We start from the raw sequence: 144,179 nt of genomic DNA on the forward strand, positions 1-144,179 counted from the left end.
CATTTTAAGGAAGAAGAGAGAGAAAAGGGTCCAGAATAGCTTTTGTAAGCAATCATTACTGGCTCTATATTCATAAAATTAAAGGACATGTTGCATAAAAGTAGATTTACTGACCTTATCCCTCCCTGTTAAATAGTTTGTAAATACTAAACTGGATATTTTATATACCCAATCCTCTTTTGCATATCATGTCTCATAGTGGTGATGTGCAGAAATGAAAAATGAATACCATAGACATTCAATCAGTGAATTATTTCAATGCAGAAAACACTTACCTGTGACCTAATGCCTAACGTGTTCTTTGTGTCACTGAAGTTACTTCTTATAGTTGTACTCTTTTCTTCTTTCAACAGCTAGAGAAATAGACACAAGCTATGCACAAATAATGCCAAAACATCTGGATAAAAAGAAGTAAAAAATCAATTATCTGGCTGTTTTGTCTACATGACATCAAAACATGTATCATTTTGTAGACAAAACATCCAGATGATTGAATATTTCACTTCTCATCCAGACATTTTGTTGTCATGTGGGAACAAAAGTACTGCCAAGTTAGGGACATTAAAAAAAAAACCCACAGAGCTAAATTTGTAGAGTATGAGAATTGTTCCTGAGCTTGCTGTGGAAAAGGATGATAATAAAGGAGATAATGTGCAAAGTTAATTTTCAAAATTCAAGGCCACCGTGAAGAAGCCTTATTACAAGCTCATAGCAGATAGTACATTGGATAGTCCATGGAGAGATAGCAAAGTGTGCAGACAATCTTTTATGCAACACAGTTTATTTTATAAATGAAGCAATGCATGCATGGAAAAGTCAGTGATTACTCACAGTCCACCTGGTCTCCTGGGGGAATAAAAGTAATTATTACAAAAATATTAGACAACTAACTTTAGTTGTCTAATAATAAGTCTACCAACCTGTTAGTACAAGCTGAGTAATTATTTACCTTTGGGGATCCAGAGGTCATGCTGGCTACTTTTTTCATATGCGGCCCATCATTAATTCCGTGTAAATGCTGGCTAGTGGCTATAGTCATTTATATTTTACAAATATACATTTTCTGTTCAGAAAACTGGATGTGAAGATGTAGGGAAATTTCCAGAATCTCACAGAATGATTATTTCTACAAATAATACGATGCTTGAAATCTCACACTTAGTATGACTTATTCTGCGTGGAATGAGTCTCAGGGGTTATGACTACTGAAAAAGCTGGGAATTATGGCTAAACTCACTAGACAATATAGTTTTTTCTCATTTTATTTGTTATTTCTATTTTTCCTTGTTTTAAATCTGATATACCTAAATATGAACTGAATATGATGGAAAGGGATACTAATATTCAATGGGAATATTCATTTATCCTTGGAGAATGCAATAAGGCAATATCCATAAATATCATCTGAATACCTCACTGAGATCACAGAGCTTTATGACTTCACTCTCCTCATTCCTGTTTAAGTAGACAGTTCCAAACTCAATACACAGAGGTCACTGGGGGCACATTCTGTCTTCAAAGTCAGCCTTACATAGCTGCTCACTTTTTGGCAATGACTTCTGAATGGGATAGCAAGTAAGAGTGAATCCAAACTTGTCTGAGGCAAAAGCTGGGTGATCAAGACCCAACAGTCTTGGGGTTTTTTTTTTAGATCAAAAAACTTTCAGAAAATATCAGTAGGGAAGAGATCTATGGAGAAAGGTAGTTAAATCTTTCACTTGGGCCATAGCGGTGCAATACTCACAGCGATAAAACTCATCTCTGGGATTATCCTGATTCTATAGCCACTTTGCTAGATGGAGAATCACTCTGATTTATGACTATATGATTAAGGCTAGAACAAGTCTCTTGCCTACAGGACAAACTCACATGTACTTTCAGCCAGAAGCTTCAAAGTGAACCCACTGTGAATCTCATCCATGCATTCAAATCCAGTGTCATGGAATGAACAGTCTTTTAAAACTCTGAATTGAGACCTGGAATTAGCCAGTCTTAATGGTCATCTGACTTGAAAAGATTCTGAATGATACTAAATCGCACACTTCCAAAGAGTGAATTTTATGGTATGTGATTTACATCTCTTTTTAAAGAAAATGACATTGAACTAATTCAAATGACCTCTAGGAAATCTTACAAAGCAGTATGTGGGTGATTTCAATGTAAATGAAGCAGAAACATATGGAGTAAATTTTTGGAAAATTGCACATGATTTCAAAAATTAAGGGGAAATGTTCTTGGCAAAAAGTAGTTGGGTTTTATCTAATCCAAAATGTTTGAAAAATATATTGAGACATTTCATAAACCAAAACACAGCTAGTTTTTCCAACTATTATGTATTTTCTATGTATAGTACTTCTCATTAAACACATTTGTGTCTATATTATTAGAAGGTACAGGCATTCAAGTCTCCAGGTACAGAACTGCAGTTTCAGGAAATCATAGGACACAAAGCAAGACAAGGCCACACTGTGGAAAAGTTGCTACAGTACATTTAACGTTATTTTAAAGGAAATATCACTTACAGAAACAATTAAAGGAGAAAGTCTTTTACTACAGCTGCTGTTTTAAGCTCAAGAAACCAGAATCACAAGAGTCTTTGGTCCGTCAGCCAACTCATTCTCATTGTATGTTAACCATCTCTGGGCCTTGAAGTCCCATTGTTACTGAAAACTATAGGCTGCTTCTTGAGGAGTTTGTGAAATGCAATAATAAAAAGGCAGATATTTCTACACATGCATCTTAAGCTTTTGAAGTTGTCACACAAAAATTTAAAATCACTTTTGCTTATAGTCAATTCATTTTCTCATTTTCTCCTGTCATTTCCTAGACCGTATGCTCCTCAGAAGCAATGCTTTGCTGAATGTCATGGTTGATTTGTAATACCAGATGAGTCCTTTGTAGCAGCAATGATGTGTTAGACAAATGTCAGTCAGGGAAGTACTTTTAACTTCCTTTGTATGTGCTCAGTGTCATTTTCTTGCAGATTTTCCCTTGCCACCTTACTCCCATCCACTCCCTATCCACTGACTTTTCTTAACTTCATTTCCTAACATGCCATAATATGGCATGACACCTCCATTTATTTACTGCCCGTCATTACCACCGAGAGAGTTTTCTGTTCTCTGACAACTCGAGGACAAATGATCAGAAGCAGTTAATGCTTGAATCATTCATTAAATGAGATTGCTCTTGAGGCTCCAAGAAGGAAATATGGAAGGAACATGCCTTGGACTCTAGGCCAATTTCTAAGTAACCAGAATTTAGACTTACAAGAAGGCAATCTACAATGCAGCTCTTGAGCCCAGACTATGTACCTTCACAGGTCTGCTTCACCTGGGCTGCTACAAAGGCCTTGGAAACTTTCATACTTCTTGGTGCATATGAAGGCAACAATACTTCTTGTTTCTCCTACGATAGTACAGTCATCTTACCTCTTAACACTGATGATTTTAGTGGTCTGTACCAGGAGTCAGGGCCTTCATCACTAGGAGATGCAGGATCTCTTTCATGTATTTCGCCACAGATTTAGCCTTGGAGATTCTCTCTTGTTTAGCAGTTGCACAGACAGACTGGTGTTAAACAATGGAAGACAGAGAAGGAGGATAGACTTGTGGAAACTATTTCTCCCCACAGAACGGTCTAGAGATCAGTACCTCCACATTGCCTTACTCCAAACATTCCATATGTCTCAGACCCAGCTGGGTTTTTCTTGTGAAGCTGTCATCAGCTTGGTGACACAAAAACTTGGATTTGTTTGCCTCCTTCCCTGATTTCATTTCCCCCCTCATTCCTGCTTTACTCGATCAGAATGCCAACTTTGCTCCATACTAATTGGAGGCCTGAGGCTAAGAAAGAACAGTAGAAAGCATTCCTTGGAGTAGGATTTTAGAATTTCATTGTCCACCTTGTTGGAGGTAAGGAGTATATGAAGTATCAGGGAAGTATAAAGAAGGACATTGGGAATCAAAATGACTGCTATCTTTGATGAATTGGGCAATGTAATGATAATTAAGATTGTGATAGAGAGCAGATATGGTTTTAGAATTAAGAGATTTGTAAGGGAAAAAAGAGAATTCAAGTTTCTTCACCTGGTAATGAGATTTCAGTTAATTCACAGACCCAAAAGTGTATATTTGAAAAGGATATATGAAGAAGTAAGTAGGGTATGTATTCCCACATTCTTACACTTAGTCTGTTAGACTCAAACTGGAGACCCCCGAGCGACCCCCAGAAATCACGACCAATGCAAACAGCAAAAGAGTCGTTTATTTGCAAGCCCGAGCCTGGACTCACAATTGTCACTGACGGACACAGCGGGTCAGAGCTGTGAGCCCCGACCATATGTTCAGTAGGGGTCTTATGGGATTTCCAGCAAATAGGAGGGGGTTGAAGGTTTGCAGGCTTCTACATAATTGGTCAGCAATTGGTCAGCATTTCTCAGGCAAATTTCGGGGTAGGCTCATTGGTTAGGGGCATCATCATTTCCAGTAAGGGTAGGGATTTTCCAACTTAGTAGTTACAGGATTGGTTAAATCCTACATAGCAAGCAGATCATTGGTTGGGATACATAAGACTAACCCATAGGAATGCAGGCAACAATATATTTTTTAACTGTTTATGACCCTACAGCTGCTTTTTCCAGGAACTTGACCCACCTGTCCATTCTCCAGTAACTGGGGTCGTATTTCCCAACCCTTATCTCACTGGCAGTTGCTAGGGGTATAATTGTAGTTTGTGGGTTTTCCGAGAACTTTTCCAAAAACTGGTTTTTCCAATAACTGTTTTGTCCCTTAAGTTTAACCTGAGGTCAGTTTTCCAGGAGACGATGGCTTGCTTTTAGAATGGAGTTAGCTTAGTCCTTCAATTCTAAAGCCAGTTCCCAGAGCAGCAGCACGTTGGGGTAAGGAGCATGCCCACACATGTGAGAGCTGTTTCACATGATTTATTTACCATGATTTATTTGTGCCTAAGATGCCTTCCTAATCTCTTGGTTAGGGTTAAGAAAATCCTCTTTTCAGAACACTTAAAAGACGTTTGGGGGGAATGACATCAATAGAGAAAGCTTCCAAGAATGTGAATGAGAATACATTTTGAATGCAGAATAATTTATTTTGAAGCATTTTTATTTGTATTATTACTTGTACAAGGAAATTTTATTTCTGACGTGTTCGTAGAGTCACAGTGTACCATGATCAGACTCAACCATTCTGTCACTGTCCACTTGTCTCCCTAAACCAAACTCCACAAGCTTTATCATTCCATTTTCACAGAAGTACACAAGCATTTTGGTGACGTTCATCCTCCTTCACCATCTCTGTTTGCCCTCTCCCTTCCACTTGCACCCCACCCCAGATAGAGCTGTGTTACAATCCTGGCATTCCTTTCTTTTCTTTTTGGCATATGCTAATTGTTCAAAGGGATTTCCCTGTGGTGGTTCATAAGTAGATCTATACCATATTTTAATCTGATTGACCCCCTGGCTTCTTTTCACTTCCTCATCCCCAACACTATTATGAAACCAACAGCTTTCCCTAAGTTTCCTTTTGCCCACTTCATTCACAGATGTAGTGCATTTCTGTATTGTTCACCTTATAGCATTCTGTAGGGTAGGTGAAGACTAATTGGTACAAATTTAGAGAAGTTCGCAAAGAAGAAATAGATGACAAGATAGAAGCTTAGAGAGGAAAATTTAACATAGGATGTGGCTTGTCAATAAGCATTCTAGTACAAGATCTCCATTTGTTCTGAGGATTAACTCCCGAGTGTTTATTCTACTTGCAGAGTAGCAGAAGACAAGTTCTGCCCACAGCTGTTCAGGAGAAAAATAAATTATTCTTTTTTTTATTAAGTTTTAAAATTATTTGAGAAAGAGAGAGAGAGAGAGGGACGGAGGGAGGGAGAGAGAGGAAGAGAGAGAGGGAGAGGAGGAGAGGGAGAGAGAGAGGGAGAGGAGGAGAGGGAGAGAGAGAGGGAGAGGAGGAGAGGGAGAGAGAGAGGGAGAGGAAGAGGGAGAGGGAGAAAAAGACTGAGAGGGAGAGGGAGAGGGAGAGGGAGAAAAAGACTGAGAGGGAGAGGGAGAGGGAGAGGGAGAGCGAGAGGGAGAGGGAGAGGGAGAGGGAGAGGGAGAGGGAGAGGGAGAGCGAGAGGGAGAGGGAGAAAAAGACTGAGAGGGAGAGGGAGAGGGAGAGGAGAGGGAGAGGGAGAGCGAGAGGGAGAGGGAGAGCGAGAGCGAGAGGGAGAGGGAGGAAAGCCTCCATGGAGCAGTGCTTGAGCAGAGCAGAGTAAGTGCCTAGGGTAAAACTTTGGCGAGTAATAGTGGTGAGGGTAGAGAGACAGATTGGTTTGGCTGAGCTTCACTCTATTCTCAAAATCTGGCCTTGGGCTAGTGGATTAAATGTGGAAAGAGCCTAGGGAGACATTAAACAGAAATGGAGTTTTGGAAACTGTGTTAGCCTGGGTTGTCTAGAAAATGAGTTTAGAGGAAAGTTTACCCACTAACACTTTCTCAAATTTTGCAATTCTATGCAGAGTTGAGAGGAAAAGGAAAGGATTGGGGGCAAAGGAGAAAAGGCAAATGCAATCACGAGCTAGTTAGTACATTTCCTAGATGACCACATTTTTTCTAAGAGCTGTGCTGAATATCAGTCCACTGAAAAAGGCTTCTATGTTGAAGTTTCCAATTCAACAGTGTTCAGGAATAGAACTTTGAGGATGTGATTGCATTGTGTGGATCTGATCTCATCAATTAGATTAATCTAATAATAAATTTATAGCTTGATAGCATTCCTGGAAAATGCAGGCTACTGGGGGCATGCCTGTGAAGGCTGTATCTTGTCCCTGCCCTTCTTTTTATATAAGGTAAAGAATACAGAGTTATCAGAAAAAGAAAAAAAATAAATTAAGAAAAAAGCCCTTTGTTTCCATATCTTTGGAGTTCATTTCAGTGTGTATACTATTTTATAGCTGAGATAGTGCAACTTTGTGATTCTCTCCTAAGACTATTCTCTTCTGCTCTCACTGTATGTGAGTATCTCGAATCCCGTGTAATTTGTCATATCTCAGTACTTTTTATATCTAACTTCTGCATATCAGAAAGAACATGTGCCATTTGTCTCTGATTGGCTTACCTCACTTAATATGATTTGTTCCAGCTCCATCCATTTCCCTGAAAATGACAGCATTTTATTCTTTCTAATAGCTGTGTAAAATTCCATTGTATATAGGCACCACTTGTTTTTGATCTACTCATCTATGTGGGGCATCTGGGCTGTTTCCATGTCTTGGCTGTTGTGAATAGTGCAGCAATGAACATGGATGTGCAGGTGTCCTTATCATATCCTGGCCCATGATCATGGTAGATGCCTGGGGGTGGTATGGTTGGATCCGTGGGGAAGGTCTGTGTTTAGTTTTTTTTTTTGTCAGTCGTGGGGCTTGAACTCTGGTCTTAGGCACCGTCCATGAGCTCTTCACTTCAAGGAAAGCACTCTACCACTTGAGCCACAGTGCCACGTCCAGTTTTCTGGTGATTTATTGGAGATAAGAGTCTCACAGACTTTCCTGCCCAGCCTGGCTTTGAACCATGATCCTCAGATCATGATTCTGGAGGAACCTCCAGACTGCTTTCCAGTGTGGTTGTACTAGTTTGCATTCCCACCAGCAGTGCAGTAGAGTTCATTTTTCTCCACATCCCCACCAGCATTGTTGAGTTCAGTGTTGGCCAATCTAACTGGGGTCAGATGGAATCTCAGCGTTGTTTTGATTTGCATTTCCTTTATGGCCGGGGATGATAAGCATTTCCTCATGTGTTTCTTTGCCATTCTTACCTCTTCTGAGAAGACTATCCTTAGCTCCCTTGCCCATTTACTGATTGGTTTATTATGTTTGGGAGGGGTTAGCTTCTTGAGCTCTTTGTATAGATTGGATATTAGCCCTTTGTGTGATATATTGCTGGTAAAAACCTTTTCCCAATTGGCTGGCTGTCTTCTTAGCTTAGTGACTATGTGCTTAGCTGTGCAGAAACAAGTGTCCTACTTGTTATGTCCCTCTCCTGTCTGCTGTGCCACTGGGACTCTATTCAAGAAGTCCCTGCCTATGCCTCCAAACTCTAATGTTTCTCCTACTCTCCCTTGCAGTATTTTCAGAGTTGTGGATCTGACGCTGAGGCCTTTGATCCACTTTGAATTCATATTAGTGCACAATGACTAGCAGGGATCCAATTTTTTCCACATATGGGTGCCTAGTTCAAAATGATCCTCTTTTAAGAACTGGTACGTGGCAATTGAAATGTGTTTTCCTACAGCCTAACTGGAGAGTCAAGTAAGGTTTGTCTAAACCACACAATACACTTTAACCATCCAGGAATCCCTTGCTGAACAGGAGTACTTTAGACAGTTGTGTTATTAGAACAATGAAAGCTGTTGAAGTTGTTTTAAGAAGATGAAGGACAGTGATGGAGAGAGGCGTTTGCTCTGAGTGCTCTGTACGCATGTATGGGAATACCATAACTTAGGTAACTAACACTTGCTAATAAAAAAAATCTTCAAAAAATTTTTGAAGTACATAAAAAGAGAATCTTTCAATAATGTAGGCCATTCTTCATCTATTCCACCTAAACCTATATGGGAAATTCAGATACACATGGTATCATACACATGGTCACAATAAACACACCAAAGTGTCTGGAGCCATCCATTTTCTTAGTTATTTTTCCCTTAGCTTAACATAGTGGAGAGTGAAAATTATTTATTCAGTGAAAATGTCAAATTCTGTGAGTCACTCATTCAGCAATGCTTGGCTAATTTGATTTTGCTGGGCATTTTTATAAATCTGATATATTTACCCAGAGGACTTTTGGCACTAGCAGCATATTAAAATCAGCACACACACAAAAAAACTATCTTAGCTTAGAATTGGGAAGATTCAATTGCATCCAGATGAGGACCAAATCTACTTCAGATTTCCAGAGCAAATAAAATTAATTGTGTCAAAAATTAATCCTTTGGAGACTTCTGGAATGTATATTTATTCCCATTCTAATTACTGCACCATTCTAGTGACCCTCTGTTGGATTATCTACACATTCCCCAAGCCTCTTTTTTTGGTCTTCCTTTTGGTTCATTACTCTTCTTATTTATGAGTCCTATAGTTTTTATGAACCATAATCCAAAGAGAGATGCTAGGTAGGTAGATAGGGGATTTGAGTAAAAAAAAAATCTTTCTGAATTTTTGCCTTGTTTTACACCAGTGTAATAGTTTCTCAATGAAGCTTTACTTCCTCTTCCCTTCTCAGATGTGTGTCTCTAAATGTCCTTTTTGTGTCTTAGGTTAAACGAGCAACTTTGAACAGAAGGCTGGGATACAGGCAAGGGCCACCACCTGTGAGAGAGAAGGGGTGAGCAGTAAAACAAGGCCAATGGAACTGTGTGTAAATCCAAAGTCAAATGACGTTTGTTTCACAGGTGTCTTGAGTGACCCATGGGAGCATGGCATCTGTGGGAAAGTCTTTCATCTCACCTGACAGGAAAAGGGGAGATTGCATTGGCTGAATCCTCCTCTGCTGTCTGGCTTGCATGGTGTTCACAGAATGATAGCCTGGACTCCACATTCTTTGGGGCTTCCCCAATGCCCCTCTACTCACCTACTGAAAGAAGTAGCTCAACATCAACCTCCTTGAGACCTTACTCTTATTCAATATCACTCACTCTCAAGTGATTTACTCATATGATGTTGGCACCAACTGTTTTCATGTACTGATGGCCACTCAGAAGAAAGATTTTGTGTCTCTTAGATATATACACCCACCAACGTAAGCCTCTCAATCAGTATTGTGTAGTTACTATGGGCTAAACACTTGTGCCTTCCCTACTTGTGAATTCGTAGGCTGAAACTCCACCCCCTAATGTGATGGGGTAAGAAGGTGGGATCTCTGGTTGGTGAGGAGGAGCAGGTGAAGGTCTGAGAGTGGAGGTCCCCTGGTTTGGGAATAAATAGAGAAGGGATAACTGCGGTGGACTGACGCCTGGGCTGGCAGAGCTTGCTGACAAGCATTTTGAGTGGCCAGCATCTTTAGCAGTTTCAGATGTTGCCTGTCATCATTTCTGCATCTAATATTCCGCACGGCACCTGACACATGGAATACATGCATAATTGTACCGTATGATGCAAATGGATGGGCTATTTCTGGAAATTAATGATCATTCATTCATCATCACCTACCTTGGGCCACAAGCATGATTTTTTTTTCCTTCCTATCCCTTTCCATGTCCCATTCTCCCCCTCCCCCTCCTGCCAAAGTTGTAAAGTTCATTTTTCGACATAATGACTTGTAGATCTCGTTGTTGCAGTGGGTCCACCTGTATCCCTATTTAAACGATTTGTTTTTTCCCTTCCCCTCCACAAATTATACCAACATCAAATACAGTGAAAGCAGGGGGTATACCGTGGGGGAGGGACATACAAAGCAACAAAGAAATCATCTTATAAATATGTTAGAAACAATTGCATGAAAGAAAACAAACATTTGAATACTTATCTTGGGGTTCATTTCCCTAACATCAACTTATCTGACCTTTTCTGCTTGTCTCAGTCATATACTAGTTATTGCAAATAAGGGAAACCATGGGACTTATGTTTCTTTGAGCCTGGCTTACTTCACTTAATAGAATTTTTTCCAAGTCTTTCCATTTCCTAACAAATGGGAGCAATATCATTCTTTCTGGTGGAGGCATAGAATTCCATTGTGTATCTATACCACATTTTCTTGATCCATTCATCTACTGAGGGGCATCTGGATTGGTTCCATATCTTAGCTATGGTAAATAATGCTGCAATAAACATAGTTGTGCTGGTAGCTTTAGTGTGGTCTTGTTTGTGATCACTTGGGTAAATGCCCAAAAGAGGGATTGCTGGGTCATAGCGGAGCTCTATGTGGAGTCTTTTGAGGAACCTCCATACTACTTTCCAAAGGGGTTAGACAAGTTTACACTCCCACCAACAATGAAGTAAGGTTCCCTTCTGTCCACATCTCCTCCAGCATCTGTTGTTATTAGAGTTCTTGATTATAGCCATTCTAACTGGGGTGAGGTGGTATCTCAATGTTGTTTTGATTTGCATTTCTTTTATGGCTAGGGAGATTGAGCATTTCTTCATGTGTCTATTGGCCATCCTTCTTTCCTTTTCAGAGAAGTTTCTCTTTAAGTCTTTAGCCCACTTATTTATTGGGCAGTTGTTTCTTTGAGGGTTTGTTGTTGGGGGATTTAATTTTTTGAGTTCCAGGTATATTTTAGATATGAGACCCTTGTCCGTTGTATGGCTAGTGAAGATCTTCTCCCAATCTGTGGGCTTTCTATTGCTCTGGCTAGCTATGTCCTTTGCCATGCAGAAGCCCTGCAATTTAATGCAATCCCATTTGTCCAACCTTTCTTTGATTTGTTGTGTTTCTGGGTCTCTATTAAGAAAATATCAGCCTGTGCCAAGAGACCTAGGGTTTCTCCTATTCCATCCTGTAATGTTTTCAGAGTGTGTGCTTTGATTCTGAGGTCTTTGATCCATTTGGAGTTGATTCTGGTGCATAGTAATATATAAGGATCTAGCTTTAGTTTTCTACAATTGCCAGTCACAATTTTTCCAGCAGCATTTACTGAAGAGGCTCTCTTTCTTTCATTCTATTTTTTTTATCTCCCTTATCGAAGATTAGATGGCTATAGGTTTGTAGGTTCATTTCTGGGTTTTCAATTCTATTCCATTGGTCCTGAGGTCTGTTCTTGTGCCAGTACCAAGCTGTTTTGATAACTATGGCTTTGTAGTAGAGTTTGAAATTTGGTATTGATATTCCTCCAGCACTGTTCTTTCTGTTAAGGATCGTTTTTGCTATTTGGAGTCTTTTATTGTTCCATATGAATTTTTGGATTGCCTCTTCTAGTTCCTTGAAGAATGAGGTTGGAATATTGATAGGTATTGCATTGAATTTGTAGATAGCCTTGGGAAGTATTGCCATTTTCACGATGTTGATTCTTCCAATCCAGGAGCATGGGAGGTTTTGCCACTTTCTAAGTTCTGTTTTGATTTCCACAAGCATGATTTCTAAGCTTGAGTTCATTCCTTCTTTTGACTTTTTCAAAAATTAAACGAAACTATTAAAAGAAGAGCTTAAGTTTTAAGGACAATATCCAAAAAGTTCTAGATATGAGCTGAGGGCTGGAATGACTGTGGACAAAGCAGAAGCTTTGATAATGTGTAGGCCTTGGCGTGTGGGCCGAGCAAACCAGGCCAAAGGGTTAACACTATGCAGACAGAGCTTTTGTTCAGGCCTGCTGTGCTTTAATCCCTATGCCTGAGTTTGACTTGCAGACATTGCTGGAGACAATCCTGTCTTCTAGCATTTTCCTAATCCCTCACAAATTCAAGATAGTTTTAAGAATATAATAAGATTGCTATATTTATAGGCTCAAAGATTAAAATTGTAGTTGTCCTTATTTTAAAGATAAAATCTATACAGTTGGACATGTTTATCTTGTCTTCATCCAATCAAGTATTTCTTGTTTTGAAAACATGTGCATATTTATCAGCTGAATGAACTTAAGAAACTAGCTATTTAAAAATAGATAATTGATATAGATCCTTTTTCAACCAAAGTAAACAATATGGAGAGCACCTTTCTATTTCTTTGGGTGTCTTTTGTTTACTGCATGGTTTGCTGTTTTAGCACCAAGCAGTAGCCTGAAACGTCTTATGTAAATGTATTCCAAATCTTCATTGTAGCTTAAAAAACTGTTGGGAATAAATATGCTAATTTATGCAATGCCAGTCACAAAAGTCTGAACTCAAATTTATATAGTTTGGCTCTCCACAACCTTTAAAGGAATCTGAAGGCAATCTCTCTCTGCCCTATTTCAAATAGCTGGAAAGTAAAAGGGCTCCTGAAGTAAATTAATTTAATAGAACATGTATGAATAGGGATTTGTGGTACCGTATATTTCAGACATACATACTGTAGTTAGGCCCAACTTTTCTAATTTCTTTCAAATGTGAAATACTGGATCTAGCATCACATAGAGAATTTACCCCTTGAGAATGTCAGGAATTAATTAGTGACTTGATTTTTACCCACAGAGACCTATGGTATATGTTATTTAGCATGACAAATTCTGTAGGACCCATGGGAAGGAAAAAAGAATTTTTACACTGACTGGAATAAAGAATCTCTGGGGAGTTTTCTGGTTCTTGGACACCATGATTTCAGGTGACCCCCCGAGACAAAACGAAATAATTAAAATGAGTTGGATTAGAGTTTTTTCAACATCTACTTTGTGCCAAGCTTGATGTTAGGAACCCCTGATATGTCCTCTCATCCTAGTAGATGGTATGGGCACTGCCCAGGACACATTTAGGACCAAGACACTTGTTTCCCCAGACATCAGCTACATCCTTCTTTAAAAACTGACCTTGACCCAAAGGAGCTGTCCCAACCAAGATTATGTCCTACTTTGTGGTAGAAATCTCACCCAGTAACTGGTTACTGTCCTGCCTGTTTTGTCTCAGTCTAACTGAAGAACTAACCCAGCTCTTGCAGAGCATTTTGTGGGATCTCATGTGCATTCTCAGCTCTGAGTCTCCTCTTTCCCAGCACCTCTCCTTTTCTGCCTCTTAGGGGTCCAGTTGCTAGAACCCAGCCTTCCTCCTTCACGCACACTGCCACCCCCTCCCCCCGGGTCTTTTTCCAGGAATCTTGACCCAAGGACCTTCTTGACTATTCAGTAAAATATTTAGTGTCTATGACAAGTTAAATCACTTTTTTGTTGTTAAAAATATATTGTTGATGTAAGACTAATAGGCAGCAGGGAAAGTTTCTCTAGTGATTTAGGAAAATCCCATTGGGTGGGCTTGTGAAAAGGCAGCATCCCTAGTACCAGGGCTCTCTGGAGAGTGCTGTAGTGACAGATGGTCTATGGGGGGGGGGGGAGGCTCCAGCGCAGATTGAATGGGACTGTTCCTACCAGAATCAACAGAGAAGGAGGCTGTGCTCTGTCCTCAGAGTCAAACAGAATGCAGAAGAATGGGGAACTCCCATTAGTACAGCTGAAACATGCAACGCTATCCAAAGAGAAGGTACTGGAAGACAGGCTGGGTGAAATGAAAGGGTAATGGGAGGTCTGCAAAGCCTTCCGAGCTGTCAGAGTGAGGCCAGGAAAGAGGACAATGGGCATGGAAGGGACTTCAGAGTGACATGCGTGTGAATGGCTTGGAGAAGACAGAAGACTGACTGAAGTTGGAGAACGTAGAAAACCAAATCCAGATATCTTATCTCCTAAAGCAAAGCAAAGGCAATTCTCTCTAATCACTCTGAGATCTCTCTAATCACTCTGGCATGGCACATGGCAGTGTCTCTGCTCCTTGCAAAGAAATGGAGCTTCAAATGTTTGCCTTTCTGTTGTCTGGAAAGTCCCACGTCAAAGAACTTTCCTACCACTTTATAGACAGCTATTTGTTATCATGTGGATGCCACCCTGGGCACCAGTGGAATCCACGGTGTCTTTAATGTTGGCTTAGCTGGTCTGGCTCTGCTATTTCTTCTTTATGGGCTGCTCCCCTGTTGGGCAGTTGACGGCAGAAGTCAGAACTCAACTCAACTCTGCTGCTGGTGCTAACTTCCCTGTGGTTTATATCAGAAACTTTGCTTCTAAGTTTTAAGGTTTTATCAATCTATACCAGTATGATATAGAGCAATTCTGTGTGTTGTTGTATAATGAGGTGACTGTATACTTCTACTGAACACTTGAAATGTCACTAGTTCATAAGGGAACTTTATTTTTTAATTGGCTTTTAATTTATTTCTATTTAAATGTATATAGCTACATGTGGGTAGCTGCTACCATATTGGATGCTACAGTTACAGGCTGACATTTAGATGTGTGAGGTCTCTATTATTGTAAACAAGAAGGATGGGGGCTCCGTGACAGCATATAAATCATGAATTTTCATGGCTTCGCTACAGGTTAATGCTTACAGTCTCATCTAGTCCTGGCCTGCTTTTTCTAACAACCCAGGCTCGCCATGACTTAAAACAGAAGTCTGCAGACCAAACTACAATCTGTAGACCAAATCTAGCCTGTTGTTGGTTTTAGGGGGAAAAATAAAAAGGAAAACAGCACAACTGGCCTTGGCACACAGCATGCTCACGCATCCTGAATTAGCGACTGATACTCCCCTGCCATAATGTTAAAACTGGATGTTTTTGGCAGATATTGGCCAGCAAACCTGGACATATTATTGTCTCGCCTTTATAGAATTACTTTGCCCATCAGTGGTTAGAATAAGGTTCAATTTCTTTCCCATGGCAATAATAATTAAATGTTTATTCTCTCTGGAATTTTAAAATCTGTTTTAGAGAGTAAGGCTTTTATACCAGCATGTTAGATACCATTTAAATGTTCTCCTCATTGTGACCCCAATTAAATGCAATAGACTCAGTCACTTAGAATGTTTCCTTTCTTCAGTTCAATTTTTGACAATCTGGTGATCTGTCCCAATGAGTTAAGCAGACATTATACTAGGCTGTTGGTGATTTTACAGTGCTTCTAGACAGCCTTTATAATCCTTCCAGATGATTTCCTTTCCTTTCCTTTTAAAAGAATATTGAATTCAATTTAGTATTGTGTTACCATTTCATTCATGTTCCAAACTTGGGACTGACTCACAGAACAGACTACATACACTGTCACTCAAAATACAACCCCTCATTGATATTGGGTTAGGATCTTTATTTACTCATCCAAAGATCATCCTGGTCTTCTAATCATAGTCATTTGTGGCTACATAGAGAAAGGTTATATATCACACACACAGACACACGCACACACACACACACACACACACACACACACATACACACACACACACACACACATACACACACGGGGTAGGAGGGGAGAGAGAGAGAGAGAGAGAGAGAGAGAGAGAGAGAGGGAGGGAAGGAGGGAGACTAATTCCTAAGATCTATTTTCTTAATGGTGAGAAAATGACTATGTTGACTTTTGTGACCACAGTTTCTGTTTGTGATTCAGAGTAATGGAAGATCAATATTCAATTTTTGGAAAACATGAATCAGTGTGCATACAGATAAGCTTTCTTTGCATTTACTAAGGGTGGCCGGATTCCATTGGAGATATTTAGCCTTTAGTAAGAGCAAAGACAAAGCTAGGCATAGGATACTAAATAATTAGCTACCTAGATTGTCCTTCAATTAACTTATGGTAACTAGCCTTAAACTTATTGCTATAGTTCTTATTCCCAGTTTTGTCATTTACTACTTAAAAATTTGGAAATTCCTTACAACTATTTCCTAGTATGTGGTCTAAAATGAGTTACAAGAAAAGTTCTATTACAATTCTGATCTCATTCGCATTTACATAGACACCATGCTGTGGTGAAAATTTGGTTCTTCAACATCATAATTGAAGTTTAAAATATATTCTACCTCATTGAAGGCAATAAATATTATGAAATATAAATATAATTTTGAGGGGAGTACTGGGCTACCTGTAAAATAAATACCTTCTAGATAATAGTACTGTGTCAAGTGCTAAGAAAGTGGGAAGAGGAGAGGAATATAAAAATGAATACACAAATTCTGCACAGAGGTAGTAAGTGTTATAAACATTAAGAAAATGTCAATGCTCGATAGGAAATGTGCTCATTACCTTGTTCATGTAACTGTAACCCCTCTGTACAGTACCTTTATAATAAAAATATATATACAAAACAAGTAAACTCCAGGCAAGCATCCACTGTAGTAACAGTTTCTCAGACATGAGCAAAGGAAGTCAGATTATCAGTGTGTTCCTACAAGGATGTTATATTCAAGTAAATTTAGAGAATAATGTATCCTAAATGTCCTTTACAAAGATCCATCACAAGAACATTCCAAAATAACCATACAAAAATTTCTGAGGATTCCCATAATCATTGAAAACTTTCTCCCACAACACAACCTCTCAGTTTAGATGGCTTTTCTGGTAATTTTACCAGAATTTACAAAATTACACAAACATCTGAAGAGCAGAGAAAAGTAGGGAACTGGGAACAGTATAATTTTTGAAAAACAAAACCAGGGGACAGGAGGGAGACACTGTGAGAGAGTGAAGGAAAGTGTGACATTGTGCAAAGAGAAATATACCCATTACCCGACTCATGTAACTGTCACCCCTCTGTATAGCACCTTTGTAACAACAAGAAAAAATTTGAAATAAAACCAGTACAATCTTGCTTCTAAATGCTAACAAAGTTGTTGTAAAACAGAAAAAATTACAAACTAACTTCCCTCATAATTATAAATGTTAAACCTAAAACAACATATTAAATCAGCTTCATAAGGATCATAAAGGATAATACATAAAGACTACAAAATGATTGCAGGAATGTAAAGAAACTATATTACTTAAAAATATTTTACCACCGCAACTTTCAAAGGTTAAAAAAATTCAATAATCCCTTGTAACAAAGTTCTTAGCAAAAGCACAGGATTGATGAAAATTAAATTTACATATGGAGAGATTCTCACATTTACCATGAAACCATGGTAATTATTAAATATAAGAGATATTTACTTACCTAGTGAAAATGGAAGGAAAATTAAAAATAATCAAAAATAAAAATTATTAGAAGTGGAAAAAAGGTTAAGATGAGGATGATGATAAATTGAAAAAAAAAGTCTCAGGTATGCCAATGCATAATGGGAAAGTAGACAGGAAAACCAAAATGCAAACAGACCAAACATAATTGAAAATTGGCTTGAGCAAATCAAATATTCCTGATCACCATGAGCCTTGGCAGTGCCAGGAGGAAATCATCTTAGAAAATCACAGCAGAGCTGAAGATTAGTGAAGAAAGAACAGAGCAAAGGCCGCTTATTATGTCAAATAAACAATCACACACTGTATTCTTTAGTGACATTGAGATTAAGCTGCAATCCAAAAAAAACAAAATAGGTTAGAGCACATGTATCTACTCATTTTATGTAAGTTCACCATTTATTTTTACACACATGAAAACGACATTGCATACCCATAGTGTCTGGCAGTACTGGAGCCTGGACTCAAGGCAGGCACTTTACCACTAAGTTACAACACTGATCGGCTTGTTACATGTGCTGCTTCCTGCCTGGGCTCACCGGGACCAGGAGTCATCGATTTTAGGCTTACTATTGTCACCAGGATCCCAGCAGGCACCCTGTATTCAGCTGCCGTGTGTGGAAATTAGTCTCCTGGATTTTTCTTCTGGGCTAGCCTGGAACCGCATCCCTCCCAATCTCAGCTTCCCACAAGCTTTTTGTAGGTTGAGAAGGGAATCTCATAAACCATATTCAAGGCTGGGCTTGAACAATATTTCTCCTATTCACAGCCTCCCAAGTAGCTAAGATGATAGGTGTGAGCCACTGGCACCTGGCTGTGCACACACAAAAACTGTACTGAATCTTACCATGTGCTAGATACTGTCCTGAGTACTAATGCTGGCAGCATCAATAAATAAGCTGGACCGAGTGCTTTCTCTGAAGGCATTTCTTATATTCTTGATTAAGTCACTTGAACGTTAAAAATAGTCTTCCTTGTTTGTAAACTTCAGTGCTGTTTTCAAAGGACTTCTACTGTTTTGAATAAATAAGACATTCTAAGAAGAGAACTCTCAGTAGTAGTTATTACAATGTTTATCCTTTAAAGACAAAAGATAGAGGGGCTCACTTTAAATAAATGTATATGCATATTTATAGGTGCACACACAAAAATATATGGACATAATAGCAGAACTCAAATAAATACTTCCTAAAAATAAAGAAACATTACCATCAGACATTCCCATCCTCTGACATTGCTATGGTTTTGGTCATTCATTTGGGTTTCTCTGGGTGAATAAAAGAATAGGAAATCCTCTTCCAGATGCATAGTTCAGATGTCAAGGTTGTAGTATCATTGCCTAAAGAATTCCCAACACCAGGGAACCTACCAAAGAATGTGAAGCCATGTTGCTTCAGATCTCCTACAGTTTTACCCAGCCAGCAGCCCTTAGACTTTGGACTGCCAAGAGAAACATGAATGCAAGAAATTATCTGAAAGAAACAACACAGCCATCCTTATTAGGACTTATTTTTTTAAGTAAAAAAATCAGGATATCTAGCTCAGCTCAGGAGAAAAAAAAAACTCATTGATGCTTGGCCTGCTTGGTTGGAGTTTGACTAAATAACCAAGAAAAACAACTTTAAAAAAGGAAAAAAAAGGGGAAAAAAGCATTCAGCAGCAATAAAAATATGGAAATTCTCAGTGTTTTTCTTTGGGTATAAAATATTTCATCTTCTTATTCAATGTTGTCTCCAAGGGTGCTGGCTTTGAATTGTCCAGTGAACTAGGCATCCTCATACTGAGGGAAAGTAGGAAATATATTATTCTTTTGTAGGCCTTCCCTTCCAAGCAAGATGTATAATCCTTCTTTAATTTTCTAACTGGTTTATTATAAATAACATAGAATGGTCTCCCTTTTCTTTTGTTTCGTTTCTCAAACAAAGCCTTCACCCAAGTAAAAGAGTCTTTGCATTTCTTATTTGGCCCAAAGCAATAAAAATGTCTTAGTCTTTTTCAAGTATGTATGAAAATAGATTATTAGATCTTTCAATTAGAAGCAATAATCTACTTCTTTAGTCCTGACAGAACACAATTAAGCATTAGAAATGTTCAATAACCACCTCTACACTCTAGCCATCTGTATATGCCTGCATGAAAAGAAAACGATACTATTTTTCAAGAGACCTCTAAGCTTGTTACTCTCAATACTACTTTTTAAAATAAAACAAACCTTTATTTTGTGTCAGATTTAGCTTACTGGCCCTTACGATGAAAGCGTGTCTTTGATGTGGTTGTTACATAAAGGAAAACCATCCCATCAGTGGGTTTGTGTGAGGTTTGTATGAACACCAAGAAAAGTGCTGTGACTACTTGGCCCTGTGCAGTAGATCAGTTCTCCCCGGGCTTCAGTTATTTCTGAAGACTGATGTTGCATTTCACAATGGAAAACTTCCAAATACTGTTGAATCCTGAGGAGTAGAAAGGGCAAAGGATTGCTCATCTGAAGAGAAAAAGTCCCCGGGAGACAGTGTGCAGTACTAAGCAAGAAGGCCGTAGAATATCAGGGATGTCACTACTTAGAAGTGTTAACAAGAAAAAGGGTGAAACTGTGAAAAATCCCTTGAGATGTCTTGCTGCTTGAAATTTTCTGTCATGAGGTTATGGAATATGAATGTTCTTGAACAAATCTTTAAATAAGGAAAGTCTTCATGTTGCCTTCTTTAAAAAAATACATTAATTTGACTCCTGGAAAAAGCTGAAACCCATAATTGTCTGACTTTTCGTTTAGCTTGGGCTAAAGGCACATCTTATACAGAAGAACATGCCAGTGCCCACCCAGATAACTCTTTAGCCAAACCAGTTTCTCTTGGCCAGAAACAAAAATGAGCAGGAAGCTATTCTAACGTTACAGCACTGAGAAAATGTAAAATAAAGACATTTGTCAAAATTATGTTATGTTTGCCCATTGGAAAGCCATCTGTCCTTAGGTTAATACAAGATTCTACTAGATGGCATCCCATTTCCATTCCTAAGAGGCTCTGAACTAAGGACTTCTGGAGAAAGACACCGAATGACTCTCTGGACCCACTCTGACCTGGATTTTCTCATGAAAAAAATTCAGTGTTTTTCCTCCTTCCTTTCTTCCCTCCTTTTCTCTCTTTCTTTACCTTTACCTCTCTCTCTTTCCCTTCCTTCCTTCCTTCTTTCTTTCTTTCCTTCTTTCTTTCTTTCTCTATTTTTTTCTGTTTCTCTCTTTTTCCTTCCCTCCTTCTTTCCTTCTTCCTGCCTTCCTGCCTTCCTGCCTGCCTGCCTGCCTTCTTAGTGATTGAACTCCATGCCTTGCATTTGCTACATAAGCACCCTACCACTTGAGTCATGCCTCCAAGTCATTTTGCTTTTAGGACTTTTTTGTTGTTGTTGCTTATTATTTTTGTTCTTGTTTTTCAGATAGAGTCTCCAGTTAATTTTTCTCGGGCTATCCTGGAATAGTGATCCTCCTACCTCTATCTCCCAAGCAGCTGGGATTATAGGCATGCACCACTGCATGTGACCTAAGTGTTTTTTATTTTCATTTGCTTTATTTATTTTAATTTAACAAGTATTCAATAAAAATTTTAAAAGAGGCGTAAATAAATGTGTAATACCTTCTTTTCCTTTGGTTGAAACAGTGAGTAAGAAGGATCTCTGAAAGCTAACTCTAGTAAGACTGAATGGGATTGAAGGAAGAGCCACATTACAGGAGCTGACCTCCGCTGAAACTGTAAATAAGACTTGCATTAAGGCCTTTCTCCATTCTCTAATCGACCTAATTGACCTAATCTGAAGTGAACACAGAGTTCTCCAGCTTCATGCAAGTTTAACGTGCAGAGCAAGCATGATAAATTTTGTACCGTGTGCTACAGATGCTGACCAGATGTGTGAGCACTGCAGTCCACTGGCCTGTGTATGTGTGTGTGTGGGGAGGGGGGCGGGGGGAGGAATGTCTGGACATTTACACCGTAGCCAGTCTCTGTTTTAGAATCCCTTGGAGGCGATTTGTTTAAAACAGAAATTACTGAAAGTGATTATTGTCACTTGAAAATGGCCAAGTTGTATCATGTCATTAGTTCTTCTTGGCTTTTGCAGACTTCAATATTGCTTCCCAATTTTAAATGCATGAATAATCTCTGAGCATCCTTGGCCCATGTTAGAGTGTCCAAGAATTCTTGTTTCTTCCTCTCCTGGTACTATTATGCCTTTGTAAAATGCCCACCTTGCTCTATAGGCTGCTATTTCCCCCCAGACCAGCTTCTCCAATTCTTCCACAATTCTCAGCCTTTGGCAACTCATGCCTACTCTTAGTTGAGGACTTCACCTCACACTTCCCTGAGGGAGCAGATTTCCACCTGCAGGACTGGTTATTCCTCTAATCCCTACAATCCCCTTGCCCACTTTCTAGAAGCATCTTAACATTCCTTCCCACATCTATACCAAGGTACAGCAAACTATGCCCTGTGAGCCATAGGTGGAGCTCTACCTGTTTTGGTACAGTCCACCGGCTTCTAATAGTTTCAATATTTTTTTTTTTGAGTAACTGGGAAAGAAAGATGAATGCCATTGCGTGACACATGAAAATCCTATGAAATTCAAATTTCAGTGTCCATAAATAAAGTGTTATTGGAAGCCAGCCAGGCTCATTTGTTTACTTGCTGTCGGTGCCGTCTCTCCTGCTTTAAGAACAATGTTGTGGCAGAGACCACTGGCCTTGAAAGCTTAAAGTATTTACTCTGAGGCCCTTCACAGGCTTGCTGGCTCTAGTTTTAAACAAATCTCATTTCTTCCGTCTAGTGAGGGAGTTCAAAGGCTGAACTTCCTGTGTGAACCCTCCCTGGACCTCCCTGAACTGACCCTCCAATGCCGCCATCCCCTTCCCTGGCCCCTTTGCTGGACCCGGTGACACAACACTGCTTTCCTCCAGCCTTTCTGCTTCCTGGCTTCCGGCATCACCGCTCTTTCCTTATCTTTACATGCTAAACTTCCTCCGGAGTCCAAAGTCCCCCTCAATCCCCCAATCTCCACCTCTTTAATCACTCTGGCTTTAGTGCTATTCTTACCTGAAGCCTCATAACTTGACTTTTGGCCCATCTCTCCTCCAAGGGTAGGGGACATAGACAGCTGAGAGAAAGAGCCTATTTTCATTGCTTCTTAGTTTTCCCAGTGTCTTTGGAACACATTCTTCGGTTTGGGTCAAAGCAACTCCTTGACAGGAGCCTCAGAACTAGAGGGGAAAGCCAATCTTCTCATCTCTTTTTTCTTAAAGCCAACAACCTGGCAGAAGACAAATGTGAGTTTAAGTAACGAATACTTTATTCAGAAGGACAGAAGCCATGAGGGAGCAAGGCAATTCAACATGGAGAATGTTCCATCCTAGAATCTTGGCCTTTATAGGTTGTGAACCTTAAGGGCAGGGCAAATCTCTCTTGAGGAGACCTGATGGGAGAAAGAAGACCTGGGTGAGGGGTTGTAGGGGCAGCATTCAGAAGAATCAGACATTGCACAACAAATAACCCTTTTTTGGTCCCTTTGTAGAAGTTGCTCAGAGGATTATTCTGCACTCCTTGCTTTCTTTTTATTGTGAAAATATCATACAGAGGGGTTACAATTGCATGAGCAAGGTGATGAGTACATTTCTTATCAAGCACTGTTGCCTCCTCCTTTGTTTCCCCTTCCCATCCCTTCCCATCTCCACCCCCCACAACCTGCACCAAAGTTGTAAAGTTCACTTTTCCACATAACGTCTTGTACATCTCATTGTTGCAATGGGTCCACCTGTATCCCCATTTAAACAATTTGTTTTTTCCTTTCCCCTCTCAAATTATACCAACATCAAATACAGTGAAAAGAGGGGTTATACGGTGGGGGGGGACATACAAAGCAACAAAGAAATCATCTTATAAATATGTTAGAAACAATTGCATGTAATAACTAGTAGATGTCTGAGTCAAGCAGAAAAGGTCAGATAAGGTGATGTTAGGGAAATGAACCCTAAGATATGTATTCAAATGTTTTTTCTTTCATGCAATTGTTTCTAACACATTTAAAAGATTATTTCTTTGTTGCTTTGTATGATCCCTCCCCCACGGTATAACCCTGCTTTCACTGTATTTGATGTCCGTACAATTTGTGGAGGGGAAGGTAAAAAAACAAATCATTTAAATAGGGATACAGGTGGACCCATTACAACAATGAAATGTATAAGTCGTTATGTGGAAAAGCGAACTTTACAACTTTGGTGGGGGGGAGGAGGATTTAGTGGGGAGCGGGTGAGGATGGGAAGGGATGGGAAGGGTAAACAAAGGAGGCTACAATGCTTGATAAGAAATGTACTCATTATCTTGCCCATGTAATTGTAACCCCTCTGTACATTATTTCACAATAAAAAAACAATTGCATGAAAGAAAAAACATTTGAATACTTATCTTGGGGTTCCTTTCACCTAACATCAATTTATCTGAACTTTTCTGCTTGTCTCAGACATATACTAGTTTTTGCAAATAAGGGAAACCATGGGACCTATGTTTCTTTGGGCCTGGATTACTTCACTTAATATAATTTTTTCCAAGTCTTTCCATTTCCTAAAAAATGGGGCAATGTCATTCTTTCTGATGGAGGCATAGAATTCCATTGTGTATATATACCACATTTTCTTGATCCATTCATCTACTGAAGGGCGTCTGAGTTGGTTCCATATCTTGGCTATGGTAAATAATGCTGCAATAAACATAGTTGTGCTGGTAGCTTTAGTATGGTCCTGTTTGTGATCATTCGGGTAAATGGCCAAAAGTGGGTCATAGGGGAGCTCTATGTGGAGTCTTTTGAGGAACCTCCATACTGCTTTCTAAAGTGGTTGAATAAGTTTACACTCCCACCAACAATGCAGTAGGGCTCCCTTCTGTCCACATCCCCTCCAGCATCTGTTGTTATTTTTATCACTCACAGGTGTGTGCTAAGAGATGCCTGCAAATGGATTTCTTATTTGGTCCTTTACCGAGTACATTTGAGATCCCTGTTCCAGAAAACACCCACTTCAATGAAGAAAATATGGAAACCCAATTTACCAGAAAACCGATTTACACAATGGGATACTATACCAACTTAAAAAAGAGGAAACTTCTGTCAATTGGGACAACATAGGTATATTGTACTAAGCAAAATAAGGCAAGTACAATAAGACCAATACATGTAGAATCTAAAACCAATCAAACTCATTGAAGGAGACAGAACAGTGGGTGCCAGAGCCTGGGGACAGTGATACAGGTCAAGAGGAAAGGAATATTTGGTCAAAGATAGAAGGACTGAGTGTTATTGACCTATCATCCAGCATGCTGACTATAGCTAATAATAATGTATTCTATGCATTTTATTCACATATATTGATTCTACAAAGGGATTTCTCTGTGATGTGTCCATCAATATGTGTTATAATCAAATTTACTCTCTATTGTTCTGTCTTTAATTTTATTTTTTCTTAATTCCAAAGGACGTACCAAGTTGTTCTGATTGAATATGTCTAAGTGTCTGGCACTTCCTCTATAGCTTCCTGCCATCCCTTCCAGCTATTACCCTTCTTATACCTCCTGTCCCCTTTTAAAACCTGAACATTAAGGAGTTTCATTATTCTATCTTCATACATGCATATAAAGTACTTTGATCATATTTACCTTCAAAATTTATGTAAGAGTAAGTTTGATGTTCTTACATCAAACTTGGATATTGTAATCAGCTTTCGTTAATCATTCAATAATTTAACACACATAAAAAATTACACCCCAGAAACACACATATGTAATTATATATGTAATTATGCATATTATATGTACATATAATGTATATGTACATATAATATTTATAATTATCCTTTGTCAATTTTTAGGATTAAAAAATTGTTACTTTTCGGGGCTGGGAAGTTGGCTCAGTGGTAGAGTACTTGCCTTGCACGCATGAGGCCCTGGGTTCAATTCCTCAGTACCATATAAGCAGAAAAAAATAGCTGGAAGTAGCATTGTGGTTCAAGTGGTAGGGTGCTAGCCTTGAGCTGAAGAGCTGAGGGACAGCACCCAGGCCCAGAGTTCAGGCCCTGCGACCGACAAAAAAAAAGTTACTTTGCTTTCTCAATCTGTAAAGAACCCCTTTGTTCATGTCTTTGAACCAGGATAGTCCTTGTGACTGAGCTCAGCAATAGAGAATTAGTACCAGGGAAATTCTGTGAATCTTTTTAACCATTTGCAAGCCAAGATCACTGGGTGGTTGAAGCCTGAAAATCATAACTCTGCTATTTGGGAATAGCAAATAAAACAAAGCAAAACAAAATTGCCCAGATAAGAAAGAAAAATGACACACGCCTATCATCAATTGCCAATCATACATTAAAAGAATGTACGTATAGTTCTGCTGAATATCACACACTGAAGGCATATATATGGAACATATCCTGGCTTTAAAAGAACACTCTCCTCTTTCCCCTGGCTTTCTTTAGTCTCAGCTCTCTCCACCCCAACATGAGCCTACCAAAAATGGAGAAAACATTCCAGATGCTGGTGTGCTATTGTGCAGTCAAATGCCACCTTCATCTGGTCTGTGTTATTTGGTATCCATTTTTAAATATGAATAAACATCTTATTTGTTCTTTTGATGACTGTTGAGCACTTGGAAGTTGCCAACATTGTTCTACATGCCGTAATTCTTACAACACCCTTGCTCGATAGAACCCAGAATATCAGACGCTCGCTCGAGGGAGGCAGGAGAGAACCACAGTACTTTGAAATACCAAGCCAGTGAACTTTTGACTTCGGCCATCAAATGCCTCCAAGTCTATCCAGTTATTCTGAAAGTATAAGTCATGTTAATAGTCTCAACCCACTGACTGCTAATAAAATGTTAAACCAGAGTAAACTTGATGTCAGAAATCCTTTGAGCGTCTGCATTGCTGTCACCTTCACCCCCAGCATCGGCTGCACATGCCACCCTCGTCAGTAGCGACAAACTCTGGACACATTTCTCTTGTTCCTTTTTCCTAACCCCAAACCACCAAGGCAGCCAATACATGGAAAGACAGCACAGTGAACAACCACAACTAATTTATTCTTCCCAGATACCTTGCTATGTGCTAGAGCTAAGGAATTTAACAACTAAGAGGAGACGATTACAGAGGAGAAGCCTTTGTTTTAGGCGGAAGGCCCTGTTCCTTTGTATTTTCCAGGTCACTCTGTATCAGTTAAACAATAGAAATTTCTGGATCCCTGGGCTCCCAGAGCCTTTCAATGGGAACAGCAACCATGAACCATGATAATAGGTTTTCCATTTCCAGGAGCATTGATGTGTTTTTTTTCCCCCTAGAGTCAGAGCACAGAGGGCTTTTGTGAGAACTAGAACCGCTGCAGAAAGGGGGAGAGGCCGCAGGTTGCAGGAGATGTTCCAATGTTTTCCTTTTTCTCTTTCCCCGTGAAAGCCGAAAACTGTCTTTCTTCCTCACAGAGACACATTGTTATCAGGTAATTTGGTTTAGGAGTACAAAAAAGAAAGCTGTTAAACGAGACAAGCCTGGAAATTGTCAAACAAATAGTCATTAGAATGGTGCCATGCAGGGCACTGTATCTCTGTGAAAACTTTTTAAAATTGAGGATGTCAGGCCCTGACTTATAACTTCCTGCTAAAGACACAGGATGATGTTTTCTCATTCTGCATCCTATTCCTGTACTTTGGAACACCACAGGCTGGAAACCACTGGGATTAGCCTCACAGAACAATACCAGCTTTCTTTATAGACCAACGTTTGAGTGGTACTGGGGATTGATTGCAGGCCTCCTGCCTTCCAGGCAGGTAGAGAACCTTTGAGCCATGTCCCCAGCCCTTGTTTGCTCTTTTTCACCCTAGCCAGCTTGGATCACAATTCTTCCGTTTAGGCTTGAAAATGTTTGATCTTGAAATCTCCTTTCCTTTCTACTTCTTGAATACCCAGGTTTACAGGCATGAACTACCAACACCCATCATTTGCTTCATTTCTGATAAAGTCTCAAGACTTTGTCTAGGCAGCCTTAGTCCACATTCCTTCTAATTTTCAACTTCTGAATAGGTAGATGTGTGCTCTATTTATATAATGATTATTGATTCAGTACTGGTTTTTTTAAGAGCAGTGACCTATTTTTTTCTCTCTAGCATGCAGAACCTAATTATAGAATTTCAGAGCCAGTAGGAGCCTTGAGATCATAGTTTATCTCTGATACTTTATAAATGAAGAGAAAAGCTGAGATCAAGAATGAGCAAATGACTTCAGAGAGGTTATCAGGAGCCCAACAGTGATTTAGCTTGTGTGTATGTGAGAGAGACGGGGGGGGGGGGGGGGGGGGGGGCTATTTTCTTTTCAGGAAACCCCATTGGCTAGCTCTATCTTGGAAGCTGCAAAGAAAATGTTGCCTAGAGTCCCTCCCCCACAGTATAACCCCTGCTTTCACTATATTTGATGTCAGTATAACTTGTAGAGGAGATGGGGAAAAACACGTCGTTTAAGGATACAGGTGGACCTGTTGCAACAATGAGAAGTACAAGTTGTCATGTCGAAAACGAGCTTTACAATGTTGGTGGGGGGAGCGGGGAGGATTGGGTGGGGGGGGAGGCTGGGAAGGGATGTGAAGGGTAAACGAAGGAGGAGGCTGCAATGCTTGATAGGAAATGTACGCATTAATCTGCCCATGTAATTGTTTTTTTTTTTTAAATTTAATTTTATTTTATTTGAGAACATACTGTACAGAGGGGTTACAATTACATGGGCAGGATAATGCATACATTTCTTACCAAGCATTGCAGCCTCCTCCTTTGTTTACCCTTCACCTCCCTTCCCAGCCTCCCCCCTCCCCCCCCCCAATCCTTCCCCTCCCCCCACACAGACATTGTAAAGCTCCTTTTTGACATGACATTTTGTACTTCTCATTGTTGCAACAGGTCCACCTGAATCCTTAAACGACTTGTTTTTCCCCATCTCCTCCACAAGTTATACTGACATCAAATATAGTGAAAGCAGGGGTTACACTGTGGGGGAGGGACATACAAAGCAACAAAGAAATAATCTTATAAATGCGTTAGAAACACATGCATGAAAGAAAAAAACATTAAAATACATATTTAAGGGTTCATTTTCCTAACATCACATTATCTGACCTTTTCCACTTGACTCATACATATACTAGATATTGCAAATAAGAGAAACCATGGGACCTATGTTTCTTTGCTGCCCATGTAATTGTAACCCTTCTGTACAGTGTGTTCACAAAAAATAAAAATAAAAATAAATAAATAAATAAAATGTTGCCTAGAGATCACAGGCATTGAAGTAATGTGCAAACCAATCATTGATGGGCAACAGGCACTGATCAAGAAAATGCACAGTGGCCACACAGCTCGCATGGGTTCTGGAGTCCTCCCATGATTTACAATTGATGATGGTGAGGTCTGGCAGGCGTAGGAGGTGTGGTATGGCGCCAGCGGGGACAGGGCCTTGGGAAACATGAGCCAGAAGCCACACAGACCGGCCAACATGGAAATATTGTGGTGTCTCTTATTACCATTCATTCACTAATGTATTCACCTGACACTTCTGAGATTAACAAGATCTGAGAAGTGTCCTGGGGATACAAAGCTATGGTGATGGACATTTTCTCTCTGGAAAAGTTTGGCTTGAGCCAAACTCTAGGCGTTAGTATTTTACAGGGATATACTAAATGCCCCTTCCTCTTTAAACAGATTTTCAAATTCCATTCCAGAAATTTCAGTGGAATTAATTAAGTCAGACCCCTTATTGTTATTAAATGACCTGTGATCTGCTCCATTGTCCCGGGTCCAAACTTAGTCTGCATTCTTTCTTTCCACAGGATGAGTTATTTCCACAAGTTTCCTTTGCCCTGTAGAGGAGTTAATGATGGCCCTTCAAAAGATATGTCCATATCCTGAACTTTGTGACTGTGTAACCTTATTCGCAAAATAAAGTGACTTTTGAAAGTGACCTTATTTGCAAAAAACATATTGTTTGAAAATGCAATTGCATTATAATTTCAGAAGGTTACCCTGGATTTTCTAGATTACCTTTAAAACCAGTGTCAGGTGTCCTTATATGAGAGACAGAGGGGCTATCTAAAACAGGGACCAAAACTAAAGTGAAAAGACCACAAACCAAGGAATTCTAAGAGCCACTAGAATTTGGGGGGATTCTTTTCCCCCCAGAGTCTCTAGAGGGACTGTATACCTACCACTTGTTAGTGGACTTTAAATTTTTTGGTCCGTGGAACTTGGAAAGAATAAATCTGCTTTAGTTTTTAGTTGCCATATATGTTGACAATTTGTTATAGTTACCCTCGAAAACTAAGACTCACAGTCCTACAGTGTCCTCACTCACTCCCCATTTAAATGTGATGGGCCACATATTAATGATGGTTGAAATTTCTAGTCATCCAAACTGCATTTGGGAGCAATGCATTTCAACAGCAAACAGGTCTGCTGTGGATCAACTGCCCCTCCTCACTTTGATTAGCTCCCCAGGAAGAGCAAACCTGGTTTGTGCCTTCCCATCATAGTAGATAAATGTATTATCCTAGATGCTTTCAAATACAGAAAAATCAATCTTCATTTCTCAGACTTTGGAAGGATCAAAACTCAGCATGGAAGCATTGTCCAAGTTGGTCTCCATGCTATAGGAATGGTCTGACCCTAGAAATGATGCTATTCTCTCTTCATAAAATGAATGTTGCGGCCTACTTAAGTATATATTCTCACTTCTATCTTAGAGTCACTCAAGTTACATTTTCTTAGATTTTCACATGGTACATTAAAAAATTCAGGTTGTGCCAATGTCCAGGGCCATAGTGCACCCACCCCCAAAAAGAAGTTTTGTTAAACTTAAGTTCATTAAATTTATGTCTCAGTCTGGTTATTTTTGTCGTATCCACACCCACACTTCACATCTCCATCTCCTAGGACACAAAGCCATGGCTGCAGTTTCTCTCCTAAGTCTATAAATCTAAGATGGGCACAGAGTGCTCAGGGAATTTAGAAGAGTTTGGAATTCCTCTTGCCAGCGGACGTTAGGAACTTCCTGAAATCCCAGGGAACTTGGTTTTTCTATGGTTCTGATGGAAAGACGTGCTATTCACACATGTGGTTTGGTCAACTCCTTGAAGCTGCCATCTGCATCTCAAGCCTCCCCTCTCTCCACCCAAACACCCCCTGAAATCCCTTCCCCACAGAAGAGGCCGAGAGCTTCCTTACTCAGGTAACGCTTCCAGACTGCTCTGGCTCTTCCTCTCTAGAGATGGCTCAGGGACCTTGGCTGCCATCTGGATATGGCAGAGATGATGCAGGCAGCAACAAATGACTGTGGTTGCCTCATATTATATTTTTCTCTTACAAATTTTCCATTTCTCTCAGCATTCCCATTGGAGGCTTTCCTCTCTGGCTGGCTAGAAATGAAGATGTGACTCCTTGACTTAGTCTTCCACTTGGAGCATTTGAGGTCTCTCCTCTTTGCCTCCCCAAGAAAAACAAACTGGAATGTTCTGCATATGTTGCTTGGTCTCAACCATAATTTATGTAAATTCGCTCTCATGTAGTTTATACTCCTCAACTGGCCCCTTCTGTGGGTGCAGCCCCTTGTATACTTTTGCTCTGTTTTTGGTTTCTCATGCAACTCTCTATGGCAATTAAATTTATCATTCTGTAAACCTAAGTCCTGCCAATTTCAGGAATCAAGACTCCTCAGCTATGACTGGAATTCACAGCTTTGAGTATTTAAGGAGAGCAGCATACTTTTTTATATATGTTTATTTTTGTGTTGGTATTTAATTCCTGAATTTTGAAGAAGTTTTGTTACCTTCTGGGGGGAAAAGTGGGTCCTTTTTCCCCCTCCTTCCATTCTCACTCTCTCACCTATCCTTCCTGCTTTGCTTCCTTCCTTCCTTCCTTCCTTCCTTTCTCCCTTCCTTCCTTCTGTCCTGCCTCTTTCTCTTTTCTTTCTTTCTTTCATTCTTTTTTCTTTCCCCTTCATTCCTTCATTCCTTCCTTCGTTACTTTCTTTCTTACTTGCTTGCTTTTTTGGTTATTCTTGAATTCCCTCTCAACTTTTCAATTCAGGATTTCTTTTCATTGGCTTTATTCTTACTGCTCTATCTTCATATCTTATCAAAACAGACATTTGATTATTGATGAAAATACACACTAAGAAGTGATTATCTTAAGAAATGGCCATTGGAGTGTGTGCAGATTTTTGTCAGAACATGTGGTGCCACTGTCTCTTTCTACTTCAAATATGAATGGTGGTTGGCTGCTGTAGACACTGTTAATTGAGGTGAGCCAAGGCCCCCACAAACATATGTAAGCCCTGCAGCCTGAACATAGGAAATGAGCAAGGTCTGCTTGATCATTAGATTGTTTCACAGAAGGCTGATCCACACACCCAACGGGAAGCACACAGTGACTTTGGCCCAAATCTTGGCCTCTTGGTTTTAAAATGGCCTTGGCTCTCAGAAGGAGACAGAAATGCATAGCCCAGGAATCATGCTATGTTTGTACAGTCTGGCTGTGATCAACTTAGAACCAATGGAGGGGAAAAATGTCACTTTTTAATTCTGACTGCTCAGTATTTATTCAATTTCATTAAATAAACAGAGACGAGAAATTAGAGATTATTGTTGTCCAGCTTGATGGCAGTACAATAAACAAATAAAATTGTATATATTCAAGGTGTATAATGTGATGATTTGATACAGACATGAACTGACCATCATCATCAAACTAATCAGCACATCTGTTCGCACACTTAGTGCCATTACTTAGGTGTGGGAGATGGGTGAATATACTGCAGATCATGCTGGTGAATTCTCAATTAGACAATATGGCATTAATTACAACCACCATCTCGAACATTAGAGTATCAGAACAAGAATATTTTTTTCTTGTTACACTCTTCTTGCTTTAAGATTTGCATCATGAAAACATAACCGAGATTCAGACTTTATTACAACTGCCAAACAGAAACCTAAATCAAAAATCTGTTAAGGACTTCATAGGTGCTACAGACATCACATAACAAATCCTAAATGATTGTCCCCACATTTTCCCCATCAAAAGCCAGTACCTAAGATGTCTCATCCATGTTCTTCTCTGCGTTTAACACACATAGCATCCTTTTCCAATCTGTTTCATGACCATCCAGGTCAGAGACAGTTTTCATAGCCCTTGGTGTAGGGATAGGTCCTTAAGGAGAAATCAGCAGCTATATTTGCCATGGACCTGATGTTTGCAGAGTAGGAAAAATAAGCTTTGATCCAGAAGGAAGTCTGGTAGTTTTTGTAGGACATGGACCAGTTTGGGGAGACTGTAATGGGAGCCTGGAAAGCTGGGCATAACTCATACAGATTAAGTCTGTATGGTCTGTAACTTTCATCTAGAATGGGGTGTCTGAAAACTAGGAAATCCTGGCCCAATTCTCCATGGCACCTCCCCATGGACTTGGGGAGTCTAATGTCACATCTCCCCCAAATAAAAAGAAAGAACCAACCCCTTAGGGGATGGAGGTGTAGCTCATGTGGTAGAGCATTAGCCAATGAAAGAACAAGTACAAGTTTGAGTCCCAGTTTTGGACCTAAAAAGAAAAGAAAAGAATAGAATCTCCCTAGATAGCACTGCCACCTCTGCAGTACTACAACTCTCTGTACAGTGATGTACCTCTTTGTGCAATCTCTTCAACCCTCTCTCTGGCTGCTTCCTCTGCTATTAAAGTCCTAAAATCCTGCTTGGGTTTCCCTTATAATGAGAAACATTCTAATAAGCTAAGGGAGACATAAAGGTGCGTTTTTAATTTGTCAAGTTGAGTTTTAAGCTGTACACTGTACAGTAGTTAATCTCCAGCTTGAATTTTTGGCTTCCTCTCGCTCTTAATTAAGGTCATAGCCCCCAGTTGAAATGCCCCGGTACAGCCTGGAAGGAGGGACAGTACAGACTCCTGTGGGAGAGCCTGACCCCTGCCGTAGGTGTCAGGGCATGGACATGGGCAAAGTCCACTTTGAGTTCACTCTGAAAAGGCCTCCGGACGGTGGTAGTAGGGTAACCATTCTCTCTACTTGACAAGTTCTCATAACATGTGGACATCATGATCTCTTTCACACTTCACTGTCCACTGTTGCTATGACAAATTGCCAGAAGCACATAGCTTAAAACAACATACACTTTTTTAACACCAAGTTCTGGAGGTCAGAGGTCCTAACTATGTCTGGTGGGCTGCCTTCCTCCTCCACCCTGGAAGAGCATCCACCCTCTGCCTTTCAGAGCTTCTGGAAGCTTCCGGTGATCTCTTGGCACTGGTCCTGCTTCACTCTGATCTTTGTCACAGCTCTTCTGATTTTGACCTCCCTGCCTCCCTCTTAGAAGGACCTATGGGATTACATTGGACCCATCAAATAATCTCCCCCCACCTCAAGATCTTTCATTTAATCGCATCTGCAAAAGTCCCTTGCCATGTAAGGTAATATTGACAAGTTCTGGGGACCAGCACACAAACAGCTTTGGGGATATTACGTTTCCTACCACACACCCTTCCTTCTTCAGCTTCCTGTGGCCTGTGTGAACGAGAAATCCTCAACACAGATGCTTCTCTAGTTACAGTAGGGTTAAGGCCTTATAAATCTGTCATAAATTAAAAATAGCCTAAGTTGAAAATGCATTTGATACACTTACCTATTGAATACTTAGCTTAGTGTAGTCTCAATTATTCTCATGCACTGAAGTCCCAGTTATTTCCCCTCATGATTATTTGGCTGACTAGTTGCTATGGCTCACTGCTACAATGCTACAACTCAGTAAGGAGACAGCACTATATATGACCAGGCTGGAAAAGGTTCAAAATTCAAGTACAGTTTCTACGGAATGTCCATTACTTTCCTACCATAGTGAAGGTGGATTAAAAAAAAATGGGTTGACCAAATGCCCCTCAGTAGATGAATGGATTAAGAAAATGTGATATATATATATATATATATATATATATATATATGAATTCTTTGCCTCCATCAGAAAGAATGATATCGCCCCATTTGTTAGGAAACAGGCTTGGAAAAAATTATATTAAGTGAAGTAAGCCAGACCCAAAGAAATGTAGATTCCATGGTTTCCCTTATTTGCACTAACTAGTATATGTCTAGGACAAGCAGAAAAGGTCAAAAGCTATGCAGATATGACAATTTAAGATGATGTTAAGTGAAATGAACTCCACGACAGGGACATAAGTGTTTTTTTTCTTTCTTGCTATTGTTTTTAATAAACTTACACTGTGCTATGTGATTTTTTTTTTGTTTCTTTTGTATTTTCTTCCCCCATGGTATAAACCCTGTTTTCACTGTATCTGATTCTGGTACCCTGCATTTTGTAGATACACTCTTCTAATTTGGGGAGGGGAAGGAAAATAATAAAATGCTTAAATAGGGACACAGGGTGACCCAGTGTAGCAATGAGTTGTACAAGACACTATATTGAAAAATGTACTTTACAATTTGGAGGGGGGGAAGTATAGTTGTGGAAATGGGGAAGGAAGGGATGGTAGGGGAAAAACAAAAGAGGAGGCAACAATGCTTGATAGGAAAGGTACTCATTACCTTTGTCATGTAACAGTAACCCCTCTGTACACTATTTTTACAATAAAAATGTATTTAAAAATTAGGTTGACCCACTGGGGACCAATAACATAGCAGAACCTAATCATTTGCAAAACCAAGACATATCTGCTTTGAGTCTCGTTTTCTGACATTTTAGGCTTGTCTTAACTTTTCTATCATCAGCAATGGAGTCTCCTGTATAAGCTACAGGAAAACAGCTATCTTTCTCAGAAACAAACAAACAAACAGTACGATGGAGATTTAGCTTCCCCCAAATCTCTAGTAGTCATCTCAGAGACAAAACGGTGAATCTGCTAACGATTAAGGTCCATTTGAAGTTCAGGACTGAAGAATGCTCACTACTGCTAAGTTACAGCCCAGTTGGCACTGACGTGCTAGATAATGGCAGAAGCTATGGGAACCTCAGGAGAGTCTGCACAGAGTGGGTGGTATTGTGACTAAGAGTAGTCACAATAAATCATTAGTACTCTACTTTGTGAGAGAATCATTTTCTAAAATGTTCTAGGGCTGAACCATTGAGAAGTTGTGGTCTTCTCTCACTCTTTCATAATTCTTAAATATTTAGCAAGTATTTCAGGTGGCTAGTCTTAGCCATTAGCTATTAGCCATTAAATGTTGGCTAACTCGGGAGCCAGGTGCCCTTCAGTATAGACTGTTCAAGCCTTTTGCTCCTCTCCTCCTCTTACCACAATCACCACCATGCTTGTGGGTTTTCATTAGGCTGGGTCGGCCAAGGTTCAATTTTTTTTTTCCTCTCAGGACAGCTGTTTAATCATTTGAAAATACCTCCAGTTTCTGGTGCGTCACAGTTTCCTGTCCAGATAACGTGACCTTACCTATCTCCTGTCTCAGTGTGTTAGCCATGCTTCTGATGGACAATTCAGGCCTAGGATAATGGTCAAAGATAAAAGTGTTAAAAATAAGTCTCCAAGTGTCTCCCTTCATTATTATCCTACAGAAATGGTTGATAGCCACAGAGAAAACAGTTCCACCACTCAAATAAGCTTCTTTACCCCAAGTACTTTTTTTTTTATTTTCTGAAGACTTTACATTTTTACTTACTTTTAACATCATCCAAGAATATTAACAAAAATGTATCACATAACTGTTGTTTCAAACTCTCCAGAGATTAATTCATTGCCAATAGAGATTCATACAGCACGAGGATACTTAAATCCAGATCTTCTCTATTGACTCACTAACTCCGTACCTTTCAGCAATTAGCAGCATTGACGCCTCATGCATCTTCTCAAGGACAAGGAACCAGAAGGTCCACCAGGCTCTTTCTCACCTGGTAATGCACCATTTCTCACCAATGCAAGCTCCTCTGCAGGGAAAACAGAGGTAAATTACAGGCAAACATAACGACTAAGCAACCAACCAGAAACTTCGGTGTTTCCCTTCCTGTAGGTGGCTCTAATATTATGGAAGTTAGTTTACTGGGTCCCTCTCCCTGGACAATGGGAAAAGAAGGAAATAGCTCATCTCTAAAATGATGAAGGGTACTAAATTCATATAAAAGTAACCTTTAGAAATTCATCCACTGCTAAATTGCCAAGCTGCTCTTTAGTGTGTGTGTGTGTGTGTGTGTGTGTGTGTGTGTGTGTGTGACACAGAGAGAGACACACAGAGAGAGAAAGAGAGAGAGAAAGAGAGGAGGGGAGGGGAGAGAGAGAGAGAGAGAGAGAGAGAGTCCTACAACTTGAACTCAGGACAGGGAGGGTACTGTCCCTGAGCTTTTTGTTATTTTGCTCAAGGCTAGGACTCTACCGCTGGAGCCACAGCTTCCCTTTCAGCTTTTTGGTAGTTTATTGGAGAAAAGAATCTCAAGGAGTTTCCTGCTCAGGCTGGCTTCAAACCTTGATCCTCAGATCTCAGCCTCCTGAGTAGATAGGATTATCGCACCTGGCTATTTTTTAAAATTTTTATGTCTTTTATTTCATCACGATAGTTGATTTTCTTTTAGTGTGACAAAGTGTCTTTACTTTTATAGATGCTGAGCTTTCTGTCTCATTTAGATTTCTATGGTCTCCATATTACAAAGGAGCATTCTTACATTTTCTTTATTATGTCAGTCGTGGAACTAACTCTGGGCCTGAGCACTGTCCCTCAGCTCTTCAGCTCAAGGCAAGAGCTCTACTACTTGAGCCACAGTGCCACTTCCAGTTTTCTGGTGGTTTATTGGAGAGTCTCAAGGACTTTTCCTGCCCTGGCTGGCTTTGAACCGCGATCCTCAGATCTCATCCTCCTGAGTAGGTAGGATTATAGGCTTAAGCCACCGGCTTAGTTTCTAGCTTAAGTTTCTTAACTTAAAATTTAGATAGTTAACTCAAGTAAAATTAATTTTTTTCTCTGGTGTAAAAGGAACTGAATCCCTTCATTTTCACAAACTTCATGAACTGAATCTTTTGCAAAAATTGCATTATTGATTAAAAACTATTTGGATAATTTTTGCATGTTTATTTTGAAGACTGCAAAGGAACTTCTTCTCAGGTGAGAAGAGTTAGCAGTGACTGAGACAGTGATATAATTGGGAAATAAGGATGGGAAGGTGAAATCAAAGAGCAATGCCAAACAGCATATTTCTCAGTGTGTTTGTCAATCTGTTGCCATTATGATGCTATCTTGATGCTGATGGAATACTTTTGCTGCCAGTTCTAGACTTGAACTCAGAACATCACAACTGTTGCTCAAGTTTATTGGTTCATGTTTGGTGCTTTGACACCTGAGCCATACCTCCAGCCTGGCTTTTTGCTGGTTAACTGGACTATTACATTTTCTGCTGGGACTGGCTTCTAAATTACCACTCTCAGCTTCTAGGTATGAACCACTGGGGCCTAGAATGAATAAGGAGGACACAATAAGATATCACCATGAAATGATGGGCAAGTGAAACTTACTCATTCTATGAATACTAGTGTGTATATGCATGTGCACGTGGGCATGTGTGTGTGTGTGTGTGTGTGTGTGTGTGTGTGTGTGTGTGTGTGTGTGAAGATTCCTTTTTTTATGGCTTTGCTCCAATGAGTATTTGCTCTCTGTCTTATGGGGTTATCAATGGAATCTCATGGGGTTATCAATGGAATCATTTCTCATGTGCTTTATTTTGAACACTTTCTATAGTTTTACAGAGAATGAAAATTGTTTTGGAAACACACAAAATATAATCAGAAAGAGGCTATTCTTAGAAATAAAACAAAAAAATAGCTAAGGACCTTTCCAAAGAACAGATCGTCCCTGAACCTACTATTTAACAGACGAGTTTATTTAGCATCGGGTATTAGTAAAAGCAGCTTAAACAGAATGCACTGAGTTGAAAGGCTAAGACACATTTGCCTAAAAGGCAATGTGGAGTCTGAATTGATGAAAAGACACTAATGTTTATTCACCATACATAATCAGGCTTTGAAGAAGTACGAAAGCTCTTAGACTTCAGCAAAGTTCCTTTTGCTTTTGAATTGCATTGACCTAAGAGATTTCCTACCTTAGCAATGCATCTTCTTTCTCACTTTCTGATTCCTGTACACCTCTGCAAACTCTTTTAAACCTCCTGGTTTTTTATACTCGCCTTTTCTCTCCCAACTCCCCCCCCCACACACACACGCCAAACCCACCATCTCCCCACTTACTCTTTTTGTCCCCTTCAACACCCTCTGCCCGCCTGCCAATTGGAATTCTTGGAACCATTTCACAGTTAATGTACAACTCTCCCCACCCCCAACCCCCTTTAGGGAGTCTCTTGGGAAAAGAAAAGCTCTGCAGGGCTTTCTAGGCCAACAGCGGTGCACTGGAGTCTTTTTTAAAAAACTGGTTTATGTTGCCAAGCTGAAATGATCAGGGAGGCATGAATAATTCTTTTTCTCGGGTGCCCTAGGAACATTTAAGGTGCCGTGTAATTCATGCGAAATTACCATGGGAGAATTCTCTCTCCTGAGCTGTTTTGTCCTGTACCCTGGGGACATGTCAGTTTCAAGAATGGCCTTATGCCTCACAATTCTACTGTCAATCCCCCTTTGGAAGTACCTGCTTTATTGACTTTTCTAAAACTAGCGCCTCTTGTTGTTTTCCCCCCTCCCCCTCAAGTAAAATATCTAGGGGCAAAGGTTAATGGTAGGAGCTTATCATTGATTCCCAGAGCTTGTTGCTGTGATAGAAGCCCAATCCAAGAATCCATAGGCACTAATAGATGAGTGAGGCCCCGGCCTTTCTTTCACAATTTAAACCCTTTGTGAGGTTTGGCATGCTCAGCTTGGGTTCCAACATTCTCTCTTCAAACCACGTTGAATCTGCTCCAGGGTGGCACTCTCGCACCATCCTTGTTAGAAAGTTTCCAGGAAAAATATATTGTAGAAATCCTCCATATCTTCATTAGGGTTTAGACCATGTGGATTTTTATTCATCATGAGTGTCTTAGAAAAAAAATAGAAAAATATTTTAGTCCATAATGTGGAAGACTGTAGCGCATAATGCAGAAATCCCCCAATACATTATAATCTGGTGGTAACTTTTTTCAGACTCATAACTATGACAGTCTAGGTAATGCTATTTACTTGTCCCTCCAAGACCTCATTTTCAACATGCTCAAAGAATGCATCATTTTCCTAAAAATGCTCTCTCATTCCTGTGTCTAATGGTTAGTGGCCACAGCCAGGGTCAAAGATAGAAAGGTGGGACTCTTTTTCACTTCTACCTTCTTCAACACTTACCTCCACCTTCTTAGTTTAGTACCTGGCTTAAGTGCTCGCTAAAATTTAGCAGTTGAGATTGAAAACAAACTTTTAACCTAGAACTGCTAATTTGGAATGTTTAAACATATAGCATAATTACTAAATAGTAATCTAGCCAACAACAAATAACAAATGCAATGCTAACAATATTAACTTAAATCCTTCCTCTTTAGGGAAGTAATGAAGTATAAGAACACAAGAGGCCTACTTACTTCCAGTCTGTGATTCCTACATAGCCCTCCGTCCCTTTCCTATCTGGAACTGACTTCACACTCTGTTCTGTACGGTATTCGCCCTCTGCTGTTTTCTGTTCTTGTAAAGGTCTTTGCCAATTGGTGGTGGTGGGAAAGGAAGGGTTACATCCTGTTGTGTTTTCTTTCTGGAAAACATTTAGTGAGTATATTTGTTTGTGACCTGAAAATGGCTTATTTTGTGTTTTGCAGAAAAGAGGGGCTCAGAGAATAAGGAAAGTGGGGTTGGTCATTAATGGAAGCATTAACCTGGCTTTTTCCATCAATAGGCTGAAACTCTGGGGCATACTAGTGAAAGAAGAGAAGGCTGATGTTTTCACAGACTGAAGGTAGACAAGCCAGTGACAGTAAATTTAAAAAAAAATTGTGAAGATTATAGCAAAGCAGTCAGAGCCACTTATGACTTGCAAACCATACGGTCCATGTAGTTAAATTCCCTAGAGAAATCCCAGAAAGAAACTAATATCCACAAAGAGTCTAAGACTAAGATTCCTTAGCAAGCCATGAAGAGATGTTCATTGAATTTCAATAGAACTCAATATTCTACATGGGTGTGAGAAAGAAGGCATTCCTCAAAAAATTATTAACCGCCCCCCCCCCCCAGCATTTGTGTTGTGACAAGCTGATGGCGTAGTGACAAACCCAGAATGGCATTTTCATACAGCATTCCTCTACAGAGACTGGCAGATTCCAAACTTCCAAACAAGTTTCCCCCACACATGGGGCTCATTAGAGGTCCTCCATTTCCCTTGGCAGTGAGACAAGTTGCATTTAAATACTCACACGAGCTGCTTTCCATAATGTATGCTGAGTGTGCTTTCCCATGTGTAGGAGTGACTTCAGCCGTCCCCAGACCAGGGCTGTAGCAGATTCAGAATCGTTGAATTCCAGAGAGATGATATGAACAGGATCGTTACAGATCAGAGGAAAGAGACTAGGCTCATCCACACTTGCTAATAGATGATGTGTAGATTTGCCTCAAATCTCATAGCATCCTCAAAAAAAAACCCCTCTGGTCTTAGCAATAATATTTATCTTCTTATCATTTTCAGTAGATCTGACGATAGTGTTGGGAAATATGTCCCTCAGTTAAATAAGTCTCTCTGTCAAATAGATTCCATAGCAATGTTGTACGAAACACTTGGTACCTTCTCGATGTGCTTGGGGGAACCCCAAAATGCACACTCCACAGCAAATAGAGTACAACACCTTCCTGTGGTTCTCGCTAGACACAAAACCTTCTTCATCTCTTCTAGCCAATAAGTATATGCAAGGACTGGGAAGGTGGCTCAGTGGTAGAGTGTTTGCCTTGCATGCATGAGGCCCTGGGTTCGATTCCTCAGCACCACAGAAGCAGAAAAAGTCTGAAGTGGTGCTGTGGCTCAAGTGGTAGAGTGCTAACCTTAAGCTGAAGAGCTGAGGGACAGCACCCAGGCCCAGAGTTCAGGCCCCATGACCAACAAAAAACAAAAAAATAAGTACACACAAGCCCTTATAGAAAAGAGTGAATTGACATTGTGACATTTCAATAATTTTAAAAAATGATTTTATAAGAGGTAATGCAATAAAATAACCCCACCCCAACTCACCAGCAACAATTTCTTTCCACTGGCAGTATCCAGTCCTCTTCTTCTAGTGTTCATCATAGTAGCTCTGATCCTTCCCTGAGGCAGTGGGAAGTCAGGATCTGAAACTCTCCATGACACAGAAGAAGATAAATCAACCAGGCTACTGGTGTTCTCTCTGTGAGAAATATTCATGTGAAGAAAACCATGGTTTGACAAAATATGAAGACTACCTGCCATCGGACAAAGAGAATTATTTCACAGATTATCCCAGAAGAAAGAGGATGGGGATGTGGAATTTTTAATGTTTTCTACCTGGAAAGAGAAATGAATTTAGGGTTAGAAGAGTTGGTTCCAAATTGAATCTAAGCTATTGGCTGCATGGCTTTCTGCTATACAAAGCTCTCCTCAGGTGTCATTTGCTTAATTCAGTGGGATGGGTACATTGGAGTATTTCTGTGCTCCTTCCGCCACGCGGTTCCTGACTGCAGGTCTCATAACACTGGGAAAGCTGATCTTCCTTCTCTTGTGCAATGCTAATACAAAGACACACTTCATATACTCACATGCATGCTTTGCTGTGGACTAAATTTTGGTGTACTTTCCAAATTCATATTCTGATATCTTCACCCCCAAAGTGACAATATTTGGATACAGAATCTGCACAGGTATTTAAAGCCAAAAGAAGTCATAAGGACACGGACCTTAGTCTGATAGGTGCCTTTTCAATAAAAGAAACAACAGAATATGCTCCCTACCCACCCCCTCTCTCACACACACAGAAAAGAGATGAACATCTGTCTGTAACCTAAGGAGAGAGCTCCTCCCAAACATAGATCTGTTGCCACTTTGATCTTAGACTTCCAGTCTCAAGAACTATTAAAAAAATAAATTTCTGTTGTTTAAGCCACTCAGTCAATGTATTTTGTTATGACAGCTTGAGTAGATTAATATACTTATATTTTTAGAAACCATTAAAGCTCAATCTCTACCCTTATAACCTTGATTCAAAGATTAGATCCAAGGTCTGTCTGGAGATATGCCAATTTTATATGAATAACACTTTGGATTTAATCCTTTTGGGCAGATCCTTAAAAATGTGACTTTTCAAAGATTCTAAGAAGCAGTGAGTGAGCTCAAGTGTTAAATGGACTTTCACTAAGGGTGCCAAAGACCATTCAATTGGGAGAAGACAATGTTTTCAACAAATAGTTTTGAAAAAACTGGATATCCACATTCAAAAGAATTAAGTTAAATCCTTTTCTGACTTCCATATATAAACAACTCAAATGGATCAAAGGCCTAAACTTTACAGAAAAAAAAATGCTCTAAAAAGAGGAAAATAGCCAAGCACTGGTGGCTTATGCCTATAATCCTAGCTACTCAGGAGGCTGAGATCTGAGGATTGGGGTTCAAAGCTAGCCAAGGCAAAAAGTTCCCATGAGTCTCTTATCTCCAATTAACCATTCAAAAACCAGAAATGTTGCTCGAAGTGGTAGAGCACTAGCATTGAGCAAAAGAGCTCAGGACAGTGTCCAGGCTCCAAGTTCAAGCCCCAAGACCCACAACTGACAAAAAGAAAAAAAAAAGGAGGAAAACACTGTAAAAACATGTATGATACTGGGATTTAGGCATAATAAAAAAACAACCGATCAAACATTTTTTGCATCAAATAAAACAATTATAAGAGGAAAAACATAAACTTCAGAGTAGGGAATGTTTATAAATAGTATATCTGATAAAGGATTAATATCTGGAATATACTAAGAACTCCTACCAACACACGTGCACACACACACACACACACACACACACACACACAAAACACCAGACAACAACCATCTGAATTTCAAAACATTCAAAGGACTTGAATAGATATTGTCTCAAGAAAGTATTCAAATGGACAATAGGTACATAAAAATATACATTATTAGTGATCAGAAAAATACAAATCAAAGCTATAAGGACATATCACTTATTATTATTTAGAATAGCTATAAGAAACTTTTTTGAAACAATAACTACTCAAACACAAAGAAGCTGAAAACCTTATGCACTGTTGGTAGGAATGTAAAATATTAGAGCTAGTAGGTAAAATAGCTCAACAGTTCTTCAAAAAGTTAAACAGAAAATTGCCACATGACCCGGCAAGTCTATTCTGCAAAACAACTAAAAGCAAAGACTCAAATCCACACTCCATGCACCAATTTTATAGCAGTGTTTTCACAGTAGCCAAAGGTAGAAACAAAACATTACCCTTGCTTCAACAGATAAATGGAGTGTGGTACATGCATACAATTAAATATTATTCAGCTACATGGGCTGGGAAGGTGGCTCAGTGGCAGAGTGCTTGCCTTGCAATGCATGAGGCCCTGGGTTCGATTCCCCAGCACCACATAAGCAAAAAGAAAAAAGCTGGAAGTGGCGCTGTGGCTCAAGTGGTAGAGCGCTAGCCTTGAGCTGAAGAGCTGAGGGACAGTGCCCAGGCCCAGAGTTCAGGCCCCACAACTGGACCCCCCCCAAAAAAATATTATTCAGCTACAAAAAAGCAAATGCTCACATAGACTACAATATGGAAGATTCCTGAAAACAGGCTAAATGAAGTAACATGATTTTGTTTCTACTTATGAGATCCTTCAAGAATAGGCAAATTAAAATTCAGAAAGGATAATAGAGGTACTACCAGATAACGAAAGCAGAAGCTAGTAATCTCTTGAAGGTATTTCAAGCCAGTGTGTGGCTCAGTGGGCCAAGAGGGAAGAACTTGTACATGGCAAGGCTAGCTAACACTGAGTTCCCATTGGATGGACAGATCAAAAAGGGGAAGAAAGCAGAAGCTGAGGTAGGATCATATTTGGCCCTTTTGAGTGGGTTCACCTTTTGCTGCTCCTGTAGCCTGCAGATTCTTCAGTACTTCCACTTGAACTTGTACCAGTGACTTAACAGAGAGCCTCACAACCCTGGTCTGTCTGGTTCTGAGGCTTGTGGACTGGGCAGCTATTCATATCCCTGGCTCTCCTGCCTGCAGACAGCCATTGTGGGATGATTTGAACTCCGATCATGTAAGCCAACCTAGTGAATCCCCTTTGATAGCTATATATAGTCTATTGATACTGTCCCTCTGGAAAATGTTAACCTAAATATGGTGATAGTAGGATGTGTTTGTAAGAAACTGCCCAATTGAACTCCAGTGTGGCTGCACCATCTTGAATGCCTACCAACAAGAAGAGTTCTTGTTTCACACTGCTGTCAGAATTCTGGATGCTGGTCATTCCAGTAGAGGTGTAGTGGTATCTTATTGTTTTGATTTACATTTCCTTTATCTGCACAACATATATAACTTACATTGTGCATTTATCTTTTCATATTATAGTTTGTCATCTGTCTATCTTCTTTGGTGAAATGCCTATTAAGGCTTCTCACGTATTAAAAAATATCAAGAGCTAGGCATAGGTAGCTCAGACCTGCAATCCTAGCTACTAAGGAGGCAGAGATCTGAGGGTCACAGTCCAAAGCCAACCCAGGCAGTAAGCTCCCGAAGATTCTTATCTCCAAATAGCACACACACACATACACACACACACACACACACACACACACACACAAGAAGTGGAGCTGTGGCTCAATGGTAGAGCACCAGCTGTGAGCAATAAAAGCTCAGAACCCAGGCCCAAGCCCTGAGTTCAAGCCCCAGGACTGGCACACAGGCATACACACACACACACACACACACACACACACACACACACACACACACACATGCACGCGCACATTCACACACACAAATGAGGCAGTTTGTTTTAGCTCATTTTCTATTGTTGCAACAAAATAACAGAAGCTATGTAATATAAAAATAAGAGGTTTATTTTCCTTACATTTCTGGAGATCAAAGAACATGGTACCACCTTCCGTTCAGCTCTGGGGAGGGCTGCATCACAATATGACAGATGATATTATGGTAGCAGATGATCTTGTGGTAGGGAAATATGGAGGTCATATGGCATGGCAGCAAACCAGATATTTTCAGTGCTTAGATGTGTTCTTTTATAATAACCAGGTGTTGTAAGGAGCTTTATTTGCTTTGCAAGGCCAGAAAATTCCTGTGATAGCAGTGACCCAGGAACCTCACTTTTTTTTGCCAGTCTTACGACTTGAACTCAGGGCCTGGGCACTGTTCCTGAGCTTTTTTTGCTCAAGGCCAGCACTCTACTGCTTGAGCCACAGCACCACTTCTGGAAGTTTTCTGAGTGGTTTCTTGAAAATAAGACTCTCCTGTGAGAGTCTTTTCTGCCTGGGCTGGCTATGAACCATGATCTTCAGATCTCACCCTCTTGAGTAGCTCGGATTACAGCCAGGAGTCACCACTGCCCAACTTTGACCACACTTCTTACATCTCCACACTTACATTCCACTTTGGGGCCAAGCTCCCAATACATGAGCTGTGGAGAAAAACTGAGTAAACATAGCATTGTCTTATAAGCATTGTCTATGTCAGTCACAAGGAATAAAACAGTTAAATGGAATCATATCCAACTAAAAAGCTTCTGCACAGCAGAGGAGAGAATCAACAGAAGGAAGTGATAATACACAGAAAGACAGAAAAATATTTGCAAAGCATATATCTGATAAAAGGTTAATATAAAAAAGTATAAGTTGCTCAAAAGTTCAATATTTTTTAAAAGCCCAATTAAGAAAAAGGAAAATAGATTTACATAGGCATTTCCAAAAGGAGACATTCAATTTATATGAGATATCCCAAATAATAAGATGCATAACATCAGAGTGCAGAATTATGCTGAGGCTAAAGGAGTGGAAAATGAGGTATAGCCATTCAATAGGCATGAGGTTTCAGTTTTTCAAGGTGAATACAATGTAGAGAACTGATCTACACAATTGTCCCTAGTGGTAATAAGACCACTGCACACTTAAAACTGTAAGAGGGAAAACTTCATGTTCTTACACAATAAAACTTAAAAATAGGAAGAAAATAAAATGTACACATGGCCAATGGATAAATGAGAAAACTTGTCCAGCATCAGCAATCACCAGGAGAATTATGAATTAAAGCCACATCAAGATGTCATGTCACACATGCAGTAATGGCTAATATCAAAAGACAGAAATAAGTTTTGGCAAATGTGTGTGGAAAAAAAGGAACTCTAGCTCAATTTTGGTGGGAATATAAGTTAGTACTTAGGGAAGTTCCTAAAGAAATAACATATGTACCTACTACTAGGTACATATCCCAAAGACAAAAAATCAGTGCATTAAAGAGATAGCTACACTCCTTTAGTTACTATAGCTAAGAAACGGAACCAATCTAAATTGTTTATTAAAAGGTGAATGTAACTGGGTGCCAGCAGCTCACGCCTATAATCCTAGCTACTCAGGAGGCTGAGATCTGAGTATCATGGTTCAAAGCCAGCCCTAGCAGAAAAGTCCATGAGACTCTTATCTCCAATGAACCACCAGAAAACTGGAAGTGGCACTGTGGCTCAAGTGGTAGAGAACTCACCTTGAACTAAGCTGAAGCACTGAGGGACAGCACCTAGGCCCAGAGTTCAAACCTCACGACTGACAAAAAAGAAAGAAAGAAAGAAAGAAAGAAAGAAAGAAAGAAAGAAAGAAAGAAAGAAAGAAAGAAAGAAAGAAAGAAAGAAAGAAAGAAAGAAAGAAAGAAAGAAAGAAGGGAAAGAAGGAAGGAAAGAAGGAAGGAAGGAAGAAAGAAAGAAAGAAAAAGAAAGAAAGAAAGAAGGAAAAGGTGAATGTAGAAAGAAAATGTGGTACATATTCACAATGGAGTACCACCATAAAAATATGAAATTCTGACATTTTTGACAACATAAATGAGCCTGGAGAACATTATGTTAAGTGAAATAAGCCAGACACAGAAAGTCAACTACTACAAGATCTCATGCACATGTGGAACCAAAAAAAAAAAAAAGGTCGATTTTATGAATCTTGAGAACAAAATGGTGGTTCCCAGAGGATGGAGGGGTTGAGAGGAAGGCGGGGGGTGGGGGGGGGGGTTTGTTGGTCAAAGCATAAACAATTCCAGTAGGAAAGACGGGATAAATTCAAGGCCACTAGAATACAGAACTATTTATAACAATAAACTGCTTTCTTCTTCCTGCAGTCCTTTACCCACAGGGCCAACGCAGACTCCATCCTCATGATGCCCTACTGCATGAAGTGACCACCCTCTTTGCAGTCTTGTGAAAAGTCAGTGCTGCGGCAGGCAGAATGTTCTTCTCTTCTTTCTTTATGTAGTGAACAGTGGAGTCATTGATCCTGTAATGGCGGACTACAGCCAAGTAGCTTTGCCTTCCTTTAACACATTGAGAAGTTCTACGTTTTCTTAGCAACTTCATCTGGGGCATGGGTTCAATGCCAGAAGCCCTAGAAGGTGCAGCACATTTGGGTGGTATTGTAGGGCTTGAAATAAATTCAAACTTTTATCAAAACTTCCCCCTTTCCGAAAAAAACCCCACCACCAACTCAACACTGACGTGAAGTGGACAAGGAGAGATGCGGAACAGATGGACACAATACAGGAGAGCAAACAGACTGATACTAGGATCACTGGGCCAATCAGGGCCCAGGATGCAGAACACCGTGCTGTGATTGGTCACCTTCCATCCCATCAGCCAATAGTGTGCTGTGTACAATTTTGCGTTGGCAAATCTGCGCAAGCGATAGTGGTGTACTGCATGTCCATACAGGATGGTATTCATGCCGGTGACATACCTCCTGTATCTCACATCGATTCATTATTCTTTTAATATGCTTGAATTAACATTTTTATATGTTTCTATTGTTTTAAATTTTAGGCAAAAGTAATTTAAATCATAAATGCTATATAAATATCTATATACCACAAAATCCCACAATTAGTGAGAACTCTGCGATACAGAATTCGATGTTCTTTTTTAAACCCAGGATACAGTGAAGCCGTAAAACCCTCGAGTAAAATTCGAGGTAAAACCCTCGAATGAACATGTTACTGATAGAAGTTATTTTAGCAGCAAGTCTAAGCGTAGCTTCTCTGAATAACGGATCATGGTCATTGGCTCGACTCTAGGAGTAAATAAGGAACTTTACACGAAAGTTACAAAAGACCAATTTTTTTTTTTTTTTGCTATCCATGGAAGACTACTTTGTTCTTTAGGATAATCTTTCTCCTTTTAGATAATTTTTATTGGAATTATGTTTTACTTTGTTACACAACTGTTGCAACGAAAGACCAAGGTTTTAGCTTAATTTTACAAGTGACCTCTCTACCTTGCTTACCTCAAAACTTTGGAAACAAAATGGGTTCTAAGGAGGGTCCTAAAGTTAAGGGAAACATTGTCTATATGCCTCAGACTGTGATTCAAGCCCAGCTTATGTTAAACAAGTGAGATCTTGGTGGGCATGGCGCAAGTAGCAACAAGTTGACCATTACGAACTGGAAATCAGGGTTTATCACAGATTTTGGTTTCAACCTCATTGTTACTGACATGTTGGCCCAAAATGTTGCGGTATGCCATCTGTGCATTATGGGATGTTTAGTAGCTTCTACATGTCACAGGCACCATGGCCCACAGCTGTGACAACTCAAACACCTCTGCATATCATTAAATATCCCCATGGAAATGAAAATGTATCCTTGTTGAGAACCATTGATTTATTTAATGTGTCCTTAGACACAGGTAATATCTGTGATTATAGCAGAGAGCTGACCCAGCTTCAAGACTATACAAATAATACCCTTGGGATTGTCTCTCTTTCCATATTGACTGAAATAACATTTATTTTGGTGTTTTCTGTCCTTATTTTAAGAACATTTATTTTTAAATAAACACTAAGAAGTTCGAGTTAAGATTACTTGGCATCCTCAAATTTGATAAAACAAAATGTTCATTCTGAAGAGTTATCCAAGTTCAGCATGAGCAGAGAAAGGTCCAATGCTGTCGTCGGCAGAGCAGGGCTGTAGTACTGGCGCAGCCTTGTGATTTCTGTAGGAACACAGCAGGGGCCAGCAGGATATTTTGCTCTAGAGCCAGGCCAGCTGCCCAGCACAGAAGGCAGTGCTCCAGGATGGGCTTCTGGCTTGGTGTTCTTAGTGATGGAGGTGGGGAGGTGGTGTTCTCTGGGCTTGAAGCCCTTTTCTTCTATCTGCTGCTTCTCATCCTGGGCTGGTTTTATTTTCCCAAAGCAACTGTGGATTTCCCCAGTGACCATGAGGAAAGAAGAATCTGCTCAGGTTCTTTCCTATTGCCAGGAGGGAAGATGCAACTTGGAAAGATATTTTTGCAGTTGTTAAGGAAGTAAAAGATAACAATTGACTGTATAACTTTAAACTAAGTAAAAGTAATTTTGAGGAACCTTTTGGCTGTGGCATACACATTCTCATTTATTATTATTGGACTCACACTTTGAAAATATTGACAGCAGTAGCATGGAAAAAGATACATGGTTTAAATTCATGGGGACATCATTACAGACAAGTGACAGAGTAATTAGTATGCAGCAACTCACTTGTAGGATCAGACAGTGATATCTGGATTAATTTGACATTTAGATTAATCTGAAATGAGATTTTGCATGTACATATGATTGATGGTCCCTAAGAAAACCAAGATAAACACCTTCTTTGAAGAAATTCCTAGTATACATATTAAACACCCTGCTGAAAGTGGAATAGACGTTATTTTCCCAGTCATAACCAGCATCCAGCTCAGTAGCTCAGTGCCAGGAAAGCAGGCGCAAAGAGGAAATATAAAGACTTAATAAGGTAAAATAAACTAAATAATCAGGTCAGAAAGAGAGAGTGCCAGTAAACAATCAATTCCAATGTCTATTCTCATGTTTTCAGGAAAACTGGTATGTTTCAGAGTTGCCCAGGTAAGAAACATCTCTCCACACACAGAGAGATCTAGAAACAGAATATCACTTAATTTTGAATTACACAAAATGCAATTCTAGACATTTGATGTGACCAGCTCCAGTTGCAGCCTCGTGGCTTTCCAATTCTGTCCTTGGTATGCATTGCCTTCATCTTCAACATGACATGTTATCTCTGCCCCTCAGATTCCTCACCCATGAAATGGAACAATGGTAGGATCCATTCACAGGAGAGATGAGAAAGTTAGCTGAGTTAGGAGATGTAAAAACACTTGGAACAGACTGGACTTGCTAGGCATTGGTGGTCCATGTCTGTATGGATAGCTACTCAGGAGGCTGAGAGCTCAGAACATTAATGCAATTTGAAGCCAGCCTGGCACGGGCAGGAAAATCTATGGGACTCTTATTAATGACCAAAAATCCAAAAGCAGACCTGAGGCTCAAGTAGTAGAGCAGTACCTTTAAGCAAAAAAATCTTAGAACAGCACCTTGGCCATGAGTTAAGCCCCATGGCAGAGAGAAAGAGAGAGAGAGAGAGACAGAGAGAGAGAGACAGAGAGACAGAGAGACAGAGACAGAGACAGACAGACAGAGACAGAGACAGACAGACAGAGACAGAGACAGAGAGAGGAGAGCAAGAGTGAGAGAGTAAGAGAGACAGAGGAGGAGAGACTGAGAGGGGACCAGAGGGGGGGGAGTGGAGGGAGGGAGGGAGAGAGGGAAAGAGACTGGCTTAAAGTGACATATCTAGGTTTTTATCAGACACTGACCAGTGCCCTGTGAAGTATGTTAAAAAATCATTTTAAATTGAAAGTATATAAAATCTATTTTGAGCATGTGTTAAAATTGTGTTGAATTTATTCATCAAATGAGGGAAATGGTTAGATGTTATAAGTACTTCAAAGGAGAGATCATTTTGTTTTCTTTTGTGTTGTGTTTTGAAATAGTGTTTTACTCCATTGCCCAAACCAACCTCAAAGATGACATTTGTCTGCCTTGGCCTTTTGGACAGCTAAGATTACAGGCATGCACTACCACACCTAGCTCAAAAGAAAGATCAATAGAGTGCACAGTTACATGAAGTTACAAAATGCTGAAATGAGTTTGTCCATGGAGCCTAAACTAGCTTCTTCTACAGAGGGGAAGGAAATTAACTGAGTCCAAACTGGATCTGATAGTCTTTGCATGACTATGGACAACAGTCATTTGGTTCGGTCTCAGCTAAGGTTTACTGTGTTACAAAATCAGTCAGATCACCAGGAGGGGTAGCAATGCAGATTGACATTCAATCCCAAACTTTCCCCTATAAGCTAAACAAGGCTTTCAGAGGTACACAAAGAGACAAAGAAATGAACCTGAATAGTGCTGAGCATGAATCATCTCCAGTTAGAAAGAGACAAAATTTAAGCACAAGAGGAATGATGAAGGAGAAGAAAGTGAAGACCCAGCCTGACGACCTCATTCTAACTTCTAAGAGTATTTCCAAAGAAAGTTATACTTGGAGGCTCTTAGTATTTTCAACATTACTTTTTTTTTTTTTTTTGCCAGTCCTAGGGCTTGGACTCAGAGCCTGGGCACTATCCCTAAGCTGCTATTTTGCTCAAGGCTTGTGCTCTACCACTTGAGCCACAGCGCCATTTCCAGGTTTTCTGTTTATGTGGTGCCTCATAATTGAACCCAGGGCCTCATGCATGAGCAGCAAGCACTCTACCACTGAGCATCTTCTCAGCAACATTACCTTTTTGATGGAAATTGGGGCACTAAATTCAACTTTAGCAATCGTGAAAATGGCAATACTTCCCAAGGTTATCTACAAATTCAATGCAATACCTATCAATATTCCAACCTCATTCTTCAAGGAAATAAAAGAGGTAATCCAAAAATTCATATGGAACAATAAAAGACTCCAAATAGCAAAAACGATTCTCAACAGAAAGAACAGTGTTGGAGGAATATCAATACCAAATTTCAAACTCTACTACAAAGCAATAATAATCAAAACAGCTTGCTACTGGCACAAGAATAGACCTCAGGACCAATGGAACAGAATTGAAAACCCAGAAATGAACCTACAGACCGAGCCATTTAATCTTCGATAAAGGAGCTAAAAAAAATAGAATGGAAGAAAGACAGCCTCTTCAGTAAATGGTGCTGGCAAAATTGGTTAACTACTTGTAGAAAACTAAAGCTAGATCCTTATATATCACCTTGCACCAGAATCAACTCCAAATGGATCAAAGACCTTGAACTCAAAGCAGACACTCTGAAAACATTACAGGATGGAATAGGAGAAACCCTAGGTCTCCTTGGCACAGGCCAAAATTTTCTTCATAGAGACACAGAAACACAACAAATCAAAGAAAGGTTGGACAAATGGGATTGCATGAAATTGCAGAACTTCTGCATGGCAAAGGACATAGCTAGCCAGATCAATAGAAAGTCCACGGATTGGGAGAAGATTTTCACTAGCCATACAACAGACAAGGGTCTCATATCTAAAATATACCTGAAACTCAAAAATTTAAATCCCCCAACAACAAACCCTCAAAGAAACAACTGTCCAATAAATAAGTGGGCTAAAGACTTAAAGAGAAACTTCTCTGAAAAGGAAAGAAGGATGGCCAATAGACACATGAAGAAATGCTCAACCTCCCTAGCCATAAAAGAAATGCAAATCAAAACAACATTGAGATACTACTTCACCCCAGTTAGAATGGCTATAATCAAGAACTCTAACAACAACAGATGCTGGAGGGGATGTGGACAGAAGGGAACCTTACTGCATTGTCGGTGGGAGTGTAAACTTGTTCAACCACTTTGGAAAGCAGTGTGGAGGTTCCTCAAAAGACTCCACATAGAGCTCCGCTATGACCCAGCAATCCCACTTTTGGGCATTTACCCAAGTGATCACAAACAAGACCACACTAAAGCTACCAGCACAACTATGTTTATTGCAGTATTATTTACCATAGCCAAGATATGGAAACAACCCAGATGCCCCTCAGTAGACAAATCGATCAAGAAAATGTGGTATATATACACAATGGAATTCTATGCCTCCATCAGAAAGAATGACATTGCCCCATTTGTTAGGAAATGGAAAGACTTGGAAAAAATTATATTAAGTGAAGTAAGCCAGGCCCAAAGAAACATAGGACCCATGGTTTCCCTTATTTGCAAAAACTAGTATATGTCTGAGTCAAGCAGAAAAGGTCAGAGAAGTTGATGTTAGGGAAATGAACACTAAGATATGTATTCAAATGTTTTTTTCTTTCATGCGATTGTTTCTAACACATTTATAAGATTATTTCTTTGTTGCTTTGTATGTCCCTCCCCCATGGTATAACCCCTGCTTTCAGTGTATTTGATGTCGGTATAATTTGTGGAGGGGAAGGGAAAAAACAAATCGTTTAAATAGGGATACAGGTGGACCCATTGCTACAATGAGATGTACAAGTCGTTATGTCGAAAACGAACTTTACAACTTTGGTTGGGGGGGGATGGGGGAGGAGGATTGTGAGGGGTAGGGGGGAGGATGAGAAGGGGAAACAAAGAAGGAGGATACAATGCTTGATAAGAAATACATTCATTATCTTGCCCATGTAATTGTAACCCCTCTGTACAGTATTTTCACAATAAAAAATGGAAAAAAAAGAATAAATTCAACGTTAGCAGTCTCTGGTAAGTTAATTAATGAGTTCATCTATGTATTCTAAGAGTATTTCTCCTATTAACTTTACCTCATACACAAAATTTAAGGAAGCTTGTCCTATAAATTGAAAACTCAAAAAATTTTAAATGACGTTAATAAATAAATAATTTTATTGTAAGGTCTGACTTCTCACTCTCTCTCCCTTCCCCCCTACCCCACTTTGAATAAAGCAATCTCATTTTGCTTTAATGATGGGTTTGTAGTACCTTTAATATGTGAATTGAAGTGCTTTACCTGATGTACTCAGCTAGAGGTAACTCAGAAGTCGTGCATTGTGTTCTTCTAGGCTGGAAAAGGCCAACTATCCACTACAAATGTGAACATAGTTCCCTTAAGAAAATATGTCAATCAAGGCTATCAGAAAACAGATGGACACTCAAATTAGGATGATTTAATGTTTTAAGTACTAGTTATTTCTGCCAAGAGGAAGGAAACCCCTCCAAAAGCATTTTTTCTGTGAATTGTACAAATAGAAGAGCAAGAGAAGAGGAAGATAAGATGCAGAAAGAATGTATATATGATGCATTCCTCCCATTTGGCTATTTAGGTATTATCTTGAGGCTCTGATATCCCACCTCTTATCTTCCAGTTTAAAGCTATTGGCATGATAATTACATTGTCCCTTTCCACCTGCTCCATAATGGGCACTGTAATTGTTGAATTTTCCCTTTAAGTTTTTTTGTTTGTTTTACTAGAACTGAGGTTTTTCTTCTCCATTCTTTCCTAGTAAACATCAACAATTACAGGATGCTTAGTGTGTGATGGCTACTGTGGTAAGTTATATCAATTACAAAATAGTGTGAAAACACACTTGAAATCATATATTATTATACCTAATACCTTCAATGACAGGATTCGAACAAAATCAGCCTGAAAGTGGCTCATTCCAAAGGAGAAAAATTGAACATAAGATGAAAAGGCTAAAAGCAAGAATATCAATGGTCAAAGCCTGGCATTTATCTTGAGAAGCCTTCTTGAGTGAAAGAACAGAAAATAGTATTATTTCAAATTGTATCTGGAGCTACAATAGGCTGAGAGTGTTTTGCTTACACGGTCTACCTTGATGTCTAGAAAAATGAGTGCAAATTGCCTCACACATGAACACTGCTCAGAAACCAAATATAAGGGGAGATTCCTCAAAGATCCCACAGAAAGGGATGGTAAGGTAGCTCAGTGGGAGAGTGCTTGCCTTGCATGCATGAGGCCCTGGGTTCGATTCCTCAGCGCCACATTAACAGAAAAAGGCCGAAGTGGCGCTGTGGCTCAAGTGGTAGAGCACTAGCCTTGAGCTGAAGAGCTGAGGGACAGCACCCAGGCCCAGAGTTCAGGCCCCACAACCACCACCAACAACAAAAAAGATTCTACAAAAGGAAAAAAAAATGCATTCTGTTAGCATTAACTTCCACCAGGAACACCAACTCTTGAATGTCAATGAGCCAATGATTTCAAAGATGCCTTAAGCAAAATTATTTACTTTTCATGCACAATTTCCTTCCATATGTACCTATTACTCATTAATTCTTCTGTAAGGCTAGGCTAGAGATATTCTAATGTATGTAGAGCTCCAATTCCCCATAATTCTATTGCCTGTGTATTGATTTTAGTAATATACTTTATTATGAAAGGATAAAATATTAAAAAGGAGTCCTAGAATTTTGTATCTTCTTGACAAATAAGAAATATTTAAGAGTGTGGAAAGAATATAATACACATGCAAAAACAAAAGGAAGTTGCACAACTTTTTGGACTTGTTTGTATATTTCTCAGATCTTCAGTGAGTAATATGCATATCAATTATAATGCAAGTAGTGTTTCCCCCCCAAATTTTCACCTTCTATAGGCAAACCACAGGTGAAAAAAGAAGAAACTTAGTTGTCTTGTTTATGTTGTGCTGCAGCATCACATAGTAGAAAGCAGGACAAGAGGCAAAGTGAAGGGACCACCACCAGGCTTTGCATAACAGTATCAACCTACTCACAGGGGTGGAGCCCTAGTGACCTACTTGTCTCCCATTAGGCTCCACCTCCCAATACTGTCACCTTGGAGATAAACTTTTAAACACCTAACTCTGGAAACATATTCAGCCCATATATAACTGCTTCAACCTTGAATACATGAAAAATAAGAACTAGGAAGTAGAAAGGAGAAGATGTAGAAGAAAGAGATACAAGTATTTTCACTTTTCAAAAAGGATGAGTTAGTATGCCAGCAATGAGTGTAGCGAGACTGACATCAGGAAAGCAACTCTGTAATCGCCTCAAAAAAATAAAAACAACTAGGAACTAACTTAATCAAGATGCAAAGATGTAAAGGATCACTATTGTGAAAACTTTAAATTTCTGTAAAAAGAAACTGAAGCAGACTTAAGGAAATGGAAAAACCTACCATGCTTCTGAATAGGAAGAATTAACATTGGAAAAATGGCAATACTGTCCAGAGCAATTTCCAAACTCAATGCAATACCCATCAAAATTTCAACAACAGAATAATAAAAGACCCCAAACAGCAAAAACAGTCTTTAGCAGAAAGAACATTACTAGATGAATATCAATACTGAACTTCAAACTCCATTACAAAGCTATAAGAATAAAAACAGCTTGGTACTGGCATAAGAATAGGTCTGAGGAAAAATGGAACATAATGGAAGATCCAGAAATAAGACCACAAAAATCTAGCTACCTAATAATTTGATAAGGGATCCAAAACCACAGAATGGAAGACAGCTTCTTCAACAAATGGTGCTGGCAAAATTGACTACCTACATCCTCATATCTCACCTCTAACAGAATCAGTTCTAAACGGATCAAGGACCTCAAATGCCAGATACTCTGAAAATATTAGAGCAAGAGATAGGAGAAACACTGGGTATTCTATACATGGGTCAAAACTTCCTAAGTAAAGATCCAGAATCACAATGAGTCAAAGAAAGACTGGATAAATGGGACTGCATCAAACTGAAGAGTTTCTGCATGGCAAAGGACACAGTTAACAAGATAGAAAGAAAGCCCACAGAATGGGAGAAGATTTTTACCAGCTATGCATCAGACGAGGACCTCATATCTAAAATATACTTAGAGTCCAAAAAATTAACTCTCTCAAAAATAAACTCACAAAAACTCGATAACCCAATTAATAACTTAAAGAGAGACTTCTCAGTGGAAGAAGAATGGCGAATGGACACATGAAGGAATGTTCAACATCTCTGGCCATGAAAGAAATGCAAATCAAAACAACATTGAGATTCCACCGCACCCCAGTTAGAATGGCCATTATCAAGAAAACTAACAATAATAGATGCTGGTGGGGGTATGGCCAAAAGAGAATGCTACTACACTGTTGGTGGGAATGTAAACTTGTTCAGCCACTCTGGAAAGCAGTATGGAGGTTCCTAAAAAGACCAAACATAGAGCTCTTCTATGACCCAGCAATCCCACTCCTGGGGATTTATCCAACAGACGACAAACAAGGCCAGTCTAAAACTACCGTCACTACCATGTTCATCTCAGATTGTTTTTACCACAGTCAAGATATGGAATCAACCCAGAGGCCCCTTAGTGAATGAATGGATTAATAAAATGTGAGATTTACATGCGTGCGTATGTACGTGCACACACCCACACAATGGAATTCTGCTCATCCATCAGAAGGAACAATATTGTATCAATAGTAAGGAAATGGAAAGACTTGGAAAAAATTATATTAATGGAAGTAAGCCAGAAAAATAGCTTGCATGTTTTCCCTCGTTTGTGTTAACTAGAATGTGCCTATAACTCTACATGTAAACACACTGAGTATTTTTAATAAATACATTGGAATATAATAAATTAAATGGGTCTCTAGACCTTCACAGTGAGACCAAAGGAGGCTATGCAGAGGAGCGAATCACAAAGGCTCAATAGCTATGTGCATATGATTGTATAAAATAATTTTATACAAAATGAACTCCAGAAATGGAAATGAGATTTTTGTTGCTGTTTTTGTTAATTTTTGCTTTTGTCTTGTTTGTTAATTTGTCTTTGAAAGGGTAACAGGAGGCACAGGAAAGGTAGAACAAAGAGTGAATAAATAAAATAGTGTTACTCACTAGTCACTGTGGAAAATACATATGTGGGTGGGGACAGGGGGCAAAAACTGAGAGGGAGCAAGGGAAGAGGAGACTTGGTCCAAAAAGAATTGCACTCATTACATGACTCAAGTAACTATAACCCTTCGGTATATCACCGCTATATAACAATAAAACATAAAAAAGAATGAGTTATACATGGATCTGTAATTCATGAAATAAGGAATGAAGATATTAGAATATTACTTTTATTTAGATAACTAATAGATTTAAATGTGATACAATCCTTTGGGAGGGGGTAATTTCTGAGAATTTGATTTTTATTTGAATTATCAATTAATGTATTAGATTTATAGATAACAATTACAAAAGTATACATTCAGAGATATGAACCAATAAAGGAAGAAAAACTAGAAATAAAAATTTCTATGCTACTTTGAAACCATTTGTATACTCTATTATTCATTCTCTCACTCAACAATATTTATTATCTAATATGATTAGGCACTGGTCAACGCCTACTCTTTCCTTCTGCAGTTTACTTTCTCCTTGAGAAGCTTATATCAACATCTGAACAGTATCAAAACATCTACCTCAAATGTTCTTTAATAACAAGACAGATGTGAGTAGTCACAGCATTTACAGTCCAGTTAACATGGGTAAATCTTGAATCTACTCTTTATCAGTTAGAAAGCAATGTTTAAGTTGCTTTATTCTTATTTTTTGCTTTTCTGTAAAAAGAAAATGTTACTGTGAATGTTAGTGATAAAATCCATCACTGTTCTCTAATCCTAATCAAATTTACTTTTTTTCATATCTGTCTTTCAGATCTTTGTTCTAAGCTTATCAATGTACAGTTAATAAACAAAAAGAACCAACTAATAGGTTGGAGAGTACAAATAAATGCACTTCATCAGAGAGGGATTATTTCATAGTGGAGAACAAATAATAGAACCTCTGGGTTTTGTCCTGATTTGGCCTTATGTATCTTAGGTAAATCATTTTTCTTTTTGAAGCTTGGGAAAGTACATGAATATATTTCATAAACTAAAAATCACCATCTAAGCACTTACGTGTGTGAAGAGTTTAGTAATTACAAAGGTATAGTTAATTATTCACAACTTTATTATTCTTTTCTAATGTTATTCACTTTTTAGCAGATTTGATCGCTTCTTCAAGTGAACAAATTCTTTAGATAAATAGGGAATCATGAAAGTTCACGATTAAGATTTGGTGACTCCCAAGAGCCTTTGCCCAAAGGGTCAGGACAACCACCTCACCTAGTGAGCAATTCACCCTTGGTCCAGCTTCCCCTGGATACCTGTGAAAGGACTGTACAGTGGGTTGTGGTAACAATCTGCCGAAGGTCACAGACTTGTTTCCAAATGTGTGGGGTGTCATAAAATTCCAGATGGATTTGGCCTGAACAATTTTATTTTGTTTTTAAACCCATGGGTATTTTAGAGAAAATTTCACCCATATGTTTTTGATTCGTTTACATTGCAATCATTAAAAATTGGTTTGCTTCATTCTTATATAATGTCCAAGAACCTTAAGAGTACTTTTCTTTAAAAAAATTAAAAAGTCCCTCTAAGAAAAGAACAAATAACAGGAAGCTGTTGTTTGCCCAAACTAAATAAATTTTACACACTTAAAATTTCTATTTTGAATCCAAACTCTAAACCTGTCATTCCTGTATTGTGGCTAAAATTTACCCAGACAAAATAATTCTGTCCAAAACAAGCAGAAAAGTACCACGTGAAAACAAACTTCAAATAACAAAGCAGAACCCACAGCTACAAGTACAAATATATGAACTGATTGTACATTGATAATGAAAATACAGTATCAAACCAGGTGTGGTAATGAGAGATCCCTATTTTTCAATAAGTCATTTCCTTTAAAAGCATTTCACTTTCTATTTAAGCATATGGAGTGATCAGTTCTGCCCTACATTTATCAAACGTGTTGAGGATAGAGTCAAATAACATACAGGATTTTACAGCTCCTTGAAGAATATTAAGTGCTATATAATTGCATTTAAAGTATAATAATAGACATGCATAATTATAACTATGGAACAAGAAATCATGCAACTGTCAACCTTTGCTAACTTTTATAGAACACTATTAGTGGAAAAATAATATGAAGAAATTTGAATTCAGGCACTTTGCTTCTTTAATATGTAACCATGAGTTTAATGACATTCTGACATTTATTCAACACTTAATTTTTTCTTGGTTCAGAGGTAATTGAGAATAGGTTTTAAGAATATTTAAGCTTCACAGTAGCAATCAATACCCATCAAATATTTATAATGTGTTAGCCCTTTTAAGGCACATTGTCTCACTCAATCTTCACTTAATCTTGTTATATACATAGCATGATCCCCCATTTACAAGTGAGGAAATTGAATGGAACTCATTCAAGGTCACTTAATAAGTGAATAAAAGTAACCCATGCTTTCACTGTATTTGATGTTGGTATAATCTGTGGAGGGGAAGGGAAAAAATAAATTGTTTAACTAGGTGAACCCATTGCAACAATGAGATGTACAAGTCGTTATGTCAAAAAACGAACTTTACAACTTTGGTGGGGGGTGGGAGGAGGATTGGGTGGAGGAGGAGGGGAGTATGGGAAGGAATGGGAAGGGGAAACAAAGAGGAGGCAACAATGCTTGAAGAATACACACAAAAAATGGAACTTTTCAACCTCTATGTCTTTTAACTTCCTTTAATGATATTGTTTCCAACTTCTCAAAGAGTAAAATGAAAACATCCTTTCACAAATAATATGATTTTCTACAACTAATGTAGGCTAATAAAAATCCTTTTAAAATCATTTGATTATCCCTGGACGTGATCATAAAGGCAATAAAAATAAAAAAAACACTTTTAATGTTTCACTGGTTCAACATTTTCCTGCCTTTGGTGAGTAGCATTTCTAATATATCTTTAAATATTAAACTAAATATTAAGAATTCAGTTAAACACTGGCATGATGTAATTGACGGGTGATATTCTGTTGAAGATTTACCCAGCCTGAGCCAACATGAGCTATGCTATTTTCTTCCATTTTATAATATGCCATTCTGCAGCCTATCATTTCTCATAATTCACACCTAAAATGTCATAAGATTTCCTAGAGCAGATAGCCCACTTCGAGAAGCATTTTTGCTCTAGAGTCGAAAATCTGGTTATCATCTGTGCCTGATGACTCCAATATGTCTGTGCCTATAACCTGTGTGTGGTTGACTTGCTTCTATCATTTACGATGTTTGTTAAAAATCACCCTGTGTCATTTAGCTATTCTGGCCAGATAAACTACCCCATCACCTAACAGCTTCAAGCAATGTTTACTTTCTGTATGGCTCAGTGAATCTATAGAGTGATTCTTCTCTTCTAGGCTGTCCTGGCTGATCTCTGCTCAAATGCCTCCCATGTAAGTAGTTGGATGGCTGGTCAGTTCTTCAGCTGAATGGTTGAGGATGACTACAATCAGCTGGCTGGCAGGTGGCATTGGTGGTTCAGAGAAGTAGAAGTGACTACGCTGGGTGTCTTTCATCATCTGTGGCCCACACTTCCTCATTCAGTGGTCTCAGGATTCCAAAAGAGGAAGCTCAGAGAATCGTGTGACCTTGCTTTGGGTTGTACAATCTCACATCGGCTGCATTTTATTGGTCAAAGCAAGTCATTGTCAAGACTCAGAATGATGGGTGAAGAAAATAGCCTCCATCTCTTGATGGGAGGGACTCTAATATAAATGGCAGTTTTTACTCATTCTAAACCCTTGACCATCAGGGAAATTATTACCCACTATCCCTGTGTCCTATCAACTCTTATTTCTAGCCTTGTCTTCCCAGGAGTATGTTTACAGCCACACATATTGTCCAAAAGTTCCGGGGTTTTTTTGCATGATTTCCCTTTTGCTTCATTATTCGGCAAGTGAAATGTTGGTATCCAGAGGGAGCATAGCATTGGAAGACTGTGTTGCATGAGTTATGTGTGCTTGCATTTCTAAGTATCTGGTGAGCATAGTTACGGATGGCATCTGTTCTCGATGGTATTTTCAAAGATATTTGTCTATGAGTAGTCTTGGAAGTCAACAACAGTGTCTCCATTTGAAGCCAAAGGCATGCTTGATTACTGACTGTTGAGATCTATGAAGAGTGAGATTTTTACCCTACCTACGGGCTAAAGTGTTCTCTTGCCGTAAGCTCATGTAAAGTTGGAGACCACTAGACTGGGTCAATCTCATTTTTGAATATTCTACTTCCATTTGACAAGTGAGGTGTACTGGGTCTTTCCATTGTGTTAGTCATTAAGTCCTAGGTAATCAGACCCACACAGCAATTCCAGGCAGAGGGTCACAAGGTCTCAATGGGTCAGAAGTTAGATGTCACAAGTGAGCTGATAACTACTTTTCAGAGGGGTGTAGGGTAGCCATTTTAGGAATAGACTGAGGCTAAAATTCCAAGAGGTGCCTCGGGAGGGGCTGTCCCTCTTGCCAGATGGTAAAATCGTCAGTCACAGACACTTACAGTTCAAAGGGGTCACTAGGGTTCTGGGATCCCAAAGGTAGAAAGAGCATGCCGCAAATTTCTGGCTAACTTCCATCACAGGCTGTTGGTTTGGCTACCACTCAACCATGCTGATTTATGGGGTTGGCTGGTATAAATGAGAGAGTAGAACTCCCAAGTGGGTCACATCTGGTCTAATACCCCTACCTCTTCAGGTATTAGACCATATTAGTTCAATAAGGTGCTGCACTTCCTTCCTGGTGCTGGGGGCCGTGAGCATAGAACAGTTTTACATTGACTCCCAAGGGGAGAAAGCGTTGTATATTTCTTCACAAAGGTCTAAGAAACAAGCTGTCAAGAAAGGCCTTGGATTGTGTCGATTGTGTCAGGGTTTGTTGGCTACTCTTACTTTTAAAGAGTTTTGGATGGGTTTCATTGAGCTTTTTTTCCCTTGTCAGTCATGGTTTTGTACTCAGGGATGGGCACTGTCCCTGAGCTTTTTTGCTTAAGACTAGCATGCTACCACTTTGAGCCATAGTGCCATGTCCAGTTTTCTGGTGGTTAATTGGAGATGAGCCTCACAGACACTGGCTTCAAACCACAATCCTCAGAGTTCAGCCTCTTCAGTAGCTAGGATTACAGGCATGAGCCACCAGCATCTTGGCTCATTGTGCTATTTTTTTTTAACATACACATAATGGAATTTCTTTAATATTTATCCTATTTCCCTCTTTTTTCCTCCTCCTCCTCCTTCCCATTGTTTTCCCCAAGCATCCCCTTTTAAAGATCATATCATAGGGCTGGGAACGTGGCTCAGTGGTAGAGCATTTGCCTTGCATGCATGAAGCCTGGGTTTGATTCCTCAGCACCACATAAACAAAAAGAAAAAAAAGCTGGAAGTGGTGCTGTGGCTCAAGTGGTAGAGTCCTAGCCTTGAGCTGAAGAGCTGAGGGACAGCGCCCAGGCCCATGACCAGATTCCCCCCCCCAAAAAAGAAAAAGATCATATCATATATAATTGTGTTTTTAAGTCTAGATTCTGCATATGAGTACAAAATTGAGACATTTGTCTTCCTGAACTTGACTTATGTCTCTTACTTCTTTTCACTAATTAGTACCAAAGATACTTTTGAATTTTACTTTGACTTCCACTTTGAAACTAATGATGTGGCTCCCCTGATTTCTTTGTGCTGCTTGTGCCTGATTGTGCCAACCAGCAGATTGCCTTGCTTGAAATTTTGAATTACAATGTATTAAACAGTAGAGATTTATTGTGATGCTTCTACATATGCCTACAATATACAGTAGATGACATCTCCATGCCATAAAAAATTCTTTTCTCCCCTTCCTTCTCTACGAATGGTAGGTTTCATTCTACTGCCTTCGTAGATATATGTGAATGTAATATATGCATATATGTATATAGCATACTTTGAACCTCTTCATCTTTTCCTTTTCCTCTTCAAGTCCCACTGATGCCACACCCAGGAAGTCCCCTTTCTCATCATCACCATCACCTTAAATCTAGGCTTCATAAATAAACAAGAACACATGATATTCAGCCTTTCCAGCTTGATTTCTCTCTCCCAACTTAATGATCGCCATTCCTTCTTCAGTGCTGAATCAGCATAGTTTTGTCTTCTAGTTGAATGGGTTGTATCAGAGAGATGAAGTAAAATTTCTAGATATGTCACCAGAATGATTAAAATAAGCAGGTTCCCTGGGCTTTCAACATCAGAGGTAGGAGTTTTCACAGCTTTGAAGTGATGTGATTTGTAAGTCAGATGAAAGTTGAAATCTCAGGTACCAGTACATCAGGATATACTAGCTCATGGTAAGTCTATTCTTCCTTTGATATGGGAAATCTGATGGCTCAAGTAAAAACTAAGAGGGAAAACATCACCAGTTAAAACTAGAGAAGCTTTCAATTGTTCTGTCCTACCTCCCAGGATACTACAGATTAAATACTTTTCTGAAAGATATTTTGACATTGGCAGTCTTAACAATTGCATTTGAAATCAGTGAATGTACGGTACAGTCTTACTCAATGTTGAAATGTTTTCTAAACATAAAGTGTGATTATACTGATTTGACAGTTTCTCAGCAATATGTTTACACTATACACAAGTGAGAGAATTTTTAAGTCAATTCACATAACTTATATTGCTAATAACATTTTTTCAGCATTTACCATGTCTGGAGAGCATCAATTCTAACATACTTTGTCAAGTGAAATAATAAATAACGTTTACTCCAATGTAGCAATTCTATCCTCACCAAACAGTCTGTCTCTTCTTTGTTTATACTGCACCAGATTTACTCTCTTACAGTTGGAGATATTCTTTTTTTACTAACAGACCAACTTAGGTTACAGAACTTATTTTACTGTCTTGTTACTCTAGACTTTCAACTTCTTGAATTAAAATAATGTTCCTTAAAATGCTAAGAAAAATATATCTCTAGAACATCTCCTCTGGGACACAAAGATGGGATGGGCTTTACCTAATTATAGATTTATGCAGGAATGAGAGGAGTTTCAGATTCAAAGACACCACCTAGGAATTTCCCCGAAAACTTATTTAGTATAAATCACAAAGTATTGCAGTTTCTTTCTAGGGTAGAACATTGCCAGTGATAGCTAATCATTAGAATAGTAAAATTTTCTGAAATCTAAATTAGATATGAACATATAAACTAGACATTTAAATATTTATACATTCACAAAATAGCTTTAAGATATATTAAAAAGCCATCAGTGAGAAGGAGCAAGAATTTGGCTTCTGATTATAAAAGAAAAGGCATGGTAAGATTTATCCTTCACCACAAACACCTTCCAACATGAACAAAACTTATCTGGTCAAAAGCCATTCTCTCTTCTTCGACAACTAGATAAATGTATAATGGTCTTTAAGGAATGAAAGATGTGGAAAATAAAATCCCACATTTACTTTAGCATTCTGGCAGCAAGCACTTTGCATTCAGTGACACAGGAGAATGGCGCTAATGCAAACAAACACAGAGGAAGCCAGATCTGTGGAGCTGAGAAAATGAAATCGTGCTGAGGCAGATGAAACTGTGCTGGCGTATCCCAGAGGAAGAAGTGTGGGGAGACAGCTCCGAAATTTGCACAGGTGTTTCTCCTCATCCCTGAGCTGAGACTGAGCTATACATCTACATGGTAAGCTGCATGATGCCTATTGGCTGCTGGACCAAGAATTGTACAGAGATATAGAAATTACACAGTACTGAAAGGTGTGGGGATCCCAGCCCACCGATGGTAGAGCGGCACTTCTGAGCAACTTAGAAATTCAGTGTGGGCCTAACACAGGTGAGAATCTACAAACCAGAAATGTGCCTAGAGAAAGAATAAGCTCTAAGGAAGAAAAAAATATCAGAGAGCCCTGGCAAAATAGAAACCGAGTTAGATATGATCAAGAGGATGTTGACAGTCAAAACAATAGTAAATGTTTATAAATTTTTGCACAAAGGATTTCTAAATAATTTTTGAGAATTTTCAACTTTTTGAAAATTTAAAAAAATGAAATTTTGTATAAAGGAGTTTTGATTCAACATGTCAGTTTATGAATGCGTTTGATCAATGTCACACCTTCCATCATAAACCTCCCATCTCTGAAGCTCTCTCGTTCCCTCAAATTACCTGCTTCCATTTTCACAGATGTACATTGAATATTATGAGTGCATGAAAGAAAGAAAACTTTCAACAGATGCCTGTATGAGAAAATATCCCTAATATTCAGCTTGTAGAAAAAATAAAAACTAGGTAGGCAAATGAAAACCAGTAAAATGTAATTTAACAATCTAGAAAGAAAATAAATAATAGGAACAGACTCTAAAATGGCTACAGTGTTAGAATTAGCAGACAGGGTGTCAAAGTTCTTAGTTGTGGTCAAGGATTTTAAAGATATATGAGCATAATGAGAAATCAAAGGAAACCGGAGTAGTTGTGACTATCAGTAAAAATGAAATGTAAGTTCTAACGTAGAATGATACCTAAAAATTAGGGAAGGTACTAGATGATTGGGAATCCTAGACCCAAGCTGCTGGTATGAGGAGCTCAGAGGACACGCCTCAATAAACAAGCATCCTGTGTAAAAATTTCTAGAAAGACCAAACCATTTAATGTCTTGTAAAATTGTCCTAAAAGCATGCATCAAACAACATTTAAAAATCTCTTAAAACTCTATAGAGTGTTGAGAGTATGTGCTATTGCACCAGAATCCACCCTTTCCCTCACTCCTTCCAGATGAATAGCAAGTAGATCGCACAAGGTACAGACAAGAACGTAGGCTGGACTGTTCCTAGGGATCCTAGGCTTGGCCTACAGGATATCCTAGGAGTGGCTTCCTACTAACATTCCTCAACTCCAGGTTTATGTTGAATAGCTATAAGGAAGAAGTCAGGTGTCTCTTCTAAGACCAAGGACTATTCAACTGTGTTCATCCAAAATGATTATGTCTGCCCCAGGTGATTATATTTGTCCCAATGTAATAGTATTTATGTCAAGACGATTGTGTATCCCCAGTGACTATGCATCGTAGCATGATAGTGTGTGTGTGTGTGTGTGTGTGTCTAAGTCTGTGTTTTATGAACAGCAACATCAGAAGCTTCCCATTACAGTGTACCTAGATGTCACTAACATAGCCTAGCCAGTCATCAAACAAATAGTAGTTCTATTAGTATTTTAGTGAATCCCTTAGGAAATTGTATAGAAGACTTTGTCATTTACAGACAGAGATGGTTTCATTTGTTCAGACATTAGGAAGTCTGAACTAATAAAGCCTGACATTATTTTGTTATAAGCAGAAAATATATTGTATGAAATACACATCCATTTAGGGAAAAAAATTTAGCAAAGTAGAAACAGAGAGGAAATGACACAGCCCAACAAAGAGCATCTACAGACAATACCATAATCATTAATGACATTATGAGCTTCTCTCCCTGAGATTAGGAATAAAGCAATCATGTTTACTTTCCATAACTTTGATTCCGTTTTGTAGTGGGATTCCTCATCAACACAGTATAAATGGAAAAGAGAAATTCATGTGATTTCTACTCTCTGAAAACCTGATGGCTGATGTTCAAATCCTAAGTAATCTAAGAATTTTGCAACTGGGAAAATGAAGGCCACAGAAGAGGAGGTTAATACACAAATACTAACACATTTCTATATACTAGAAAAATAATTGAGCAATTAATTATAAATATCATTTAAGAGAGCATCATGAAGATTGTGTGTGAGCACCAGGTTGATCCAGGTGGCAGGTTTCTGCAGGTATAGCAAGATGCTACTCCATCTTCTAAAGCCTATCGGTCTACAGGTCTCAGGCCATGCATGTGACAATTCCTTGTTCCTGAAGTCCTCTCCCCAGGCTGGGCAGGGAGACCTATTAAGCACCCCATTGCAAGTGGTTTTTACCCAGTCTGACACTGTTACAGGTCACAGGCTGCCCAGAGGTAAGAAAGACTAGAAAGAGCCAATCCTGTGCCTTGGTTGGGTTTGCGTCTGAAGACACAGGCAAGACAGCTGCTCACAAAATGGACCACTATATTTTTTTTTGCTGAAATGATTATAAAGGTCAACTTATGTCATCTGAAAAGGTACGTGAAGAAATTTTCTAAAACTGGTCTGTTCCCTTTTCAGACAAATTTTGAGAATGTATCAGAAGATCTGTGTAATGGGATCAGAAGAACTGGTGTTTGTGCAAAAGCTTAGAATGGAGAAAGAAAAATGGGAAGAAAACTCATTAGGGAAAGACTGTGATTTTCCTTTACTGGTTGTACAGGAAACTAACTATGCAGCACTGCGATCAGTGTACAGCATCTACAAGATGAACTACTACATTTAGAAAAATCTATTTTCTAGTTTGAAATGAGCCTAACAGAAGGGAAAAGCAGTTTTACAAAGAAAACTTTTAAATATGAAATGTTTCTAAATATAGTGTAATTTGCTGCCCTTTTGTAATCTTTATTTTCAGGAAACTTCTTCAGAACATGAGGGCAAAAAGTCTGAAGACAAAGTATCTCAAAGCAAAATCTCAGCCTGGAAATGTACAAAACTGTCACATGAGAGATTATGTGATATTGTTGTCAGTTTGATTGGATATTTAAAAAGACATCTGTAAATAAATACATTAAAACTACAAGAAAAATGATTTCATTCAAATACTGTTACTAAAATGTTGTTTTTGTTTTTTTAAAAAAATAACAGTAATGAACTCTAAAACCAGAGAAATCTGCTTTGAATTTTGAAAAGCTCTTTTTCTCCCTAAAGCAACTGCCTCTTGAATACACATCATCAAAAAATGTAGTCTAAGATGATTCATAAATAGCAGAAAATAAAGCAATGGTCTTTGTTTTGTTAAGTTTTCCTAATACGGCTAAGTTCTCATTTAACCACTCCTTATCCATCAAAACAATTGTTGTATTTTTTGGTAATATGTACAAATTACTTATTTCCACATCTGTCATCTTTTACTCTACCACTTTTTTTTTAAACATACCAATAAAACCAAGAGTTTTTCTCAAAGACTTCCCAAGCCAGTCCCTGCAATCCCTGTATAGTTTGTTTTTCTAATCTTATTTTCTTATTGTTTTGAAATAACTGAATCACTGGTTCTGAACTGATTTTCTCAATTCCTTGTTTGCAGTCATCATTCACTTCTGAATCCATTCATATAGAGAAAATTTGATTTGCAAAGCAAAAAATTCCACTAGACCAGGAAAACAAATAATAAGGTAGTCTGCAAGTATTTTTTATTTTCATGCATTTTTATTGTTATTGTCAGAGAGGTTACAGTTACGTCAGGTAATGAGTGCATTTCTTTACAGACAATATCACCCTTTCCCTGGCTCTCTCCCAGTTTGTCCCTTTTGTCCCCATCTACAAGGTGTATAGTTCATTTTCAACATAGTGTCCAGTGAGTACCACCGCTGCAAGTATTAGAACTATTTCTTCAACTGGTTGTACCAGCCTGCAGAGATGACTTCAGGAACAAGCAATTGTCTTGTGCAGGGCAGGTGACCTTCTCCCTACCTGTGTAATTCCAGCATCAACGAGGGTAGCATCTCACTCTAGCTGCAGAAACCTGCCACAGTTGTAGAGTCTTTACGCTCAACCTGGTGCTTCCAGACCATCTTTGTGAGGAGATTTAAAAATAAATTACTCAAATATTGTTCTAGTATATAGAAATGCATATTTAGGCATCAACCTCTTTTCCTATGGTCTTGATGTTTTGTTTTTTTTCCAGTCACAAAATGCTTAGATAACTAGTGGCTTTTCCATCAGCCACCAGGTTTTCAGTGTACTGTTGTTGGGATTGTAAACTAGTACAGCTACTAGGGAAATCACTAGGAAGTACCTCCACATTTTAAAAAGATCTATTGTGTGTCATGTATCTGAGGGAGCATAAATCAGTATAAAAGAAAGATATCAAAATATTCTGAATATAAAAGCATATCCAAGTTTATTGAAGCTTTGTCCACAACTAGCCAAACTGTGGCTCAGTTAAGGTGTCCAACAAATGGTGAATGAATGAATTAACCACTTGTATATGCCATGGAATATTACTTATGGGATAAAGAAAAATAAAATTATGTCATTTGCTGGAAAGTGAATAGAACTGGAGATCCTCCTGGTGCATGAACTAATCCAAGCTCACAATTTCAAATAGCAGATGTCCTCACCCATTTATGGAGCTGAGACCTGAAATGATGGTAGTGAAGATAATGGGTTGGGTGACCACTGGGATGTGGATATTAGTGACTGAAGAGGATGATGGCTAGCTAGATCACATTTAGATAGCTGTCGTATATATCATATATATATATATATACAATACATATCATAATGAAACCTATCAAACTGTGAAAGAGGATGAGGGGAAAAGATGCTGGGAATTGGAAATAAAAAGAAGGGATTATCTTGTTCATGGTTCACTCTACACACATATGGAATTATCATAATGGAAACTTCTTATGTTACCAATCAATGTTAATTCAAAAATAAAAGTTTCCTTTTGTAAAATAAACACAAACACTATACACAGTCTCTCTCTGTCTCTGTCTCTGTCTCTCTTTCTCTCTCTCACACACACACAGGCCCCTGGTTACACCAGGATCTGTGCACAGAAACAGCTTTGGTTCACAAGTCATGGAGCACCAATGACGCTACGTCTTTGAAGCAGTGGTAAGGAGCTTCCGGTGTCAGCAGTGGTGGGAAAGGGGCAGCATGGCAAAAATGTTAGCATTAACAGAGTTGATAAGGAGAAATAAATATTACTTTGAGTTAGAGAATCAGTAAGTAATTTTTTTAGTTTGCCTACTTTTACTTTTAAGTGCTGGTATCTGGATTCAAACCCAGTGCTTTGCATTCTCACTTTTTGAGCTCTACCACGTGTGCACACCACTGGCCCAGCATTGTGCCGGTGAATTGGGGTTAGAGTCTCTCCAGGACTTTTCTGACCAGTCTAGCTTCAAACCACAATCCTCAGATCTCAGCTTTCTGAACAGCTATTATTACAGACATGAGCTAGCAGTACCCAGCTTGCCTACCCTGCAGAAATCCACACCTCTGTGTATCTAGTTCGCTCCAGTGGCCTCTTGTCCTGTCTGTCTCCTCTATATTCCTTTGTAGGTTTTACAGCTAACCAACGATTATTCTAGGTCTGGGTACTAAAATGAAGCCTTTGTTTTGACTATTAACTTGACATCTATGTCATATGTCATGGCTAATTTAGCAAGATGCATTTAGTCAATAAGGCTACATAAAAATTCAACAACACATGATTCATTTGGAAGCTAAATTGAACTAGAGAGCAAGAAAGCTTTTAAAATAGTACATATTAATTTATGTGTCTATGATTCATTTTCACCTATCCAAAACAAATATGATATTTGTCTTGGGTGGGCTAGCATGAATCAATAACTATCATTTTGTAATGATTGCATTAGTATGAAGTTATAGTCAGAATTAAATCAAATTCCAACAAGTAAACTTTATCTACAATTTGTTGCAGTGCAATGGCGACTTGGAGAGCTTGAAATAAAAAAAAAAGAAGTAGGAGTTTGTGTTCTCAATTCGAAAATACAGCATCAAAGATATAATACTTAAAATTGAGTTCAAGAAGTTGCATAAGCTCTCGATTGAAAGCTAGAAAACATTGCTGAAAGAAAAAGATGTAAGTGATCAGAAAAAAAAAACATGTTTATGGATTAGAAAGTAACAGTGTTTAGGTATCTATTGTCCTGAAATTGATTGCTAGGCTAGGTGAATTGCATGGTGTAATTTTACAAGCTGATCCTAGAATTTGTATGGAAAAAAAGAACACAGTACAGGACTTATGCTTTTTTATTTAAGGGCTTATGACGACAAAGCTAAAATAATCATTACAGTGGGTTTGGCAGGAAGACAAACAGATGAATGGGTAAGAATTCATAGTCCAGAAGTGGACCCACACAGCATGGTGAATTGATTTGCAGGAAAAAATGTCAGATCTGTTAAGTGGGGAAAGAAAAGCTTTTCAACAAATAATTCTAGTGTAAGTAGAGAGACAAATGGAAAAACTATTATGATCAAGTCCTGCCTTTCACCATTCAAAATATTAATTTAAGAAAAAATAATGTGTATAAATGTTCCAGAAAAAAAGCTATGAAATTTCTGATAGCAAAGATTAAAGAAGGTCTTGCTGATCTTTGGGTAGGCAAAGATTTCTGAGAGACACAGAAAATATGAACCATAAAAGAAACATATGGATAGACAGGATTTTATCCAAATTTCACACTGCTACCCTTCAAAATATACTAACAAAGTTAATAAAAATACAAGTCATTTCTCCCATTTCTTGGAAAAAATGATCTCTCTCTCTTTCTTTCTTCCTTTTGTCCATCTTTCTGTATCTGTTATTCATTTGCTATCTAGTTTTCAGACAAAGCATTTATCTCCAGAATATACTTAAAAGCTCCAACAACTCAGTAACTAAGACATCAAATGTAGAACTTAAAGTTTATACTTAATATATATTCTAAAGCGGTTTGCAGTCATTGCCACAGTGGTACTGTTGTTTTTGTTGTTGTTGAAATACTAGTTATGCAAGGAGCCAGCTGAAAAACTACAGGGCTATAGCAGTTATTTGAACATTGGAAGTTCTACATGTTTTTTTCTCCAATTATTCTAAGTCTGGGTTCCAAAAGTGTGAATGATGTCTCCAAGGACATTAGGAATAAATAGAAAAATTTTGAGAAAATTAGCCACAGTCTATTTCCAAATTAGAATGAGAAATAAATGAGTAAAGAGTCTTCCAAATGAGAAGCAGTGTTACCTGTGCTCCTCAACCCCAATGCTACCACTGTCAGTGGCAACAAAATTGGTGCTCATGGACCTCATTGTTCTTCTTTACAATATGGAAACTGAACAAACTCTGAATAGTCCCCCAAAATGTAAACCTTGGGACTTATCCATACATTTCTGTACTTTGTTTACTTACCAAATATTTGTTAGTATCCACCAACTCTATTTTGCCAGGCACCACTAATGCATAGATGAATAAAAAAGCTCCACACAGCTATTAAATCATCCAGTTGAAGAGGCACATAGAGACAACTAAAGATGTCTAAGACTGCTAATGGGATTCAGATTTGAGTACGATCCAAGAGGAGCTTCCGTGCTCGGGTGTTCGGTATGTGTCAGAGCAGCCGCAAGTCCTCTCACCTGCAGCCTACAGAGTGAGGTGCTCCAAAGGGACACAGGCCTAAGGAGAAGTGGGAGAGGGGGAGGCTTGGATTTTCTGTGCTAGGCAAGGAGCTTGGACTTCGCCATTAATGTGCTGTTGTCTCCTCCTCCTCTTTCTTCTGTTTAGAAATAAATATTTAGAAAAATTTGCCTAGAAATAGACTGGGTGGATTATAAATCATTTGGTGGTTTTTCTGAATCAATATGTTCTAAAATATTAGCTTGTTAGCATTTCATAACAAAGCTTTCTTATTTCCAGAGAGAGAGAGACAGAGACAGAGACAGAGACAGAGAGAGTTGGTCTTCTATGACAGTGGGCTCTGTATCCATGATTCAACCAATTAGAAAAATAAAAAAATGTGAGTAAAAAATTGTGTTTGTACTCAACATATTGCAGTCCTTTTCCTCTCATAATTGTTCCCTAAACAATACAACATGATAACTGTTTGCACAGCATTTGCACTGCATTGTGTGTTGTCATTTAGGGTTGATTTACAGCACATAAGAGGAGATATATAGATAAAAGACTGGAACAGCTGTAGTGTTCTCGATATCCACTCAGGTCCTGGAACCCAACCCTATGCAGACACCAAGGGATGATGACTGTGTTTGTGGTTTCTACCCTAGAAATAATATTTTTCTGTTCTTTTGAATCTGCATAGTGTCACTCAAACTACACTAACACATTATCGAAAATAACATTTTTCCAGACTGTCTGACTAAAGGACACTGAGAAGACTTAGCTTATTTAACTGAAAGAAACAAAATAAATAGTCTCCTTGTTGAAAATATCTGTCACTTTCCTTTCCTTTTCTTTTTTATGTAGTATAGAAGAATATGGGGTTTGGGTGATACAGAACTGAATTTATAATGATACTTTTGAAGGTATAAACATACGGCTGGATCTGTAATGATTTTCACAGAACTGAACCAGCTCTTCCACTTGCATTTATGTTGGCAATATCACAGTCGTTAAACTGACAGAAAACTCAGCAGCATGACATTTGGGGACAGCAATGTAATAAATATGAATTGGCTAAATGGTTGAGGAACATAATTACATTTCTTCTGTTTTGATTATAGCTGAAGCACTTGAGCTATGTTTCACAGTATCCTGGATCTTTTAACATATTTCATTGGTGAGCTATTGTATTTTAATACAATCATGGAGAAAAAAACTTATTTAGGCATGCATTTTGAGACTTAGTGGGAATATATTCTCAGTGTTCATATCACACAGTTGTACAAAGTCTTATTGTAGTCAACTGTAAGAATAAAAATTTAGTGTCCAATTCTATGTGTCAGAATTTGGTCAGAAGACCAGTGATCATGCTACATATTTAGGTCAAGATAAAGGGAAGTATAATCTGACATAATCTTGCAAACTCAGGAAAGCTGAAATGAATATTAAAAACGAGAGAGCAGAAGGATGTCAATAAACTTTCACCAGGAGCTATGTGTTCCCTGCACTTAGATCATTTCAGGAGGAGACTGGAAAGCCACTGGCAAAGCTCCACCTCTGCCATCTGCAGGCGCCCAGCTGCTCCTGGAAAATGATGGTTTCCTCTGATGCTCCCACTTCCAAATCTCATACAAATTTCTTCCATTGGCACAATTTAAACCAAATCCTAACCAGCCAGCCAATCTGGTTATTGCACCTTCCCAACTGTCAAGCCCTATGCTACAAACAGAAACCTAAAAGGACCAGGCTCACTCGGTGCTTCACGAGGACTACTCTGCTTCACTCTCCAGAGTTAATACGTGTACATCTAAATTTCCACAATATTATGTCTTTGGCTAATGTGTTGTTAACTGTCCTTCAATCTACTGAAGATGTATTCAACCACTCCTTTAAAAGGCAGGACCAAAAGCCTAATGTCAGAATTCCCATTTCTGCATATTAATTTTCTAATACAGCCATGATTTTCAGATGGAGGTAGAAGCTTAATGACCAATATTCCTTATATAAGCTAGAAAAAGAGGAAAGGGGAAAGAATTCTGTATATACATTATGTATATGTATACATATATGTAGATATTTGACACTATATTATATGTAAAATATATGAATATAAGAAAATTGCTAAAGTCCTATCTTCTATGATTATCATAAAGCTGTTATCGAGTCAGAATTTACTCCTCCTATTACATATTTCCTATTCATTTTCTCCTTAGCATCTCAAGTGAATGTGAGCTTTTACACAGCAGAGAAACCCAAGGCTTCATTCCTTAGTGGCCCAACCCAATGGAACTATTGCTTGCATAGAGTGACTGATATTCACTAAGAGCATTCGAGGCAAGAAGGACACACCGAGAGATGACCTCGGCTTTCTTGGCACACTTCTCCCTCTTTAGTGAGAGCATTAGTACCAGTCTATTTCCCATGACTCTTCACTGGAGGTTCAACAGGTCTTGGGCTGCATTCTGAGTTCCTAGTTCTAGAACCTGCTTGCAAAACTTTTCCACTCTTGAGAACCAAGACTATCTGTAGAGCCCTTTACCCCTCCTTTCAGTCTGGCGTTTCCTACTGCTCCAGAGTATCATGTTACATCCACAGGCTCTAACATTTGATTTAGATTCTGCAGGGCATGTCCCACAGCTGACATAACACTGTCTTCATTAACTTATTCCATTTTTCTCTGAAGATAACTTTTATCTTATAAAATTTATTTCTTGGCCATCAGTGTTGGGCTCTTTACTGTCATGATAGTGAATAAAGTATCATTAAATCTGTGGACAATGGTTCAGGCAGAAGGACTGAGAGCAGAACCGTCTGCTCCATAGCAAGAGGGAGTATTTATTACAACAACAGCATATAACAAGCCCCTCCGTCACAAAAGAATTCCAGTGGGACTCACCTGATATCAGGTGGTTGGTTATTTACTCCAGAAAATGATGCCACTTCAAGGGTTCAATGGTGGTTTCCACAGTTGGCAGGCTAGACTCTCAGCAGAGATCACACCAAGGTCACCTTTGGTGAGAGGAAACCTATGATTTCATTCCATTAATAATCTCAATCCTATTAGTAGGCAGAGCTATGAAGTCCATGAATCTACACAATAAGCACTGAAATGCCTTGGAACAGATGTTGAGTGCCATTCGCAGACATAACCTTTGATTATCATGATCATGCAAAATAAATACATTTATATTGCCTGTCCATCTTGATAGTTCCATTCTTATGACTTCCTTTCACCTGCTCTGGAGAGTAATTTCTTCCAAGACTTTGGCCATCCAGACAAATGGTCTGTGAATTAGTACCAACTTTATCTTCCCTCTCATGCATAATGAAAAACAAAATACTTGGATTTCCTTCTCCTGAAACGATTTTTCTTGCCCTGGAGGAGCTACGAAGCCACAGCAGTCCAAATACGGCAAGTACCAGCATATCTGGTAGAACCAACTTAAACCAAGAACATTTGTTTCCTGCCCCAGTTCACTGGTCAGAGAAAAGTTTCTGTAAGAAGGTACCATGAACAGAAGGAGAAGCAATTCAAATAGGTCTCATGAGGGCACGAGTCATCTGAATACTCAAATTGTTTTTACTTCAGAACTTTTCTAATTTATTCCTGGTGTGTTAGTTCTTCAAGTCATTTTTGGAACTTGATGTTTTTAAATGTAGAAGTCGATTTCCTTGGTTGTTTCTCCCTCCATGGTTCCCCATCTGTAGAAGTACTGCCACTCTTTAATAACAGTTTTATTCCCCTCGTTTGAGGCATTCCCAAGGCATTTAGAAATAAATAACCTCCATTATCAGGGACACACATGATAAGGGAGTTAGTGACTTGCTTATGTATGATGACTTTGTCCCAACAATCTTGTCTTCTCTAACTTTACAGATTTCTTTCTCTTGGTGGAACCATTGAGTATAGAAAAATGGTAATTCCATTTTTTTCACTCAACAAACCAATTGAATAGTTGAAGTCATTTTTGATTGCTTGAACCATGTTAAGGCACACATCTGATGTTTGAAGAGATATTAATGAATTGACTTATTTTAACATTAGTGTTGTGGGGTATGAGGACAATCCATGTCTCCAGAGCCACAGTGGCTCAGGTGGAGTCAGTGAGGGTATGGACTAAGGAGAGGAGTGATTGAGGAGACTTGGTAGTAGTTGCTGTCTTTGGAAAGGGAGGTGTGATGATACGGGAGTCAGAACACTCCCTCATCAGGACCCATGCAAAACTCACCACATGAGATCGCAGGATCTCAGTCTTTCCTAATCACTAAGTTTGGGTATAACTGGGGAATCTAGCTTTTGGAATCTTTTTTTTTTTTTTTTTTTGCCAGTCCTGGGGTTTGTACTCAGGACCTGGGCATTGTCCCTAAGCTTCTTTTTCTCAAGGCTAGCATTCTACCACTTGAGCCACAGTGCTACTTCTAGATTTTTCTGTTTATGTGGTACAAAAGAATTGAACCCCGGGCTTCATGCATCCTAGGCAAGCACTCCACCACTAAGTCCCATTCCCAGCCCACTTTAGGATTCTTTACCCAACAGATTTCTAAGACAGATACAGCAGCTCTTTCTGCTTCTCTGAACCATAAACTTGTCATTATTTGACTGAAGTTCTCCATTGCAAAAGCAGCAACCAACTCATTTCATAGTCTGTCTAATAATCATCCCATGGTAACACTGTCTTAGAATTCCTACTGATCTTCCAAAGTCTTTCAATAGTCCCATCATTATATTCATGTTATTTGCAGTGAACGTTTTGTCGCATGCTGTGAACTGGCGATAGTTCATTTTTTTAAAAAACTGGCCACAAGATCATTACTGCTTTCAAACCTAACCCAGTCAGATAACCAGTCGAAGTGTATTATCTGTGAGATTGAGAATCTGAATGTCTCAGTGCCGAAACTGGAAATCACCATTGACATTTCTAGGATTCGAGGCTTACACAGCCAATCAGAAGGCGGTAAGGGTGAAAGATGAGAGAAGATGTTTTAAACAGTGAGGGTTCAGAAGTGATGGGATCCCAGAAAGTGGTGACTAAGCGAGCTCAGAACCCCAGAGCACAGCACAGGTGACTCCAAGCGCTCACCAAGAAGTCATTACAAGGCCCCACTGCCATTTACTACTGCAGAAGAGAAACATTCCATCCCCTACTAAACCTCTCTGAGAAATTTTTCATGGCAGAATCCCTAGGCCAAGGGCATCCACCTCTGTGATAAGGGAAAGTGCTCAGAAGAAAAGCAAGGGAAGCGTTTCAGCCCAATGCTGACACAGGAGAAAAACTACAGGAAGAAAAACAGGTCTCAAGAACTGAACCGTTAGTGTGACTGTGTTCGTAGTCTACTGGAAAAATGCCCACCGTGGGCATTTCTCTAGGTTTAGTCTTTTGAGGAACTGCCCTACTGCTTTCCAGAGCTGTTGAGCAAGCTCACATTCCCACCAACAGTGTAATGGAGTTCCCTTTCGGTTACATCCACACTGGAAGGAAAATGCAACCCAAGAGAAAGTAATCCAGTAACCACTCAGACAGAAGTCAAGTAGAAGAAGAGATTGATTGCCAGCAGAGCTGACAAGGCCAAGTTCACATGAAGAAAGGGAGAAAATGGTGTCCACTGGCTTCTTGGAGGCCCCTTTTATATCCTGGGGGGGGGAGGGGGGACAGAAGTGGGCGGTGTCTCACCTGCTGCGCAGGCCCTGCCATCCAGGGTGGAGATTAGGTTTGCCAGGGGGGCGTTTCCTTGCACACGCCCCTGTCTGATGTGGTTAGTTTTCTTGATAATGGCCATTCTAACCGGGGAGAGGTGGAATCTCAGTGTTGTTTTGACTTGCATTTCTTTTATGATCAGAGGTTTTGGACATTTCTTCATGTGTCTATTGACCATTCTAACTTTTCTTCTGAGAAGTCTGTCTTTAAGTCCACTGTAATCAATATAAATGGTTACACCCATTCTAGTGGGAGAAACTGAAGCAAGATTCTTAAAATCTTTTTTTTTTTTTCAGGTAATGGGTAGGTTTATTCATCGTTCCGGTTGGGACCAGGCCATCTTGGTCCTCCACGCGGTGGGGAAAGGCCTGGGAAAAAGAGCTAGGAGAGCTGGGAAAGAGAGAGAAAAGAGCTAGGAAAGAGGTGGGAAAGAGCAAGCTAGCAAAGAGAAGAGAGCTGGGAAAGAGAAGAGAAGGAAAGAGCTGAGAAGAGCTAGAAAAGAGCAGAGAGAGCATCTGGGCCTGGGCTAGTCCTTATCTAGGGTATGGGCAGAGAAAGGTGTCCTCTTCTATAATTAGTTCAGTACAATACACTTTCTTAATGCTGTTGAGAAAATTTAATCTCCATTAAAAAGCCTGAAACAAAAGTAATTGTTTTTAATGTGATGCAATATTTTTGTTTAAATGTTTTATATTCAAATGCCTTTTTGTGCCTGGCATGATAGTAACTTCAGAAATTTTATTAACATAAATTAACTGTACAAAAGGACTATATTGAGAGTATTTTAGAGCTAAGAAAACTTTAAATGGGATAGGCAGAAAAACTAATCTATAAACAAGAAAAATGCAGCCATGTTTAAATAAAATATAATTATCTGTAAAAGTGCAGTGAAACTCAGTCCTAACAGTACTTTATTTTAATTACAAAGAATTATTTATAATAAATAGTACCAACAGTATGTGTGCATATTTTATATCTGTGCTCTAAAAAATAAAATTGATAATTGTGAATGTTTGTCTTAGAGAAATAGTATAGACTATAAAATTATTTATGTTTATTATAAAGCCAGAAATTTGAAAAAAAATTTACTTTGATATCTCTAATTTGATGTCAAATCTCTTAATAGAGGCATTGTCTGAACAAATCACTTGAGGTCTTCAGGCTTTGTCATTAAAATTAAGATCAAATTTAGATTGAGCCAGGCTTTTCCCTCTGTTACTCACCCCAGTGCCTTGCCCCTGTGATGATGCCATCTACAGAAAGTCAGAGCAGTCTTTCTGCTCTGAGTGAATTCTCCCTGGAGATGTTCATTTTTTAACATAACGACTTGTACATCTCATTGTTGCAAAGGGTCCACCTGTATCCTTATTTAAATGATTTGTTTTTCCCCTTCCCCTCTACAAATTATACCAACATCAAATAGAGTGAAAACAAGGGTTATACCATGGGGAAGGGACATACAATGCAACAAAAAAAACCCATAATAACAACAAATAAATATCTTATAAATATGTTAGAAACAATAGCAAGAAAGAAAAACCATTTGAGTCCTTATTTTGGGGTTAATTTCACCTAACATCAACTCATCTGACCATTTCTGCTTGTCTCAGACATATACTAGTTATTGCAAATAAGGGAAACCATGAGACCTATGTTTCTTTGGACCTGGCTTACTTCACTTGATATAATTTTTTTCCAAGCCTTTCCATTTCCTAACAAATGGGGCGATGTCATTCTTTCTGATGGAGGCATAGAATTCCATTGTGTATCTATACCACATTTTCTTGATCCATTCATCTACTGAGGGGCATCTGGGTTGGTTCCATATCTTAGCTACGGTAAATAATGCTGCAATATAGTTGTGCTGATAGCTTTAGTTTGGTCTTGTTTGTGGTCTCTTCAGATTGCATAAATCTTTTCGCCTTCCAGATCTTTAAAAATATATCTCCATTCTTTCTAATTTACCTAGTCTCATACAGCACTGGAAAACAGACTGGGGCATAGATAATGAACAATTGAACGTAAGTTCTGTTTTCTTTCCTTCCACTCTTGCCCATACTTTATGCAAGGAGGAATCAAGGGAGGTTTTATAGTTCATCAAAACTATCTATGCCAAAATCATATGCATATTTTAAACATAAAATGAAATGGAGAAGGGGGCTCCAGATTCTTACTGTCATTCAGGATTTTAAGTATCACATTTCGTATTTTAAGGAACAACAGAATTAATTCCCAAGTGGAATTAACAATGGTTTGGATTTCAAGGAAACAAAACAGTTCTCAAATTATTTTTCTATTGGCACTGTCAATCAACTGCAGCCCAACTTATCTCTTCATAGTTTTTAAAGGCAAGATGATAAGAATGTGTAGCCCAGAAGTTATGGTAAACTGCTCCCTGTCCCTGATCCTGTTATCTAATCAGGCCCCAAGTCTTATAAATCTTACTGCTTAATATCGTAAGCCCTGCCCCAGTACCACTGGCTTGTTTCACAACTTCTCATATCTCAATTGTTTTCTTACTTTTCTGCTTGAATGTCTTTTAATTTTGGTTTCATTCGTTCTTCCTTTCAGGAAACTACATCAGGAATTATTTTTCTAGGACTGGGTGTGGCCGTCTATGCCTGTAAGTCCAGATATTGAGGAGGTAGAGATTGAAAGGCTCTTGGGTGGAGACCATCTAGGGCAACAAACAGGTGAGATATCTCAACAACAACAATAAAAAAATCCAGGTGTGGTGGTGTACCTATATAATCACAGTTGTTCTGGAGGCCTAGGTGATAGGAAAACTGTCTGAGGCTGGTCCTAGGCAATAACAATAATAATAATAATGTAAGATACTATCTGAAATATAACTAAAGTGGGAACGTGCTGAGAGTGTGGCTCAAGTGGTACCAGTCTAGAAAATGTGAGGCCCTGAGTTCAAACCCTAATGCTGTCAAAATAGAAGAAGAAAGAAAGAGTATTTTTTATAGAACCAGAATCAGTCATGTAAACCTTCTGCCTAACAGCAGGTGATGTGTCATCTCAGCCTGGATCGCAGGGCAGGCTGAGGCTCTGTGGACAGGAGAGGCTTTCCAGGGAGGATGGGCTGCTCACCTCTTCCACAGAGGAAGAACCCAGTGTAACTCACCTGCCACCAAGAGGCTGGTTGTTCCCTTGAAAAGTGGTGTGATGTAGGTGTTGCTGATAATCTCAGCTGCTGGTAGAGATTCGGTGGCAAATTAAGTTCGCTTGGCCTCACCTTTGGTGACCCATCCGTGCACAGCCTCCATCTTGTCTTGGAAGCCCCTCTGTCCATCTTCTCATCCCAAGAGTGACTGACCAGATTGTTCTGTCTTGGCAATTCAGACAACTTCCTGTGCTGAATGTCCTCTAATGGGTGATAAGCAGTGTTAAAAACAAAACCAAATCAACAACAACAAATCTTCGTGTGTTCACACCCTCATATATCTGTTTCACATGAGTTTTCACCAGATTCCCTTGCCTTGGATATAAGGCCTTTACCTTCTGGAAAGGGAGCAAACATTTCTACTGCTGGCTTTTGTTTGCTGGGCTCCATTCTTACCTTCCAGCTCTCACACCAGGATTTGGCTCCTCCAGAAAGGACGTTCCCCCCATGATTCCCCTCTGAAAGAGCAGACATTCATGTTCCTCCTTTAGATCCCAGAAGATCTGTGTGTCCCGCAGAGACAGCATCTACTCCCTGTATACATATACATACACATATACATATGCATATACATGTACATAATGTTCCTTGTTCAATTAGAGGTGGGTCAACACACACACACATGCACATGCACACACACACACACACACACTCATCACATACCTGCAGTTCTTAACATGATGGTAGAAATACAATAATGTTTGTAGATTGATTGTGCACTGAGCTATCAAATATTTGTCTATTATTTATGAGGAATATTAACAATAATATTAATAGTATTAGGTTTTCTATATTAATTTAATGAAGAACCCATGTGAAATGGAATGTATTTTACTACACAGGATATTTAATATCAAATATAGCTCAACTGAAGAAGTATGGGGAAATGACTTCACAAGTTATATTTCTTAACCCATACAGAGTAAGAAATCAATGTATATTTCCCAATTGCTTCTTCTGTATGGAAATGTCTTTTTATTGATTGAAAAGTCTTAATTATTTAATCTTAATTTAATCTTCCATTAAATTTGGTTATTAGTACTTTACCAAATCATGATAAATTAACCACTACTAGTGGTAAATGCTAATCGTTATGAGTTGTGTTTAAATTATTCCATAATTATTCTCATACTTTATACTTTTTAATGGGCACATTATATGCTTCTAACTGAATTCATTTAACAATAGTCATAGGAGCTCTGATGACGTACCATATACTTAGTTCTCATAGCTGTGGAGAATAAAAATACAAGACCAGGTGTTGGAAGAAGATTAAGATTCTCTAGAGTTCTTTTTTATGAGAGAATTCTTCCCATTCATGAGAGTTCCTTCCTCATGACCTAATTACCTCCCCAAAGGCACACTCTCTTCATGCCATCACTTGTAATTAGGATGTAAACATCTAAATTTATGAGATATAAGCCACTCAATGCCTTGTAGGAAGCTAAAGAAAAAAAACTTATTTTCCCAGGTAACTCAATTTTCAGTGATAAAAGACAGTATGATGTCCTACCTTAGAGTTCTAGAATGTGATAATTATATATAATTATGCAGTATAATGTATTTATTATATCTGTCAATCAATGTATAACTAGCAGAATAACTGCTATGGAGCTACATAAGCCATAGTCGGAGTGATATTGCTGGGCCAGTACAATGATCATTATTTTCAGGAGACAGCAAATATGCTGGCTGTGAGCCAAATGAGAGCTCTGTCCAATTAAGGACTCTCCAGATTTAACAGCGTCGTTGGACTTCCCGCCTTCTTTCTCTTAGCTCTGGTGTCTTTCCCAACTTCCAAACGCTGTCTTGTAATTTTCACCTATCTCTCTCTACTTTCCAGTATTTAAGTCCTTCCAACATCCGGTTTCTCAGCCCCTGCTCATAGCATACCTACCATCATTCCCAACACAAGACATCATTAATCATTAACAACACACTGGCGCATGCTCACAGCTTAGATCCAGACTGCCTTGGGCCTCACTGTGCCACTCTCTGGTGATGGAATTGCCCATGTAAGTCGAAGCTCCTTTGCCTCCCAGGTTGTAATTTGATCTGCTCTATGTCTGTGTCTTCAGGACTGCACAGTTTGAATTCATTTTCCTCACTCTCTGAGTGAGCATTTACTCTTAACACTGTACTAAGCTATTTACAGGTAGAAGCAACACCATTATTAAACCTAGAATGGTTAGATATTTTTTTAGTGTTGATGCAATTTTCTGTTCTGCAGCTGAAGAATATGACTGTTTCGGGGACAGAGGACAAAAATTGTTCATTTTCAGAATCACCATGTCATTCAAAAGACTGTAAGTTTCTCAGCCTAATCATGGAGAAAGTCTCTGAAATACTAAAGAGACTTAAAAGATCATAATAGGAGCAGAAAAATCACAGTACCATAGAAATAATTATTTTTACATTTTATTTAAACAATCCTATTTCTAAATGGCATATGGTATCTCATGGAGAAAGATTTATCAACTGGTAGTAAGCGAATACATATTGATGAAAAATCTGTTAAATGATACAGACCAACTTCAGTAGATGAATGGATCAAGAAAATGTGGTATATATACACAATGGAATTCTATGCCTCTATCAGAAAGACTGACATTGCCCCATTTGTTAGGAAATGGAAAGACTTGGAAAAAATTATATTAAGTGAAGTAAGCCAGGCCCAAAGAAACATAGCTTCCATGGTTTCCCTTATTTGTAATAATAAGTGTATGGAGAATCACAATAGCTCAATAGCTATGTACATATGACCATATAAGATGGTGCTAATCAAAATGAACCCCAAGATATGGAAACAAGAGTTTTGTTGTTGTTGTTGTTGAGATTGGTGTTTGTTAATGTGCTGTATCTAGTTCTTTCTTGCTCCCTTCCCTTCCCTTTTCCTCCCCTCCCCTCCTTTCCCCTCCCCTCCCCTTCCTTTCCTTTCCCTTTCCTTTCCCTTTCCTTTCCGTATATCCTAGGTAGTCACTGTTTTTGATTCTGGTATCCTGAGTCTTGCATATACTTTTACCTGATTTAGGGAAGGGAAGGGGAATAACAAAATAGTGAAACAAGGACAAAAGGTGAACCAATGCAACTGTGATACTCACAAGACACTATGTTGGAAATGAACTTTACAACTTTAGGGGGGTGCTGGAATCAGGGGGGGATAGTAGGAGAAAAATGAAGGCGTAGGTAACAATGTTTGACAAGAAATGTACTCATTACCTTACTTATGTAACTGTAACCCCTCTGTACAATACCTAGCAACAAAATAAAATAAAATTTAAAAAATCTGTTAAAGACTGTATAATGCTTACAACATTTTTAGAAGCAGTAACAGTTCTCTGCAAGGTTTTGTGTAAAGTTTTCTTAGCTATTTCAGTGTTATAGAAATTATTAATAAGTTTTAACTAACACTGACAGAAAGGTTTATTTCTGAACGTAGAAGAGAAACAATTTTTTTTCATTCAAAGTACCTAAATACTCTGGAGACCTGAGTTTGTTCTTGTTTAATCTATTTCAGTTTCAAATTTTTAACCATCTGGTTAACTTCCTTCCATCAGTTTTTCTGTTTAAATCCTAATAGATGCATTTCATTCAGTGTGATGTGGCTGAGTGAATTGAAAAAGTCATATTCCTAGAGCTGGACAGCATGGGTTTACATCCCAGAACTGCTTTGTGTCTACTCAGGGTAAGATTTCAGTATTAAAAGAAATGGGTAATGGGAGTTTGTTAGTCAGCCTTCCATTGCTGTGACAAATGCTCTAGAAAACGAAATGTTTCCATCATGAAGCATTGTAGTGTCAGGTCACAACGGAGGAAAGCTGCTCACCTTATGTCAGCTGGGAGCAGAAAAAGCAAGCAAAGGGACAGAGACAAGAAACACCCCTAAAAAGCGTTGATCTATCAACCCACTTCCACCATCTCTACCCTATCTTCCACAGTTTTTACCACTGCCCAATAGTCCCCTCAATTATAAATCGATCAACAATAGATGTATTAGTAAGATCAAAGTCCTCATGAGATAATCATTTTCCCAACGTCCCATATGTGAATACTTTTCACATCAGAGACTCTTCCTTCAACACCCAAATCTGTGAGGGACCCTCTGTGTTCAAATCATAACAGAATGATGGTTTCCATCTGCAGGTACTGTGAGGATTTAATGGGATAATACATGCAAAATGCATAGAACATTGCAAAATGCTTATGATACACAAATCACCAGACTAACTGAAATCTTGCTGTGTCCCACAATAGTGTGTTCATCGGAAAGGCTGTGATGGGACAGGGTCTGACACTTGAATCGTTTACTGTTTAATGATCTATCAAGTTATTACTTCATATTATTATTATTTTTTGCCTGTCCTGGGGCCTGAACTCTGGGCCTGGGCACTGTACCTCAGCTCTTCAGCTCAAGGCTAGTGCTCTACCACTTGAGCCACAGCACCACGTCTGGCTTTTTCTGTTTATGTGGTGCTGAGGAATTGAAACCAGGGCCTCATGCATGCAAGGCAAGCACTCTACCACTGAGCCACCTTCCCAGTCTCATATTATTTTTAATTGAATTTATGAGCACAAGAATACATATCTTGGCAAAGATTCTAGGGAGAGGAGGAAGCTAGTCCTTTTTTTGTAGACTATTCACACATTTAATTATTTTTACACACTTTTTTAATTGTGAAAATGCCATACAGAGGTGTTACAATTACTGGAAAGTAGTATGGAGGTTCCTCAAAAGACTCCACATAGAGCTCCCCTATGACCCAGCAATCCCACCTTGGGGCATTTACCTGAATGATCACAAACAAGACCATACTAAGGCTACCAGCACTACTATGTTTATTACAGCATTATTTACCAAAGCTAGTCTTTTTTGACTGAGCTATGGGGTCATGAGAGGGCATCTTTTTGCTGAAGACCAGAGTAGAGTAGGAGCTAGTTTCTGAGAATGTGAAGCTTCGTTATGGAAGCCCTGACATTTAATACTTTATGAAGGTCACTGGAGAGACCACATCGATCCACCATGATTCTCTTTAAAGCAAGTGTACCATTCAACACCTAACACTGCAAACACCTTTCAGCTAGAAACTGGGAAGAGTTCAGACAGCTTATTATCCAATGTCTGGTTAAAGTCCCTGTTTTGACACCTCTCCAGTCCCTAACCTTGGGCTACTTCATTCACAAACCTGCCTCTCACTATTTCTTGTCTGCTGAATGCAAGCAATACTAAGAGAACTGCATTACCGTTGCAAAGCATTGGACCAGTGGTTCTCAGTCAGGCCCAGTGACCACCTCCAGGGTCATCTGATGATGTCTGGGCATGTTTTGGTTGTCACAGTGGTTGAAGGCATATTACTCAATGGAGCGGGTGAGTGGGTGGAAATCAGAGATGGAGTTACACACTCTAAAGCACACAGGATAGCTTCTTCTAACCCTGCCAAATATCAGTGGGGCCAATGTTGGGAAATACTGGATTAGAACCTTTCCAATAATAAGCTCACACACGTTAACTATTATGATTATATTCTCTGTCCGTATATATCTTTCTTTCTTTACTTTTCTTTTTTAATATGCAGGGGCAGGGAGGGGGGAAGGGAGGAGGGGGAGATGAGAAGGGATGGGAAGGGGAAACAAAGGAGGAGGCAACAATGCTTGATAAGAAATGTACTCATTATCTTGCCCATGTAACTGTAACTCCTCTGTATGGTATTTTCACAATAAAAAAAAAAAGCACAGTTAATTTCTTATCATGGTTAATTAAAGCTGGTATCTATCCATTTATCTGTCTAGATGGATAGATATCAGTTTAAAATCTATTTGTCTATAAATAGATAACAGTTCACATGATGTGAACTTCTTATAATTCACATGATGTGAACCTTCTTATAGTTCACACAATGTGAATTCTTACAATGTGAAATTACTCTTTGAAATAGTCCTTAATTTTGTTCAGTAAATAATTGCATTCTACTTCCTACACATACAATGCTATTGCTGCTGCAACTCCTGAAGAAAACACAAATTCCCATCCTGTCACTGTCTGCAGCTTTGTGTGCAGAATCTTCAGGGAGAAAGCCATGTTACCCACCAGTCTACTTAGATTGACACTACCTAGCCTGGGCCCTTTGAAGGAAACGAGCAAATCATCTATCCCTTCTCACCATACACCCCGGCTGCAAACCTAACTCAAACCTTCTCAAGCTGTCTAGGAGAAAAGTTTTGCTTTAAGGTATGGCTCAAGTGTAGGGCATTAGCTTTGAGAAAAAAGAAAGTAAGGAACATTACCAAAATCCTGATTTCAAGCCCCAGGACTGACACAGAGAAAAAAGAGTGTGAGAAACTGATGTAATCCCAGCACTTGGGAAGCTGAGAGAAGAATACTGGGAGCCCAAAGCCAGTCTGGGCTAGATAAACTATTTCACAAAAAAGGAGGAAGGAGAGGAAGAAAAAGGGAGGGGGACAAAAGGAGGAGGGAGAGGAGCAGGAGGAGGAGGAAGAGAGGGAGGAAGAGGAGGAGAAGGAACTCCCTCTTGTCTGTTAGTGAAGAGCCCTCATCAGGATCTCTGTCTTCTACCATTTTGATCTTGGCTTTCCAGCCTGCAAAAAAGTCAACATCTGTTGTGTAAACTAGTGACTAAGACAGTGCTCAGGCAAAGGAAGTAGGCAGGGAATGTGGGATGTGGTGGTGATATGGGTTAGTACAAAAGCAGCCGACTAGGGAAGCCTATAGCTCTTACAGGATGCTATAGATGACAGGATACGCTTATAAACCAAAACCTGCTTGACAATGAAATGGAAGAAGGGATCTACAGAGGAATGCACAAGTGAAAGGTCTGAAGAAAGAGGAAATGTGTTTGGTGCACTGGTCAGGATGTTAGGGATTAAGTATGTCCTTTCCTGACGTGAACTCCTCTGAAGGTTACAGTGGATTAATTATGACAAAACCTAGAGTAAGTGGTACAAACTCTGAGATTCCATCCAATTTCCATGGTCCAAGTGTCCTCTGAGAAACAAATGAGAAAATGCAGTCAGACTTCTCAGGAAGTGGACCACATGTACAACAGATTATTAACAGAACATGCAACTGGTGTTACTCTGTGTGCAAAAGCATTCTGACTCATCATTCAACCAAATGAAATGTTTTTTTTTTCTTCCACCACATTGCAAAACAGGGCAACCAGCTGCCTTATTCCAAAGTTTAGTATATTCCTCTTGAAAGATATTCACACATTCATGCCAAATATCATTAAGCAGTGTCCTAATTCAGAATGTAAATGTGCCAGCAAGATGAATGCCTTGTCTTCTACCTGAGAAGTTCATATAACTTTGCAGGTGCAAATCTTGAAACTTCTTCTGGTCAGCAGCCCATAGTTTCATTGAGTTATTTGGCAGGTTTTCCTTCAGGAGGTAAAAACTGAACATTAAGATAAATTGTATAAAGATAAATTATGTGTCCACTAACCCTTTTGAGACTTAGTGAACAGTCTTAATAGTCTAAACTCTAGCTGACATTTGTTACATTTTCATTTCACTGAAGCTTCTATTGGCTTTCTCCTAAAAAAAAGACTCCAAAAAACCATTTTCTGGAAAGTGAATTTGTAACAAGAAGGAGAAAATCCTGCAGAACTGATTTAAAATACATACAGGGAACTTCCTAAATGATTTTTCTGTTTGAAATAAAAGGTAGCTTTTACACAAAATCTAGAGTTTCCTGATAAAATGTTGGTCACCACCTTAAAACTGCATCTGCCAAGAAGAGACTAGTTAGCTGCAAAGGTGCTAAATACCTGGCTTTCAGTACTGCATGATGCAATATTAAACTTAGTTAAAAGAATCAGATAGTTTATGTAGAACATGGCGGCTCAAGCCTGTAATCCAAACTATTTGGAGGTTGAGATCAGAGGATTAGGGTTCCAAGATAGCTTGGGTAGAAAGAAATGTGAAAGACTCTATCTCAACCAATGGTGGAGTAGTAGTACATGTCTGTCTTCTTCAGTAACATGGGGAAACACAAGTAGGAATGAGGCATCTCAGGCATAAAAATACCAAGACCTTACCTCAAAAGTAACTAATGCAAAAAGAAGCTTGATATATGAATCCAATAGTAGAATGCCTAATAAGTTCAAGGCTCTCAGTTGAATTCTATTACTGAAAGACAAAAACAGAGAGATGTTTAGCCACATACAGACCATAGAAACATCTTCCAGTTCAAAACATACACTTCACTTGGCATTCCCAGTAACTCACTCTAGAATTGTTTTTTAGTGGGGGAGGTTAGCGGGGGGGGGGGGGGGGGGGGGGAGGGGGGGGAGGCATTTGAGGGAGTTTGGTACACTTGCTATTATATTCGTGACTGTATATCAAATATAGTTTTCCAAGAAAGAACTCTGCCAGAGAAACTTCTCATTATTCTATTTCCTATTGCAAACACACAAGAATCTTAATTCTAATAGATAGACTCTGCCTAGACCAGGAATATTAATATTAATGACAGTAGGTAGGCTGCCTAAGCTTAGAGTTTTATAAAGATAAATAAAGGATTGAAAGTAGCCAAATTCCTACTCAGTGGAAACTCTAATCAGTTGATTAAATACAGTTTCAAGGCATGGTGATGTTTTGAAATACTAAAACGAATGCGTTATTGGTTGTTGGCATTTCCCTTTCAGTCCACCTTCTTCCTTCCACAGGGATTCGCATTCTGAACTACTGTCCTGCGGGGAGCAGAAACCCAATACAAACTGTTCCTGAAGCTCAGAGCTCAGGGAAAAGGCGTCCACAGACCATGTGATGGATTGTCTGTTGAGACTCTCAGCTCTACATTTTCAGCTCCTCCCTTAGTACAAACGGAGAGGGGAAATCTTCCTTATCCTTGGAAAGACGAGAGGCAGAATCCAGTAGGAGATGCATGTGGGTCTCCAGGGAGAGGGAGTATCGGCCACTCTCCATTTCCCACTCACCCATGGGTACCCAGCACAGCCTGACCCTACAGGAACCACAGTTGCCGAGGATGGCTGTGGCCCAGGCTGGAGTATGGCAGATGGGAAATGCAGCTTCAGAGGATGGCCAGTGCTGTAGCATGCTCAGGAATGGTCCTGAAGCACTAGAGAGGAAAGCAGCACTGGAGGAGGGAAGGGTGCTGCTGGGGATGGGTGTGCCTTTACCTTGTTTGGCCCTCCAGGAACTAGATAAGGCAAGCACGGTAGAAAAGGCCTCAGAGTAGGTAGCCAGGTGGGTGTAAGCCTAGTTGAAGACAAGGCCCAGCACTGGGAACATTTAGATAAAAGGAGAAAGACGTAAGAAAGTTGAACTATCCGATGTAAATCCCCACTCTCTGATGGGATGACAGAATACCAACATAATTAAATTCACTTTTCAAGACGTACTAGCTGTTAGGCACGTAAGGGTGTGATCTGAAATTTTTCTCTACCTATTTAAGATTCTCTCTCCATTCTTCTATCTATAGTTCCTCTTCCTGAAGGAACATGGAGTAATGAGGTGCTCTTACCCCACAAAGAAGTAGCCTAGATTGGCCCTTGGTCTTTGGAGATGGTGGGTATTTGGAGACAACATTCCACTCTCCGTACTCCAAGTGCTACAGACACTGAAACTCTGCCACTCAGTTTCAGTAGATGGCTTTGCTTTCATCCTAGATACGATGCAGAACCCCGGCGCTGGCTGGCTGTATCTCCTCATCACATTTCTCTCTGAGCTCCTGGCTGTGCGTGGGCCAGCAGCTTTACCCACTGTCTTTGTGGAACCCATCTTAAGCTGGCTCGTGGTCCCTGGAAACTATGTTCTCTCTGCAGGCTCATCAGTCTTTCTGCAGGCTGTGATGATAGGATGGATTTTTAAACCTTTTTGGCAGAAAGAGCCACTTCCTGTTCAGAGGGAAAGATGAAAGCAAACCCCACACTGTGCAGAAACACAGGTGCCCCACACATCCTGCCCCGCAGGCTCAGCATCCCACTACTAGAACGTTTCTGCCTCAGGCCGCCTTCCTGACCTGCACCCCTTGAACTTCATGCACCCCTCAGATCACGACGCACCCACTGTTTCCAGTCATGTGGAGACGGGGCTTCAGATGCTGACATCCTCAGATGTGTGCATCCATCTCCCATTGTTATCTGCATACATGTTAACCTAAAGCTGTTAAAAAAAAGAAGTGCATTAAAATCTTGAGTGGAAAAAAATCATTCTCTAGAGATGTATTACAGCAAAAGGTCTCTGATTAATGACACACGAAAGACTTGCCTGCCTGCTTTTCTCCTGCAGCCTCGGGACCGCCCTGAGACTGTGTGGTGTGATGAGGTTGTTCAACCTGGGAAACTTGGTGGAAACCTTAGGAAAGAAATGGTGCTCCATCCTCTTCTCCTGGATGAGTTTGGCCTGGTAAGAACAGTGTGTGCATGTGCAGGTGTGTGTGTGAGGGGGCGAACATGTGTGTGCCCACATTTAAGTTGTAAGCCTACTGGACATGACTCCACACATATGATCATTATTGATGATTTCAATGTTTTGTTCATCATCAATTGGGCTTTTGGGTGGAAGCCTACATTTTTCTTTTGAAAAATATAGAATCAGGGGCTGGGAATGTGGCTTAGTGGTAAAGTGCCTCGGTACCCCATACACAGGAAAAGCTGGGAATGTTGCTGTGTCTCAAGTGGTAGAGTGTGGGCCTTGAGCAAAAGAGCTCAAGAACAGAGCCCAGGCCCTAAGTTCAAACCGTAGGACTGGCAAAAGAAAATTTTAAAAGCTATATAGAATCAAGTTTGAGGTACAGCTCCATGGTAACGAACGTGCTTACTATCTGTTAGGCCTCGGTTCCAGGCCCCCACATCAGAAATTAAACAACGTCAGGATATTGTGTTTCTTTGGGTTGCTGAGGTGTTTGGGGTGTTCTCTGAGATTTTATACAGTATTAACTTTTTACATCTCTCATGGCAAATTACTACAAAATAGGTAGTTTTAAAACAATAGAAACATTCCTTCAGAAATCTAGGGAATCAGGAACGTAAAATCTTGGAGTTGATAGGCTACACACCACGCAAAGCCCACAGGAAGGAATCCTTCCATACGTCCCCCAAGATCTAATGGCTCCTGGTGCTCTTGGCTTGTGGCAACAGCACTTTACTCTCTGTGTCCCTATGAGTTTCACATTGTTTTCTGTTTCTCTCTGATGAGGATTCCTGTCATCTTCTGTCCAGGAGGATCTCATTTAGAGATTAATTTTTTTTCTCACTTAGTACAGAAGATTGAGATCAAACCAGGCCTCATACATGCAAAGCAAATATTCTACCTCGGAACAATATTTCTAGCCCTGGAGATTCTTAATTACATGTGCAAAGACTTCGTACCACATAAGATCATACAGTTTACAGAGGTGAAGACTTGTTCGACCTCACTTGCCTAATCCTAGCCATGACACTGACAACAATGCACGTGAGCATCATGCATTCTGCATCTTCCTTGGAGTCATAACTGGTCCTTAGGTAATGTGAAATCTGGATGGGACAATGCAAAACTGTGACAAACACCAGAGAGAATGGGACTTTAGCCTGAGTCTGCCACAAGAGAGGCTGTGACTAGGAGAAACGAGCAACAATTTTCTTCATTGGAGATCTTTATAACAATCTTGAGGTTGTAGAGAAGTCACTAAACTTCTGTCATGAAAATAATATACCTTTGGAGTTTGGGTACACATCATTTCATTTATCCTTTGTCTTATTTTCATTCAATATTAGCTTTATTTATTTTTATATAAGACTATTGATTTTTTTAAACCACAGCTGCATGGCTGTCGTAAACTGAAATTCTTAGAGCATGATCTTCTTCCTATGATCGTGGGAAAGAGCAAGCTACTTTAAAAACACACACATGCACACACTTCTTGAAGCCATATGGAAGTTTTATGTATGCAAATAGAGCTTCGTTTTCTCTCAGTTTCCCACAAGGCACTTGTCAGCGTAGAGAAGATCTTTTTTCTATAGTAGGACCTGTTAGAATAGTTCCCCCCTGTATCCCCATGTCTCTCCAACCCTTGCTCTGGCTCTTAGATGTGTATGCATCCTAGAACACCACACCTCAATGATGCCAACACTCATACAAGGTGTGAAGAAGGACTGCAGTCACTTCTGCTGATAAACTTATACCTAACGCTAAATACTATTTCAGACAAATCTACATGTGAATTTCCACAATATTAGACAGGCTATGAGTATTATATAAGAAATGTGCACACATTCATGTGTTGGGATAAATTTCTCATATTCAGTATGTTTAAAAATCAACATGATGTGAGCAAATTATTTGCAGATTTCTAGACAGGGTGAATAATCTGACACCATATGGAGACTATTCATGAACCACAGCAATTTCCACACTGTTGATCATGTGTAAGATAAACAATGTAACCGATGTGAATTATTGCGTTGCCATTATTTTCTCGGTATATTATATTTAATGTGTAAATTGAGAGAAACACTTTTGAGAGATTCTCTCATAGGCATCTTGCTACTCATTAGTGAAGGAAGTTATTTGTGTTTGCCATTTTTTTCTACTTTAACTGAAAACATGTTTTCCTTTTCCACTGATACTTCTCAGAGAAGAGGATTAAATATGGAGACATTAATTACATAGCAACTTTTACTTACAAAACTCACAGAGAACACATCAGGAAGGAAGATGATGTCCAAAAGAGTGTGGGTGTGCGTGAGAGGGACAAATGTGAATTTGGCTTTGACTTGCAGGTGCCTTACTAAGCTAGAGCACTATAAGTCCAATGAAGGGAGAAAGGTTTTTCAGTCTTGGAAGATGGAGATATAGGACTAATTAAAAGCTCTCACTGGGGCCCTCAGGTTCTCCACAAACGCTCTTAAGTGAATATTTTTCTTAACACAGTGCACTGAGGAAAAGCCAGGCACAGTTGTCATTTATCACCTAATACTATAAGATGTTCCCAAACCCAGTAGCTTCTGACATTACATTTACTTTCAGTCACAGGTCTGAATATTGGCTATAGTGGCTTAGCCTTTAGGTGTAGTTTAGCTGAGTTTGGAGTCATGTAAGAGTTCTACCTCTTCCAGGCCGTCCCACTGAGAAACAACCTAAGGAATGAGTAGGTAGCAGGGGAAAGGTTTTCTATTTGTGATCATAATTATAGGGGAGGAGTTTGTGTTCCATTGACTAAAATTATAAGACCTATGACCAAGTACACAGTCAGTGGATATAACAAATATACTCTTTCCATGTTCCTAGGAGGAGAAAAATAGGGAAGAGTTAGAAAATTGCATGCTAGTTCTGCACAGCAGGGGAAGCTAAAGCCTCTGCAATTGTTGCAGTTGCCATAGCGACTTGGTGTCCAAGCCGCTTGGTGTCCCAAGTCCTGCCCTGGAGATGCATTTCATCCCAGTTACTACTGGTGATCATTTGAATTACTACCATAGGACATATACCATGCCTCTCTATCTCCTGTTTCCACCCAAAAAGGTTATGCATGCTCTCATCTAATGTATGCAATCTCAGAAACACATTGTTGAGGGTGTGCTTCCTGAAGCTACTCCTGGTACCAATTACAGTGTCAGACATAGAAAATAATACTACACCTAGTATATGTTCATAATGCTTTCTGGACATCAAACCGAATATCCCAGCTAAAGGACAGAATTGATACTTTTAAAAAAATGCATTCAAACTTTCTATGAATACCACATAAGTCAAAACAGAAATTAAAATATTTGGCTTTCTTCCCTTCTCAGTATCTTTTCTTATTTGAAACAAAATATAGAAAATAAAAACATAAGAATGTGTTAAATATCACCAAAAACAAATATAGAAAATTCCCAAGACTGTTAAAAGTTTAAAGACATGAGAATCAAATTATACAAATTCTGTAGACTTAGTGCCATGTAAAAAGTTTGCCAACAAGGAATGGAAAGATGGAATATAATATAAAGATAGAATAGACTACAAAAACAGTAATAATTGAGAGAACTGGTCTATGAATCACAGTTGTATTGGAGAGCTGCTAATCTCAATCTTCTAGTAAATGTAAGCAACGTATCATCTTTATGAAAAAATACAAAAGATTCGACTTTGTGAGTAAAAATAGAATTTAGAAATGAGATCTGGAAACTCATTCACAGATCTTAATCACTCTTAGCTTTTAGAATAAAAAGAAATCAGGAACAAAATCTAGGCTCTACAGTTTCTTTGGACTATCAGCTCATCTATTTTATATCACATCTTGGACTTTTCCAAAATACAGAGATGTTACAATATGTCTCCTATCTGGAACATCAAACAAATACTCATCTAAAATATCTGATTCTTACCCAAGAGGTGAACTGGAAGTGACAAAAGGAGGTGATTTGCTGGTGCAAGGCTGACAGCCACATTGTAGTGGCGGGGAGACACCTGTATCCGTCTTTCATTCACCATCTGCTCATTCTTATAGCCTGGATAGCTTCAAAGTCTTATGCTATCATCTGAAAGATAATAAACTCATTGTTTGCACCTGGTGCTGAAATCACTGTCGAGGAAGATGATTTAAAGAGCTCTGGACCATGATTCAGATGCTGACCAGCACTGATCAGCAAGGAGGATGAAAGCATTCTGCTTCTAACATTAATGTCTCCGGCTGTGTCTGGGAGGCTCTGTCCTGATTCTACCAGCAAGACGCGAGTGCTTACTGTCTCAGGGTCTCTATACTTCAGTATGATGGATATGGAGGTATTATCTGTAATTACTGTCCTGTAATTATTATGCTTTTTCCAGACAGTGTTTACCAACAAACACTTCCTTCTAGGGATCAGCTAAGATACTTATTGAAGAAAAATGACTTACCTAGCATGGAGATTGGCAGTTTGGAAACCAGCTTCTGCAGTCTCACCTTCTTCCCATTTTTTTAAACTTCAGCAAGCTGGAAGAAAACAAAATCATCTTTAAGAAGATGAATTCTGGTGAGGCCTTGTGTCCGGTTCACCTGGAGCACGTCTGAACAAACATCTGCACGATTCTAAGTCCTCTCAAATGTTGTCCTTCTATCTCTATGTGACCAGACTGAATCCCATCCCCATTTCTCTGGTCATCTCAAAGTCCCGAGAGGCAGCAAGCTTTGCTATAGGAGGCTTAGGCAGGACGTGACCACAGAATCACGTGGGTGATTCATTATGCAATCTCTATCATTATGGACCATCAGTCTTAAAGGCTAGGCCTTTGTCACCTCTTCTCCCATGTATAGATCTTTCCAAATTTGTCTACATCCTAATACAGGGCTGCTTCCCTTCCTGTGGGGTCTACTGTTTCTCTGACACAGTGCTGAGAAACTGCGCTTCATCCACACTGAAGGCCCAGTATTCACATTCTTGTTGACTATGTGTTGGATCTGGTAAGAAGAATTAATTTATCAGAACTAGAGGTGTGGCTGAAATGGTAGGTAAAGAAAAAGAAATTCTCCTGTGATGTATCTCAGGAAAGATGCTCATGATTAAATTCTGAGGCTGGTCTGGGTCATCCCAGCAATCAAATGGCCGAAGTGGGAGGATAGAGAATTTGAAGACATACCATATATCAAGACTATCTCAGAAAAGGAAAAGTAAGAATAAAGAAGTAAATTCCGACACTAGTGTTGGCTTCTGAGTTCCAAAATGCTTTTCAAAAATGTTCCTGAGTATAAAATTAGAAGGAATAAACACGGAAACTTCCAAATGCCTGTTTGCCCCATCTTTCCCTCCTCCTAGCCCCCCTCCATCCCGCCTACAGTAAACTTATACCAAGTAGTTCATTTAATACGTCTTTCTGAAAACCACAGCCATGTGGAAAGGTTTGTCTTACATGCATCGCTAATGTAGAAGGCTTTGATACCTTATGTTGAAAATAGTGAAGCCAATTAATTCCATGAGTGTGAGCTTGGCATTGTATCCAGTTTACCCTTAGGAGAAAGATGCCAAGATACAAAAACTGGTTTCTAAATAAAATACAGTATTTAGTTCTCTGAGATGAAGTAGAGCATGCTGCTTTAATTCATGAAGCATGAACCCCAAACCTCTTGTCTCCCTTCTGCCCAGTTGTCTGCCTCAGAGGACTCTCGAGTATAACTTGTTTTGGAGAGCTAGCGGGGCAAGTTCCTCACACTGTAGAGACAACGTGTGCTCTGCGCAGGGTCTCTAGCAGTCAGTAAGCAGTGAGTTGTGTTTTTAGTAACAAGCAGCCCCAAAGTCTTCATGCCCAAGCCAAAAAGCAAACTATCAAAAGATCTGCTTCTCTAAATAATTTTGTAGTATAAAGTAGGGATCCAGTTTCATTTATTATATATATTCATATAATTGCATATTTTGCATATACATCCAGTTTTCTTAGTACCACTATGGAAGAGAATATCCTTTCCTAACTGAGTTTTCTTGGTACCCTTGTCAGAGGTCACTCAAACATATATGCATAGATTTATTTGTGGATTTTCTATTCTATTTTATCTGTATGTATGTCATTACCATATAGTAGGAATTACCATCATTTGGGAATATACTTTTTTTGTGTGTTCTGGGGCTTGAACTCAGACTTCATGCCTTTCCTTGGCTTTTCCATCCAAGACTAGTGCTCTACTTCTTGAGCCACAGTTCCATTTCTGGCTTTTTTGCTGGTTAAATGGAGACAAGAATATCATAGACTTTCCTGCTCAGGCTGGCTTTGAGACATAATTGTCAGATCTCAGCTTCTTGAGTAGCTAAGATTACATGTGTGAACCACCGGTGCCTGGACTTGCAATAAACTTTTAAATAAGGACATGGATGTCTTCAACCTTGTTCCTCTTGCTCAGTATTGCTTTGGCTATTATGATCTTTTGTAACTTAATATGAACTTGAGGAATGTTTTTCCATTTTTTGGAAACAATGTAAGATTTTGATAGGGATCATTGAATCTGAAGATAATATTAGGTAGAATATACATTCTAACAATAGTCTTCTAGCCTCTAAATATAGACTGTCTTTATGTCTGTTTTAATATATCTAACTAATTTTTTTTGGTTTTAAATGTACGAGTCTTTCACCTCCTTGGTTGTGTTTATTCCTAAATATTATATTCTCTTTAATGCATGTGTGTGTGTGTGTGCGTGTGTGTGTGTATTGCACTATTGCAGTCGGAAAGGATACTTGGTGTGATTTCAGTCTTTCTAAATTTCCTAAGATTTGTTTAGTATGCCAACATGTGATCTATCTGGGGTGCTTGTGAGAAGATTGTATAGCTGCAATATGAGCTAAACTGATCTGCATACCTTTATGGTCCATTCAAGACTGTTTCCTTAGTGATTTATTGTCTGTGTGTTCTACACATTCTCTAAATTGTCCCACTTAAGTTGTCCACTATTTTTGTGTTGTTTATTTTTCTCTTCTTTCCTGTCAATACGTGCTTTATATATTTAGGTGCTCTGACATTCTCATTTTAGTGAGTTTTTCTTTGTACCATGATGAAATGTCTCGTTTGTCTCTTGTGCTGGTTTTTGATGACCTATTTTTTTCTGATGTAAGTTATACCCATTTCATTTTTGTTTCCTTTTTTTGAGATTATTTTTCTGTCCCTTCACTTTTGGCCTCTGTGTGAAAATGTTTGAATCTACAGTGAGCATCATACAGCTGGCTCCAGGTTTATTTCTTTAGCTACTCTGTGTCTTTTGATTGAGAAGTTTAATCTTTTTTATATTTAAAGGAATTATTAGTAGAGACTTACTATGATTAGTTTCTTAATGTTTCCTATCTGTGTTGTAATTCTTTTCTCAATTTACTATCTTCTTTTGTGTTTTGTTGTCTTTTATTGTAATGGTACTCTCTGGTTATTTTATCTTTTTATTGTAGTTTTTCCTGTGAGGTATAGATTTTATAGTGAATTAGTCTATTTAAAGCTAACCTAACCATATATATATATATATGTATGTATATATATGCAGAAGATATATATATATATATATCTTCTGCATATTTACTTCCTCTACACATACTTTGTGTTGCATGTAGCTGATGTCAATTTTTTTAAGAGGTGGAGGATGAAGTACCAGGATTTGAACTCAAGGCTGAGTGCTTGCTAAGCAGGCACTGTACTGCTTGAGTCACACCTCCAGCCACTTTTGCTCTCTGGTTGTCTTTAAGATATAGTCTTAGTTTTTACTCTAGCCAGCCTGTGCTGTGAACCTCAAAACAGCTGAGATGACAGGTACTCCTCCATGCCCAGCTGTTTCCATTGAGATGGGTCTCGTAGGTTTTGTTGCCTGGGCCAGTTTCCATTGCAATCCTAATGCTTACCTTCTTTCATAGCTGGAATGATAGACGTGCACAATCAGCACCCGGCAAACTTTTGATATTTTTATATTGTAAATCCATCTGCAATTTTGTGTGGATATAACTATTATTCATATTTTGTCTTTTAATTTTACACTAAAATTAGGAGTGATGTACATGGAGTGCACCCTGTTCTGCATTTGTTAATATCTTTGCCAGTGAGTTATATATTTTCCAACGTTTTCATGTTACTATTACTTCATTTCAACCTGAAGACTCACAGTAGCATTTCTAGCAGAGCAGTTCAATGGTAGCTATACTTCCTCTGCTTTTGGTTGTCTGAGGAAGTCATTATTTTGCTTTCAATTTACAGAATTATTTTGCCAGTTACAATATTCTTGGTTGGAAGTTATTTTATATCTTTTAAAGTCTGCACTTATTATTGTCCTCTCTTTTATAAAGTTTCTATTAGTAAAATTACTAATGAGTGCTTCCTTGTACATGATCAATCGTTTTTTTTCTTACAGCTTTCAAAATTCTCTTTGGCCTTTGACACGCAAGTGATGATGTATAGTCATGCAGTATAGATGCCTTTTTATGTCATCATTGACAACTCATTGGGACTCGTGAGTCTGGATATCCATTTCCTTCCTCAATTTGGGGAGATTCTAGACATTATTTTTTATATAGCTTTTTGATCCTTTCTCTCTTCTGCTTCTGGAATTACCCATAGCAAATGTATTGGTTTCCCTTAACAGGACCCAATCAAGTCTATGACTTTCTAAACTCTATTTCATTCTTTATGTATTTGTGTGCATGCCTACATATCTGGTTCATCTGACTGAATGATTTCAAATGATTTGAGTTTAAGTTCATGAGTCCTTTTGATTGACCAAATCATCTGAGTTTTCCAGTTCAGTTATTGTAGTCATCTGCCCAAGAATTTCTCTGTGACTTGCTTTTATAATCTTGCCTTGTTTAGATTCTCATTTTATTCTTGCATAATTTTCTCCATCTTGTCCATTGTCAATTGTGTTCCTTTATGCTTTATTGAACTTTATCATCATTTTGAAAATTTTATCTATATGATTAATTACTAAAAACTTGTTTTCTTCCCTTGATAACGCCATATTGCCCTAGTTCTTAATTAATTTCCCTAATTCTAATTTTTCAATTTTCCTCTATCTTTGTGCTGGCGTTGCAGCTTTGAAGAAGCAATTATTTCTTTAAGTCTTTACGTGCCAATTTTATCAGTGAGAAACTTTCACCAGTCAGCCTGGCTGGAGATTCTGGGAGCCTCTCACCTGCTCTTTTGGGATGTAGGTGCTCATTCCTCATTCCTCTCCATGCCTCCTGAGGGAGGAACGTCCAGGCTAAAGCTTTGTTACAGATGCTCTGAGTCATCTTATTTACAACCCTTTGGGATTCATGAGTCTGAATATTCCTGTCTCTCTCTTTCACCCTCTGGATCTTTATCAACGTCAGAGAGCCACCTGACCTCTTCTTTAGGGAAGGGCAATGAAGTGTGTAGACACAGATGCAAGCTCTATTTATCTCGCTGCCTTCTGAAGGAAAACAACTCAGGATTGTGCCCTTTGTCTCAGTCCCTCCATTCTTTTTTTTTTTTTTTTTAATTTAATTTTATTTTATTTGAGAACATACTGTACAGAGGGGTTACAATTACATGGGCAGGATAATGCATACATTTCTTACCAAGCATTGCAGCCTCCTCCTTTGTTTACCCTTCACCTCCCTTCTCAGCCTCCCCCCTCCCCCCCACCCAATCCTTCCCCCCTCCCCCCCCACCCCGACATTGTAAAGCTCGTTTTTGACATGACATTTTGTACTTCTCATTGTTGCAACAGGTCCACCTGAATCCTTAAACGACTTGTTTGTCCCCGTCTCCTCCACAAGTTATACTGACATCAAATATAGTGAAAGCGGGGGTTACACTGTGGGGGAGGGTCAGTCCCTCCATTCTGTGTGTGCTTCAGAGCTACCCCTCAGCCTTGTTTGGATCTTTGGTTCCCCTAAAGTGTCCTAAATGTGCTAATTGGCTCCGTGCTCTGAAATGAGACAGAAGTAGGTTTCTCAAGGAGCCCCAAAACCTTGTTTCATTTACTTTTTCTCTCAAGGAAGAAATCACAGGCTAAACAAATCTCTTTCAGTGAAGAATTGTGCCACCTTGGGAGACTTGCTGACATAGATTACGTGAAACTGTTCTGATTCACTCCACATTTTTTTTTCTTCTTGCTTTTATACAAGAGGGGTGACATTTAAATGGATACTGGAATCCTCATTCAGGCATTCTAGCCTAGACAATGTACTTTGGAAAAAAATGTATGCTGCTTTCCTTTTTTACATCTTGCTGGCATCACTCCGGAGCTGTTTACCTTATGTTCTATAAATGAGCTTCAGGATAAGTTGGTTTCTTTATTTTACTTTTCAATGAAATTCTTTTTATGCATTTATTTTTGAGGGACAGTACTAGGTTTTGAACTCAGGGCTGATGTCTGCTCATTCAGTGTTCTATGACTTGAACCACACATGCGAAGCCTTGTTTGTTACTGGTTAATTGGAGATAGAAACTAACAGACTTTTCTGCCCAGACTGGCCTCAAATCAAAGTCTTCCAGATCTCAGTCTCCTGGGTAGCTAAGATGACATGCATAAGCCCCTGGCATCTACCTCTCTTTGATTGGATAAACATATTTTATTTGTTTGTTTTTATTTTTTGCAAGTCCTGGGGCTTGTCCTAGAGCTTTATTTTGTTCAAGGCTAGTGTTCTACCACTTGAGCTATACCTCTACTTCTGCTTTTTGGTAATCAATTGGAGATGAGAGTCTCATAAACTTTCCTGCTCAGGCTGGCTCAAACTGTGATCCTCAGATCTCAGCCATTTGGATAGCTAGGACTTTCTTTATCAAAATGGAACAGATCAGAAAGTGCATGATTTTGAAGCATCTGTAGACAGTGAAACATTCCTATAACTCCAACAGAAAGTTTATTTGATATGACTTTCATATAAAATATGTCAAGAATAAACTATATCATATGGAATACTCATGAATATATGGATGCTAAGATATTTATATAGCACATTATAGAAAAAGTAAACATTTAAAAAATTTTCCTGAATTATCAGACACCTTAATACCCCAAAGGAGATAATTTTCTAAATTAAAAATATTGTTGCATGCAGAAAAATGTCAATAAAATATGTCACCATTCACATATTTATTAGACATAAAATACAACCTTAAAAAAGGTGGTAAGTAAATTCACAGAAAATTAAATTGAGTTAGTTGAAGTTAATTCTTCAGAAAAGGCAGACACTTGTAGCTCTTGCCTATAGTCTTATCTACTCAGGAGGCTGAGATCCAGAGAATCACGATTCAAGACCAGCTTGGGCAGAAAAGCCCATGGGATTCCATTTGCAAAGTAACCAGAAGAAAGCCAGGCTAGAGGCTGGCAAAACTAAGCCGTGTGATTCCCTAAATTAAACCCCAGTAGAAGCAAAGCAAATATATAAATACAACCAATTTTGGTGCATGGTGTTAGAGAGAATATCTGAAACTTGATTGATATATGGAATGTGTTTTATATCTGCCTTTCTACTCATGCTATTTTAAATCTTCCCGTGATTAGTATTGAAAAAAAACCCTTCTTTTTATACAATGCACATGGTTACATGTTACTTTTTTCTTTGTCTAACTCTATTTTAAAACATATTTTTGTGAATAAGACTTACGTAGGTCCACCAGGATAATCAAATCAATATGCAGCTTTGTAAATAAATACTTCAGAAAGTTACATTATATAAATTATTTTAGTGTTTCCTTTTAACTCAAAGTTTCTCTGCATGAAATACTATATACTCACATTGTTAGTGATTAATAATTGTAATTCCTCATGTTTTGAAAATATAGTAACCATATCTGTCAATTAGGATTGATGTAGTATATACATAATTCATAACTGCATCCAAATAATGTATAATAGTTTGTTATTCAAAATGGAAGCGGCAGTTCCCCAAATGTACAAATACCTTATGTAATAAAACCAGAACAACTGAACTACTGAGACATTTTCTTCCATTTAAAAATGACAAGTCCTTTCTTCATCATAATTTTAAACTCTCACTGGGACCAACATACTGCCTTTTAAGTCTCTTATTCTTAATCTACAGGATCAGAGTACATCACATTCGTCTGTCATGTTTATAAAATATCAGCTCCAGAGCCTTTCTACTCCCCTAGCTCCTAACCCAAGGACCAGCCATCTGCATGTGGAGGCCCCAAGATGGCAGACAAAGCCCACAGCGTGAGAATACAACTATTTCAGAATACAACTTGTATTATGAAGTGTATCTTCTCTCTCTCTCTCTTTCTCTCTCTATCTCTCTCTCCCCTTCTCTTTCTCATTCTTCATTCAATCATGTGACTCCACCTTAACTCCACCTTAACTAACAAATATATATCACCAAAATGTGGTATATATTTTTCTAAAATTCCTAAATTCTACTTCAAATTTAGAACTTCTAAAATTCTATTTCCTTCCACAGTCTGATATTCATTTTCCACCCTCTTAATAACATAACACTATAATACAAATTATTAAAATCCTGAGTGAGTTCAAAGAGGACCAACCCTATTTGGGCACGGCAATGACATAGCACTGCCTTCTGGATAGAGCCCAAAGTCCTTAGCAATTCACAGAAGAAGGTAGCTTCCTTGAGATGGCCATGGACTGGCTCTCCCGACCTCCCGTGCACCTATGTTCAAGCCCCATCCACTAGGGATGTGTGGATGTCCACGGGCCCCTTATCTCCATTGTGCATCCATGCAACTTCCAGTCAACTCAGGATGTGGCAGAGCTTAGCAAATCCTCATGACCACCAGAAAATCCCTATTAAGTCTTTCCCTGGGTTCCTTGAATGTTGCTTTTCCCAATAGGTTTACCATCCCAGGAAACAGAGATGCTGATCCTTCCTTTTCACTTGCCACATTGTGGCCCCTTTAACTGGCAATGCTACAGGTCAGCTGCATTCTTTTACCAGGAAGCTGACTAGATCCTCAGGTCCTCCCTGAACAAGGAAATAGGCCCTCACTAGACACGGAACCTGCCTGGATCTTAGGCCTTCCAGGCTCCATAATATTAAGGAAAAAATGTTTATAAGTCATTTCTTCTGAGATATTCTGTTCCAGCAGCCTGAATGGATAACACCACACCTTCTGCACAGTGAAACTGATGGGCATGGGGCTGCCTGCTTGCCATTGTTGAACTATACACAAACAGAACAGAGGACCACCAACAGCAATGAGAAGAAAACCACAAGCTCATTCAGTTCCTTATGAAGGTTCAGTTGTCCTTATGAATCTATTCTTCATTAGTTTCATACTTTTGATCAGATTTAAGACTGCTGAAAAAAGTGGCTGGTTTTATAGGCCACACTAAAGCCACAAGCACAACCATGTTCATTGCAGCATTGTTTACTATAGCTAAGATATAGAATCAACCCAGATGCCCCTCAGTAGATGAATGGATCAAGAAAATGTGATATATATACACAATGGAATTCTATGCTTCTGTCAGAAAGAATGATATTGCCCCATTCATAAGGAAATGAAAAGACTTGGAAAAAATTACATTAAGTGAAGTAAACCAGACCCAAAGAAACATAGGTCCCATGTTTCCTCTCATTTGTTATAATTAGAATGTGCTTATAAATCTACAAGTAAACTCAATGGATAGTAAAAGAAAAAATTAGTTGGACATGATTAATTAAACAAGACTCTAAACATTCACACAGTGAGACCAAAGGAGGATATTCTTAGGAGAGGATCACAAGGGATCAATAGCCATCTGCATAAGATCTTATAAAATGGTGCTTATCAAAATGAACTCCAAGAAATAGAACAAGAGGTTTTTTACTGTACAGTTTGTGGGGATTTTTTACATTTTTCTTCTTTTTTTCCTGTTGTTGGTTTTGATTTCTGTATCCTTTATCTTGTATGTAAGTTTATCTGATTTAGGGAGGAAAGGGAAAGCATAGAAATGGTGGGATAAAGGGTGAAGTAATTCAGCAGTGATACTCACTAGATACTATATTGCAAATGATCTATAAAACTTGGGGAAAGAGACAGGAAGGGAAAAACTGGGAGTGACACTGTTCAAAAAGAAATGTATTGAATCCCTGGCTTATGTAAATGTAACACCCCAGTACATTACTTTACAATAAAGAAAAGATTGGTTTTATCCACCCATAGGGTAACTGTACAGGGAAGGGTGGGAGAGGGGGAGATTTAAATTTCCAAAATCAGGATGACTCTGCAGCTCAAATCATGGACCCACTAGGCTAGCGTTTGCACACACACTCATACACACACACACACACACACACACACACACACACACACACACACACACACAGAGTGAACTCCCCTGTGCCTGACTATAGATACAACTCATCATCAATGAAATATATGTTTGGAATTCATGTTTCCCCTAGCAGAGGATTGGCCACACAGAAATATTCACTCTCTTCCTCTTACAACCACCCTGACCTATTTGTATGGTGGCTTTGTACAGTAAGATACAATCTAGCAGGCTGAGCATGGAGGTACTTGTCTATAATCTCTGCTACTCGTAAAGTGTTAGGAAAGAGCATAGTTCTAGGCGAGCCTGGACAAAGAAGTTAGTAAGACCCCATCTCAACAGTCTGTTTATATACATCTGGTCATATCAGCTCCATGTAAATTGAAGGATCATAGTTTGAGGCTTACCAAGTGTAAGGTCCTGAGCTCTCAATCACAGTATCTCCAAATAGGAAAATATATCATGAACTACACATCTGACTTTACAGTATGAAACTCAAGGACCCCTCACCCCGTTGCCATTATAATTAGTACCACATTCTAAATGCTTGAGCTAAAGAGTGTTGCCAAGTCACACATGGGTTCCAGGAAACAAAAACTATAGGCTACCAGTCGAACAAACCCCCTGTAACACTCCTATAGCTTCCAGAGTGCTTCAAAATGTTTTCCCTCCAAAAGTGTTTCATGAGCTCATACTGAGAACATACTGAGAAAACATCAGGACAATAAGGGTAAAGGATTATTTAGATATAAGTAACTCAAATCTTTTTATGTATTGTCTGAGCTGATCTGATTAGCTCATGAGAGTAACTCCAAACTCCTGCCAGAACATAACAGGTTTTCTATATAGGTCTAGTTGGAAAGAGAAGGAAAAACTACATACAGCTGTTTCAAGGCTGCAAAATTCTGTACAGATCTGACAGCAGCTGTTTGCATGCCAAATACTTCCAGCAATTTCTAATTAAATCCAGCTAGGGAGAAATTTTATGATCTGCATCATGTGACTGCTGTTTGTACCTGGGATGCGTTCCTCCCCTTTTTGAAAGACCCTCAACCACCCACTCTCCCACAAATAGTCTGTATTGTTAACCTTACAGAGCTAATTAATCCAGAGGCAAAAGTAGTATTTTAGATTTTGAGGAGACTTTTAGTCTTTTAGACTTAGAACTTCTATCTTAAGAAGGGTGATTTCCAATCTCTCTCTTGGTCTCTCTCTTTCTCCCTCTCATTGTTTGTGCTGGTCCTGGACCTCAAACTCTGGGCCTGGGTGCTGTGGGCATTGTCCCTGAACTCCTTTTGCTCAAGACTAGCAGTCTACCACATAAACCACAGTGCCACTTTTAGCTTTTTCCGAGTAGTTCGTTGGAGATAAGAGTCTCACGGATTTTCCTGCCCAGGCTGGATTTGAGCCACAGTCCTCAGATCTCAGCCTCCTGAGTAGCTAGGATTACAGACATGAGCCACCTTATCTGCACACTCCCTTTCTCTTTTGTGTTGATATTTTGGCTTGAACTCAGGCCCTGGGCACTATCAGTTATTTCTCTCATGCTGTCACATGTGTCCTACCTCTACTTCTGGGTTTTTGATGATTAATTGGAGATATAAGTCTCCCTGATTTGTCTGCCAAGGCTGGCTTTGGATCACAATCCTCAGATATCAGCCTCCTGAGTGGCTAGGATTACAAGTATGAGCCATTAGCTCCCAGATAACCTCCAGTTGGTTGATTCCCAATTTGGACTCTAATAAATGAGTTATATGGATGACTGGGTTGAGCACTCACCCCTTCCTGTAGGCCTTTCTTGGTGCCTGTAGTTCAGTTAGTGACTAGCCTACACAGCTGTGCTTTTCTAGCTTTAGTTCATGAGTTTAAACTAATAGCCCACAATGAAACGTCATAATACACTGGTATAACACTTCATCAGCACTTTTAAGTGTATAACCTGGTGTATGATTTCAATCAACTATATGTAGGGCACTGGCAAATATAATTATCCCCATCAGATCATTGATACCCTCAAAGACTAAGTGATTCTGATAAATGGTTATCTGGCTCTAAGCTGTCAGATAAGAACTCAGTATCAGGCTTCCTAGTCCCAACACCACAACTGTGTCTTCGGCTATAGAATTAGCTTGGTGGATAATATAGTCTCCTCTTAAATTTACATGGGACCATTTTGCTCATGTTTTGATTTATTCTACAGGGAAATGGTGTATATTTTTGAATATATGTATAAGAATCAAATTAAGTTCCAAAAATCAATTCATAATTTACATTTGCAATATCCCTCAGGCCATCAAGACAAAAAGAGAATATGTAAGCCATGCTGAAATGGAAACCTGGCTGTGAATAAGATTTTCATTAAGGTAAACAAAATAACAACCCATGGCCCTTTGACAAATGTATGCAGAATATCAATGCTTGTTTCCATATGACACACATTCCTAGACTATGGGTAAGTATGTGAGAGGCCTGTGAACACTCTTGCTTCATTATTAATGAGATCAACCAACATGAAAATATTTAATGGGAAAAAAGTTGATGGAAGTACTTGACTGCTGGCTTATTTGATAGTTTTTTGTTGCTTTTTTTGTTCATTTTTTTTTTTAGTTTGCTACTCAGGATAATTACCAGTAGTTGTTACAACAGATAAAGTCACAAATCAAGAACATCACACACACACACACACACACACACACACACAAAGCCTATCTTTTTTTTTCTCATACCCTGTGGTGGAATTTGGGTATCTTTGAGTGGTATTTCAGGAATCTGAAATGAAATATGCCCCCTGGGATATTTTTAAACACCAGGTCTGGAAGTAGTGCACAACATTTCCATGTCCCTGACACAGACCCAACCATTTAGGGGAGTGTACTCTTCCTATATGTCCATGTCCATGAAACAGTAAGATATGAGTGACAAAGCGTTCTTCATAATGGGGCTTTTTCTGTGACTATAACATTCCAGAAGTGCCTAATACTGTTTTCCAGAATCATCTAGGAGAGAAACTCTTCAGCCCCATTATCAGGAAGGCTTGCTAATTTTAGAGAGGCATCTTGGTTGTGAGGTCATTTGAGAGTCTCAGACCCCTACGAGCCTCAGATGGAATAGAGCTGGAAAAGGCTGAGCCCTCCTGATCTGTCATCTCTATTTCATCATGCAATGATGTTTAAATATATCTGTATTTATCTACATCTACCTATATCTGTATGTATGTAAATTTTGTTCAAAAAGTCAAATCCCCTCCAAATTTTAAGAGCTAAGCAGCTAAAATGTATGTATATATTCATAACTATATGTATATGTGGGTTTATGTGTATACATGTATGTCTATATATGTACACACATGTACACACATAGATATTTGTATAAGTACTCCTAATCAGCTGAGTAGAGAAGCCTTGACACATTAGGGTTATCATCTTGGAATTATTTAGGAAACTCTGGATTTCCTAGATATCAAAAGCCTGTTTGTATTCCACAGTGAACAAAGGCACTTCTGGATCCCAGAAATTCTCCCTCCTGTTTACTCTTTTTGGTAAAGCAGGCACAGTGTGTACTCATATTCTTATGCCTCCTGCAGTTATTCATCATTGAATGCTCTTCTGAGAATTGATCACGAAAGGATAGCAACATGATCTTTCCTGAATGGACTTATCCCTTTTAGATGCCTGTCTTTGGTTCTATATAATGATCATTCTGTAGACATTAGAACCCATGATCTTATTGAAGTCAGGGTTGTTGTGGTTTTTTAAATGTAGGAAACCCAGTCATGCAGGTCAGTTCCTGGCCCCTATGTAGCCGAAATCTTTTGCCTTGGTTTTAGTCCTTCCTACAGAAGACACAATAAGCCTTAGACCTCCAGACCTTCTTTTTTTATATTACTTATATCTATCTATTACCGTGTGTTGCAGTTCAGCCACTCAACTTTTAAATTTTGTATGCATCAGATTTTCAGGAATATATCAAACAAAAGATTCTGAAATAAATAACATCTGTCAGTTTTCAACACCCAAAGGTGGAACAATGTGAGCCTAATAGATGCTAATTTAGTTCTTTACAAAGTGACATCCACAGCATGTTGACACCCACAACATCTAATTTTCTCTCCTATCAGAAGAGTTTCTGGCTTGGTGGTGAGTCAGCATGGCAACAGACAATTTTCTACAGGCTGTTGTACATTTCTCATCCAAAGTAATTCATCCTTGATGAAGACAAAGCAGTATATCATTGGGAATTAGGGATTCATCTCAGACAAAATACAAACAGCTAATAGAGTGGGAAACTCTATCTACTTCCCTACTTCTGAACACCACAATGTCTCTTTTGGATTACAAAATTATACATTGGAAACCAAGTAGCCCTTGTTAGCTCATATCACCAACCCACATACATTTTCCATACTTTAAAGATGACTATATATCTTAAAGAAATGGACTAAGACCTTACAAACATCAGAAAGGGAATGACATCCAAATATCTGCTTGTTTTGTTTCTTTTTCATGATTGTTCAGTTTGGTGTATAATTTATTAAGAATCTGCACACAAAATGTGAACACTGGGCCAGGCAACATTTGCAGAGCCTTTTGTGTAAAACACTTAATACCATTACAAGTAGATCCTGCGGTTTAAAAAAATAGGGAGTGCTTGAATAAATGAAGTTGAGCAGATTTCTTTTATTGAAGGCCTTTTTAGAGACTTTAATCAACTTGTATCCATTGAGACTCTCCCAGATGTACAGCCTCCAGATGTTGTATTTCCTAAACTTATTTGACCATTTAAACTTTCTTGGCACATCTCTTTAATATCATGACTCACAATAGAGTTCTGTACAGCAGAGTCTAAGACAACAGCAGATATCTTAGATAATTCATCCTTTCTTTAACTATGCAGTGTGAAAGGAACTCAGCAGCTAGTGGAAGAAACTAAAACCAATTAGTTCAATGTGGAAAAATTACACAGGCAGGAAATTTTTATTGTCTTCTTGTCATAAAATACCACTGTTACATAGTTAAAAGTAAGTATCTAAGGAAGAAAATAATCGGAGGTGTAACCCAAACTTGAGAAAGGAAAGTAGTAAAATATTACATAAAATTTTATCTATATACCACAGTCATATCACTTATTCACTTTGCAAATGGACTTCCCTGTACAGACCAGGCATTAATCTGGTCACCCAGAGTCTAGCTGTGAGTGGACACCCAGAATTTCCAGCTGCACAAGTCTTTTGGAAATCCTTGTTTTTGCCACTCATACATTATTTATATCTGTGTACCTAGCAGTATCCATCAGTCTTATTAGTTTTCATACAACCAAGAGACAATTATAATTACCTATAATAAAAGGGCTGTGTGAAATATGAATATTTTCAACAAGGAATTACATATATAATGCAGTCCACAGATGATCAAATATTTTTTTTCTTTTGAGATCCTTCTAAATACACATATGGTACTCTCTAAGTAATTATTACCACCAAAAGCCAAAAAATGACAATTTTATCTTGAGTTTCTGTTGAGTTTACAAAACAACCTTCTGCAAGCTTCCTCCAGATCTTTTCTATCCAAGAAACCATGTGGCTCTGTATTGGGAAATGTCACCGTGTTCCAACCACACCATAAAGGAAGCCCATTACCATGCTCTCTCCAGGCACAGTTATATGTTTTCCAAACAAAACATGAGATCATCTAAAAGTCTTTTTTTTTCCCAATATGCAAACTTTCTATTTTCTCCCCATGCTTTCCAGGTTGGAGATGAAGCCAAGGAGATTACAGAACTAATGGGATGCAACTTAGTTTTCCAATACAGAAAACCAGTACTTCTTGCATAAAGTCTCAAGAAAAGGATAAGATGGGGCAAGAACTTGGACTGAATTCTCTCTCTCTCTTTCTGTCTCTGTCTCTCTCTCCCTTCTCAATGTAAATTACTACCTTTACTAAGACTCCACTGCAGGCTTAGGGGCAAAGAGGAAGAAGAGAACAGTAGTTGTGATGAAGGATGGTGCCCACTTGTGTTTGGAATGGATAGTAGAGGAGGCACACAAGAGTTCCCAGGGGATACACATGGCAGGCCAAGATTAGAGAAGAGGCTTCTTTGAGAATATGAAAGATATCTTCATCATTTTTTGTGTATGCAAGGAGAATCCCTTGGGTTTTTACTTATTGATTGATTGATTTTGTTTCATTTTCCCACGTTATCAGTATCAATTAATTGTACAAGAAGGTTTATTTTAGATATGTCCTTCTATGCATGCCATGTACCTTACTCTCTCCTCCCCCTTCCCAAACCAATTTCAGCAAGCTTTCTTGTTCCATTTTTATCCATGTTCAGAGAGCATGATTAAAACATTTGGCCACTCTTCTCAATGATTTTGTTATCTTTAAGTAGTTGTCCAAAGCAGGTTTTAAGTACAATTCACCTTGATCAAGGTCACTCCTTTTATTATTCTTTCCCATCCCTCCCAATCTATCTTCTCCCTCAATTTTATCAGTCTCATAGGCTATGCATTCTTTTGATGTCTTCATTTAGAGCAAACACTACATGTAAGTCCAACAGTTCGTGGTTGATCTCTGCTCAGGCATCTTCGTTCATTTGCCTTCCCTGGTTTATAGTGCGATACTTTCTTGGCCAAGCAGGCAAATGCTTCCTGTCATACTCTTTACCATCTCCAATCCTACATGTCTCTCAAATATTTGTTGGTAGCCTGTACAAGAAGTCTGGTCAATGCTTGATAAGAAATGTACTCATTATCTTGCCCATGAAATTGTAACCCCTCTGTACAGTATTTTCACAATAAAAAATAAATAAAAATAAAAAAACAAGTCTGGCATGCAGCAGGTAGGTTTTGGTTGGGCTTTGATCACTTCTCCTCTTGAATATGGACCACAAGAAAAATGATGATATTTCACATCAAACCAAAGCTTCTGACTTCATTTGAAGAACTGAAATATCGTACAAGCCCACCCCTTTTACATGGTACAACCAGGTGGGGTGGAGGTGATGGAACACTTCACTTCCACCTAAGTCCTGCTAGTCATGAAACTATCTGTAGATGTGCTAAAAGCAGAGTAGCTTCATTCGTGGAAACCACCTGGTTGACCCCGGGGTGGGGGTAGTAACCACCACCTCACTGAAAACTGAACATCTGCTTGTGGAAATGATCTGACCAAAATAATTTCCTTATTCCTGCTGACTTAGATTCTCTTCAAAACACTTCCAGCCTCAAGTATTCTGGACTTCATCTCCCTAAGGATCTCCTGGACCTCAATATTTCTGCCTTCTTCTTTCGGTTGCTCTCTATAGACTCCCTTTGGTCCACAAGAAAAGCCAACTTTACCATCCTACAAGAAAACAAAGCACTTTCCCTGACTCTTGTTTCCCACAAGCTCTACCCTTTCTCTTTATGGAATAAAACATTCCTGAGAGAATAATTGCAGTTTACTCTTTGTAATCTCCACCCGCTTTTCAAACCCCTGTAATCTGGGGTTGTAGTAAAACTACTCTCCCTGAAACTGCCAGTGGTGTCCTATTTCCCAGACCATTTTTCTGCCTCGCTATGCTGCAATATCTGGCGTGGATGACTATTGACTTCTATTTTGAAATTCTATTCTTTTCTAGATTCTAAGGCAAGGCTTGTTTCCTAGATTCCAAGGCAAGTCCTGCTTTTGTTCACACTGTTGAACTCACATTTTCTCATTTCCTTTAAAGATTTAAAATAGTTTTTAAAATGTTTAACATAAAGTACTAAATGCTTTCAAGACATTAACATTAGCTCAGAAATTCTTTCAGTATGCCATTATGATAATGCGAGTAACATCACCTAATTTTTTAAGGTGATGAAATGTCTGCATTGGCTCATCTTCTGCTGCTATCATAAAATATTGGAGACTGGATGTTTTAAAAAGCAGAGATCATTGGGGGCCAGTGGCTCAGGCTATCCGAGCTACTCAGGAGGCTGAGATCTGAGGATGTAGTTCAAAGCTAGCCTGAGAAGGAAAGTCCACAAGACTCTTATCTCCAACTAACCACCAGAAATCCAGAAGTAGCACTATGATTCAAAGTGGTAGAGCCTATAGCCTTGTGTGAGAAAGCTCGGGGACAGTGCCCAGGCCCTGAGTTCAAGCCCCTCAACTGATCAACACAAAAAAGAAAAGAGATCTATTTGACTTAGGATCCTAGTGACTAGAGGTGCTGAGCAACATGGCCCCTTGACTGTGGTATGCTAGGGAGGAAGGAAGCAAACCAGACCCATACAGGAAGGACCCAGGTGAGCAACCCACCTCTTACAATCTGACATCATAAAGACTAACTCGCTAGAGCAGCAGCATTAATCCCACCTCAGGAAGCTCCCCACTGACCTAAAGACCTCATAGTAAGCCCCACCCATTAAAAGATCTATTACCTCAGCACCGTCCAGAACAGGAAACCATGTGGAGAATAAGCCACATCAAAACCTTAGCCATATGGTTGAGTATGTTTTATGAGATCATTCACTCAGCAGAGATGGGACCCAAGTCCTGCTCTTCCTCGACTATTTCAGTGCCGCCTCTCCAGTCTGCCCTTTCTTAAGCTAGCTGATGATTCTGGGCAGACTTGATTCTCCTCACTTCTTATCTTATAGATTCCTTATGTAATATCAACAATTGATATAGGTACAACAAGCTCTTCCTTGGTGAGATTATCAAGCCAGTTTACCTCCATTCTAAACTTGTCTTCCAGGAGTTCCGGGAAGATGGCGGAGGAGAAGCTGGAATCTGAACAAGCTCTCGCATAGAAAGCAATTTTAGAGTTCCAGTGAACAGCCCTAAGCCAGAGAACCACACCAAGTGTGCCATCACAGGACAGAGGTTTAGGCAAGAGAGGAGAAATCAAGGCAAAAAGACACATCTGAGCACTTGCCAGCAGCCGCCACGGTGGCTGCAGCGGTCGTGGCGGCGACTGCAGGGCACCATAACTGAGCCACAGAGTCCGGGAGGAAGGAGCCAGACATGGTGGGCGAGCGGATTCTACTCAACACCAGCAAGAACGGACAAGGAGCAGACATCTTCATCCTGCAGTTTGCGGACCAGAGACCGACCCAGGAATCAAGACTTGGCGTGAGTAGAAGCCCAACTTCCTCACTCCTTCTCAGGGAGCAGAGGAGGGAAGGCCACCCCTCCCCCCCAGCACCGGTGATCTCCATCTTGGATACCGACAAAGCTCGGCGGAGCTGCGAGCTCCAGCTCAGGCCTTGGAATAAAATGAGTCATTTAGCAGATCACAAGAACTTAACAGCGGCGTGACCTGCCAGACTCAGCTCCATCCAGGGAAAGGTCACCCAGCTCGGGCGCCAGCCATAGGAGTGGCTTTCCGCACTGGGTAACCAGAGCCAGAGGGTGCCCCTCCCTCTAGCAGCCTCCACAATCAATTGAAAAACAGAAACCCTGAGAATGGCTCCAGGCTGGGCTCTGTGAGGTTTTCACAAAATAGCCCCAAGGAAAAGCTACTGTTTATTGAAAGGTCTCAACTCTACCCAGAACCTAGCCTCATCACTGCATTCCCCTCTTTTGTGATTCTTAAACCAGATCACCCTCCCATTAAACTAACCTGGGAAGGGGATCTCAAAATCTTGGGTAAAGCAGAGCATTTTTCTGCCTGTTCGAACAATCTGATTTAAGAAACCAATCAAGCCACAGGACCTCAAGCAGACCAGAGACTCCAACAAGAGGCTGGCTACAGACACAAGGGAGATACAGGATTTTTCCCACCCCTCCCAAAAAAATCAAAGAACTTTTTTTTTTTTTCTTCTTTTTTTTTTTTTTTTTTGGTACTTTATATATAAAAAATTTTTTTTCCTTTTCTAAAACTTTTATTAATCTTTAATTTTTGTCTCTTTTGAAAAAATAATCGTTTTCCAGTAACTTTTTTTTTTCTTTCCTCTTAGAATTTTTATTTTAGGAATACGTGAATGTGCGTTATCCTTTCTTTTCTTGTCTTCTTTCTCTTTTTCTTTCTTTCTTAATTATCTTTTTGTTTTTTTGTCTAGCTCTACTGAACTTCTGATCTTTTCTTCTCCCTTTCCTATCCGTTTCACCTTTTCCTCTCTTTTGTTCTTCCTTATGTGACTTAACTCTTGTCCTGCACATCCTCAGATAAACCCGTAGTTAACTAGTAGACCCTATCCCCCATTGTGTACACACTTAATCCACAAATTTATTACTCAATTCAAAACCTCTGAGACTTAAATTCCTTAATAGCAGTACTACCCCTTTATACCTATATAATATTTTAAGCATTTTTTTAAGTTTTTCACATCTCCTCTATGCCCCTCACCTTCTCTTAAAATATTCACATTCCTCTCTAAATAGATGGTCTTTTAATCTATATAATAACATTAATTTTTACGTTTCTATTTTTTTTCTGGTCTCTTTTCATTCCCCTTTCCCCTTCTTCTTTTCCTCTCTCTCTCTACTTGCATCCTACCCAACCTATTTCCTGCATTGTGATTAGGACATAGTTAACTCTCCCTGTGCCTCCCCACACCAATCTATCCCTATTTTTTACGCACATCTCTCCCTAACCCTAATAATTTCTGGTTTTCCAAATTCTTCTCTGCGGTTCGAAGTCCATTAACATATAGTTGTTTGATGTGGAATAGATGTATCTGTTGAACTAGATTGTATCTGTAGACTATTGACTGGACAAATGAAAACTTTGGTTGATGGTTGCCTTAAGATAGTGTTCTAGCACAAAACTGGTGCTATCATCTCAAATGGGCAGAGTAAGCCGGAAAAACACAAGAAAAATGGCAAATTCGGGTATCTCAATTCCCAATCTTGATAATCAGGGGTCAGAACAGATAATGAATAATCCAGAGGAGAGTTCCCAAATAGCTCTACAAACACTACTGGCAAACATGATAAATGAGAAGTTTGACAACTTACAAAGGACTCTGTATGAGCGTGATAGGGAAAGAGAGGAGGCATCCCAGAAGTTTATAGAGGAATATCATAAGCGTGAGGAAGCTACTCAAAAACTGATATAGGATTTGCTTGAACAACTTGAGAATACTCAAAGAGAAAGGGAGGAATGGCGTGAGCAGGCTGAGAACACTCAAAGAGAACTGCAGGAATCCCACGAACGGCAGGAAAGAGAACTGCAGGAATCCCACGAACGGGAGGAAGCTAATCAAAGAGTAATACAGGAATTGAGAGACCAGGTAGAGAACACACAAAGATCACTAAAGGCATTCATGGAATCCATTAACAAAGAGCTGAAGGAAGTCAGGGAGACCACAAAGGGAATGCTGAATGGAACCCAGCAGAAGGAATGGGAGTCCAAAGAAACCATAACCAATCAACTAAGTGATTTGAGAACAAACACTGAACACCAAATTAAGGAAGTAAAGAAATTCATACAAGACCTGAAACAGAGCTTCAACAAAGAACTTGAAGCCATCAAAGCTGACCAATTAGAAGGAAAAGAGATAAAAAACAAAGTAGAGAGTCTTGACAGCAGGTTAGACCATGCAGAAGATCGAATCTCAGGGATTGAAGACAGCCTAGATATTATAGAGAAAGAACATACAACCATCCAAGACAAGTCCAAGAAATATGATAGATCTATCCAACACCTGGAAGACACCATCAGAAGGCCTAATCTAAGATAATGGGTGTAGAGGAGCACCTAGAAACAGAAGTTAATGGTCTAGGAAATTTGTTTAACAGGATCCTAGCAGAGAACTTCCCAAACATGCAAAAAGATAGGCCTATTCAGATACAAGAAGCCTTTAGAGCCCCAAATAGACAAGACCAGAATAGGACATCCCACCGTCACATTATAATCCACACAGGATCAACTCAGACCAAGGAAAAGATCCTTAAAGCTGTCAAGGAGAAAAGGGTAATCACCTATAAAGGGAAACCAATTAGAATCACCTCAGATTTCTCAGCAGAGACAATCAAAGCAAGAAGAGCCTGGAATGATGTATGCCATGCCCTAAAAACAAACTATCAACCAAGAATACTGTACCCAGCTAAACTCTCCTTCATAACTGAAGGCCAAATAAAAAACTTCCATAGCAAAGAAAAATTGAAACAATACATCTCCACCAAACCAGCCCTACAAAAGATTCTTAAAGATGTCCTACACAAAGAAAACCAACAAGACTGCAATAAAGGCCAAGAAACTGCACCCAAACTGAGAATCCAAGAACCATGGGAAGAACCCAGTTTTCACAGCCCCCAAGAAGGTGGATAACATGGCAGGAACTCCCAAATACCTCTCAGTCCTATCTCTTAATGTTAACGGACTGAACTCTCCAATTAAGCGACATAGACTGTCTAGTTGGATTAAAAAACAAGACCCTTCTATCTGCTGCCTGCAGGAGTCACATCTTGCCCGTAGAAACAAACACATTTTCAATGTTAAAGGCTGGAACAAAATCTACCAAGCAAACGGCCCCCATAAACAGGCGGGAGTTGCAATCCTAATATCAGATAAAATAGACTTCAAATTAAAATTCGTGAGAAGAGATAAAGAAAGTCGCTACATACTAATTAAAGGATCTCTCCTTCAGGAGGATATTACAATTCTAAATATCTATTTGCCAAACAATGGAGCACCCAAATTTATCAAAGAAACACTACTTTCCCTCAAATCCCATATAGATCCAAAGACATTAATTGTTGGGGATTTTAACACACCACTCTCCCAACTAGATAGATCAACTCGGCAAAAACTCAACAGAGAAACCGCAGATCTAAACAGCTGCATAGATCAACTAGACTTAACAGACATCTACCGAACATTTCACCCAGCAGCATCAGAATACACGTTTTTCTCAGCAGCACATGGAACGTTTTCTAAAATAGACCACATTTTAGGCCACAAAGCAAACTTGTCTAAATTCAGAAACATTGAAGTTATACCTTGCATTCTCTCTGACCACAAGGGAATAAAATTAGAACTCAACACCAAAAGCCACCAAAGAAAGTCTGGTATCACATGGAGGCTGAACAACACACTGCTGAATCATGAGTGGGTCATGGAAGAGATTAGAAAGGAAATTCAAATGTTCATGCTATTCAACGAAAATGAACACACAAATTACCAGCTCCTCTGGGACACAACGAAGGCAGTACTCAGAGGCAAGTTTATAGCTCTGAGCTCCTACATCAACAAATTGGAGAGATCTGAAACTAGCAATTTAATGACACATCTAAACCTCCTTGAAAAAGAGCAGCAAGATAAACCCCAATCCAGTAGACGGAAAGAAATAATTAAAATTAAATCAGAATTAAATGAATTAGAATCCAAAAAAAACTATAGAAAGAATCAACAAAACAAAGAGTTGGTTCTTCAAAAAACTTAACAAAATTGACAGACCCTTAGCAAATCTTATCAGAAAAAGAAGAGAACACACCCAAATTAATAAACTCAGAGATGAGAATGGAAACATCACCACGGACACAACCAAGATTCAGAACATTATAAGGGAATACTTCTCAAAACTTTATGCTAATAAGTTTGAGAACTTGACAGAAATGGACCTCTTCCTAGCAAATATTGACATGCCAAAACTAAACCAAGATGAGTTAAACTATCTTAACAGGCCCATATTAAGTATTGAAATAGAAACAGCAATAAGAGACCTCCCAGCTAAGAAAAGTCCAGGACCAGATGGTTTTACAGCGGAATTTTACAAGGCCTTCAAAGCAGAGCTCACACCAATTCTCCTCCAATTCTTCAAGGAAATTGGAAGAGAAAGCTCACTACCGAACACATTCTATGAAGCCATCATAACCCTCATCCCAAAACCAGGCAGGGACTCATCAAAGAAAGAGAACTATAGACCCATTTCTTTGATGAATATTGATGCAAAACTTCTCAACAAAATTTTGGCCAATCGACTTTAACAATTCATCCAAAAAATCATACACCACGATCAAACAGGATTCATTTCAGGGATGCAAAGCTGGTTCAATATACGCAAATCAATTAATATTATTCATCACATCAACCGGAGCAAGAATAAGAACCACATGGTTATCTCAATAGACGCAGAAAAAGCATTCGACAAGATCCAACACCCCTTTATGAAGAAGGTTTTGGAAAAATTAGGAATCCATGGAACATTCCTCAATACAATAAAGGCTGTATATGACAAACCTACAGCCAGCATTATACTCAATGGTGAAAAACTAAAGCCATTTCCTCTTAACTCAGGAACAAGACAAGGATGCCCACTCTCTCCACTTCTCTTCAATCTAGTATTAGAATGCCTAGCTACAGCAATAAGACAAGATGCAGACATAAAGGGGATCCAAATAGGGAAAGAAGAAATCAAACTCTCCCTCTTTGCAGATGACATGATCTTGTATTTAAAGAATCCCATAGACTCCACTCCCAAATTACTCAAGCTGATTCAAAACTTTGGCAAAGTAGCAGGTTATAAAATTAACCCCCCAAAATCAATGGCTTTTCTGTATGCCAACAATGAGAAAAGTGTGGCTGAAATTAGGAAAGCAACCCCATTTGTAATAGCCCCACAAAAAATAAAATACCTAGGAATTAACTTAACTAAAGAAGTGAAGGACCTCTATGATGAAAACTTTAAAATTTTGAAAAAGGAAATCAACACAGAACTTAAAAAATGGCAAAACCTCCCATGCTCCTGGATTGGAAAGATTAACATCGTGAAAATGACAATACTTCCCAAGGCTATCTACAAATTCAATGCAATACCTATCAAAATTCCACCCTCATTCTTCAAGGAAATAGAAGAGGCAATCCAAAAATTCATATGGAACAATAAAAGACCCCGAATAGCAAAAACGCACCTCAATGGAAAGAACACTGCTGGAGGAATATCAATACCAAATTTCAAACTCTACTATAAAGCCATAGTAATCAAAACAGCTTGGTATTGGCATAAGAACAGACCTCAGGACCAATGGAATAGAATTGAAAACCCAGAAATGAACCTACAGACCTATAGCCATCTAATCTTCGATAAGGGAGCTAAAACAATAGAATGGAAGAAAGACAGCCTCTTCAGTAAATGGTGCTGGCAAAATTGGTTAACTACATGTAGAAAACTAAAGCTAGATCCTTATATATCACCCTGCACCAGAATCAATTCCAAATGGATCAAAGACCTTGAACTCAAAACAGACACTCTGAAAACATTACAGGATGGAATAGGAGAAACCCTAGGTCTCCTTGGCTCAGGCCGAAATTTTTTGAATAGAGACCCGGAAACACAACAAATCAAAGAAAGGTTGGACAAATGGGATTGCATAAAGTTGCAGAGCTTCTGCAGGGCAAATGACATAGCTAGCAAGATCAATAGAAAGCCCACGGATTGGGAGAAGATCTTTACTAGCCATACAACCGACAAGGGTCTCATATCTAAAATATACTTGGAACTCAAAAAATTAAACCCCCCAACAACAAATCCTCAAAGAAACAACTGCCCAATAAATAAGTGGGCGAAAGACTTAAAGAGAAACTTCTCTGAAGAAGCAAGAAGGATGGCCAATAGACTCATGAAAAAATGTTCAACATCCCTAGCCATAAAAGAAATGCAAATCAAAACAACATTGAGATATCACCTCACTCCAGTTAGAACGGCAAAAATCAAGAACTCTAACAACAACAGATGCTGGAGGGGATGTGGACAGAAAGGAACCTTACTTCATTGTTGGTGGGAATGTAAACTTGTTCAACCACTTTGGAAAGCAGTATGGAGGTTCCTCAAAAGACTTCACATAGAACTCCCCTATGACCCAGCAATCCCACTTTTGGGCATTTACCCAAATGTTTACAAACAAGACCACACTAAAGCTACCAGCACAACTATGTTTATTGCAGCATTATTTACCATAGCTAAGATATGGAACCAACCTAGATGCCCCTCAGTAGATGAATGGATCAAGAAAATGTGGTATATATACACAATGGAATTCTATGCCTCCATCAGAAAGAATGACATTGCCCCATTTGTTAGGAAATGGAAAGGCTTGGAAAAAATTATATTAAGTGAAGTAAGCCAGGCCCAAAGAAACATAGGTCCCATGGTTTCCCTTATATGCAATATCTAGTATATGTATGAGTCAAGCGGAAAAGGTCAGATAATGTGATGTTAGGAAAACGATCCCTTAAATATGTATTTTAATGTTTTTTTTCTTTCATGCATGTGTTTCTAATGCATTTATAAGATTATTTCTTTGTTGCTTTGTATGTCCCTCCCCCACAGTGTAACCCCCGCTTTCACTATATTTGATGTCAGTATAACTTGTGGAGGAGATGGGGACAAACACGTCGTTTAAGGATTCAGGTGGACCTGTTGCAACAATGAGAAGTACAAAATGCCATGTCAAAAACGAGCTTTACAATGTCAGTGTGGGGGGGAGGGGGGGAAGGATTGGGTGGGGGGAGGGGGGAGGCTGGGAAGGGAGCTGAAGGGTAAACAAAGGAGGAGGCTGCAATGCTTGGTAAGAAATGTATGCATTATCCTGCCCATGTAATTGTAACCCCTCTGTACAGTATGTTCTCAAATAAAATAAAATAAAAAAAATAAAAAAATAAATAAACTTGTCTTCCAAAAGCTAAATTCCCATATTATCTTCCATGTTTTGTATTTACCTTCGCTTTAATATTCTATGTCTTATTTGGCTTACATAGGTACATGAGAAAACAATAGCTTATTACCCTACAACCTATGAAATTTTTACTTTTAGGAGAGGGGTGTGTTGAAGTTAGCCTCTATAATTATCTTGGGATCTATCTGTGCTTCTGATGCAGTAGTATTTGTTTTACAAAATTGGATATGCTTTGTGATTGCTCTGTCCTACTGATGGAAAGTTCCCTTTATTCATATGGCCTTGATTGTCTCTTCTGACTAATTTTGGTTGAATCCCACTCTGTCAGATATGAGCGTAGCTACTCCTGCTTATTGTCAGACTCCATTTCCTTGGCAAATTGCTTTCCATCCTTTCACATTAAGCCTATGCTTGTGTCTGCCAGACTGTACCTAAGTTCCTTATCTTAACAAGAGATTATGATTTTCCAATCTCCAACTCCTCTTCATTTATCTGACTTCTAAAGATTCTCTAAAGATTCTTCTAAAGATTCATCTGCCTCTCCTTATCCCCTCCCTCTCCCAGATATTCACAGTATCAGCCTCCACCACAATGCCACGGAGGACATTTGTAGTGGCTTAATCTCTGGCTTCTAGCTCCTCCTAATTCATCCTGTTCTATGCTTTTTAAGATAATCTCTCTCTCTTTCTCTCTTCTTCCCTCTCTCTTCCCCCACCCCCATATTGCCTTGCTCAAAGTTCTTCTCATGTCGTATGAGGCTGGGAAGGGATGTGAAGGGTAAACAAAGGAGGAGGCTGCAATGCTTGATAAGAAATGTCCTCATTATCTTGCCCATGTAATTGTAACCCCTCACAAAAAATAAAAATTAAAAAAAAAAGAAAATGTCCATACTGTCAAAGATGATTTATAAATTTAATGCAGTATCCCAGTGTCTTTCCTCTCAGAGGTAAAAAAAAAAATCTCAAAATTCACATAGAAACATAAAAAGCCTTGAATATCCAAAGCAATTCTGATGAAAGAAAATAACAATGTTGATTGTATCAAAATACCTGACTTCAAATTATTCTACAAAGCCAGATTAACAAAAACTGTGTGGAACTGGTGCAAAAACCGACCTGAAGACCAATAAAACAGACTAAAAGATGAGAAATAATTCCACAAAGCTACAGACAACTGACAATTGACTAAGGAGCCCAAAATGTATGTTGAAGAATGCGTAACTTCAACAAATGGCACTGGGAAAATTGAATATCCACATGCAGAAGACTGAAATTGGACCCCTAGCTCTCACCATGTACCACTATCTATTCAAAGTGGATCAAAGAACAGAGAGCATGAAACCTTGAACTACCAGGAGGAGGGAAAACACTAGAACTTATTAACTTCCTGAATAGAATTCCAGGGGCTCAGCAAATAGGAGAGAGAATTGACAAATGGAATTACATTAAGTTAAAAAGCTTCTGCACAGTGAAGGACTTTGTCACTAAAGCTAAAATATTACTGTCAAAACTGAAAGCCAAATCAAGTTGGGGAGGGGCACAAAAAACCTACTAGCTTTTTAAATAAAACAAATCAGTAGCTGGAAATCAATTTTTAATATTTGATAAGATTAACACAAGTCCATTTGGGAGAGAACTCAAATTCAGGCTGTTCTAGTTTCTTTTTAAAAACACTTTTATGGTTAAGTAGTTGTACAATGAGGTTACAAATCCATAAGTCAAGTTATGAATACAATGCATATTGATCAATGTCAGCTGTTGTATTTCTAAGCTGTCTTCCTTCGAGCAAAATATTTAATCTCCAAGCAAATTCGGAGAGTGGACATCTCTCAAGTGATTTGATACGACTCTCCTGGGGCTGTCATTCATGTATAGTGTATAAGCACGGTGGAGTATTCCACACATTCAGTTGTTATTTCTGCTACCATTGTGACTGATGTTTTTAACTAATAAAAGTGCAAAGTTTAGTTATTTTAAAAAAGAAATATACCTTTAAAATACAACGCATGCTGATAAAGCAAGTTCTAACAAATAGTCAGAGAAAGAAGAAGCCCACACCAGTGGCTCCATGACCTGCTGCAGCCTACATACAGCATGCAGCTGCCCTCTCAGCCTGCACAGCCTTGCAAGATGCCTGCAGACAGCTGCTTTGCTTCTTTTATGTGTGACAATCTACAAATACCGTTCATTTAATAGGCACTTAGCCATCCTCTACATTGATTTTCTTAGAATTAAGAATCCAGGTTGGTTTAAAAAGGAAACCAACAAAACTTCCCTTGGAGCACTATACATAATAGGGAGAAACAGGAACTGAGATAAAAAGAAAATTACATAGTGAGTTTATTATGTAAGGCGGTAATCACTATGAAGAAAACGAATCAGGCAATCTGGATAAGAAAAGCTAAATATTGGGTACTATTTCCTACAGCGTGGGCAAAGTAAGCGTTGCTGAGAAGGCAATGTTTGAACCCAGAATTAGTGGGGATAAAGAATCCAGACACTTAGCTCTCTGGTGAGAAGATGTAAAGGTATAAAGAAGAGTGGATGCAAAGATCACAAACCATCTGTCTACCTTGGGGTAGTCAGTAACAAGGAAACCAATATGGTAGGTGCAGTGTGGGACATGATATCACAGAATAAACAGGGACATTTGTCTCAGACCTTGAAGAAAAGGAAGGCTTTTAGAATGAAACGTATAAATTCTTGATCAGTTTTTCCTGTATAGCACAATCTACAGCTTATTTCATATTTCATACAGTTTCCAGATTAATAGATCTGGATACTTTTTTTCCTGTTCTACTACTTCAGTTACTAATGAAATGAAACCAATTCTTCCTAAATCTATGCAGATGAGTTATTTCTTCAGCTGCCACTTTGAGAAGTGTTGACTATAAAATGTGGTATTTTTCCTAGTTAAAGTTTGATAAGAAATTTCTGTTTACTTTTTTACTTAAATTTTTTGTTGGTTAAACTTAGAAAACATTTTTGTAATCCTTTATCCAATATTTTAAAATTATTTATTAAACTAAAATTAATTTATCACAGAAATGGCATTATCCTGCATAGTTGCTAATATATATTACCAAGTAATCCAGGAGATTAGATTAGAGATGCTTGCTTCCCAATTACTTTTATTATCAGCATAAAAGGATCTGAATGACAAGAAAGAAAACATTACCCCCAAATACTTTACATTTTCCATTTCTCTGGTTCTAATAAAACTCTATTGTATACTTGAAATTTGCTAAAAGACTGTGTGTCCTAAACACACACACACACACACACACACACACACACACACACAGAAAAGTAACTATGCCACAATGATGGATGCATAAATTAACTTGACTGTGGTAATCATTTGAAAGCATATAAATATTAAATGATCATGTTAAAACTTTATTTTTTGAGTCATTTCTTTCTCAGTAAATCTGAAAAAAGAAAACATAGATTTCTCCTACAACTCTTCATCTTCTCTACCATCTTTTTCCTTTTTTTCTGCTAGTCCTAGGGCTTGAACTCAGTACCTGGGCACTGTGTCCCTGAGCTTCACAATTGGCATTCTGCCACTTGAGCCACAGCTCTACTTCTTGATTTCTTTGATAGCTTAGTAGAGATAAGAGTCTTACAGACTGTCTTGCCCTAGATCTGGCTTCAAACTACAATTCTCAGATCTCAGCCTCCTAAATAGCTAGAATTATATCACCAGTGCCCAGCTCTTCTCTATCTCTTTTTTCAGAAGAATCTGCTGTGCTTGGGACTAGAGATATTCATAGTGTGAGCCCCTATCATTTATAACAGTTAAGTAATCTTTTATCAGTAGGCTTCCTCATCTCCTACTTCTCAATTATATTGCAACACACAAGGGACATGTATCATAATGATGACCTTCCTTATTTCCAAGTGTAATATTATAGCGGACATTGCTTGTCTGTCTTAACTAACTTACGCAACTTACGATTCACAGTGTAATATGTTGGTCTGTTCAACTTCTCAGAGGTTTCTCATAAAATGTGAGAAGAAACTAAGTGTGTAAGTAGGCTATCCTAGGAGAAAGGAAGCGTTTAGTGAATTCAAAGTTTATGAGCAATTTTTCTTCATATCACTTCAAAATACTGAGGGCTTTTCTGTGGCACTTCACAGGGCAGCCTCATGTGTCAACACTCCTGGTCTGTGAGCAGACTGTAGAGCTCTAATCTGGTCTATGTTTACTATGGGTTCCTTGAACTCACGTTGCTTGGTAGTATGAATGTCTATTTAGTATTTGGGACATTATTAGACTTCTTTCTGCGATAAGAATGAGAAAGCGGGCTAGTTTCTAGTCCGAAGCATATTGAAATGACTCATTCTAATTGTTTAGTATCATCTCAAGTATCAGCACAGTGACAGAGCCAACACCTCTCCGTAGTGCATCTTCAAGGGGGCTCCATGCAGATCAGACATGCAAATTATTACTGGGTTCCAGAAGGGTCTCGTCTGTGCTATTCGAGGTGGAAGGATTTCCTCCTCTGGTAAGCACTGGGAAGATCTTCTGTGTATTAAGACCTTTAGTTTCTCTTACAGGATGAATGGAACTTATAAGCCCCAAGGATTCAATAAAATCTTTATAGTTTTAGTACAGCAGAGTGTCCATCAGCCAATTCTGTGATTTTACTGTGTTTGTCTTTTGCAGAAATCCATGTGAAACCTCAAATGCTCCTTTTATGAGTTCTTTTGTTACACACACATGTTTTTGGTTAAATTAGTGGTGATTCAATCTGGAAAAGATATCTGTAATTAGAGTCTGATTTTTGAAGATTTTTTTTAAGGAGATAGGAAGTTAGCACATTTTGTATCAGCTTTTCCTGACAAACAACTTATTCTACCTTAACAGAGTGTGACAGCAGCTCCTGGAATCCTCCAAAAGAAAAGTCTTGCTTATTCCATACTGCAAAATAAAATAAAGATTTCAAAAAGTTCTAAAGAGCTTTGTGTCTTTCTAAAAACTCAAGTGGATCCTCATTAAGTAATAACTGATGCCATTTTATAGCATGTTAGCTTTCAAAAACCATGTGCATAATTAAATTAAATCTTACCCCCAATCTAGTAGCTTCACTTCTGTAGATTAGGTATCATCATTATCATCATCATCATCATCATCATCATCATTTTAATGAAAAAAGAGACTCAAAAATTTATGTGTCCCAGCTTTTGTTGAATAAGAAAGGTAAATTGAACACTTAACCTCTGCAGTGGTAAAGCAGTTCCTATTTTTTTCCTTATCTTAGTATCCAAAGATACAGTAATGTCTCGGCAGACAAATGGCACAACTCTGTACTTGCTAAAGTACTACTAGACTCCAGAACACCACAGTCCGTGGGAGCACAGGGAGCAAACTGATTTAGAGGCTGTGCCATATCCTTAGTACATGAGAAGAAAAGAAACAGAAAGGGAGCGGAATACAGAGAGAAATTCTTGTTCAGACTTAAAGGAATCTTGCTTTCATTTTTTGTGTCTGATATCTGACCCAATCATCCTGCCACTTCCTTTCCAATGTCATAGTTTGCCTAAGATTGATGAGGTGGTGAATGGATGCTTTAGGGTCCAAGCAAAAGTGAGGAATGTGATTCCCTACATTGTAATCCTAAGCAAACCCTTTGCGTTTAATTCTTCCACTACGAAATAATATTAAAATAATACCAAACTAAATAAACTGGGGGAAACATTTTATTCTATAATTATATTTATAAAAGTTCCTGGTTTGGGAAACATATGTGGTTGCCATTTGTATGAAATATTAAACCCAATTTTCAAAGCAAGTGAAGTGAAATATTCCTCTATTGAACTTACATTGTAAGATGAGATGAACTATGAGGTTAATAAACTTCACACCAGGATTTTGAAAAGCTCTAGGAAATTTGTTAAAGCAAGTTTTGATTTCAGAAATTCTTCAAACTAACGTTTTTCTGGTGAGATTCTCAGCCCATCTAAGTAATGTATATTTGAGTATTTCTGGCTATTTTTGGTAGTATAAGATGATATTGGTCCAGAAAGAAATTTTTGTGGTTGATCTTCTGATCTAAAGCTGGATTTCTCAAACTTATTGTTGTTGAATTTTAGGTCAGATGTTTCATTGCTTTAGAGAACTTTGGGGTGCAGTTCAACAGGATCCCTGGAGTCTACCCACTAAATGTCATTGTGTGCACAAACATCTAAAACAATGAAAATCTCTAGCTATTATGAAATGTCTCCTTAAGGAAAAACCACTCCAAGTTCAATGCCTGACTTCAAGTACACTAAAAGACAATAGTTCTAATATTCCCAATTATAGTAACCTAATATAGAGCTTCATATTAATATGGAGCTTATACTAAATGAATCTATGATGCATTCAAGGCATTGTGGGGTTGCAATGATGAGAACTATAATATTAGGAATAATCTAGTAGGCAAAACAACCAAGTGTGTAAGCACTAGGAAATGCAAAATATGGAAATGACATCAAAACATATTTTTCTGCCACTTCATGAAATGAAATAGCTAGTCCTGTCTAGAAAGGGAATAGTCCACATTTGAGAAGAGCAAAGGTGAGAAATGATTACAAATAGCTAGTTAACATTTTTTTCTAAATGTTCAACATTAAAAGAGAGAAAATGGAGAATTGTTTCTAGTTATCTTTTGATGTTTCCTTGAACCAAGGGGAGATATAAAGGGAAAGTACATGAGGATGCCAGATGGACATACATTAATGCAAATCAAAAGTATTGAATCTTGAAACCACTAAAAGGGAAATAAAACAGTACTGCCAGTGGCTCCTGTGTGTGATCTCAACTACTCCTAAGTCTGAGAACTAGAGGACTGAGGATTGAAGCCATGCAGGGTAAAAAAGGTTTTGTAATTCTAACTAATATTAACCAGTAAAAAAGCTGGGGTAGAGTCATGGCTCAAGTTGTAGAGCACCATCTGTGAGCAAGAAATTCAAGCAAGTGCCCACAGCTCAGAGTTAAAGCCCTGATACTGGCGAAAGGAAAGGAGGCAACCGACTACACAAACAGAAGCCAGAGTGGGGATTGCCCTATAAGGTAACATGCACAGCCCCAGTGGGGAGATACAAGTCACAAACCGTGTGTGTGTTAGTGTGTATGTGTGTGTGTGTGTGTGTGTGTGTGTGTGTGTGTTTCTCTGCTGAGTAGGAGACCAAAAAAGGAAGAGAGGATGGAGAATGTGGAAGAAATATGAAACAATTTTGCAAGAACTGCAACACAAAATTAAAAGACCAAATTTATATCATATAGGCATTGAGGAAAGAGAAGAGAGAATAGCTAAAAGTATAGGAAATATATTTAGCACAGTAATGAAAGAACACTTCACAAGCTTTGAAAATGAGAAGCTCATCTACATATAGAAGGGTTTTAGAAGATCCAACCAACAATACCAGAAAATAACCCCTCCATGACATAGTGAAAACATCAATCACAGAGAACAAAGTGATAATATAAAAAGTTGTATAACAGTTTATGTTTTTGGAATTTCTCTTAGCTGAAGACTTGACTAAATGCCACTCAATGATTTTTAGTTATGGCAGTAATATCACTTCTAATTAAAATACAAGGCTATTGGATATGGTTGGGGGAAAAGAAACTAGAGATAGGATCTCAGCAAGAGAGTTTGTCAGTGGCTCAATGACAGGTGCTGAATAGAAATGGGGATAAGAAGAAAGACAGTAGCTATTTAGAAAACAGACCCAAGAAAAGGACTTGTGGTTCACTGGTTCTGAAGAATAAGGATATGAATAGTTTTGAAGCAACAAAATTCCATTGTGAAGATCTGGGGAGAGGAGACAGAAGGTATAAATAACTAGTGAGAAACCATGCAATGGAAGTTGTTTGAGAGATAAACAGGTTGAGATTGGCATTAGGAAAATTAAAAATGGCCCTTGAGCTCAGAGGAGGGACAGTGTATAGAAAACATGGTTTGAAGCCATGACACATGGAAGGGACCTCTCCTCCTCTATCATTGCAGAGTTGAGAAAGGGTAAGGTCTAAGTAGACTAAAGAGCAGGTGAAGAACCACAACCTCTGCTGTAAGAAAGTAGATGAAGATGAGAAGAAGGCAAACATGACATGGGAGAAGAACATAAAATTATTTTTTAAGTGCCAGGCAAGATAAGCCCCAAGAAGAAGCCATCAGATGACTGCTTTTAATTTCATTATCCCTCTTCTAAGCTTTGCCAGAGACTTAGGTTTTGTCAGTAAAATTGTGCGATTCTTCTGCACTGCCAGTGCCTGTTGAAGTCCAAGGAGTGACATTTTTCAGCACCTTCTCCTTAAAACAAAACAAAACATATATTTCCCCTTAACAAGTCATCAATGGGTAGGTGGTTGTTCAAAATCAAAAACTATTTAGACAATAATATCAATTCATCTATGCTAAATGGAAAAAATACTTAAATTTCTTTCTTATTTTTGTTGCCTTTTTTCCATCTACAAATAAATGAAGATGCTGGAGAGACCGTGAAAGCAGAAGTCGGGTTCTAATGGATTGAGAGTGAATGGAAGATGGGGAAGGGAGGAAATGAAGAATGAATGAAAGCAAGATAGAGTGCTATCAGTGCTTGGCTATGGATCACGTGGCTATAGAGTGGTGTAAGCACGCAGCAGGCAGGACTGAGAGGCACCCACTTCAGGTGGAGAGAAATGGTTGCAGAAAGGCATAAAAGATGGTCCCAATGAAGAGCTTTTATGGCACTCTAAAAACCCCTGTAAAATCATGTTGATAACCTTGACCCCAGCTCCTACTTAACATACTCTATTTGTTGACCTCTTCGGACAATTTTCCTTCCGTTTATAATTCATTCAATGACAAAAAGATTGGCTTTCTTCTCCTCTTAGCATTAATAAAAGAAAACACTGCATTTAAGGGATTTTCTTTTGTGTAAAGAATTATATATAAATTTCTCGTGTTGAGATGTTTTGGTAGAACTATAATAAATAAAATCCTTGAAGTCACTAAGGACACTGAAGTTTTTGCTTTCCCTCAGAGAGCCAATTAAGAAGCTCTTCAAAAGGGATTTCAATTATCTCCAAAGAGCAGTGCATTTGCCAAGTCACAGACAAAACCGTGTTGAAGAAATAAGCCACTTTATCTTATTAAAAAGTTTTAAATGCTTCTTTGGGGAATAATAAAGAAAAGTGAGGCCCAAGACTGGAGGAAATACACAGATTAGACAAAGCCACCGAGAATGGTGGAGAGGAGATTCTCCATTCTTCTAGGATTCTCTAGCTTTACTTACTCTTTAGATTTGGGGTTTCTTTCAGAAGCCTGCTCCCTAGAGGTTTTCATGAAATGCATTCCTGAAAATTTTCAGTATGTTCATCTATGTTTATACATTTTCCTTCTCTTCAACCTTCAAACTTGGCTTCAAGCCTCGAAATTCAAAACTTCACCTATCTGTTGTTGCTATACTTTTTACACATATATTGTAGTGGATTAAAGACTAAACCTGTGAGAAATGCAAGAAGAAAATTAATCTTACTTGAAAAACATTGAATTAAAGAAACACTCTGCTGAGCATTTCTAAAGTACAAAGCCTGTCTAGAACAATGAATAAAAGCAGACAGAATTGAGCTCATGAGACATGTGGGTAATGTAATGAAAATAGCTGAAAATAGATGGAGGATGAAAATTGAAGACTCACACAGAGCTGAAACTTCTGTCAAAACATTCTGAATTCAGTACTCCCAATAACAAACCGATATTACAAAGCAGCCGTTTACGGTCTGATGCCTTTTAACATTTCATTGTGTGGAATTCAGTCAACAAGCATCAGCTGAATACCTACCAAACACATTTCAGTTGCTTTAGAAAATTCAGAATAAGAGTTTCTTTCTTTTCTTGTGTTCTTGGCTTTTTTCTTTTTTTTGGTCTTCCTTTTGTCTTCAAAAAATCTTCCAAGCTAATTGCACCTTCTTCAGGACTCATCCGCAGTTGTATTTCCTCCTCTCTGTGGTAATTCTTTTAGTACTGAGTGTGTATTTCAGACACTCTTCTTTTTACTAGTATATTTGTATTGAGGAGAATTAGTCAAGAGCAAGTGCAGTAGGCCTTGGCATCCTTAGCAGTCCTGTGGACTTGGATGGTCATCTTTATTCTGTCCAAAGAAATAGATGTTGTTTAATATGTATAAAAGACAGTGAATGAATGTATGAATGAGCTAGTATACAAGTATTGAAAAAAATTCAGATCATTCAAAATTAATATTAGAAATTCTGAGACCAAAGCTATTCAGTTGAACATTATTTACCATCACTAAAAGAAATCTTAATTGGGAAATAAAATATTACTACCAGATTTTTGAACTAAAGAACTATTAAAAGTTTGCCTGCTTCTCCTCATTTTTTCACCCTAGAGCCTTTGCATATCTCCTTAGAAGACATATTTTCTTGTGTGATTAATTTCCAGAGTTGCAAAATCTGCAGAGCCATATATACGTGCAATAGATAGATAACTAAAGCTGTGGTGTCTAGAAAACATTGCAAAGATTTAGGCCACATTTCAGTTTTTAAATTCTAAGGATTCACTAAGTGATGCAAATAAATCCAAAAAGAAACAACACTCTTTCCATTTCCACGAGATCATTTATTGTCATGTGAAATGGCCATCTTACCTTCCATTCTTTGACATCCATAATTCTGTTTGGACACTGGAAGTAATTAAGGAACCTCGCCTTTCCTCCTGGACAGGATTTCTTTCTCCATTTGGCTTCTATTAGCTGCTTCAGGTTACAACACTAAGAAAGCATGTTCTAAGTCAACCATATGTAAACAAGAACTGAAGGTATTATTTACTGTTAATATATATATATACATATATATTTCCTGGCAGTATTTTATGTATAAATCCATATGTCTTACTTATTACATCTTAGTGATATATTCTCAACACAGATTTGGTTTTTACAAATGGATGGATTACGAAGGTGCTGTCTCCTCAAAGCCGTGTGTACCCTGTCTAACTTAAACACATTTTATTATTTATTATCATTTAAACACATTTGATACTACATGGTATCATTAATGGCACATGAAGTATTGCTTTCTCTTGTACGTTACTGAGTTATGGGATGTTGCTCACTTTGTTCTGAAATTCCTTCAAAAGAAATATTCTATAAGCTCATTAGGATGTAGACACAAGTGGGCATTTTTGTCTTCAATCCCACACCTTACGCAGATCTCTTAGGTGTGCCTGTGCTCATTCACTCTCCCCATAGCAAATATTTTACCTCTGGAGGGCAAGGAAACCAATAGTGCCTTGGCTGAGAACACAGCTGGGTCAGCCAGAGCTGGGAGCGATCTTTTCTCATGCAGAGCAGAGAGGAGAGAGATCAAAGACTATACAATGTCTGAGGAAAGTTTACCATCAGGGGGTTCCTGCCCATAACCTTCTTGCTCTAAAATAACTCACCTGGGACCTGTAAAATACAAATGCCTTTCCTACACCACCTTCCTGAACATGAAGAGCAAGAGCACTGACCTTCAAAGCAATAAACAAGAAAATTTCTCAGGGTACATGGACCTGAATATTGGTTAAAAACATTATAAAAGTTTATTAATTAAAGATAACTTCCTTTTTAGTGGAAACTTCTTATTGGCAGTCAATGGAGCTCAAAAATCTTGTTATGGAAATTTGTGGGGGTAGCAAATTTGTGCTTGGATTACTAATATTGTAGATCTTCCTTATTCTTAACCCAGGAAAGCCACCTGGGGAAAGACTAGATTTTCCAGTACTAAAATGCATGTCTGCCTGTGCTCAAGGCCAATTCTCTTCTGACTCTTCTGATATCCTGGGGTTTCAAGGCAGTAACAGACTTTTGAAGCATGCATTCATTTTCTCATCTGTTGCTTTTTTCCCCTTCTAAAACCTGGAAATTCGTAATGTAAAACTAGCAGAACACAAGATTAGTTACAATCAGGATTGAAAAACTTTTGACAAAAGGTCACTGACTTTCATTTACAGACTATAATAGTTCTCCTGATTTTAATAGATTGGTGTGTATTTTTTCTGTGTGTTTAGCTCTTGCAGTAATGACTGAATTCACCAAGGAAAAGTTCTTGCTTTTTGGCACATCAAAATAAAATCAATTTTTCAGCAAACGGGTGGGGCTAATATGGTCTGCTCAGAGATAGACACCTCAATATTTTCTCTTTGCCAATATTTGCATATGTTCATGGTTTCTTCAAGCAAGAGCAAAAATTGGATAACAGTTCTATTTTTGTCTCACTAACTGATACAAAAGGACATTTCTATTTAACCATGTAGTAGTTTAAAAGATATTTCCAAATAAAACTATAATTCATAATTTTATAATTTATGTTTCTACTAGGACAAACACAACATTTTGATATTTCTATTTAAAAGCCCATTGAATATAAACAAATTATGCAGCAGTGTTTTTTCCATCCTTGATTTGATTTGTTTCTCTATTATCTAGGAACATACATTAGTTTTTTGGTTTTTGTTTTGTTTTGCTTTTGTCAGTCTTGGGGCTTGAACTCTGGGCCTGGATGCTGTCCCTGACCTCTTTAGCTCTACCACTTGGGCCACAGCACCACTTCTGTTTTCCGGTAGTTAACTGGAGATAAAAGTCTCATGGACATTCCTGTCTAGGCTGGTTTTGAACTGTGATCCTCAAATTTCTGCCTCCTGAGTAGGTAGGATTACAGGTCTGAGCCATCAGCATCTGGCTAATACATTAGCTTAAAAAAAAAAAAGACTGATTTCAGCCAGGTACCAGTGGCTCATATCTGTACTCCCCTAGCTACTCAGAGGCTGAGATCTGAGGACTGTGGTCAAAGCCAGCACTCAGCAAGAAAGTCCATCAGACTCTTTCCTCCAACTAATCACCAAAAAGCCAGAAGTGGAGTGTGGCTAAAGTGAGACAGCACCAACCTTAAATGAAAAAGCTAACGAACAGGACCCAGGCTCTGAGCTCAAGTCCTGGTATTAGCACAAAAAAAGAAGCAAAATTAATTTAATATAATACATTTACTTAAAAGAAACATCAATGCAAGATCACTCTGTATGCACTTAAACATAGAACTCCTTCTTTTAGTCAGTACAAGTACTCCTTGTTTAGTGAGCACATTTATTAAACTCTTTAGTAGGCTCGTTTCACTCTCGTTTCCATGTTCCTTTACTTTCTGTGAACACATGGTGGAACCAAGATAAGAACATAGTAAGAATTTCAGTAATGCCATGCTGTTTAGACTGTCTTGAGTGCAAGAAGCACTCTTCTTCCTCAACACTGACAGTCATTACTAATGGTCTCACTGTATAACTATTGTGCAATTTTTCATTATTTACAAGAATCCTATGTCTTTATCACAATGACATATTTTAAGACCCTTAAATGGATACTTAGAAAAATGGGAATATAGACATAAAACAAGATTTCGTTATCAACTTTCCAAATGGGCCATTCCATAGGTATGGAAATAGGAAGAGGAATCCAGCTATCCAAACCCAGGCACATAGCTGAACTCAGTGGTTACCTTATCTAATGAGCCTGTGACTGAAGTCATTTTATAAGTCATAGAAGTAAAAGCTATTCTGTTAGAAGGAAACTTCAAGGTCAAGAGCTTAATTGCTTAGATGTTCCATTATTTAACAGCACACGATGCTTTCTTCTTTCTTTGACATTCTGTAGCAGACTTATGACATTCTCAGTTCCCTGTTTCTAAAGCAAATTTAATTAGTACCTACCCTTTCTCCTTCCTTTGCTCTCCAGCATCAGAAGTGGCTAAAAGAGTCCTGAACCTAACCACCTCCAGTGAATTGACATGAAAGGAGATTGGCCATTAAAAGCCAATTTCTTGAGGGCAGAAGGTCTCTGCTGAAACAGCTTCCCTTTCTGGGTCACTGCAATTAAAAGTTAATTCCTCTGCAATACACCTAGTAGGCAATAATCCACTCTGGTTTGTAAATTGACATAAATCTGAAGCGATGGTCTTACTTCCTGTGTTCAGAACAAGGTCAGGGAACAATTACAATGGCAGCCAACTTTGTCTAATCTTTTCCCCCCCGTAATAGAAAGTCTGCTGTAAACATTAATTGGGAAAATTGCCTGACAAAAGAAGGCTTCTTGAGAATGGGTGCTTCACCCTTTCCCACTCTCAGAGGTTTCAATGGGACTGCACAGTAATAATTGAAAAGTATAACTGCAGGGTCCCATTGATATGAAAAGCATCCATTCCAATTCCCCAGCTCAGAGATCCCTTTAACAAGAACATACATCAGTTCTCAGATATGGACCAACTTTCCACTCAATACTAAAGGGGGCAGAGGTTCATGTCAACAAGATGATAAAGAAAATCCAGGGCTCTGCTTCCCTCATGAAAACATTCAATAAACCATGAGAGCGTGTCTAAAATAACTCTATAGGAGTTCCAGAAATTAGTCAAAGACCTACAGCTACAAATCAAGTAACAAATTTAAAAGAAATAGCAGGGAAATTTGTAGCATTTTATTTGCTCTTGTCCTACTGCCTGCCCCGCACAAGTTGAGTGAAATAGTAGCTTGATCCCCAAGCTACCCTTCAGATAAAGCAGAGTAGATAAAATCTGCAATTCTCCATCCTGCCTCTAAGCCACTTGAAAGATTGGTCTCCATGGCCCCTAACTGAGACTTTGGCCCCCAAAGTGGCTGGGAGCTCATATGGGGAAAAGCCATGTGCAGCAGCAAGTATACTTCTGAAAACTTTAGTACTGCAGGCTCATTGATGACTGTATATGAGCTGACAGACTAAGGAAATAAATGGAGCAGCCACCCAAGGTTGGGGTCGGGGGAAACAGATGAGTAAGACTCAGAGAAATTCAGATATCTAAAAATGACACTTATATAGGAGAAATAGAAAAAAGTATTATAAGTAAGTTTGAGAAGATAGGAATCTGGAAAGACCGAAGAAGACCCTAACTCTTTGTATGGGGTGAAGTAATCCAGATTTTCCCCTGCAAAAAATCAGTCTGCACAAATGCAAATTATAGTGGAAAGCAGGAAAATATGAATTTTCCAAAGGAACAACATAAATCTGCAGAAACTATGCCCAAAGATACACAGGCCATTGATAAAAATATATTGTATTCATAAACTGCTTCGTTAAATGGCAGCTCCTTTGTACAACTACATAAAGATAACTTTTAAAATAAAAAAAAAAACCATAGGCAATGGAGTTAGTTCACTTAGAATTTAAAATAAATATCTTAAATAATTTTGATTACTTTGGTTCATTAAATTTAAATTTTGAAAAATGTTACCAAAATATAGAATATCAATGAAAGAAAAAGATCCTTCTATGTAAAGCTGAACAAAACTGACAAATATTTAGGTTAGCTGGTTGAGAAGAAAGCCATCACAAATCATAGAATTCAAGAATAAAAATAGAAACATTATATTGATTTTTACATAACTAAAAATATTATAAGAAAGAATTATATATAACTTTAAGGTATTAGATAATATGGACACATTCCTAGAAATATGCAGTCTCTCAAGTCTTAATCAAAGAAACAGATATCTGAATATCAGAATAGGCCTACAATTGGAAAAGGATTTGGATTCATAATAATAAACCTCCAAGAATAGCCTTAGTATCAGCAGCAAATTCTACCACACATGTAATACAGAGTTTATAGCAATCCTTCTCAAACTCTTCAAAAACAAAATTAAAGTGGTAAGAGAATTTCCAGACTCTGTAAGTTCAAGATTACTTTTGATACCAAAGCCAAATAAAAATATTACAAGAAAATCAAAACAAGAAGCATTATTCTTAAAGAATATCAGTGCAGAAATTCTCAACAAAATACAAACAAACAGCAGTGTGGTAAAAGATTACACACCATAATCACCAGAAGCAAGGATACATCAACATATAGAAACTAGTCAATTTAACATATCACATTAACGAAATGCAGAAGAGCAACCGTCACCTTCAATTGATGGAGAAAAACACAACTGACAAAACCCAATACCTTTTTTATGGAAAGACTCAACCCTCACCAAACAGAATAGAAAGAAACCATTTCAACTTCACATAGATCATAAATTAAATTTTGCAGCTAGCCTCAAAACATTGTTCAAAGACGGAAAGGTTTTGACCCTAAAATCAAGATGAAAATAAACTTATCTTTTTTCAACCAGTTCTGTTCAACATAGCACTAGAATGTGTAGCAAGAGCAATTGGGCATACATAAGTAACTGGCATTCAAATTGAAAGGAAGTAAAATTACCGTTGTTCACAGACAGCATAGTCTTCTACGTTGAAAGCCCTAGAACTTCTGAAACACAACTATCAGAACAAAAATAATTCATCAAGGTAGCAGGATAGAGAATCAATGCGCAAAATCAAGTTTTATTTCTGTACACAAACACTACCTGCAAAAAGAAAACTAGAAATCAAATCTATTTCCCTATCATCATCTTATGCTTTTATTAGAGCTCTTTAAGGTTTCTACCACACCGGGAAGTCAACTCGTGTGTTTGGCTCCCTTCTCTGTGGCCATACTCTCTCTTACTCTGGAAATTGCAAGTAGGACCCTCTGCTAGGTGTACCTGAAAGACTTGAGCAAGAACATCCCATGTCTCATCTCATGGAATTGAGGGCCACCTTCTGCCGAATCTACCCTTGGCCACATACTCAGCTCTATCACATTTGCAGTGGTCCTAGTTTGTTGTTGATATTGGTATTATGGCTTTGTCTTGAGTTTTGTTTTGGTTTTGCCTGACTATGCTTTTGAAAAATAAATGTTTATTGATTGGACTGAAGTAGGCTCTCCCAAAATTTATATGTTGAAACTGTAACCTGTGTCTAGATGGGGTCTTTAAAAGGCGTGATTAAACTACATAAATCATAGGATCAGAATACTTATAAATGAGTTCTCCTGTCTTCTAACAAGAGGAAGGGACAGCAAAGAAGAAGCCCTGTGAAGACATGGTAAGAATGAACAGTCTAGCTGGGCACTGGTGGCTCACACCTATAATCCTAGCTACTCAGGAGGCTGAGATCTGAGGATCACAGTTCAAAGTCAGCCAGAGCAGGAAAGTCCATGAGACTTTTATCTCCAATTAACCACCAGAAAACCAGAAATGGAGCTGTGCTTCAAAGTGGTAGAGCTCTAGCTTTGAGCAAAAAAAAAGCTCAGTGATAATGCCCCAACTTTAAGCCCCATGACTGTAAAAAAAAAACAAAAAAAAACAAAGGAAAAACAGTCTTAAAGCCAAGAGGAAAGACTTCAGAAGAAAACAAACCATCAGATATCTTGATTTTGATCTTTCAGCTTCTAGATTTGCAAAAAGAAAAATTAATTTGTGCTTTTTTTCTGTGATGATTTTTATTCTTTAAAAAGATGTCAATATTATATACATACACTTACTCTCTTTAAATCATTTTTAAATTATTTTTAAAGGAAGTTTACAAGGAAGTTGTCATTTAACAAAGCAGTTTATAAATACAATCTATCTTGACCAGTGTCACCCCTTCCAACATCCTCCCGCCCCTCCCATCTCGCCCCTTCCCTCACTCTTCTTATTTTTGTAAGATACATGTTAATTCTCGTCTGCATTCTCCCCCTCCTCTCCTCTTTGTTCCTCTCCCTCTTTCCCCGTGATGCCATCTTACCCCTTCCAAGTGCCCACTTACTGGTATTTTATTTTACTGACCTTGGATTTTTGCTTTCTAAGAAATTACATTGAGCTTTCCCTTGAACCCTTGAATCTACCATATTTCGGTGAAGACACTTGCTCATCACTCAACGTATTTACTTATGAGTTTCTAAGCTAAATCCAGCCTCCACGTGCAAGGGGAAACATGGATCTCTTGTGTCTCTGGGCCTGACTTACTTCACTTAACATCATTTTTTTCCAGGTCTTTCCATTTCTTTACAAATAGTACATGCCAAGGATACAGGTGGACCTGTTGCAACAATGAGAAGTACAAGGTCATGTCGAAAACGAGCTTTACAACGTTGGTGCGGGGGGGGGGGGGGGGGTGGGGGGGGGGGAAGGATTGGGTGGGGGGTGGTAGGGAGGAGGTAGGGAAGGGATGTGAAGGGTAAACAAAGGAGGAGGCTGCAATGCTTGGTAAGAAATGTACGCATTATCCTGCCCATGTAATTGTAACCCCTCTATACAGTATGTTCACAAAAAAAATAAAATTAAATTTAAAAAAAACAAATAGTACATGCCATTCTTTCTAATGGATGAGTAAAATTCTATTGTGTATATATACCACATTTTCTTGTTTCATTCCTCCATTGAGGGGCATCTCTCAATCTAAAGCATTTTGCTATAGAAATCTTGACAAACTAATTCAGTCCCTGGCACTGCATGTAAGAATGATCTCAGCCTCACCTCTGCAATTCCAGAGGAGGACAAGCCCCCATTACCCACGGTTCTACTTTGGACGGTTCTACGTTCAGGGACCTCCATTTCAGACTGGCTCAGGGCAGGGATTTGACCTGCATCAAATACATCAGAGTGGGCCTGAGGACAATACTGGAACCCTGGGCAAAGGACAGGAATCTGCTCTGGGTGGCTTAGCAATACCAATTTTTCCAACATGAAGGAAAGGAGCTGAGAATGAAGCCAAGACAGATAAAAAGGCAGACCCAGGATATGGGGAGAGACAGATTCCAGGCTTTCCTGTGCAAACACCAGCCTTGTCTTTACTTCTGTCTCTCCTAGACTTGGTGCCATGAGATGCGACATCTCCCCTCGCGTGACTGAGACCCTGAGTCCGTTTTCTGTCACACTGAGACCCTGAGTCTGTTTTCTGTCGCACAAAACTAAAAAACTTCACATCAAACCAGGATCTGTTCTGAAGTATGACTCTTTCCCTTCTATGCAATGTCAAATATGATTTGAATCTCGAAGATAAGTGCCAATGTTATCTCCAAATTTGTAGCACTCACCAACCACTGAGCACCAAAAAAAGTTGATTATTTAAAACTCTGTTTTTATGAATCTGTCATAAAATTCAAAGGTTTTTGCCTAAATCCCCCAAACATGACTTTCCTGTTCATGAAGGCAAAGCCACATCCTCAAGGTTCTGTGTCCAATTTTCCTGACACTTCTCCGATTCTACAATAGGACTCACCTCAGACCCCACCCCCCAGCAGTGCCTCCCGTGTGAGACACACAGAGTGTGGCCACTGAGTGTTTTGACAGGAAATGTCAGAGGTGAGCTAAGATTGTGAAATAAAACCATCATCATCATCATCATCGTCGTCGTCGTCGTCATCATTGTCATCATCCTCTTTTATGAGTGATTTAACCAACCAGATGTTCCCTCTTAGGAAATGGTGTGCCCCCTGCCTCATTTTGAGAAAGACATTTTAACTTTGAATTGACTTGAAAGAAAGCAGGGACTGATTTTCTGGAAAATGTTTCAGAATGGCAATAAACTTGTTCCTCCTGATTCCCCAGGATAGAATAAACACATTTCCTCGGTGGGGTAAATCTTGGTAGCCATGTCTATACAGATAGATCTCTCCTTCAACATTCTGTGAGTGTATATTGGGTCTTAATGAGAGGCTGAATCCCACAATGATTCTTTTCCCTCCCTTCCCTTCCCTTCCTTCCCTTCCCTTCCCTTCCCTTCCCTTCCCTTCCCTTCCCTTCCCTTCCCTTCCCTTCCCTTCCGTTCCTTTCCCTTCCCTTCCTTTCTCTTCCCTTTCCATCCCTTCCCTTCCCTTCCCTTCCCTTTTCTTTCCTTCCCTTCTCCACTTACTCTTGTGTACTCTTTTTGCCATAATTAATTAGCACATATTTACTGTAGGAAATATAAGCTAGGTTCTCAAGGGTTGAATTGTTGAGCTTGTGTGCTTTTAATTTTCTTGATAATGTTGTTAAATAGCTTTCCAATTTAATGGTCCGTTTTATATCCATATCAACTAAACTTAAAAGGATCTATTTTTTTAACATGGGGAATAGCACCAGCTACTCATTTGTTTTACCTTTATTATCTTGATGAGCTAAAAGTTGAAATGGCTCTGCTTTTAAAGAACACGTTTTTCCTTGCTAGGAGGGACTGTGCATAGCCTGCTCCCTCCCTCCTCTTATAGGTCCGTGTCATGGTTTACAGAGTGTTCCAACTCAAAAATGTTTATCCTTTTCTTTCATGGACAAGAGAATTGAGGCCTACCGAGCAAAATGTCTTTCTTTGCCTCACCTGATGTGCAGCAGGACTAAGACCAGAATAAGGAACAGCCAAATCCTAAAACTACTTCTCTATCCATTACAAATAGGACTGTTTATTCAAAACTTTAATAATAGGAAAAATTTTTAGGAAATACATAAATGGACGATCAAGGTCCTTTCAAAGACCAGTC

Source organism: Dipodomys spectabilis, unplaced genomic scaffold (assembly GCF_019054845.1).
Source record: "Dipodomys spectabilis isolate Male_0828 unplaced genomic scaffold, ASM1905484v1 ptg000179l, whole genome shotgun sequence".
Classification (NCBI taxonomy): Eukaryota; Metazoa; Chordata; class Mammalia; order Rodentia; family Heteromyidae; genus Dipodomys; species Dipodomys spectabilis.